A 144,179-nucleotide genomic window follows, 5' to 3' on the forward strand; every position below is an offset into this window, starting at 1 on the left:
GGGATAAACTCTTATAAACTGGTTGTGTGTCTGTGTATACACATGTTGTACCTTTGCTTTGAAGCTAGGAAAAAGTTTACCCCAAAAGAAAATTTTCTGTTTGTACCATTGATCCTGTCAAGGATCTACATCAGGCTCTACTGCTGCAGTTACCTGATTTGTGTGTAAACAAATTTATTTTATATTTCAGATCAAGCAAACACATTAAAGAAGGATTGGTGGATTAATGCTGATGCAGGAATGACTTAAGCAGAACTGCCATTTTGCTGTCAAGAAAGCAAAGGAGAATTTTTAGTTAAAGATGATCCCATTTCAAGAATTTTCTAGTTAAATGTAAATTCCTTTCAGGGAGAAAAAAATATAAAAGCGATGTCTGACATTGAACTTTTAATACAGCAGAATAAATTGAGTTAAAGTATGTAAATAAATGGAATATTTTAAATAAAAAAAATATTTTTTTGTGTGTTATTTTGATTCAATGATGTGTGAAATATTAATGAGCTTTGTAAAAATGCAAGCTTTGAATGATTAAAATGCTTTTGATTAGAATTAAAAATATTTAAGTAAATTAAACATAATGAGATTTAGTGAACAATGAAAATTAAGAACAATATATTAAAATTTATAACAAAAAATATTTTAGGCCAGTAATGATTATATAATAAGGTTGTGGGTGAAATGGTGTGAAATGAAAAAAATTAAACTTTTTGGAGTGTAAAATTAAGATTTAATAAATGTGTTCTTTCTCAGTTTGATTTTATAAGTTTTACTAACAAATTTCTTAGAAATTTAATTCAAATAAAATGTTAACAAAACGTTCTATAAAACCAGCAAAATGCTAGTATCTTTTGTTACTAGGTTTTGGCTTAACAACAATGAAATATGAATGGATAATATCAACAGTTGAGGTGTAATTTACTATTCAACCAACTGTGGTTTTCCTGAAAATCTAGGCATTTTTTTTACTTTAGTTTATTAAATTCTCATACATTATTCATAAAATCCCTCCCCCCCCCACTTCAGGCACATAAACTTCTTTAGGAAGACAAAACACCAAAATTTCACTATTTTTGGCTGACTCTCATAGTTAAAATTCCATATTGCTCTCTTAGAAAAACAATAGTTTTCCTTAATGAAATATTACATCAAATTCTAGAGCGGAATCTATTGAAATATGAATGAATAATTGAAATTATTGTTTATTATCTAAAAAGTCGAAGAAATATTATATGTCGTGTGCTATCTTAATTTTTCATGATTTTCAATTTTTCTTACCTACATTAAATGGTTTTGTCTGGAGTTTTATTCAAGTAAATATTTATTCATTCACCTTGTTTTTTTTTTTTTTCTTCAGGCTCCAACAATGTCAAATTCACGAAATCTAAGTTCATCATAAAAACATCTACAGTGGATCGTTCATGAATGGACTGAATTTACCTTCAGCTCTTTTATCAAAGTAGCTTGAAAGGCTAGTTTTTTTCCCGTTCTTGCAGTACTTTTTTATTCTATTTTATTTATTTATTTTTCCATTGCAGCGGTCAAATTTAAAAAATGTAATTCGCCACGGCAATCTCTTCATCTTGATCATCCATTTTTCCCGCTGATACCAAAACATAAAGCTGAGCGTCCAGAAGCCACCTGCAGATGGCGCTCTGGAATTCCGCTCTAGAATTCCGCGTTGTCCAAATTCCACCCGTTGCCCGGAAACACGACTGAATCGGAAATTCCGTTTATGCCGACGCTTTCGGTTTTCGGCGCATGTGGAGTCCAGGCCTTTCTACTCTCGATTCAGTCGCGTTTCCGTCGGGCAGAAACTGGAAAAAAAACTGTTTTTCCGATTCCGCATTTGGTTTCAGTCGGTTTTCCGCGCATGTGGAGTCCAGGCCTTATCGGCGAAACGTATTCCTGCCTTTACTTGACTGTATTTGTCAAGACGACTGTATTTGTCAAGACATACAGTCTCGCTTCAGTGCCGCAAATTTGGAAGCCTTGGAGCTGAAATATCTTCTCCCAAAGCACCTAATAAAGAAGGATGTTAAATCAAGTACCATTAATAATCTGAGTAGTCGATACTGGAAGTTGGCTAAAGCCAGCAGTGAGCACGAGATGAGAAGAGTTCTGGCTGCCGAAGTCACTCTCTGGCAAGCTAAGTTGCGAAGGATGGCCAGAAATGAAAGCAGAACACCAACAGTAGCTGAAGCTTTTGATGAGTGCGACAGCAGTGTTTTTCCGATGATTAAATTCCTGTATCAACTTCTGTTGACACTACCAATAAGTGTCGCAAGTGCTGAGCGTAGTTTTTCGGCCCTGAAACGCCTTAAGACTTGGCTAAGAAATTCTATGTCTCAAGAAAGATTAGTGGGCTTGGCACTTCTCCATGTTCACCAGGACATTGAGCTGAAGGCTGTAAATGTCGTGGAAAGATTTATGAAAACGAAGAATCGTAGACTGCAAATAGGAGAATAGAGACACAGTTTATTTTCCCACCTCAAGAGCAGCATCCAATCCCTGCCTTCCACACAATTTTTATATTTCTCCAAATTGTTGGAAATTATGTCTTTAGCTATTAAGGGTATTTATTTTACAAACCAGTTTTAAAAAGTAATTCTGATATTGTATTTAAAATTTCTTTTATTTGCCGTTTTTAAACATTTAATGCCTCTCATTCTGAAAAAGGCAATTTCTTTGCATCCGATATGGGAATAGGATTTTTCTGTTTTGTTTACTGCATTTTATAAAGAGACATATTTTTTTTATTATTGTAACTAATTTAAACATTTTAAAACGAAGCTGCGTGCCTTTTGAGAGTGTCAAATGTCATTAAATGCTGAAATGCTGACTTAATTTTATTTTTGTATCAATTGTTTTAAATTTTGTAGTTTATATACATAACATTTCCAGCTAATATCTTACTTCTGCATAAATAAGTAAATGAAATATTAGACTAAGGGAAAACTAAAAATTAGTTGTGAGCGTTTTGATTTTACCTTAAAAAATAAATCCATTACTGCTGCAAAGTGTAAATGAAGTATGTATCTTTTGTATATTAATTGTAAATTTTTTATTTATTCATTTACTGTGTTTTTTATTTTGATGTTTTTATTTTCAAAACTGAAATATCTTCGAATGCGCTATGCAATCGAACTTTTCTCAGCTTTCTATTTCGTATGTTATAAAAGGTAAACAAAAGCAAACATTATTTTTATTTTTGTTTAAATCATGAATTGAAATATTTTGAACGAAATTCTAGGCTCAAATGATAGAAGTTAAATGCTGTATTACTATTTTTTTTTTCAAAACTGTTTTAATTTTTGAAATATGTACATATTATTTTTACTTTTCAAGTCTGTGTTTATAAGTACGTGAAATCTCAGAATCAACTCATATTGTATAGATTAAGAAATTTGCATTTTCTAACATTCAAATTATTTTCTATATTCAGTCATAAATTGAATTTTCATTAATTTCAAAATATTTCCTTTTCGACAGAAAACTCTCTTTGCAGAATTTGATATTTGAAATTAAAGTAAATATTTTTTTCAATCTTTAAAACATAAAAATTTCTGAATAAATATTGAATAAAACAAATTCTATTAGTGAACTTTGGTAGTTGCTTGTTTTCATTTTTTCTGCAATCATTAGACATTATTTTTATTCAAAAATGTATTACCGAGGAGATTCATAGAAATGCCTCATAAATCCATGTCATATCGATCTCTGAAAATCCCACGTTACATTAGAATGGTATTTTTTTCATTCCATAATAGGATGAGAGAAAATATATAAAAAATGGCGATATTAGGGAATGTATTTCCTTTATTTGTAAGACTCAATTTAAAAGCTCATGAATGATCTTCGCAACGAAATAGCTTTTGTGCGTCCGATACTTTTGAGCGCATGTGAGAACGAATGGGATGGAATCATAGGCGGCTCGTGGGGGCAACTGCCCCTCCTTTTCAAAAACAAAGGGGCACTGCCCCTCCGTTTTTCAAACTTCAAAGTTATAGATCGACTGGAAAATGCTGGTGCTGATCGATTCACGTGTTTAAAGGAAGAAGAATGGACTTAATAAGGGTACTTTAAATGTTTGTCACGTTTTTTGATGAAGATTAAATTGGAGCTTTGAAACGAAAGAAGGAAGTCTACTGTTGATATTTGTCTCGAGATTTCAGGTCGTGTCCCTAGTTTTTTTTTTTTTTTTTTGAGACGATCATTTAACCAACAACAAAAATACCATAGCCCAATTTTATAAAATTTAAAATAAAATAATAAATAAATAAATAAATAAGGGCGCTGCCCCCCTCCCCCCTCCCGTGACTTCTCTGACACCCCCCCCCCCAAATTTTTTGTGGACCAATCGCCCATGGATAAAATCGCCCCCCCCCCAAAACAGGCCTCTGGATCCGCCACTGTACGAGACTTAGAAATAGTATTAATCAAGAGTTAATATAGTTATCAATCAACAGGATGTATTAAACAAAAATGAAATTTCCTCTTTTTTAAAAATAACTTTCGTGTTTTGTAAAAACCGTGTAGTATTTAATAGTATTTAATTCGAGTTTCGAACCGTGTAATATCGAAAACCGTGTTACAATAATCGCAAATTTGGTACCGTGTAGTGTCGAAACCGTATTGTAGAAGTACCAAGTTATACGAGAGACGCCTGTACTCATTACAACTAAGTTTTAAGAGCACAATCGGTAAGTTTTTTAAGATAAAAAGCACGCGTTCTATATGCCAATGATAAGCTCAACACAACTTAAGAACGTTTTGATGCATGAACTGGCTAAGTTATTAAAAATATCAACATGTATTGCTATCTATTCGATTTAGATTTAAAAAGAAAGTTTTTAATAAAGAGTCACATTTAAATTTCTGTTCAAATTATAAACAAGTACAGCCCAGTGTTTTAACTTTTAAATCGTGTTTTGTTTGTTGGCAAAAACATTTAAATTTTGCATAAATTTTCTTTCTCGTAAACATACATAGCGTTAAACTTGTAAACAATGATGCTTTGTGACACTGTTTACACTTTAAAATCACGAGTAAACAAAATGAGCTTTGATCATATGCACTTCAAAGCATATCCGAATCCTCCCCCCCCCCCCCACTCACCTTCACTTTGCGTAACGTGATGAGCAAAAATTGAGATTTTCGCAGTATTATTAATGGAATAATCCACTTAGGCAATTTCTTAAGTCTTTGTCAGCGCTGTAAAAGAGATTCCCTCAAGAAGACTTGTCGTAAATGTGAGCTGGATTACTGTATGAATACATGACTTTTGACATTTAATTTGAAAAAAAAAAAAAATCACAAGGAGCGAGCTTACGTAGTAAGTTGTTTTTCAATATTAACTTCTTGATCATGTACGGTAGTTCTGGAATTTGTCAATATGAAAAAATTCCACAAGGAATGAATTCATTAAAAAAAAAAAAAAAATCATTACCCTTTATTACCCGAGGGATCTTTGAAGTCCCGTCGAAAAAATAGCTAAATTAAAAGTAAATTAGCAGAAATCTGGATATTTTACGTCCCAATTTTAAAGTAAAAAATTAATTTTTTTAAAATAAATTTAATATGATGTGTTTCTCATGCAGAAAGAAATGCAGTAAAAGAAGTGTCTAACTCGCTTCCTGAATTTAAAGAAATTTGGGTTGTGAAGTGTGAAACATTATCTGCATCACAGCATAAAAAGTTTGAATTTTCTTGAACTGCTGAATTTGAAAATTATCACAAGGAATAATTAGATATAAAATATTTATTTATACAATGTCTTAAATACATTTATCAGCAAAAATATATCGCTAAGTAGCTCTCTGCTAATTACAAATTCTTTTGCTCTAAATTCTCAAAATTAGAAAAGCATACCTTTATAGCGTTAACAACATGAATGTATTGTTCAAAAATATTTGTTTTTATTGTTGTATTTGCTAAATTAGATACATCTTTCTAGCTATAAAAATCGAGATAATATATCGAGAGATCATCACTCTTGCTTCTCAAAAGTATGACAGCTATCTAAAAAAAAACCTCAAATTAAAAAAAAAAACAAAAGGTATGAATTCCGAAGGATTTCCGTGATTTGCTCAGCCTATAAGGATTAAATTCTCTATTAAAACTACTAGGTGTTAACAAAATTTAAAATGATTATTTGTGTACATTCATCACAAAACGTATCTTTACCTTCATAGTTTGTTTAGTTTTGCGGGAAAAACATCTTTCGTTGCAATTTTACCAATAAACTTTTTATTCAAAATGTGCAAAGAGAAGAGAGATACATTTTGAGCAAATTTATTGCAAATCGAGCATATTCTTTTTCAGTCTTTTCTCTTCATTCTAAACAGTAGCAATTCATATAACAATTTTAGTCAACCCTAAAATTTCAACTACGAATTATTTTAGGTGGTCTGTATCAATTGAACATGTTGTCACGTTGAATAAAAAAAAGCAGATTTTTTTCTGTGTTAATCGTACCCAAATTAAACTAAAGAACCTATTACTACTAAAGTATTAATATTTTTGATATTCACCACATCCATTAAAAAAAATGCGACTAATCTTTTGACGGTCATCATCTATAGCTAATGTTCTGTGTCATTGCTACCGCAAATTAAATACAAAAACAAATAACATAAACTGTTAATATTTACGGTAATCGCCATCACCTCTATAAGAAAAATACGGTTCATCATCCTTTTCTCCAGAATTCAAATTTCTTTGTTCACCATCAGAGTTAAGTGAATGATCTTCCGATTTTTCAGAATTATAACCTAAATTATTCGTTATGTTTTCGATGAATTGTCTTCCATAAGCTGGATTATCAAAACTACGTTTAATTGCATAAGAATTCGGTTCCATCCTCTCTCCATATGTGGATCTAAGGTTATTTTCGTCATAATTTGTGTATATATCTCTTCGACCGTACTCATCAAATCTCATAAAATGTTCAGCAAGAGCCACGTTACGCTGGTTGTCCCATTCATCTTTTATGTAACCTGAAATTAAAAATGTTTCAATTAAAAAATGGTTTTGTTAGTAACTCAATTACTAAATGAAGAGTTTGAGAAAGAGCATATCATATAAAGATTTAGTGAATCTGAGAAAATATATTTTAAAATGTTTGTCCTGTTCTTTTTTCTATTTCACTTTATCAGTTTTTACTGTACAATGTTGGTAGACGACTGAGTTACAATCGGCATTTTCGGTGAAATTTTCATTAAAAAAAGGGTATGATGCCGTTTTGTGATCTGATTCATTGACTTTTCCAAAACTGGTTTTACTTTTTACTCTACTTGAACTACAACTGGAGTTTTAGATGTATTATTACCGAGTTCACCAACCGAACTCCAGACCAGAAGTTCAATTTAAATGTGTTTTCGAAGGAGTGATATTTTTGAAGAAAGCTGCCTACTGTAACAATGATGTCTTAAAAATAAATTCAAGTATTGGTATGCAATGTTCTAAAATAGTTTTCTGTAATATGATTGCTGTTTTTTCTCTAAAAAAAGCTGAATTCTCGAATTAAGTAAGGTTTTTATGTTAAGTTTAAACAAAAGCATTGAACAAAATTACCAGTAGGAGAACTTTTTTCAGCTACGTATCAGAGCTATTTTGAAAAACAAGAAATATGTTACAACAAAACACACATAACTGTCACAGAAAAAATGTATTTTTACAAGGATTTATATTAAATTAGAACCAGTTTTTTCCATAACTGTTACGCGTAGGACACGTGTTTTTGCTATTTTTCTTCAAATTTGTCCATTTAAAAAACATGTATCATGAAAGCTTGTTTTTAAATATTTTCATAGTTTTGAAACATATGCAGTTAAAAAATAACTTAAAAAAAGTCTAAGTTTTTTAAAACAATGTTTTCGAAAAGAAAACCTTAACTTGATCTAATATTAGTTTATCGGTAAAAATAGGTTCAGCAGAAGAAACCCAAAGGTAATAACAGGTTCATTGTGCTCAAAAACCTAAATGTCCTTCAAAAATGTCACCTAATAAGTATATCCACTCAGCTCTTCAATTAAGAAGGTTAGAAATTTATAAATATCCCAAATCATTCATCGGGGTTCGGTAACATACTAGCATCAAGAGAATTAGGTGACGCATCTCAAGTCACCACCCAAAAATATATGAGCAGATTAAACCCTTCACGTCACCCTGATGCATATCTGCAACATACACAAAAGTCCATATCTTTTTACCCAGCGGCAATTACTGAGCAGTTTCTGCCATTGTTTTTTTTTTTTTCAAAACATTTCTATTAGCACATATTTATCAACTTCTCTCTTATAGATGGAAATACTGAGGTGATTTCACTGATAGGCGAATTAACGTTGCAATTTTTGAAAAGTATTTGCATGTATCAGTAATTTTTTAAAAAGGGGAAGCGTAGATTAGTTAGATTTGTGAGGGGATGCTTTTGTTAGCTACCCCAGTTTTCGTAACGTGAATAGCAAGACGCTTTTCGAAAGCACACCATTAGGCTTCACGATAAAATTTCTACATTTCCGACGATTCGGAAGTTCCAATATTTCGAATGATAAACGGGAAAGGTTGGTTTTTCATTCTTTGCTGGTGAAGTCGCGGTGTCTTACACTACAGATGATTTGCTCTTTTGAATAGGGGCTGCGGGGTCTGATTGAAAATGACCTGCTCCGAATCCAGGAACTTCAGAGCCTCCGATCCTTTTACTCCAAAAATCATTGGCAGAGATGCGGACTTGAGGGGAAAATGATCGAGATCGACTCTTGTAATTTAATACTTTCGACTCCCGACTTCGTCTCCTGTACCCCAAGATCAGTCCGACACGAATCTGCAACCCTGAATAAAACGCAGGTCAAAATAGATGAGCTCTTACATAATCTTTGGACATCAAGAAAAGTGGCAATCATGATAAAATTGTATTTAATATTGTAATAAATATTTATAAATTCTTTGAAACCAAAATTTCCATTATAAGTGAAATATTCCGTTCTTTAAAAATTTGCTGTTATTTACTTGTAGTATTTTTCTGATAATATAGGGTTTTAAATGTATATACATGTCATGTACGGTCTCAGTTGGTATTCTTATTTAGTAATAATAATAAAAAAAATCATTGGACATTTTCTCATAATAATATGCGTAATTTTCTGGAGAGCACAAAAACTATTATGTTGGAATTTACATGCCCCCCCCCCCCACCTCACCACTAGTTCCAAAAAAGAAAAAAGAAAAAAATCAACTCTCTACTTTAGGGTTTGGAATAAATAGTATGTTGCCTTTGAAGAGTGAAACAGCCCATTGGTATAACATTCGTGAGATATTTTATATTGCGGCCTAAACGGCTGTCTTGAGCATGTCTGATAAAAAAATCTCCGCAAGATTTTTCATGAGTTGGTCAACATGAAGCCCTGAAAAATAATGTGCGGCGTAGGAGTAAAACATAGTAGTGCATAGCAGAAGATCCCTAATGACGAGTAAAGAGACTACTCGTAAAATTTTGGTGTCATGATATTTTTTAAGAATATTTCACTAAAATAGACATGGGGCAACAATGAAGAAGTCATCTTAAATCAAACGAGTGCAAGAACTTTCTTGGAAATTCTAAAAAACCACAAGATAATAATTCATACAAGAAATCTTGAGATTTTTTATAGAACATGTTCCTGAGATCAATTGAAAAGTGGCGATCAAGGCTTAAAAAATGCATCAACTTAAGGACTGCGCGGAAATCACCCAGACATTTTTAAATTTCAATTAATCACAAAGGAGTTAGATGCACTTTTCAGGCATAAAAGTGTTTTTCAATATTGTGTTTTCGTTTACATTTCCTGTCAAACTAAAGCAGCGTTTCTTACTGTATTACGTATAATATTTTGCAAGCAATAAAAAACACTCATCTCGAAAAGAATTCTAAGTAACTGCGAAAAGGTTGAGTGGTTTTAAAACGAATAACAATGAGCAATGTTTAGCTCAGTATAAAATCTTAAAAATTTTCTATCTTCGTGCTACCCATGATCAACCAACAGTGAAAGCCTTATGACAACACCCCCTTGAAGAACGCTTAGTCACGTCAACGTATCGTAGTTGAAAAAAAAAATTTTCTCTCTGCGTTGATACCCTTCAATTAGATAAATCGATTCACAAAAGGAAGGAAAACTGATGTTGGTGGAATAAATTGATGTTTCACATTGATCCCATATATATCAAGATTAAACATTCGGTCAATAAAATAATGACACCCTGATATTGTTTCGATTCTATAGACACATGTTTTAACTGCTTTTTTTAAATGTTTTTTTAAGCAAGATGATTTATTCGTGTATCATGCTTTTATTCAAATGAGTAACAAATATCGCATGAGATCAGCGGAAAATGTCTAAATGTTACACTGAAAAAAAAAAAAAAAAAAAAAAAAAACTGTTGTACTGTAAAAACTGTTATTTTTACAGTATAATACTGGGCAGCTGAGATTCCAAAGAAAAACTAAAATTTACATTTCTAAACTGTAAAATTTGCTGTAATATACTGTCTTATAACAGAATTTTTCTGTGAAATTTACAGCGATAAACTGTAAAATTAGTAGTAATATACTGTTTTTCAATGGAGCTGCATTGTAAAATTTACAGAATCGAACTGTAAAACTAGCTGTAATATACTGTTTTATGAAGGACTTTGCCTGTAAACTGAACAGCGATAATATGTAAAATTAGCAGTAATATACTGTTTTTTAACAAAATTGCTCTGTAAAATTAACAGTATCAAACTGTAAAGGTAGCAGTATTATGCTGTGAAATCAGCTGTACTGCGCCATAACAGTGGCAGTAGTATAAGGTTTTATAAATGACTACAGTAAAATTAACAGCAGTAAACTATAAATTAAACGGTTATCAATTTTTATGCAAAAGATTCCCCCCTATCGTTGTGTTTTTTCACAGCCGAAATCACTGCTTTTACAGCTGAAGAACAATATAGAAAAGTAAAGCAATTGATTCTGTATGTAGAAATCGGCCTACATACAAAATCTGTTCCTTTTCTAAAGGTTTTCACCGACAAAAATAATATTTTAGGCTATGAAAAGCGACAAGGAAAGAACCATAAAAACCTTTTACGTAAAAATAACTAACTACTGCTAAACATGTTTTATTGATATTAATTTCATTGTACACAAAATAAATTAATGCCCTCTCTATGTTTCATAAACACCTGTTAAAGGAGAAAAAATGGCGCTTTTTCATTTCCACAAAAAACTTTTAGCTCAAATGCAAACTTAAAAATTTACAAACAGAAGTAAATTGCAAAATATGGTCTGAAGCTTTATTTTAAGAGAGTTATAGCCTTTTCATCATCAACAGAAGTAAATTGCAAAATATGGTCTGAAGCTTTATTTTAAGAAAGTTATAGCCTTTTCATAAATCAAAAGTTATAGCCTTTTCATAAATCAAAACTTTTTTAATCCATGAAGGTAGTAAAAACGAGAAGGTTATATATAACTGAAAATGCTACATCGTATCTTCACTAAAAGTATTTTTTTTTTCACTTTCATCATTATTGTGTTGCTAAAATGTGCAGCATAACGTGGAAAATGTTGTGCAAAATGCAATCCTTTATACTTTTAGGACACATGCAATACACATGCAATTCTTTCCATTTTTTTTCCTTTTTTGGTAGAACAGTTTTTCATGGTTTTCTTATTTCTTTGATGTTATAAGTTGCACTTGGACCTGCCTTATTTGAGAAATACTACTGACAAGCTAGCTTTGTATGTCCCATCATATGTGCAGGATTCAGCATTTAGACTGCACAAGAATGGTTTATATTGTAAACTGAATATTATTGTAGATTATATAATACTTTATATAATCTTTTAACCTTTTAAAGTTTACATAGATGAAAACAATTGAAGAGCTACTGAACAGAAATAAATTTTTCACTCAGTATGGTAAAATCTGTCAGGTTTATGAGTATTAGTAAGGGGGGGGGAGTTGAAAAAATTGGTTTTACTGCTCCAAAAGTTATATAACTTTATATTCTGTTATATACCGTTTTCATGAGAAAAAACAAAACATTCACACCATTAAAAATTGCCGAATTATTTTATTTCGTATACATTACCTATATAAATGTAGATTAGTAATTTTTAAAGTGAAATTGCAGAAATTCATTTAAAATCGAATGCTAGTTTTTTCAAGGTCAACATTTTTACATCACGAACTTGATTCTTCTCTGTGACATCTTTGATGACTTGGGTGCCATCATTAGGGCTCATATTATGAAAGAGTCTGTCAAAATAAAAATTGTTAGATTCTCATAAAACTTGTGGACACCAAAAAACATGCATTTGAAAATCAAATTACATAAGTATAAAAATACGCCTTAAAATGATTAAAATTATGACTCTGAATGATCTGAAATTAAGGTTGCCTTGGGAGTTCTTATTTTGAAACCGCTTAACATATACCTAAATTTAAATGAACCGTTTATTTCAGGAACCAGTTAAGCGCTAAACAACAGTTTAAGGTAAGGTTGTGTGGCAGCAAACTGCAAACTAAGCATTTGTACGGTGTTTCTTAATGTCTAATTAAAGAAGACCTAATCTGGATACTTTACATAAGAACTCAAAAAAGAAAAAAACATAATATCGTACATTTTATCTTCCATGCAAAGGAATGCGCTTACACTGGTTTCTGAAGTACAATTATAAAAAAAAAAACCCTTGTAATTTTCAGTATTTTTGAAGGATTTTGTAATACAGTAAAACCTGTCTACAACGATACTGTTGGGACCTTGGGATCTAAAAAAATATCGTAATAGACAGGTTATCGTTATAGACAGTTTGATTATTCATGCTGACATTTTGCTGGGACCAAAAAAAAAAAAAGTAACAGACAGGTTATCGTTATAGACAGTATCGTTATACACAGGTTTCACCGTACATACTAGACTGATCGGATAACTGAAGTGATCGGGAGAATAACTCCTTCTATAAGTCAAGAATTCCAAAAAAAAAAAAAAAAAAAAAGCAGCGGAAAGTTTTCCAAAATGGGAAAGCTAACATCTTAGCCTAAAGAAAAAATAGAAATATTTTAAAGATAATAAACTTGAAACTAGTTTCTTCTTAGAATAGGCTTTAGATTACTGATTGCAATATGTTTACTTCAAAACAATAATTAGGATGAGGTAGAGAAATATTTTTTTTAGAAAATGGAGTAAGGTCGACGTTTCTGACAACCAATCGGAAAAAAATGGGATATTCATTAAAAAAAAAAAAAAAAAAAAAAAAAAAAAAAGATGCATCTTTTAGTCCCCCTTCCCTCCCCTGCCCCTGAGTTGCTATAGTAGCACTGAAGGCCGTAAATGTGTTCTTTTGTTTTTCGTAACCCATATTTGTGTCCAACACGTATTAAACAGCTCGAGCTATGTTCAGCTGATAATAGCTTCATCTTTTTTTCTTTGACAGCTCCCCATTATTAGCAATCTGAATATAAAACAAAATGTGACGTAAGATGATTATTTAAAATTCTGTCTGTACTTAATATGAAATAGTTTACATATAATTGAAAAAAAAATTTTTTCATATATTTTATTCCACAATTGTGTTATTATTATTGTTAAAAGTTAATTTGTTGGAGCTTTTTTCTTAAGTACTAATGAACTACATAGGAGTCATTTGCGTTGAAATAAAATAATACCTCAAAAACTTTTCTTATATTTGTCTTAATATTGAAGCATAATTTAAGATATTTCATTTATATTCTATGTCGTTCAAAATGGAGACTCCCGTCCCCCCAGTTCAGAACAACTATCGATGTCCCCATTTATGCCGCCAGCTATTTTTTTTTTTTTTGAATGGCGGTTCTTTTTAGAGGATATAGACAATTTATCTTTAAGTGTTTCAGAATTTACCTAACATGTGGAAAACAATTCTATATTTCCAAAATCAAGATGATTTAGTTAAAGTAAATTCAGTAAAAAATGAAAATTGGACAGAAAAGTTTGAAGTTTTTAACAAAAGAATAAATCGTCAAACATGTTCACAAAGAGATTAAATCTATTTGTGTGAGTTCTTATGATTTAGAAACTGTTAGTTCACAGTTATACTCATCTCGAAAATGCCAGCCAGAGCACATAGTAGCTGCTTCGGCTCAAAATTGTTGAGGCAAACCTGATTCATTTAAAAGTGTCCTAATTGCGTTCTTTAATGCTGAGTAATAGTGTTCTGTGACGCTACTTTGTTAACTGCAGAATTTGGTTTTTTCGATTCTTATGCCTTGGTCGTTTAGGTAAATTTCCGTTAACGGATCGGATTGTTTTTATTTTCTTTCCCGCAAATCTCTCTGTTATAGAAGAATAAATAAACCGAAGACTTTCTTGAAAAATCGTCTATTAATGTGAAAATACACCCCCCCCCTCCTCAAAGGACTCAACTGCTAAGGAACCCATCGCATTTAAATGCAAAAGATCTTACCCGGCTTTGGCTTCAATCTCCGTTGCAGGTTTAAACGAAATTTTCCAATTTTTCGCTATTTTACGCGGATAACAATGCGACATATTTTTACTTTTTATATGCAGTGAAATACAGTGAAGTACAGTATCACACTTTTCAGTATTTATGATATAGTTTTTGTTTTCATCATAAACATGTTGATGCCAAACTTCAAGAGTCAAAGGGCTCGATGAGCTGCAGGTTGGGAGGAACGAGGGTTGGGAAATACACACCGACGCCCATTAAATTAACTAATCCTCTTTTTGTGCTAATAGTTTAAAAGTTAAAATGTAAGGAAATTGACGAGTTCAAGATTATAAGAGTTTCAAATGATTAAAGTTCTAATGTAGTTCTCGAGCATCTTCTTTTCTAAATGAGCATGTCCTTCAAAGTATAAAATATGACAAAAAAATGCATAATAATGAAAAGATTCTACTTTAAATTAAAAACCTGTAATTTTGGCGAGAACGCAACACTGCCAGATCATAAATGAAAAGCTGAAAATTTGAAAATATAGCCAGGCACGGTCCGAACTTAAATATTTTGGGAAGGCGTATAATCTCAATTTGTCGAATGAAACTTACATATTTACCGATTAATAAAATACTAGTGCATGCTCACTTTAAGCACGCACAATTAAGTACAATATCTAATGAAATTTGAACATTCCAGCATTCAAAAATTGCAACATTACAATTATGTCACAAAATTTGCCGAATCGCCAGACAAAATTTACCCAATATGGCAATTTTTGGGAGGTCATAGAGACTTTCCGTGACCTCCCATCGAGCGTTTTTGAATGTAGCTTCTAAAATTATTTTTATGTTCACAAGTTTCAATGGTATTAGTGCTTTTTTCCTGAAAGAAAACTTTAATTTCCTGCTGACGCAAATATAAAACTTTTAGAAGACAGGAGTTTCGTGTTTGTATCTTAAGATGCTTTTTTACTTCCTTTTACAAAAAAGGAAGTATTGTATTCGCGAAAAAATTTTCACTCAAAAATCGCCCTTAATTTCCATTTTGCTCACCCCCAAATGAATGTTGAGTTTTTTTTTCGATTCGACCACATGCGGAAAAGTGCCTAAGAATGTATAGACACGCGAAATATCCATTTTGACCATCACCGAGGTAATTACAACGACTTTTCTCGTGACGTCTGTATGTATGTGCGTATGTGTGTATGTGCGTATGTGCGTATGTGCGTATGTATCTCGCATAACTCAAAAATGGTATGTCCTAGAAAGTTGAAATTTGGTACATAGACTCGTAGTGGGGTCTAGTTGTGCAGCTCCTATTTTGGTTGCATTCGGGTGTTTCTAAAGGGGTCTTTTGCACCTTTTTGGGGGGAAATCATTGTTAATTTCGATGCAAACTCAAGTGGTGTTATAATTTGGCGGTCACTTGGCGATATATCGCCAGTCTTTTGGTTGCCAAGTTTTGTCGGCAACTTGGCGAAAAATTTGGCGATTTTTTTTTATTTTTAAATCTGCTTTCAATGTGGCCATTGCTAGTGATATTTAAAGAGTTAGAGAGAGAATCCCATTAAAATTGCAATAATAGGGAAATAGCATTAAATTGGTGTAAAAGGAAGTCATGTGATGCACACATCAGCTCGTTTTATCGGGTTTTTTGGAGTGCTTCACTAATGATTTTTTTAATTATTATTATTATTGTTTTTATCGATAAGTATGAAAGCTGACTCCAGAGTTCAGATAATTTTGAGTCGTTCAGACATCAGAATATTATATTTCCAGAGTGGCAAATTCTCCAGCAAAATATATCAGTAACCATGATATTGTTTGCATGTCTCTCGGTCACGTTATGTTATTTATTTACATTTTATTCATCGAGTTATGTACAGTATATAAAAGTTACTGAATCTATAACGTAAAGTTTATCATTAAAATGATCAAATGTAAATTGTTAAAGAATTTAAAACTTAACATAAGAAAGAAAAAAAAACAGAAGAAAGAAGTCTATTGCGATACGCTTAAAATTTACTAGAAAACATAAGGATTTAAATGTTAAGTACTGATATCCTATGTAACACAAAATATAATTTTAAACGAAGGCTAATGTCATAATAATTATAAATACGATCAAGAAAGGAATTTATTTCTTTTTAAATCTAATTTGTGTTTCAGAAAGTGTTTAAAATTATCATACGCACAATAAGATGTTCAGAATCACAACGACTACTCGGATTTTTGCTATAAAGCAATCACTACAACTTAGCAACTAAAATAAATTGCAAATTCAACATCAACGAAGATTGGAATACGAATTATGATTTCAAAATAAACATTGGCTTTTTACATACATTCTTGATGCTAAAGAAAACTACATTTTGAGGAAAAGGGAATGAATAATATAACTAGCACTTACCTTTAACTTGAATTACGGATGAGCAGTCCTGCCTCAGCACATCCGAAATATCAACAAACATGGCTGTCGATACCTTGAATTCATTAGTTTCTCTTTGAAACTTCCCGTATGAAAAGAAACACGTTTTGCGCATCCTTTTGTGCAATCTAAAACAATTTTACAGTTTTTCTATTATTTAGCAGAGCATTATTAAACTGTAGGAGATAACAGTATATTACTATAAAAACAACTATTTTTTGCATTGTAAGAAAACGAAGACATTTCATTTTTTTAAAAATGCTGTAACTGAGAATAAGTTTAAGACAAGTCGTTATAACAAAATGTTGCTATATAATGTGTCAAGGAAATATACTACCAAGTGGGTAATTAATAAAATGAACTCATTCATTATTTTAGGGAATTTTCGAATATCGCCCTAAATCAAAGAGAAATATCGTCTCATATTATAAAAGAAAAGTATATATAAATCATCTCTCTCTCTCTCTATATATATATATAATATAAATGAATGTGTTTGTCTGTATGTCATCCATGAACTCAAAAACTACCCGGCAGATTTGGCTGAAACTTTCACCGTTTGTTATTTTTGGTACTGGGAATGTTTATAGACCAGTTCGAAAAAATTCCGATCGATAGTTCCTTTTTTATTCCAATTTAAGTCACAATTCATTGGATAAATACGAATAAAATTATCGGCTGCAGAAATTATTTCGCGGGAAAGATCTCATTGATAAGAAGTTAGCTGTTGCCATTTTTCTTGAGTTTGAACAAATAAATTCTTTCTTTATTGTTTTATGGCTTTTCATGCAACGGGGGGATTTAAAACTTTTTCTATTTGATATTTTTAGCGATTGATTGATCTTGCAAACTGCGTGAGTACAAAATTTGAGTATAGTCACCACTTTATACCTGGACCGATTATTATGAAAGTTGCTATATATATGTATTTTTCCACGGAGAAGGTGCATAATATGCTCATTGAAGCCACTTGCCACCAGGTGGCACTGCAGAGTAGCAACTTCTGCACCGTTCAACCGATTGTCATGAAAATCAGTATGATGATGTATTTTTTTGTTGGCGTAGCAACGCGCGTCGGGTACAGCTAGTTATCAATAAAAATTAGCAAAGAAAGCAACTTTGAAACTCTATGATTGAAAAACTTTGTTAAAATTTTTTTTAAGGTCCACCTTAAGTTTAAATGGTGTTATCCCTGAGTTGCATTCCCCCTCTCTCTCTCTGTCTCTCTCTCTCTCTCTATATATATATATATATGGAAATTAAAGATGAACAAAATTTTAAAAGTGTTTAAACTATTTGTCATGCCCAGGCGTAGTCTCAGAAATGCGTGCTTTTGCGTTATGCATTGACAACACCTGTGGAAAAGAAAATACAAACCTTTATTATCTTTCTCATGAAGAGTTTTTGACTTAGATTGCTTCTTAGTTCGTCGTTTAGATTTTAGTTGCTCTTTACTTTTCAATGCAGGGTACATTCTTGACTGTAGAAATTTTTTCTGACTGATGTGTTTTTGAGAAGAATCTGAACCAAGTGAAGGAAACATGAAGCTCAGAAATTTGCATTTAATTCCTTGAAATTCATCGTGAAGATGTCCCTTGTTTCTTGTCGCTAAATAAGCGTATTCTACGAGAAGGGCTCCTAAAGCACCAGACAATCCAAACATCAAAATATAGAAAGATCCGACCATTTGGGATAGATTGATCTTTCTTGTGTCTCCAGCTTGAGGTTTCGAAGACACAGTGCAATCATTATCTGGTGGTAGAGAGTCGTGTTTCCACTTTATGAAAAGTCCAGTTTCAAAAAGCTTTTCAAGCCTGTTAAAAAAACAATAATTTCAGCAAGGTGCTTAAAAGTAATGTCTTTAAAAACATTTAAATTTGTTTCAACCCTTTGAGACACGGTGGTTTTGTTAGAGACCATTAAATTTTTGTTTCAACCTGTTGTTGAAACCACTGTGTCAATTGGCTGAAGAAGGAAAAATTGGTGGTTTCAAACGAAGCCACCGTGCCTCAAAAGGTTAAGAGGACCTAAGTAGTGATACGAAATCATTTTGTGTGGAGGGATTTAGTTATGTTGCATGAAGGCGGCAGAACACAGTTAGCATGTTTTAGATAGAATTAGATTTTTCTGTAATGTATTAGCGAAACAAAAGAAACTCTCATTCCACGAGTGTAAGTGAATCGGCATCCTAGTGAGAATAGAAAATAGTTCACATTCTGTATATCAAGCCCCTGTCAATGTGGAGATCTGACTATCAAGCTGAATACTTCTATTTTTTGCATGATTTTAATTAATGGGTTTTCCATACACTGCTTTATACGGAAAATAAATGCTTAATCTTACAAAAAATAGGAAAATAATTTTTTCTGCATAAAATTTGTTAAACAAAATTTTTGATGATTTTTTCTTTAAAATGTTTCAATATTTTTGCTATACTGCTGCGAGTGAGATGGACCATATGAATGACAGAGATGTCAACTACAACCATGAAAGTCATTATACATACTAAAATTACATCAAATGTATTTTTCTTTCACTTTATTTAACGGAACTTGCTCAGAATGAAGTTATCTTTTTTCCTTATTGGGAGCTTTGCATTTCAAGCAAGGAATGATCCCTTCTTTTTTTGCCTCTTTATTGAAAGTAGGAATTATTTTCCGTTTTTGTGCTAGTTAGTATGGCATAAGCCTTCCAGCGCTTCTATTTTTACCAAAACTCCGGTTCTGTAGTTCATTTACAACAGGAACACTTTTCTTTTCGTTTTCGCTGCCCAATAAAGAAGGATGAAAAGAATCATTGATAAAGTTATGCGCTTAGTTTCTTCTCATTAAAGTAGTTTTAGGAATTCTAAAGGTCTTTGCTGCTTGATCACCCATATTTTTTATTTCAATGGATTTTGAAGATTTTTTTAAAATCCAACTCACGTCAATCCTCACGTGAAAACCACTTTTTTCTATTGCATGACAATCGGTGTTTTCTGGGAAAAAAAAAGAAAAAAAAAAGAAACCCTTAATATTTATAGTTCAGCCCTTCAACTGCTAAATTTGAAATTCAATTTTGTATGGATATGGACCATCTCTCCCAATTAATCCCTCCCCAACTCTACTCTGCAGATATTTCATCGATATTTTAGGTTATTTATTTGCTAAAATGTTCCCTGCGTGCCAGTAAAATTAAACTAATCAAATACAAACCAATAAATATAAAAGAAAACCTTGAAACGCTTAACTGAAATAAAAAAATGATTTACCCTATACAATAATGGTTTTTAGATGAAACTAAAATGCTTTATGAGATGAAAAAAGTTTTGAGCAACACAAATAACTTTAAATGTCTGACTCAGGCAGTTGCGTCATCTATGGGAACCAATGTATGAGACATTCGACTGGTTCATCTCACCCGGTGATCCATCCTTCTCGTTTTGAGGGACAACTAGTGGTTTTTAAACTAAAGTCCTAGGACGCATCAGTTGAAACGTATGACATTAAGAACATCCCTCTCATCTATTTGACCCTTTGAAAAGTTATGACAAACACAGAAAGCTTCAGAGTGTTGCCTTTAATTTACTCAAGAAGTAGTTGCTTTTAAAATATTTTGCATGGGGTATTGCTTAAATCCAATGAATTTTGACGCAATAAATAATACGTTGATGCAATTAAGCGTATTTTTACCAACAAGTTGAGAGTGGTATTTAGTTTATTAACAACGCGTTCTCACTAATCTTAATGAAATTTCAAGCAACAACTAGAGCAGCTTCATTGAGTCTTTTTGTATTTCCTTGAGATGCCTAACTCAATGCTTTAGGAAGATGACTTGAAGCCAGTATATAGATGATATTATTTGAAGCCATTACATATGCTTCACAGTTAGTGGCGTAGCTACAGTGTTTGCCGCCCGGGGCGGTTCCTCAATTTGCCGCCCTTTGGTTGGGAAATAGCTAATACATTAAACTGTCAAAAGTATTTAAACTAAAACTAGAAATGTAATTGAAGAAAAAATACGACTTAATTATTCTCTATATTTTTCAAAACCAAAAAAAAGTTAAGGGGGATAAGGGCCCACACTTGGAGAAAATTGCTAAATTTAAGTCAAAATTTGCAATTTTAGTCAAGTTATTAGAAAGAGCGCTTTGGGTTTGCTGCCGATTTTTTTCAGAATTAGTCTCTTTTAGTGTTTCTTTGTTGACGTTAGGGGATCAGTGGGCAGCGAAAGGAAATTTTACGAAATTTTAAAATGCAGCTTAGGCTATTTAGGAGAAGTCAAGGAAATCGGGAATGGTCGGATACTCAATGCGGCATGCGTATTCTAGCGCAGTTGTAGGCATTAGGGGTGAGAGGGGTGCTGAGGTTTCTTACTGAAATGTTTTTAAAATTGAAATCAATTTTTGTGTATCTTTGGTGGTTTGGTTGAATCGGAAGGTTCGGGTTCTTTCTTTGGAAATTTTTCGGCACCGAAGTCTCGAAAACGCAATTTTAGGCTGTCTTTGGTGACGTCGTTGAGGGGTTCCCTAATGGCATAACAAATTATGTGAAGCCAGGCCGTTCTCTCCTGAAAAATTTTCGTAGTTGACGTCCGACTTTGGGCTTTGTTTTATAATGTTAGGAGGAAGAGAGGACAGAGGGAGGCTTCCCGCTCAAAATCATTTTTAAAGCTGAAGTTCATTTTAGACTTTCTGTCAGAAGGAAGGGTTAGCGAGCTCTCCTGCTCACGCAAATTTCTAAGAAAGAAAATTATGGGCTACCTTTGGGGAAGTTAGGAAAAGGGGTAAAGAGTTCTTCCCTAGGAAATTTTTCAAAATTGAAGTTTTCAAAACACAGTTTTAATTTTTGGAGGCGTTAGGTGAGATGGGAAAGGAGATTAAGATATCTCGCTCGGAAAATTTCCAAAATTAAAGTCATAAAAACGTATTTTAGGTTATATTTGATCACGTTAGGGGATCAAAGACATTTAGGGTTCAAATGCTGTTTTCACACATTGATATTGAAGTATCGAAGCTTTAAAAACGTAATTTTAGGCTAGATGTTGAGACTTTAGAAGTGAGAGTGGGAGTTTTCTCCAGGAAAATTTTCAGAATTAAAGGCCTAAATATATACTTTTTGGCTGTGTTTGCTACGTTAGAGGAAACGGCAGGGGGATGGACTCTGTCCAGAAATTTTTCAACATTGAGGTCTAAAAACGTATTTCTAAACTATCTTTGGAGATATAAGGACAAGGGTATATTAAAGGGTATATTAAGAGATATTAAAGCGCTCTACAGACTAAAAACATTTTTGAACTATTAGACTGGGGAGTGGGAGAAGTTTCTAACCGGAATCATTTGAAACTGAATTCTTTAAAACACATTTTGGACTATGTTTGTATAAGTAGAGGGTCCAAACCATACGTTAAAAAATTAAATTCGCTTACTTTCCATATCCAAAATTGTCGGATAGATTATCTACTCTCAAAATCGAGAAAACGGAAATCCCTTGTACTTCGTTTGAAGAAGAGATTTCTTGTAAAGAGTGGGAAATTAAAGCAAACTCTAAAACATATAAAGTGTGATGAGCAATAAATTGTTTAGTGTAACATTTTACACCTCCCTCTCTTTTTCTTATTCTTGTCATCATTTTTCTGAAGTAAAAAAAAAAGGTTTTGTTTTACAAGTAGGCTTTCAAGAAACTCTCCTAAAGTCCTGTTTTCTTATAACAAAAATTGGAAAAGTTCATTGGATTCGTCTTCCTGAAGTTAACCTCTACAACAGTAAAAGTAACAGATTTTTTTAAAAATACTATGCACTTTTCATAATGCACTCAAAGAGACAAAATAACTTATCTGGGTTAGAATGGAATATTTAAGTATTCCTTTAGTTTTCAATTCTTCCAATGAAATGACACCACAAACGAAGAAAAGTATGGCTCAAGTCAGGTAGAGAATTTCTTATTATAATCAAGCTCTCATTCATAAATTTGAGTGTTTAAACACGCATATTTTTCTGGGAAAGTTTGGTTTGAAATGACTTGAGCCGCACTTTTCTTCCTTTGTGGTGTCACTTTCTTGGAATTATTGAAAACTACAGGAATACTTATGCCCCAGAAAAGTTATTTTGTCCTTTTGAGTGCTTTAAGATTCTTTTTACCTGGGTCAATTTGCCGCCCCTATAAAAGTGCCGCCCGGGGCGGACCGCTACCTCCGCCCCCCCTTAGCTACGCCACTGTTCACAGTAAGCAGTGGCAGTTTGGTTGTTGCAAAAATGACATTTCTTTAGGCATATTCTTTCTAACTGGAAAAATTTCAAAGGATTATTAGAAATAAAGTAAGTGGAATAGCTATGTCATAGATTTCAAGGTTCATATGGAATCCAATTTTTCAAGATTAGATTTGTTACCGACTGTTGCTACGAGCCTCTTAAGACCGTTTTGTTGATGGAACATTTTAAACTGGAACTTTGAAGGTAGTTTTAAAAGTATGTTGCTACAAATTATCGAAGGTACGAAGATATCAACGTATAAAATAAAATAAAATGCAATAGTAGCAATGGATAAACGTTCTAGATTACGGTCCTACTTGGAATAGCAACTTCCAAACTTTTTACGCTGGTTCAAACCGTTATTTTTAAAAAAGAGATCTAGGAAAAGATCTCTTAAAAAAAATCTTTCATCTTGGAAAAGATCAGTGTTGATCAAGAGAGGGGTTGCCATTGTTTTCTGCTTTTCAGCGACATGCTGTGAAAGTTTCAGCCAATAAAGTTGGGAAGATTTTAGGCTTTCTTCAATGCCGTAGCTACTGGCCATCCCCTAAGCTTACTTTGATAAAACAGCAAGCTTAACAACTCCATTATTTTTAGAAATACCGTGACGGTCAATTATAGAAACCTTACGCTATAAACTAACCTATATCCTGTTAATTATCTTTTGTTTTAACTAAAAGCGCTCTTGTTAGCTTCAAAACTGCATTCAAAATTTTAGAAAGTATTTAACTGAGACGAAGATATGAAACTTAACACAACTTGAAATTTAAGCTGGTTCTTAGAAAACTATGTACAAGAAAATTTTCAAAGAATACTTTTTCGTAAGAATAATCTGAAGAAAAAAAAACCGATGGTCTATCATGAACAATCTAATTGTATTATCCGTCTATGACACAGAGTATATATTTCAAACCATTCAAAAGTGCTTTAGGCGCTTTAGCCTTTTGCAGACCTAGTGTGACCCTTCGATATGACATCCAGTCTTTCACGTCCCACCATTAAAGTTCGGATTTCAATGGCGCAGATAGTTTTGACGCTCAGTTTTCACCAGGTAGATGCAACTGGGTTCTCTTTAATGCAAAATTACACATGTGATTTAATTTTGCCGAGTGCATTCAAAGCGAAACGAATACCCAAGGAGTATTTTACATGCCGCCATAATTATACGACATGGGAGCTGATGATTTTCTTCGTCTTGAAAATCCACAGACTGACCCCCGCAGGTCAGAATGTTAAAGAACCAACTTCATCTATTTATATTAAAGCAGAAAGTCTAAAGTTATTAAAAATGAAATCTATGAAACCTGTTAATGGTGCTTCAACCCCAAGAAAACGTTATAGTAGTGATTTTATAGTAAATAGTTTTAATTAAGCACGTTCGTTCTCTTATGTGCATTTAAAACGTGTCAAGGTGCAGTGCATCATTTCAATAAACCATTTTTCTTTTATTTTTACAAATGAGGCAGTGTGAAACAAAGGGATGTAAGTGGACTATTGAAAGTTTCGAGTAAATCGCGTTTAAAAATCCGATCCTAGGTAAGCTTTCCTTGAAACGTTTTTCTAAATCATGCTGTACAGCAGCACCTGCTAGGGCTTAGTACTATTTTTTTCCCCAAAGCAGAGGAGAGGTTCTCGTATCATTTGTACTGGTTATCTTCAACTTTTTCATTTCGTCATTTACTTCCCTTTGCTTCTCACTGGCTCAAATGGAGAAATGGTACTAACTGCACAGCATATATTTCAAATATAAACTTTGACATAATAATTAATCAACTAACTCGGCGTTCATAGTTGATAGATACGGCCAGTTTCGAGGCACTGCTAGTGATACACTTTCAGAGTATGCTTCCTCGGATGCAAGAGTAAACTTGCATTTTCCGGTTTTATTATACGAATCTCCAATGACTTCTAAGAGTTCATATTTGGATGCAATCAACACCAATTCGCCCTTTTCTACTTCTTTTAAGAGCGAGGTCTTTCGATTCGGATCATAAACGCCCATGCCTCTGCTAATATCTAGGAATGTTTGTGATGTGGAACCCTAAAAAAAAAGATATAGTTAGTACGGAAGACAATTCATGTGTAACTGTTTAGGTTAAATTAGTTCAAAAGTAGCATATGATGTTTTAAAACTCTTTTCAGATGTACTGACCAATTAAATAACGTTTTAAATAGTAATAATATTTTTTTAAGAGCACTACGTTCTTAATGATTTAAAAATATTCGTTTTATATATTCGTTCGTTATCGCAACCGCATGAACCTGAGTTAGTTTATTTTATTTTCTCTCATAAGTATGAAGTCAGTTAAATTAGTATGTTCATTTCCAATTAATTTCATGCGTAGTAAATTTATTTTTCTCTCATTTTTGGTATTTAGTTACGCATCGAAGTCTACACTGCAAATAATCGGTACACATTTGAAACTCTTTAAGTGTTCCAAGTACCTGAATATGTGCTAAAATATATTTCGAATGTAAAAAGAAATGAAGCTGAAATGTTTCACTAATCCGTTCCGTTATAAAGAAAACGTTCCAAAAGTGCACCGAATGTGTTTTGCTGGGAATCTCGATTCAGCCGAAGTTTGGAATACACTTGAGAACACATAGCGCGCAGATTTAAGAGTGGTTGCGAAATCACTGCTTTCTTAGCTACGCCATGTTTGTAAACAATCTGGATCGGCCGCAATCATTTTCGTGATATTTTTGAATGCTCAAAAGGTACGCCAATTTCCTTTTTTATGTTATTTACAGATAATTTTTGTATTTGTATATTTACTGAGCTACTTTTGTTTTAAATAAACTAATAATTTACCATACCACTTAAGTTTTGAAATAAATGAAATCCTGTGTTTTAAAACTGTGTGGTTACGTTAAGACTAACGTGTTACGATTCTAATTTTGAAACTTGACGATTGATTTAGAGCTCCTGTCCTTATCTATCGATTTAGGATTTTTTAAGAGCATCGGAATTAGAGGTTTAAACAAGGGCTCCTGAACTACAGGTTATGACCCAAAAACATTTCTAATGAAGGTCGAAGGGCATTTCTTACGCTGTTCAATTTCAATCTTAAAAAAAAGCATCTCTTTTATCTAAGTGCTTTTTATAAGTTCTGTCATCTACTTTTTGTTTTTACAAATAGTTCAGGTGATTTTATTTTTCTGGTGAGCAATTTTTTGATACGTTAGTATTTTTGCTTGTAAACATCCCATAAGATCGATCATCTTGTGCACAACTTTCTGGTTTAACAAACCGAAAAAGAATGAATCGCTGGAGGTTCTGCGGCTTAGATTTGGTTAAACTTAAATATGATCAAAATCTACCACAATAGTATGAATGAGATTCGAACCTAGGTCCAGAGATCAAGATTCTTCTAAGTAATGATGTTTGACAAAATATATTGTCTAATGTTTCATATCAATCAATTTTATCTTGACTTTTGAGGATAAAATATTGCGTACCATTTAGAATCTTATTTATGGATAATTAATTTTATTATTTGTTGCAGTTAAAAAAATCATGAAATTTGAGTTTCATGATCGATGTTTTGCAGAAATGCCAAGCAAAAGTATTGTTTGTATGAATAATCTGAGTTCAAAACATTAGCTAAAAATCTTATTAAGTATCTTAGTCAAATTTTTGAAATCATTAAAGCAATTAGACCAACACAGGAAGCCTTATATAAATGTGTGTTTTGAGTACGTACAATACATGTATCGGGTCTCGTGTTCTTAAAAATGGGGTCATGACACAAAAATAGTTAAAACCGCTAGTTCAGAAAAAAATGCTTAATAGTTTTTTCTTTAATCTTGTTTTTTAATTTGCCGTGTGATAAAAAACATGTGAATAAAAAATGTCACCCTTCATTTCTTTGAAAAAAACCTTTAGTTCTTTGTAAACAGGTACAACCTAATAACGTAAACACAATTTTTTTTTTTTGAACCATAAAAAGTTCTATGAAAGACTTAGTAAAAATTGTTTGATAACTAAACGTGATGTCTGTTGCAGTGTAAAAACTATTTCAATTGTAATTTAGTTGTTATATGTTCTATCATATTGAGAGATAGATTAAGGGTGACCACAGACTGAGGAAACAGGAAATATCAGACCTCTTTCTGAGAAAAATGCCGAATTCAATATTAGTAACGCAAGTTAAAGCCATTTTTGCAGTTCTGGAAAGGGCGTAGGGAGATCTCCCTCGGAGATTTATCTAGTCTAAAATATGTTTAAGCTGTCTTTGATTATGTAAAGATGGTGAAAAGTATGGAGAGGGGGGAAGGATACCTCTAAGGAAAAAGTGTATGAATGCAGTTTTAAAACTGTACATTTAGGGCATTTTTAAGGAACTTTGGGTTTTATGTTCCTGGGTTCATTTCAGCTGAAAATATTTTGAAGCTAAAGTGTTAAAGACAGTTTTGTAAGGTAACTTGAGGAATAAGGGAATATATTAACCACAATATTTTGAAAATGTTTTTTTTTTAAGTATAGTTCAAAGCTATCTTTGGTGATGTTAGAGGAAGGAAACTCTGGTAGGAGGGGGGGGGGGGTTGGTCTCCGGAAAATTGTAAAAACTGATGCCTCTAAAACATTTTACCTATCTTTGATGATGTAAAGAGAAAAGGAGGAAGACAGGTATATAGGGGCTTTTTTCGGAAAAATTATTATTATAGAAAAAATAGTAGGGGAATGTGGGGTAAAGTGAAATTGCTAAGCCGGCTAGATTTTTTTTTAAATGGACAAATTGGAAATTTTTTTTAGAAAATTACACTTTACAGAGAAAGAACATTAAAAAAAAGTGGAAATTTAGCCCTTTATTTTTTTCATAAAAAGAGTGAAAAATAAAATATTTTTCTGAATGAAAAAGTTCTATTCACTCATAAAAAATGTATTTGTTCAAATGAATGATTAAAAGAAGGATAGAATTAATAATAAAAAGATAGTGAAACAATGAACGAATAGTTAAATAAGTAAAATACTTAATGCATGAAGAAAAATAAATGACCGAATAAAATAGTGAATGAATAAGAAAATGGGTGAAGGCATGAATAAATAAGTGAATTAATGAATGAAGAAATGTAAATAATTTAATAAATGGATCCGTAAGTGATATTGTAAATAACACTGCGCGGCCAAAAAAAAAAAAAAAAAAAAAAAAACCCTTCAAAATGCTTCTGACATTTTGTTGGCTGATTTTTATGTAGAATGACCCCCTGAATCCGAATATGACCTCCGTTTCCCCCTCCTATACGTACCATTTTTTTTAAAGGACCCCCAAGTTTTTTTCAATTTTCTTTAGTTTTAGAGCAATTAATTTTTTTTTTTTTTGGAGGTGAAAGGAGCTTTATATTAACTGCTAACATTGTTTTGGTGGGCAAGAGAGGTTCAAAGTTCAAGATCATGGACACTGATCGCAAAAAGGGGAACTTGGAGGGGGGAGTATAACCTCTCAAAATAAAATAAAAATCAAGAAAAACGATCTTTTTATTCTGATTTTTTAAAAAAGATGTTTGTAAAAAAATTTCGGAGCAGAATGAGAGTATAAGCTTCTATGACTCTTATGTCCAAAAAAAATTTCGCGACGTAAAAAAAAGAAAAAAAAATATCATGTGAATGTCGCACATTGCGTACGAGTTGAATCGCAGGTCTTCATTCAAAAAGGCATTCCTCTCGCTGATTTCTTTGTAAAATGACCCCTATGACCCCTTGTTTCCAAATACGACCATCTTTCTCCCTATCACGCCCCCTTTTTAGAACTTACCCCCTCCTCTCCCCCGCCATTTTTTATTTGAAGGGGGAAAAGAGCATTACAATAACCGTAAACAAAATTCTGAATAATTAGATATGTGCAAAGCTCAAAATCTTATGCATATGTAGCAAAAAGGAAAACAGGGGGGGGGGGAACTCCTCCAAACACACTTTGCAGCAAAAATTACTCTCAAATGCTTCTGAGGCTAATCCGCCTGATTCTTCTGCAAATTTAGCCCCTGAATCCAAAAATGATCTCCGTTATCCTCCTACATTTACCAATTTTTGTAAAACTCCCCCCCTTTTTATTTGGGGGGGGGGCAAGTTTTTTTTTTTTGCTATATATGAACAAGATTTAGAACTTTGCACATCTCTAGTCATTCAGAATAATGTTTGCGGTTATTGTAATGCTCATTTTCCCCTCAAAATTTAAAACAATAAATGGCTCTGAATCAGGGGAGGAGGGAGGTTCTAAGAAAGGGGCGTGATGGGATGAAAGATGGTCGTATTTGGAAACAAGGATTCATTTTATATAGAATCATCCAGAAGAATATCTATTTGAATGAAGACCTGCGATTCAACTCGTATGCAACGTGCGACATTCTTAAGACAGTTTTATTTTTTTTTTAAATTTTTTTTTACATCGCGAAATTTTTTTTGGACATAGGAGTGATAGAAGAGAGTCTTATACTCTCATTCTACACCGAAATAATTTTTACAAATATATTTTTTAAAAAAGCAGACTCTAAAACTAAGAAAAATTGAAAAAAACTTGGGGGGGCCTTTAAAAAAAAATTGGTACGTATAGGGAGAAAACGGAGGTCATATTCGGATTCAGGGGGTCATTTAACATAAGAATCAGCCGACGAAATGTCAGAAACATTTTGAAGGTTTTTTTTTTTTTTTTTTTTTTTTTTTTTTTTTTTTTTTGCGGAAAAGTGTAATTGAGTGAGTAAACAAAATAAACTATTTCACTTTGTCCCATTCACCTTGCCAATATTAGAAATACAAGTAAGCTTAAAATTAACTGAAAAAAGTAAAAAATACCGCATTAAATATTAGAAGGTCTCAATTAATATTTAAAATGTTAGTAACAATAATTTTATCATTTTATTCTTACAAAAATAATTTTTGACTTACATCAAAATATTACAAAATGAATGTCCTTTTTTGAAATTTGCCATAATTATCATTAATTTATGGTTCCAGATGTATTTTTTTCCTGACTGGAATAGAGTACATGTGCTACTGTATAGTTAAAATATTACGAGATTGTTGGAAGTAAAAGTAATTATTTCACCATTTCACTTTGCCCCACATTCCCCTACAGCCAACAAATAAATGTATAACGTATTGCTTGTGTTCTCGTAATTAAGCGTATGTTTGTAAAAAAAAAGGCTTTTTCTTATTTTTTTTTTTAGGTAATGGTTTACCCGGTTGTAGAAGAATGATAGTTTCAAGCATTGTTATGTAAATTTTTTAATGTGTATGTATAAAGTTAAATAAATTAATTTTAAATATATTGTGTTTAATGACTAGATAAGTTTGATAAACTCAGTTCAGTGTTATGTGCATAAGTTTGAAACATAAATCCCATGCATATTTTAAATTTAGCTGCATTAGTTAATGAACTTGATATTAACTGTCTGATTGAGTTAGACCTGAATGTATGGCATTTAGTTGCCATCTGGAGATTAAATGCCATACGATAGAAGCTAAAAAGAGTACTCAACCAGTCACGTCTTAAGAACCGAAACGGCCACACAATTTTTGCACCGATGAATTTTCATGCACAAATCATTTCTTTTTTGAAGCAATTAGTTTGCAATGTAATAACAATCCCAACCTTAGTATTACATGTTGCCTTTCAATCAATAATAAAAGCCATTATTAATTTCAGGATCCAAACCGCACCCCTTAAAAACAAGCACAAACCTGGAAGCTTATACAAAAGGTTTGTACTCACTTTTGGCGGGAGGGGGGAGGGGATAGAAAAAAGGCAAATGAATGGAATTTCAGTTAGATCTCATACGGTAATACCTTTTCCACAGCTCATGTTTTAATGTAGTACATTTTTTCCTCATTCAAGAAATAAATAATGTTTTGAATAAAGTGGCTACTAATGGTAAAAAAAAGGCTGCTAAACTGAAAGTGTATGCCAGCCACTGACGACTAAGTAAATTTTTATTTATTTTGTTTTTCGCGAACACTTTTCTTCCTTATGAAAAGAACTAAAACTAAAAATAATTAATTGATAATTGTCAGTGCCGGATATACGATTTTTCTGAGCTAGGGCAAATCTTGAAACTGATGCTCCTACTCATTCTCCTTCAAGTTTTATATTGAGTTTCAACGACCCCCCCCCCCCGGAAATAGAACAAATTTGTCGTCCCCCAAAAATTGTCTCTCGGGGCAAGGGTCCCACTTCCCCCCTTCGCCCCCAGATCCAGCACTCATCGTTTTAGTTTATATTCAAGGAAATAATTAGTCATTAAAGAATTCCACTGCACTTACATTTTTAAAAGAACACAACTAATGTTTAAGGTCATTGATCAGATACCAAGCAATAGATCACTGAATAGCAAAGTAGCACGAATTCAAACAATGAAGGCAAATTAATTTTGATCTTGAGAAATTAAAATTTTTGAAAATGAAATTTATGAAGCAACAAACTGAAGTTATGTGATCCTTTGTTTGTACACTTTTGATTACTTTTCACAGTATGTATTAGCTTTGAAAACTAAAATATGGAAATTAATATTTTAAATGTATGCAGTTTCTGTACTAAGTAATATTGTGCACTACTTTCCTGCAACCTTTTTATTGGTAAACATTGTTCGTGTGCAATTCTGCTGTAAGCTATTCAATTATCTTGGAAATAGCATTGTATTTTAAATTTTCAGAGTAGCTATGCTAACTAATAATTAGATTCATCCAAAGTCTAAACCATCATCAGCCTGCAGTTTCAAAATGAACACGAATTTAGTGCATATTTATAATTTTTAAAAGCTTCTTTTATATTTGTGCGGTAGGTATTCTCGGATGATATTAGTGCGAAGAAATTGTTCTAAAACGCATTCTAGAAACTGTACCTGTATGTGTGCTGCAAAATGTTCAGTGAAGTGTTCAAAAACGTGTCTTTAACGCGATCCTATAAGTGATTAAAAAGTACGTTAAAAGGAATGCTGAACTAAATATATGTTCCGAACTGTGTTTCTAGAAGTGTTTTGGAAACTGACCCAAGAAAGTGTTCTAAAAAAGGGGACAAGTGTACGTGTTCAAAAAATGTTTTAAAAAGTGATCTTACAACGGTTCTAATAAATGTTCTGAAATAAGTGTTCTAAAAAAGGAGACAAGTGTCCGTGTGAAAAAAAGTGTTGAAAATTGTTTGATTATTTGCAGTGTATGTTTAAAGATAAAGATGCATTAAATTGCTCGTACGATTGAATGTTTTTATTTGTAGAATACATATATCATGTATTGAAAATTGCTCAGTTTATGAAACTGCTTTTGAAATTGACTTGAGTGCCTATCTCCTAATGATAGCCACCCGAGTTAAATAACTAAGGCAGGGAAGGGAGGGGGGTGATTTCACTTTGAGCTTTTACGAAATGACTGAATAGCTAGTCCAGCTTTACCACGCAGAGTAAAACATTATTTAAGCCAAAATTAAATTGTATACACAGACACACATAGCGCATAAAATAATATTAAAGTAATACAAGGTGTTTGTAAAGTCTTGTGCTAAAAAAGAAAAACTCATTAAAAAAAATTGAATAGCACTTCATGCATAATTCTTTTTTTTTTGTTTTTTTTTAAAATTCTGATCCAATAAAATATTTATCGCAGCAATTACACACTTTTACGCATTCATATTTGAAGTTCTAAGAAGATCTGAACGATATCCAATTCCATACAGATAGAATTTATCCTTTGGGGAAGGGGGGGATAACAGTCACTACATGCGTATAAACTGCTGTTTTAGGAATGAAAATATCTATTAAAAGCAAGGGTTCTAGCTAGTTGAACCTAGAACCCCTCTCGTCCCTCTTTTAACGCCGGATATTAGTTAATATATCTGCTATCACCGATGGTCTCGTATTCTTTAATGCTATTACTTTCTTTGATGTGTTAATATTGTAGACATGTATGCAAATAATATTTCGTTAATAAAGCCCTTCAGGAAAAGGAACATACTCGGCTTTTTTTCATACATGGACGACATTTTCGCTCTCCCGTGTTAGTGCCACCTACATCACTTTGGCTAGTACCGTCCCCGAGAGAAAAGATTTGAAATAAGGATTTAAAAGAAATAATAATAAAAGGAGAAGAATCGAAAATGATGTTTTTCTCAAAATAAAATTTCTTTTTCAGGACTTAACGAACACTACTCGTTTTCTTAAAGCAAGTTAAAGGTAATGAGGCCATGATTGTTAGATTTTTAGAAAAAAATCATTTACTATGCTTTTGATCGGCATTATGTTTGTATATTTGTATGAACCCAAATATCCCTCTGGAAAGTATATCTTTTGCTGTGCCAAATTTAGGCATAGCTAGTGCAGAAACAAAAGGAAAGTTTTTGCTTTTCAAATAGCGATGTAGAATTGTCTCGTCTGTTTAACGAATGGGAACCATACACACAAGGACATGCTTGTCTGTCTTTTACTGCGAAAAAAAAATAATCTGTAGAAATTACTGAAGGTTAAGCAAATGTCATCCTCCTGGATCAACGTCTTAGTTTTCAAATCATTCACCAACAATTTATAACTCTAAGAACACATCATTTCAGCAATTTATTGAAAGACATTGTGCAGTATAATATGCCTATGCAAATAACTCAGTAATATTTTGACTTAATGTAATAACGGAATTTAAAAGAATGAAAGCACATCTATCAAATTATAAGCTTCTTACATAAGAGTTTATTGCAGAAAAATGTCAATGACTTTTTCCCCCTTTTTAGTAGCAGTTTTTGTTTTTTCAAAAATCTGATACATTTTTGAAAAAAATAGTGCAGCACAAGATCATTGAACTTAGGTATAATGACAAGATTTAAATTGATATTACCTGAAACTGCGTATAAAATGATGATTCACGTGATTTCTAAATGTCGTTACTGTTAAAGAAAAGTATAGAGCTCTTTTTCTTCATAATACTTACTTTAAGTTGCTCAATAAGAGCTTCTCCGTCAAATACACCCCATTTAAGTTTTCCTTTATTTGCAAGCAAATCTTCAAAGTTGTTTATTGGATTTCTAATCTTAGGGAAAGTAAGAACAGCTACTAAATTTCCACTGTATGTTGCTACTGTAACGATTACAAATAACCACCAGAATGCAACTAATATTCGACCAGATATTGCATCGGGTAGATGCACACCACCTGCAAGATACATTAACTTGAATACTCGTTAGACATGATAAATATTAAATAATATGTAAACCTCTTAGATTATTTGAAAGCTATTAGTATGATATCCTTTTTTAGTAGTTCGAAAAACTTTAAGCTTAATTAAATCACATATTGGATTAGTTTATCTGATTTTTAGGTTTTATACCTAACAGTGAACTACTACGCATTTTTAGCAATCTGTGCATTTAGGCATCTCAGCCGTTGTATTAATGCAGTTGTTGTAGTTTGCATATTATTGTATTCTTCATTCATATTGTCTATTTTCTTCAATGACTACACGTATAGATTTAGATCCTTATTAATTGCACGAGAAAAGGGTTGTGACAGCTATAAGTTGTCATAGCATCGCAGATACATTCTTTCGTACCGATCATAGTCAGTGGCAAGATTGTTGCAATAGTTCTCTAACATATTTGAAATTTTCTTTAAATTTAATAAAATATTACAATGTGTGCTGCTTTAATTTGAAGTATGTAGGACAAAAGAACTGTGTAAGTTAAATTGCTGTTTTTCCCCCATACTTTCGTCGGTTGCCTCTGAACGCGAAGTCTTATCTAATCAAATTTTCGAAATTACAATTTGATTTCAGTATTAGTAACAAAATGCTTCACAATATGCAGATTTTTGACAATATTTGTTTTCTGAAAAATAAATATACAGCGCCCAAGCATTTTACAAATCCACACAAATAAGTTGTTATTAATTTTTGCTTTAGTTAAGTACACAAAGAACATATTACCTTGTTGCACTATTGCGCCAAAACCATACCATGCACAATTGGTTAGTCTGAACAAACCTTTGTCATTTACCATATCGTAGTGCTCGTAATACGAGCTTGCACGATGTACTAAATACAAAATGGGTCCAATAAGTGCAACAGTTATGAATACACAGATCCATGTCTGTAACAATAAACAAAAAATAATTACAAAATTGAAGAATAAGTATATAAATTGAAATTCAGAAATCGTTCGTAATTTGAAAACAAGTCTTTTGGTACGTTTTTTAAAAATAGTCAATCCTTGATATCAATTATTTAGGTTTTTTCAAAATAAATAAATAATAAAATTAATAAATATTTTACAATTTTTTGCTTTTATTTACTTTTGCTTTGAAAAATTATTCACTTATGAAAATGAGAATTATAGAATGCAAATAAATTTTATTGAATGTTATTAGAGGATTCGGCATTAGAAGTAATTTAAACAGTCAGGGTAATATAAATGAAAAATTATCATATAAGCTTTGTGCTACAATATGATTAAGGTGAAAAAACAACGTAAATAAAGCACAAATATTCGAGAAAATTTTTTCTCGAATATTTGTGCTTTATTTATGTTGTTTTTTCACCTTAATCATAGTCAGATTAATAGCAATAAAATTACTTTGCAAAACACTCTCCCCCAATTACATACGTCAAAGATTTTTCTACCGAGTACTAAGTTAGAGATAAGTTCCATTCCGGTGTTTTTCACCTTAAAGTGCTTTTTCCCGGGAAAATCGAGTCTTCACTTCGTATTTTTTTTACCCGAGTTATATTTTTTAACTCTGAATAAGAGAGCAAGAGATCACTTCTACCTATAACTACTTTATTCCTGTGCTTCATTTCTGTAGAAACACTGCTTTTTTTGTCATCTGAGTCCGGCTATTAATTCTAAGTTGAATTTTAGAAAACAGCTTGGATCAACACTACTTTGTGCTTCTAATATAGCAAAAGATTTTACAAAGTAAGGAATATAGAATTATTGATTTTTTTAAATTCCGCTTCTCACTAAAAGTTTAGGGAAATTGTAATGTTTAAATCCATTACAATAAAGCTATTTAAAATGAAATGTTCTTTAAGTTTAAATTAATTTTTTGGTTAATTTGTAGTAATAGTTTGCATTTTTTGAAGGGCTTTGAGCAAATTCCACTTTTCTTGAAATGTAGGAAACATATTGTCCCTTGGGCTAAACATTTCGACAGTGCACAGTTTTGTGCTACCGAAAATTAACAAAAAAGTGAGAAGAGAAGCGTGAATTCATAAACCGAAGTCGTTCTGCGAAAAATGTTTTTTTAAATCCCTAATTTTATGTATACTGTCAGGGTTGAGAATAGAAAATAATTACATATGCCATCGAGTTTTCCATCACTACAAGGAGACTTAAGTATTTCTTTCAGTAAACCCTTCAATTTTCTCTAAGAGCTATACTGTCGTGGGTAGGTAAAGGACAGTAACTGCAAATGTTTCATTCTTTTTTTTTTTTTGCTTTTTTCTCATCCCTTTTACGTTGGTTTTATTGTACAAGCTTGCCTGTTTGTTTTCCTCTGAAAAATTGGCCCAAAACACACGCCTAACTGCAACATTTCCCTATTGTTAGTATTGAATCCAAAACGCGCTTCTTCAATTATCTCAAAAACTCATTTCTTCAGATAATGCCGTTTACTTGCCCACGGTGGTATAGTTTAATTGTGCATTTTTAAAGAAATAAGTAAAATGCATAGTGTAGCCTTTCAAGATTTATTTACTCGTTTTTAAAACGTGTTATAATGAGCTTTTAAGTTGCATAGAAGGCTATCAGCGTTTCAGTTAAAAAGTATAGTTCCTTTCATTAAAAAAAAAAAAAAAAAAACTGCGAAACGGTGGTGAAACAAAATACCCTTGAAAAACAAATGAAGGGGTTAAAAAAAAAATAAAAAATAAAACGCGATACTTACATAGGATGTAAATGGTGCAAGGAAAAGATATTTATGCTCTTGCTCAGGCCTTTTCATTAGAAGTGCGTATGATAATTCATCGACAGCTTTTGTGAAATTGACAGCTTTTATTCTTTCAGGGGTCATGAAAAAGCATTGAGCTGCAAACTCGACTTCCTGAGAAACATTGAAGACAAATATCATTAAGGGATGACAATGAAATTAAATCTTTTATTCCTTGAGTTATACTATTATTTTTATTAGTCATTAATTTTTTGATAATTTCTTTTAAAAAGTATATTAAAGATCGTCCACAAATTATGTCGCGCTTTGAGAGGGAAGTTTATGACAATGGGAAAGAACAGCGTAGCAAGAGGTATGGCATTACTCATTTTGGTAAAAATAAAAGTATTTTTATAGCAATATGTTTGTGTACTAAAGCGATACATGTGGCGAGGGGTGTGGCTAAGGTGATGCGTAATAATTTGTAACAAGAGGATGAGGGCTCAAATACATTGAAAATAAGTGTGGCGTCATAAATGGATTACCCCTTATTTAAGTCTTAGCTGATAGTACAAAATAAAGAAAATAAGCTTTCTAGCTTGACAATAAAGGGTGGTCGTAATTGAACATTCCTACTTTAAAGTTGTCTAGAGACGAAACTATTGAACAGAAATTATCGAACTATTGTGTAGGACAAGAAGACGATTCGCTTAAACTAATAAATTAAGAAGTAAAAAAAAAAATCGCAACCAGAAAGCTTTTTTAATGAAATTCATATTCATGACTGTTTAATTATTTAAATTTCACCATCGTTTTCATAATCTTGACCAGATGGGGCTCCTTCACACATAAAGGACGTCCTCAAAAATCAGTTCAAAGAAAAAGCTTCTTTTCATACTCCGCTCTAGCGACCTGCGGCCTTCCTAGTCCCCAGACATTAAGCTATGTTACCTTTATCTTTGGAGGTATTTGAAACACCTGTAAATCGTGATAATCCTAGAACTGTACCTGATTTTAAAGACAAAATTGCACGACTTGATCAAAGCGTTTGCCAGAGCGTACTACGGTCAACTGTAGAACATTTTACCTCAGAATTCCAGAAGGTAGTCAACAATGATGATCATTTGTTGCAAGGACTTCTTTAAATGTACAGTAAGTTTGTAACTCATTGAAAAATGCTCTCTGGCAGCGAAAGTTTTTTCTTTTTTACTTGCTCAGACAAATTCCCATCTCTTCATAATGTTCTAAGAGCAATTTCGTTAAATTCTGAGCAATACCTTAGTCGCAAGACAAATTTAAAGTAAGGTTGCTTATTTTTGTACATGAAATACAGAGCGAACTGTAATTTAGTATGTAATTAAGACTTCAGATTATATACTGCATGACTTTATAAATGTAGCTCCAAGAAGGGGTGGCCGGAAAATAATGAAACTCTGCAATCAGAGAGGGATACAGCTACGAAGAATAAGGGATCTTTATTTTAAAATGATATTCATAATGCGAGCGAGAATAGTTTCGGCTCACTAGATAGTAGGCCTTTGCGGACGGCAATGGAGGAAGCAAAACGTATAGAGTTGATGAGAGCACATCTTTTGAAAGCGGCAGTGGCAGGGTTTACAAAAGTCGTTCAATTACATTCCAAATGTGTTCGAGTGGTGAGTTCAGGGGAGAGCGGTGGCCTGGAAAGCATCTGTACACCTTGCAATACAAGTTGACTAATGGGAGCAGTGTGCATTCGGGCGTTATCGTGTTAGCAAAGAGTATTGGGCTGTAAAGGTAGAGATGTGTCAAAGGCTACATCATATCATCCACGTGTCATTCTGCAGACGTAGTGCCTTTAATACGAGCTAGAGGTGATTTCTAATCGTACGCATTTGCGCAACAAACAATGATGCCTCATTGTCGTGAGGTGGGGTGTTTCACAATTGCTGCCAGATATGACCTGTATCTACAACGACGCCACACTCGTGCGCGGTGGAGAAACAGAAGCTGGAGAACACGACCCACCACCATTCTGTACACGTCTCTGTAGTCCGACACGCTGGTGTCCATGTCAAGTGGTCGATGGCAGTCTCTTAATTGACGCCATGAGTGCAGGCCACTAGCATTCAATCGACAGGAAATGATTTTGGTAGATATGGGAACATCCAACGTGTCTTGAATATGCTGCAGAATGCTGGTAGAAGTGACTTGCGGGACCTCCAACACTCGTCGGCGGATGCGTCATTTCACGTGTTCTGCTGTTACTCTGGTTGCACCATGGCCCCTTAAAAGTGCCACATTTTTTTGTTCCAACCATCTTCGTGAAAGCTGTGGGTGGACTTATCTGCAGCCCTAGTAGGGAAACTTCCACTATCTTAGGGCTAAATGCCGCTTTCTTCCTATGTAAGCTATAACGAAGTAGCGTGCTTTGCTTCTTGATTATAGATTAACATGGAGTTAGTAAGAAACCACAATCAAGAAGCAAAACACGCTACTTCACCAAAACAGACATAGGAAGAAAGCATCGTTTAACACCAAGGTGAAGGAAGTGTTGCTACTTATTCTACGATTCAGGGCTTTAGACCCATCCAGGTGTGTGTTAGCTGAGATTGAAGATAAGGACTAACTTGTCTTTCTCATCAGAAAGATCACCATGCCCTTCATAAAGACGTCCGTATACTGGAACTGACACGTATCCACAGAGACGGAAACGAGATTTCAAAGATGATTTACCCAGCAGAATTAAAGCATGAAATTTACCCACTCCGCATATTTTTACATCATTTGCATAACTCGGTGAGATGCGCTTTCCGTGAAATTTACATAATATTCGGAAAAGCCTTGATTGATGCTGCATTTTCCATGTCGAGTAAAGTTAATAGATTGGATTTGCTGAGCTTAGGTTCGTTTTGTATAAAAATATTTTTATGAAGTAAAAGACACTTATTTCGATTGAAACAAATCGGAAAACTATTACTGGGCTATAGATAAGACAGACACAATTCAAGTTAATAGATTGGATTTTCTGAACTTAGATTCGTTTTGTATAAAAATATATTTATGAAGTAAAAGACACTTATTTCGATTGAAACAAATCGGAAAACTATTATTGGTATACAGATAAGACATTATACAGGCACAATTAAAAAATGATAAACAATAATAATTCGCGGATTCTGAAACCTTTTGTTTAAATCATATTATTGTAAACACAGTTCAATATCAGAGATTCAAACCGAAAAAAAAAACATATGTTTAAAATTAACTTTGCTATCCCTTCAAATGTAAATTAGACAGGAGTTTTCTCGAAAAAGGGCACCATTCACACTAGAATTCACTAGAATTACGACTGTCTTCGTATACCTAGAAATACGGCGGGGATCTATTTGTCCCTCTAGGATGAAATCTGAATAGTTCCCTATACAGAATGTTATATATTTGTAAAAAGGAGTTAAAAATAAACATAGTTATAATAAATACAAGGGATGTAGAGATTTTAGTAGTATATAATGAAGTATTTAAAAAGTGTTCAAAATACACTTTAAATAACCAGTGCTGTTTCGGTTGTATTCCAAACTAGGGACTAATGCTCCCTTTTATGTACAAAAATATTCTGACCGCTTCAAATGCTTGCAACGATATGTTTCAAGAATCCTTTTTGCTCTGTTTCAGCAACGGTAATGTATTTGCATTTCTTTTTTCATCAAAGGGGACAAAATGACTCCTGCCCACACTTCTAGGTTAAAAAAAAAAGTACAATTTTCTTGAAAACTTTGTACTATTTCGCAGCACGTTGATTTAGGAAAAGTCAAGGGAGAATTTCGCTTTTTATGAAAATACAGAGGAGCAGTTAGCAAAATCAGTGTGCTTGGGGTCAAATTAGCACCTCCCGTAATTCTAGTGTTAATTATGAAACATATGTACTCGCTTAACAACTTGTCCAATCATCCCAGTCCATTCGCCATTCGGAAGTTTTTTTCCGGACTGGCTATCAGGTGGAGAGACAAACTCAAACCTAAAAAAGATGTATACATAAATTTAAAAAAAAAATCTTAAATATACTTTAAAGCTCTTTATTTAAGAATAAAACATAAATAATAAAGATAATCACTTTTTTAAGAGCTTTAACTATTGAAATAATTATTTAAATTTCAGTTCAAACAAATAGTTTGAAGTATTGAATTACTCTCTAGTTACATAAACTTTCTTTAGTTAGCTTTAACTGTTGAAATACAAAGGGGGACCCAAAAATAACCGGATTTTTGTTCTAAAATATTTATCTATTAGTTTATTCACAAAATTTCTTTAGTCTCCTTCAAAGTGTTCCCTCCCTTGATGCAATACACTTGTTTATTCTTTTTTTCCACTGTCAGAAGCTCCTCTGGAACTCTTTAACTTTGACCATGTCCAGTGCCCGTTGCGAAGCAGTTTTTATAGCCTCTACATCATCAAAACACTTTACTTTCAGATTTTTTTTCATCCTCGTTGACAGAAAAAGATCACAGGGGACTAGGTCTAGCGAATACGGGGGTCGTTCAACGACTAGCCACCCCTGAGAGGCCAAGTAGCGGTTAATAGTGAAGGCTGTCTGTACGGGAGCGTTATCATGGTCAAGGAACCATTCTTCTGATCGCCCGCGCGAGATCCAATTCACTCTTGTTTCTTCTAAAATTTCGTCAGTCGTAAAACGACGACTCTCGTTGATTTTTTGGCGTATTTTTTCAACGTTTTCATCATTTCGAGACGTTGAATGGTGCTCAGAGCGAGCATGATCTTCAACATTCGTGCTACCACGTTTAAAGCGCTCAAGCCACTCGAAAACTTGTGTACGGCTCATAGCATCATTGTTGAAAGCTTGTTGAAGCATTTGGTAAGCTATTCCGTTACCGACTTTTCAAGCAGAAAGCGAAACTTCAAGCTTACAGTATGTTCTTTGAAATCTGCCATAATGAGTTCGCAGGCGGAAAGCAACAACACCTGAGAAAACTAACAGTACGATCCGACGTTATCAACTAAACTGACGCCACTTGAACAGCTGGTTTATGAAGGTCTCTACTTGAGCTATCTAGCTGGAGAACACTCTACTACATCTAGGATTGGCATTGCACCATTAGTCCGGTTTATTTTGGGTCCCCCCTCGTAATATTTAAATTTTAGTTCAAACAAGTAGTTTGCAGTATTAAATTACTCTCTAGTTACATAAACTTTCTTTAGTTAGCTTTAGTTAAATGAATTAAATAAAATAATAGTTTAAAAAGCCAAAAAAAAAAAAAAAAACACGTTTTAGTAGCAAAATTAACTAAAAAGTTAAAAATAATCTCTGGATGACAAGTATGTAAAGTAATTGACCAAACACTTAATTTTACTGTAATAGAAAAAAAGCGTGGGGGCTGCCTCTTTACATTTTTGCATGGATAACAAGTGGAAGAAATTTAAGACAACTGATAAGAAGCCCCCCACGCTTTTTTTTTCTATTACAGTAAAATTAAGTGTTTGGTCAATTACTTTATATACTTGTCATCTAAAGATTATATTTAACTTTTTAGTTCATTTTGCTACTAAAGCGTGTTTTTTTAGTTTTTTAAACTATTATTTTTTTTCAAATAAGATTTAGATACTAAATATTGCTAACACTTGCAACTCTTAAATGAAATCTTTGCGCGTGCGTTCGATTTTATAATGGAATTTATCTTATTATTCTATTTCATTATTTGCATCAGACATTTTGAAAGCTTTCTGGTAAATTCATTTGCAAACATTGTTACACTCCGCAGCTCTGATTTGTACGCTGTAAGTAATTCTAATAAGCCACTGGCTATTTGTCCAAAGGAAAGTTGGACCCACAGACATACAAGTTAAGCTAATAAAAGCATGTTAATTAGAATAAATTAATAACTTATCGTTAATAAATTAACTTGATTATAGAATATGGCATTGTCATCGGGTCTGAGGTTGCATTCCAAATTTTAAAAGAATTCGATCACAGAAAGTGGGCGAAAATTGAGTTGCAAGATTATAAATTTAATTTCGGTGTAGACGGGATTAGAACGCACGCCCAATAATTCCTGGAGGTGGACGTCAGTGAAGACCTGGTCCTTAGACCGCTCGGCTACGAACGCTCATAAACTGGTGGAATGTACTAACAGTAATAAGCCACTAGCTCTTTGTCCAAAGGAGAGTTACTCACAAACATACAAGTGAAGTTAATAAAAGCGTGTTAAAAAACAAACCTTTCCTTATTTGTAGTGCAGAAGCAGAAGATGTTAAAGTACTGTAACTGGGAATTGATGAGAACTTGTAGGGCTTATTATAAGCACATTTTAAATTTGAATAAATACAAACGTCAGATATTTACTGTTTGTTTGTGCAATTAATTATTAGTGCGAAGCATATATTAGCAATAATTAGCAAAAACGAAAGAACTGCAAGAAACTCTTCAAGTTTCCCGCATGTGGATCTCAACAAATTCACTTCATTACTATCAAGCTTAAATACTCAATGGCATGATTGGTTTTAACTTCACAGCTATTTTTATATTACTAAAAAGATAATTCAACTATATCTCTAATTGATCATGTATGCTTTTAACGTTTTATAGGAATGTATCAGATATTGATTACATAATACTAACAAAATTCAAATGAAGGGAAAAAAAAAGAACAAAGCATATTAATTTGCAGTTTTTAAAATTATTTTCTCTCTTTCAGCCAAGTTTTTAAATGATTGAATAAAAAAACATTTATTCTTACTAACGTGCAATCAAATAACAATTCTGGCAAAGTTATAAAATAAATAATGAAATAAATAAAATAAAGATTTAAGATTAACTAATTGTCACTCAACAAGAATTTAATGTAATATTTTGAATGTATTCTTAAATGATATAAATTATAAACATACGTAAAATTCATTTCTTTTGATACAGCTCGAACAAAATCAACGACAAGTCCACTATAATCAAAGCCAACTCCTTCTTTCTTTTTCTTTATCACAGCACAAGGAGCACCCTGCAAAGTTTTTAACACATAAAGTTATGTTCGTAATGTAATATTATTCGAAATCTGAACTGTATTTTTATTCTGAATCTTGTTTGTTCTCTTTTAATGTAGCTATAATTACAAAACCTTATGACAGAAGTACTTTTTCATGAAAGTACTTAGTTAAGTCAATCCTCACAAATCTGTGTCATAAAACGCTAGCAGGACCCTCATTCTTGTCTATTTCAGATAGTGATGATCAACAAAAAGAGAATGCTCTCATCCAAAAAAAAAATTGTTTAAGGGGAGAGGGGGATACCCCCTCCCCCTAATCTCCGGAGACAAAAATACGGTACTAAGAGGCACAAAAAAAAAAAAAAAAAAAAAAAAAACCTTCCCTTTTCAGAACTTAAGGGGGTCCGGGACACATTTTGAAATTTTTTTTATTTTGTACTTTAGAGTTTTGAAATTTTTTGAACTGATTCATCATTTATTTAATAAGCAAAATCATAACATAAATATGAAAAAAAATTATTTTTTTATTTAAATTTAATTAGTTTTTTTCAAAAAAATGGGGTTGCTTTAAATTGCTATAACTCAAAATATTGTTGGTCAATTTTCAATTTTTTTTCAAAAAAGTATGCACAAATATCTAAGCTTTAATTTTTATTCGGCGATTTAAAAAATATTGATTCAATAAAAAATAAAAAATATTTGAAGAAAAATTTCGAAAAATTCGAAAATACTTTTTTTTTTTTAAATCATAATTTTTGAAGTAAACGTTTTTTTCAAATTCGCCGAATAAAAATTAAAGTAAATTGCTTGAAAAAGATATGCTCCAAGTTTCATTACTTTATCTCTATTGGTTCCTGACTTATAAGAGTTTGAATGCAAGAAATCGGGAAAAATTGCATCATGGAGAAAAACGCGTTTAAAGTTTTAAAGTTATGTACACATTCGTTAGATGCATGCAACAAAAATAACTATAACTTTCGTTCTATTTAAGGTAGAAACAAGATTCAAAAGTCCTCTTAAGCAGAAAAAAACGGAGCAATTTTTCAAACTATAAAAAAAAAAAAGCAAAATTTGAGGATTTTTGTGTCCCGGACCCCCTTAAAAAGGGGAATTTCACTCACGTCTTCTTTGTAAAAGAGAGAATATAATTTCAAGACATTTCAGGCATAGAAATACAAAAAAAAAAAGACCTTTTGTGTTTTCAATATCCCTATGCGTTAACAAGAGACCAATACTATTTCACAATGTAATTTTAAAAACAGTACTAGGAGGCATTTTATTTATTGACTGAAATCTCTTGATAACAAATTTGTTTTTTGGTGAAATCAAATTGTTCTCGATTTCACAGAAAACAAAACTGATTGCTGAATATACCTACTATGCCGTGGTCTAGAGCTCCTTGATGCTGTTCCAAAGGCCCCCCAAATTACAGTTTTTTTTTCTAGCGGTTAATATTGTAAGGTTTGACTTCAGGGGAGCTTTGAAAACTGTTTGGCCAAGAGCAGCCTCTCAGTACCTTAATCGGGCCCAGCCCAAACTTCTGAAATATCGAATTGTTAAAACGTACACAAAAGAGTAATGACTTTTCTCCACATCACCCTATCTCTTAGCAATGCACCTTAGGTTAAGAGAGTAATAAATGGACAATGAGCTGTATTCGGCAGCTTTACGCAATTTGTCGGTCCGTTCTTATCTCTCGAACCAACAGCATCCCAAGAAAAAGTATCGCTTTCAGAATCGAACCCCTTTATGTCATAGTCATTTCTTCTAAAGTAACAGTTCAAAAATACTCGTGCGTTAAAGATGATTGCCATAAACGATAAGCTTTTCATGGAATATTTGCACCGTATTCAAGTTGCTACTCAATTTGTTACCTTGAACTGAGTAATATTGAAATTGAATTAAATGTCTTACGAAAGGAATTATCACACGATGTCTCCTATTCAAATGTTTGAGCAAACGTACACTGTAACAAATTTCGGAAACGTTTCTGGATATATCGGAAACGTTTCCGAAATAGTAGGAATCCTTCATCCAATAGCGAACTCCTCAATATTCAGAAAGCTTTTTGTTATTTCAAGATATCTAGAAGCGGAAGTGATGACGCAACGCTTCGAAACCTATTTCATCCTTCCAACACAGGCGCCAATGAGTCGGAAATAACGAGAACTTCTTTTTTTGTTATCTATGGTTGCTGCAGTCAGCAGCTGTTTAGCATTGGATTGCTTGTTATTTCATGTCTAGAGAGTAGTAAAATCTGTCGAAACTAATTTTGCGCCTTTGCATTTTGGACTGCCCTTGATTTTTTAGACGATGTACGCAGCTATTAAGTCAGTTAATAACCATTTGCTTCTTTACAATTTCCAATGTGACCATAATTAGATATATATTGTGTGTTCAAGCGTGAATAGTTTCAACACCCGTGTTTATACTTAATGAAACGAAAACCTTTGGATTACTTATTCAGTTGTAATGGAGGTACTTAGATTTTCTTCCGCTCATGTTCACTTGTAAGTATTAATGAATATTTTAAAACATGTTGTTATATACATTTATAATTTTGTTGATTTGCATTTGATGAGGCTCCAATTGTAACTGTTTTTGGGTTTATCGAATTAATTTAAAGTTATCCTACATACCGATGTGCGCGGTGTACTATTTGTTGTAACTAACTGAAACTGATTAATTACGCAAAAGAAGTAAGATTTATATTTGAGAAGCAATCACAGAAAAGTTATTTCGAAATACTTGGATGTACATACATTTTGGTTCAAAAAGAAAAAAAAATCAATTGTTTAATTCATTAGAAATATGGTAATGCAAATATTTTCTAGTATTGTAATATGCTTCACAAAAAATGTGCCGATTTAATTTATCTTTTTTTATTATAATTTATTCATTCATTTAAAAATATTTATGCCATTAGAAAATGACCATGTTATCTATTAGTAAGAACATAGTTATGAAATTAATTCATCTGCTTATTCATTTTGTTAAATGTGGTTAACAATAAAAAAATTCCTTGACATTAGTTTCGAAAATAACATTTCCTTCATGGATATACTAGTTTAATGTAGGACAGTCAGGAGAAATGAGTCAGTGGCAAAAATGGAACAGCTGCATTTACATGCTGAAATAAAAAGTAATATTATTTCATGTCATCGTTTTAAAAGTGATCAGTTTTTAAATACTATGTTAGTAATATGCAATGCACATATGGTGAGAAGACGAGGGGCGTTCACTACGCAGACTGTGCCATTGACATTTTCAAGGGGTTGCTTTTTTTAAGGTGGGGGGCGCTTTATATCCTTTTATGGGTGCACCATCACTCTTATGGTGTGGGGGGGGGGAACTCTCGTATATATGAAATGGAATAATCATGTAATAGAGTTCAATATTTTAATAAATAAAATATATAATGCATTTTGCGCACACTCTAAATCAGTAACCTATTTTGATTAAGTATCTATATTTGTGATAAACTGGAAAAGGGCAAGAACAGAAGAATAAACCCGAATGGTTCCAGCAGGGGGACTTTGGTGTCATATTTAAATTCATCAATTTCTCTGTTGGTACTTTTCGGTACACTTTGTTCGTCAAAGAAATTGACTTGACGTGAACGAATTTCGGAACGCAAAGTGTAGGTAAGTTCTGTCAAATTTTATCCGAAAATAAAAGCTATCAAGTTTGATACAAGATATGTTTTTAAGTTCTGCATTAAAAACACAATATGTTGATAATTTTGTCTTGAAAATATTGAGAGAAAAACTGAAGTTTAATATTGTTTAACAAACAATCCCACTTTTGAGAAAGTACTCCCCTTCCCTCCCCCGATGATTTTGTGATTATGAATGAAACTACTATATTATTTCATAAATTTTCAAAAATTTATAACTGTGCATATGTTATGCTGTTAACCATGCTATTTGTCATTAGAAATTCAGAAAAAAAAAAATCCACGAATGATTCTAAAATTGCTTGTTTCATTGCTCTTAGATATGAAAGAATTGAAACTGATATGGCATGCAATACTATTAAAAAAGAATTATTTTTTAGAAAAAATCACGGAAAAAGGATTCCGAAATTCTCAGAAACGTTTTTGAAAATTGTTTGGAGAATTCCGAAATACTCGGAAACGTTTTCGAAACTTTCATGAACCACAGCTGCACAGAATACTCAGAAACATTTCTGGAAATTACGGAAAGAGGATTCCGAAATACTCAGAAACGTTTCTGAAAATTACAGAAAGAGGATTCCAAAATACTCAGAAACATTTCTGGAAATTACAGAAAGAGGATTCCAAAATACTCAGAAACATTTCTGGAAATTATAGAAAGAGGATTCCGAAATATTCAGACACGTTTCTGGACATTACAGAAAGAGGATTCCGAAATACTCAGACACGTTTCCGGACATTACAGAAAGAGAATTCCGAAATACTCAGAAACGTTTTTGAAAATTTCATGAACCGCAGCTGCACGATATACTCAGAAACGTTTCCGAATTTTTTTTACAGTGTATGCAACACATTTTTAAACCATTATCAGGTTCAACAAAAAATGATTGACTTTAAGTTTCACTTCCTCATTTTGTAGGCAACCGTCTAATAATGTTATTAATCAGCCGATTTGAACCTGAATACCGCAATCACCGATTAAAGCGTTCTTGTTGAGGGAAAGAAAGATTCGATCGGCAGTTCAATTGTCTGACGGAGGTTCAAATCGGTTGGTGAATATTGCCAAGCAGTCTTGTCGACATTTTTTTCTTCTTTTTTAAATGCTGACGTCAACATTAATGTTATAATCCATTTGACTCGAGAAATAGTTGTTTTAAAAAAGGTTTTTTAAGGCAGACCTCGTATGTATTAATTTTTGCAAAAGATCATATAAATAAAGAATTTATTAGAAGCACTCACATCTGTTATCCCAAGCTTAAGTTTCCTCCCTCGGAAATTTCCTGTCGTTAACGGATATAGTGCTCCGTTCATTCTAAGGCCCCTGAAAAGTCGCCATGTTCCTACAGTTTCATAATCTTCTAGACTTTCAGCAGACATTTTATTTGGAACTAAATAAGCGGTTGTTTTTATTATCAGTTCCAAGCAGCCTCCACATGATTGTTCTTTATCCATGTAGTTCTAAAAACAAGTTGATAAGAAAGAGTTACTAAAACGGAAAAATATGAAGACAGAAATATTTTATGATATAATTATTTTAATTATTTTCGTGTGAAGAAATATTTGACTCTTTGTACAAGAGATTTGAACTTTAAGCAATTGTTTCAAGTTTTTTTTTTTTTTTTTTTTTTTTTTTTTTTTTTTTTTTTGCGTTATTTTTGCGAGTGAAGAAAAGAAAAATTTTGTATTGACAGCGGATTTTTCATAGCATAGCGGATTTTTTATAGATCTGGCACTGTGCCGAGAAAGTAGAGAAATGATAGTTTAATTAAAATGATAGTTATTTTGCCAGTATACGGGGAGCAATAAGGAAATAAATATCTGTGTAAATAATTTGACGCGCCGAGTACTATCCTTCATTCAGTACAACAATTGAAGGATTTGCTGCAAAAAAAGGGGGGGGGGGCGGTGTAGCTCCAAATTTCAATTTTCAAAAGGTCCGGATTATAGCTTAAAACATGACTTATCCTGTATAACTGTACTGTGGAGCATACACAAGGAGCTCAAAAAATATAATAAATAAATTGATAGGGGTTTCCAGCTCTATAAGCTAATCCTCTTATTACATAACGCACTTACTGCACAAAAAAAAAAAAAAAAAAAAAAAAAAAAAAAAAAAAAAAACCCTCCAAGCAAATAAGTTAGTCGCGTAAGAAACTGAGAGAAATAATTTTTCTTCTGGACATTCTTTTCCGGAAGTAAGTATTTTGAGACTCAAATATATTCGATGTAATATAATTGATTGATTACGTAGAAATTTCTAAGTAAAGTAATGCAGCCCCTGCTTTACTTTTAAATTGTTTTTTTTTTCTCTCCTGAAGTTTTTATTTGTTACAGTATTATTATTTTTTTATTTTAAGGACACTCTGTCCATTTTCCAATTTCTTTTATTTGGCGATAACATAGCAAGAACTGTTTTCTAATTTAAAATACTATTTTACAGTAAAATGTTTCTAAGACTGAATATAAGACTAAAAATTCTATTGGTATTATCTTTTGAGCTGTACTTTCTTTGTTCTAAACGAAAGTGCAGATTTTTTATTTGCACTCAAGGTTCTGATTTAATTGTGAGCTTTATCTATGGTTTCGTAATGTCATTCCCCCCCCCCCTTCTCTCTCTCTCTCTCTCTCTCTCTATATATATATATATATATATATATATATTTTTTTTTTTTTTTTTTTCAATGCTGAACATCTGAGGGTATAATTCATTGATTTTAAAAAAAAAATTGGAAACTCCCCTAGCTTTTGAGTAAATTTTAAGAGGTGTACTGAAACATTCAATTAATCTTGTAGGAAAATAATTAAATTCACTTGTCCTACTGTTGCTCTTAATGTTTCGGAAGACAGCTAGGATATAATAGCAACATATCCTGGTGTTTTACCTAAAAAAATCATTTTTAATTAAGACACTGCTAAGATCAGGGCTGCTGAGTCGGAGAGAAAAGGACCGACTCCAGGAATTTTAGAGCCTCCGACTCCGACAGCACTGGTACAGTTACGGATTTTGAGGTCCGACTCCGAGTCTTTGAATTTAAAACCTTCAACTCCTTTCCCAAAAAATGAGCCCGACTCCGACTCATTTACCGCAAAATGACTCCGACTCCGCAGCCCTGGCTAAGATTAATGTAGAGTTGTTGTTTTCTGCTTCCAACTCATCAGTAATGTTAAATGAAAATAAGGTGTTTTGTGGTTGTGTTTAGAAATTTTAAAAAAGTCTAATTTTACCAAACATTTTTATTGGAAGTACATCCAAATTAGACATTATTTGGAATCACAATTATTATCATTGTCATTAAAGTTATCCCTTTAGAGACGTAAAGAAGTATTGCTTCTTTGGAATTATATTTTGTTCGCGCACAGAAACCAGATCATTCTTCTTTTTGATTGGAATGGATGGTTTTTCTGTGTAAACTGGATTTGGTAGAACTTCTCTTTTTGCTTGAGTTTTTCTTCTTACGTCAATTATACGAGCATTATACTCTTTTTCCGGAAAAGAAGACTTGTAAAATATTGAATTCGGGAGTCTCTTCTGAACAGGATTAGTAAAATAGTTCTAAAAAAAAGCCTTTTCAGGCTAAAAAAATTTCGAAAATCACGTCAACAGATTTCCATCAAAAAAATCATCAAATTTAAAACGACCCCCCCCCCTCCAAAAAAAATGCTCCATTCGAATTCAGATAATATTTCCCTAAAACCCCGATTAGAATAAGAACAGCAGTTCCGTCCCGTCACAAATAGAGCAAACAGTCGTTATGAAAATTAGATCAAGGACTACGATCATCGTAAAAGTCTTCAAGAAAGTTAAAACCAAATTGTCGTCTGCCTATTTCAGAAAAAACATTGAATCACGAAAAAAAGTGAAAAAAAAAAATGATAAAGGAAAATGAAGAATGAAACGAAAACTGACATTGACCCGTGAAGACAGCGCCCTTTTTTGGATCGTCTCTAAAATCCATTTCCAGATATAAATCCTTAAGAATTAAAATTCGTTTTAAAGCATGTATAAATCCAGGATTAACGAAAAAGAATGAAAAAGTAAAATGAAATCATTTTTTCTATAGCCTGCGAAAAAACAAAATTACAGCTAATGACCGCTACATTAGAATTTCAGCTATTTGTTCTCCTTTACAGTAATAACTCTAGACGAAGAGGTTACAAACAGATACATTGACAGACAGACACAAAGACAGATGCCCAAATATTTTAATAGAATAAATTATGCATATAAAAATAGCCAGAAAAATTGTTCCGCATTTTTGTTACCAAACAATATCATTTTAAATAAATTATTCACTAAACAGACACACAAAAAATGCATGAAAATCCCTAAATAAAACAAAATATTACTTTTTTTTTCTATTACGAAAGGAATACATTTCTATAAAATTGTGAATAGCATTAATTCTGTTGAAAAGTTTTTCAAAGAATTTCTTCTATAAAATCTTCTATAGAGTTCTATAGAAAACTTTTCTAAAGAACTTTCTTATAGAAAATGTATAGATTTTTATACTGCCGTCGCAAGGTAAAGCAGAGCATCTTCAAAAATGAGGTTTTGAGACATTTGAAGAAACGTGTTTTCAACTCCATACTAACACTAACAATAGGGAAATGTTTTTATTTGTGACAAATATGAAAAAAAAAAAGGAAAAATTTGCAGATACTGCTCTTCACCTTCCCACGGCAGTATAGAACTCTATAATAATGCTATAATTGAACTAAATATTCACCTTTTTATAATAGTGTCACCAACTACGCATTTTTTTCACTCCTATTTTTAGAACGCAACAGAAGTTGTTGATAGATAATAAACTTCAAATATACTTTGCTTTAAATTGTGCCAATATTTTGATCAAATAGAATTTTTTCTGCTGCAGATCGGCATTAACTACTATCATGCCTAACAGAGGAACAATACTGTAAAACTTCGGGCAGCTTTTAAGAGCGTTTTATAGTTGAAAATAAAATTATCACCTGCCTGTTAAAAAAAAATAAAAAAAAATAAAAATTAAATCATGAAAAAAAAAAAGAAACTAAAATGAGTGTGCGGTAATATGTTAGAGCAACATTAGGATATTTAATATTTTGGTGCTCTTATTTTAGTTGAACATAAGGACATCTGATTTAACCTAGTGTTGCCCTAAACTAAGATGAATTGTAGAACTTCTGCAGCACAAAGTTATGATCTGCACACAAAAGATTTGAGTATATAAAAAAATTTTGAACACTCCTCTAAATAAAGGCACATTTGGTAATATTAACAAGAGCATTAACTCATTTTTTTTTGAAGATGTCTTATTGTTGCTCCGAGGCGACGATATGCAGTAATACATTTTTTTTTCAATTAAAGCATTTGAATATTATTTATACTTGCTTTTTAACAAGCAACTGTATTTTTTTAAGACTCCTTTTTTTAAAAAGATTGTTTCCTTACATAATAGTATTATTATATTTTAATTGGAAGACTTATTTGATATTTGTATTTATCACTTAAAACAGTTATTGGTATGATAGTTTTATTTTAAAAACGCACTACAGAATTAAATACTACTTACTTGCATAAGCTGATAGATTTTAGCCTTAATAAAAGAATTATTTTCCGATGAATTTGTGAAATATGTCTCGTTTTTGATCAATTCTTTTATACTTTTTGCATAAGCTTTGAGCACGACTGGAACTTGGCAACCAGGATTTTCCTGCATAAAAAAGTACTGATTTAATATATGATATATATTTTTGTTATAAACTGTTTTGAATTCGTTGGAAAGTTTCAAACTGAGAACGAAATGACAAAATTTTTCAAATTTGTTTTCGGTTATTCATAAATTATGATCATATTTCCAGCTTCATTTTTTTTATGTTTGTTTATTTGAAGCGCAACAGATGGCGCGAATTGAAACTACAATTGCTGCTTTCTAATAAAAAATTGTTTACTCACAATGCAGTCATTTTCAGTTTCTGCGTTTTGGTTTGGGTAAACTATAGCAACATTTGCTTCGGAAGGTAAAATGCTGGCTGCAGATATTAGATCAGAATCATTCGGCGGTGAATTGGTAACAAAGAGCCATTTCCTGTTTTCATCCATCATTTGTAGTTTTTTTGCCTAGAGGGGAAAAAATCTTAGTATCTCATAATCACCAAACAATAACTAGTATCTTTGATATTAATATAATAACTCGTCTACTAATAGAAACTGGATGTTTTTGTGAAACTAATTTTTGAAGTAATTATATTACCTCTTTCAATCGAAAGACTAGTTACTGGCTACGGTATATAGCTTAATTTTCTGGGGAAAACAAAGGTAAAAAAATGACACCACAAAATAAAACAGAAAAAATACTGTCAAAATTTCTAGTTAAAATATTACTGAAAATCAAAATATAAAAAATAAATAAATAAATGAAAAATAAATGAAATTTTGAAAGCTTTCTTGAGGTGGAATAAATGCGTAAAAAATTTTTACGAGATCTGATTCAAATGCTAAAGTCTGACCGTGAAGAGTTGACTCTGCCTTGGCTCTACCTTGTTTCAGAATTGTCCATTTTCGTTAAGAAGTGATATGGACTGAAAAGTTGGAATATAATTTGCAAGTGCGTCAATGGTTCTGTAGCTTGAATACGTCACCTTGGAATTTAAGAAGTCAGTCAAAGAGGTAAAAAATTTAAATTTTGTGCGGTCAAGGCAGATATATGTCTCATTGGACTGGTCACATCCTACGTAGGTGGTTGGGCCTTGGTTTTACTTATTTCAGCAGCCATTGGTCAGAAATAACAACGCATAAAATAATTAATTTAAATTGAAAATTGGCAAGTGTAGGCTTACAATATTAGAATGCAAAGCTTGTCATTTTTACTTTTTCGCCAACTTAATGCAGTTATTACTGCAACTTAAACTTTTCAGGCTATATAATCACGTAACGAAAATATACTAGGAGTAATTTTTTTTTAATCGCCAAAATGTTGCTAAACTCCAAAATAAAATAAACGCGTCCTTTCGTCCTTCTTTACCTATTTTGAAGTAGTTAAAATTTATTTATGAGTGTATTTCAACTACACGCTTTCTCTCAGCAAATACTTTAAAACTTTTTACCGGTTTAGTAAAAATTAACATTCAACCTAGAGAAAAAAGTTTACGACTGTTGGTCAAAGCAGCGGATTCGGTTCTTAATGATTAAAATTTACTTTTGATTTAAAATGCGTGTATCGATGAAAATTTTCATTCCATCAGTTTAAGGCTGCCAAATGAGGTATTCAACATAAGTTTTTGCCGAGATATTATTATTTTTAAGATCTAAAAATTGATAAAGCTAAAAATAAAATTTTACTGCGTGTACTCGAAAACGTTAAAATGATTCTGAACACACAGTGCAATACAACTCCTTGAAATTGGGAAATATTAAGAAAGAAAAAATGTCGATTGGCTTATCAATCCAGGTTTAATATATGTGAAATTATATCTGTCAGAGTGTTTTCATGAAAGAAATAGCAAAATGTTTAACTTTTGATAAAAGGGGTCCCATGGATCCACGAATACGTGTCTGCAGTAATCTGCAATTTTACGTGATAAAACGTTGTTTTACGCTATTTCACAACTCATAATGTGTTTTACATTTAGAATTTTACAAATTCTAGTTTTAATAAAATATGCATGAAGTGAAAAAAAAACAAAAAAAAAAAAAAACACTAAACTAAAAAAACACTGCGGTCCGAGGTACGACATAAGAGATAAAAGGAAAAAATATATATGTCATGATACTTCTGTTAATAACAATTGAAATGATATACAAATTTTGTGATGAATTTTACTTATGATGTACATTTAAAGACTTAGACATTAAAATATGCTTTTGGTCCGCTTTTGAAAGAGTAATCACACAGCCGAAAAACAATTATTTGATTGTAACTAAACGAGTACGTGATCCTTAAGGAAGACAATTTAAAGTATATTTTGTAGGGATTGTAACGATATTTTAAAAATAAGATATTGCTAGAAGTTATGCGAATATGAAACATTGAAAAATAAATCAAGTAAACAAATAAAAATAATAATAGTAAAATAATTCTGGTTTTTATACCTAATTTTTACATAAATATTAAACATATGCCAGCCTTTTAAAATAAGTTTAAAAAATATGCGCCATTTCTTTCAGATTGTTCTTTCGGTCCGTGAAATATTTTTTTGTTCATGTATTAATTAATATTTTTGAGAACACAGCTGGTGATTTCAAAATAATTTCGAACTCTGAAAAAGAATCTAGATGAACTGAAAAATAAAAAAAAAAATAAAATAACTGAACTTCGAAAGAGTTCGCGTCGAAAAAGTAATGCACATGAGCTGTAGTTGAGAAAGATATTACGTAAGGAAAAATCGTTCATTCAGTAGGTAAAATCTTTTGAAGTAGATTTCAGCCATCTTAAAAGAACAATTTTTAAACAGGCACTGTTCTGTAAGTTGAGTTTTCTTGCACAATTTCTACGTCTGTAATAAAGCCTCCTTGAGAATTTGCATCAAGATGTTCATGTTTTGCGAACTGAATGTTGGAAATAGCGTTCTTTCTGAAGAAAAATTTACAAATACCAAAAAAAGTTTTTTAAGGACTCTATTTTCATCTCTAAAGCTGTACATTTTCTAGCAATTTTGGGATTATGCCAGTTCAATCACTTTTCTCTATTTGCAAAACGGAGTGTATGTTATTTTGACAATCTTCTAGGTTATCACATTTCTGCTCGATGTACATTCAAAATAATGGAATACTTCCCAGTGTTTGGGAAAAAGTTTATTCTAACCAAATATAAGTGCAAATTAGGTATTAAAATGAACGTGCCACGTTTCTTAAACCTTAAATTGGACATTTCATTTCATATATACTCAATTAAAAATAATCTCGGACAGAATAATTCAAAAGTTTGTAATGATGAAGATTTAGGTTGAGTCAAAAAATTAGAATATTCAACCCAAAGGGGGAAAAAAAACTTAAAAAAAAAACTAGAATGCGTCATTTTTGCTGGATTCAATGCGTGAATCCTTTCTCACACGGATTCTACCACCTGTTTACATTAATCGTTTCTGACACTGTTTCCATACCCTCTAAATGCGGCAACGAGCTCAGTTTTGTTGGCGGGCACCAGATCTTGAACCGATTTCTTTAGATTTGATGGTACCACAAATTTTTGATCGTACTGAGATTGGTAGAGTTGCTTGACCAGTTTAATACCTAAATTCCTCTTTCTATTTAAAATCTATGAGTCGATTTAGAGATGTGACACGGAGTAGAATCGTGCTGAAAGATAAAATGTGTCACTAAATGTGTAACTGCTATGCCTCAGATGAAGTATCATGCAGTATTATTGATAAACAGTGGAAGTCACGCATTGTTTATTTTAAGATATATTTAACTTCCCAATTCCAACAGCCCTCATGCACCCACAAACCAAGAAGGATGTGTCAAAGCGGAGAGATAGTCTTACACAAGATTTCTCATACGCTTTTCTTTTTCAAAGTCAAACATGAACACCTTTTTTTTTTGTTCACAGATATTTCAAAAAAAAAAAAAAGATTCATCACTGAATATAATACTTTTCCAACCTTGTTACCGCTGTTTGAGCTTCTTTTTGCTCCAGGAGAGTAGTGCACGTTTCTGCTTCAAGTTTATCTTTGGTGTTACTTCGTAGATTCCCAATTGCAACTGCAGTTTATGCAACCGTCCAAGTGTAGTTGACGTGGATAAGATAACTATACATTCTGTCCAACACTTATGGATGTAAAGAGCATTTTTCAACGATTATTTTGGACAACTTATTTTAACTTGGGTTCATCTCTGCCAGGTTTTACAATTTTTCTACCTCGTTTACTTCGGTTACTTTTTCGTTGGTCAGTCCTTCTATGTTCCTTTAAAATCTTACATACCATAGATTGTAAAACGTTCATTTGAATTGAGTTGAATAGTTTTTTTTCTTACTATTAGAAATGATACAATATGTACCTTCGTTTCTTTCATATTTATCACCCCGACGACCCATTTTGAGCAATAAAAGGCTTTTAAAATAGCGTAAAATTATCCGGGAGCCAATCTTCATGCTTGTGACAAACTATATAGGGTAACAGGTATACAAATATTTTCGTTACTTTTTAAAATTCACATTGAATGAATAGATTATTCTAATTTTTTGACCGTTATAAACAATCTATTTTTCCAATGTGTTAGTGATCCATATATTGATAAAATAATATCTGAAAAGTTGTTTAAATTGATTTACCCTAATATGAATAACGAGTTTTTAGTCTTTTTAATGCGTGCGTTCATTTTTCCCGACTCAGGGACAAGTTTTGTTCAAATAGTTCTAATATTCTATTATTTTGAATTTGGGTTGTAAAAGAGCCAGTATCCATGATGGGTAGCTAGAATAATAACTTGGCAGTGGAAATTTTTCAAAAGTGCAGCTCCAAAAAACGCAATTGAATTCTATTCGTGATGAAGTTACGGAAACGGATAAGATTAAGAATTCCCCCTCAGAGTTTTCGAAATATAAGCTCCAAAAATACAATTTTAGATTATCTTTGGCTATGTTAAGGAAAAGAGAGGTTTTGTTGCGTCCCACGTAAAAGTTTCTAGATCTAAAAATTAAAACCGCATTTGTAGGCCAATTTGCTAATGTTAGGAGAGGGTATGGGGTTCAGAGGGTTTTTCTTTATACTGAATTTCGAATAATGCAATTTTAGACTATATTCGAAAATGTAAACTAAACAATGACTCGAGGGTTCTCTCCACAAAGGTTTTGAAATTGCAGTTCTGAAAATGAAATTGTAGGCCATATTTGATTATGTTCGGGGAAAGAATGTTTTTAATATGTTCTCAAATTTTTAAAAAATTGAAGTTTTTAGATTGCAATTTGAGACTGTCTTTAGTGAGTAGCCCTGGTAAGTTTCTCGAAATTAAAATCCTATAATTGCAATTGTAGACTGCGTTTGATGACGGTAGGAGAAAATATGGGGTTTGAAACATCCTCACTAAAAAATGCCGAAATTGGTAGTCCTAAAAATGTGACCATGGGCTACCTTTGACTTGAGGTTGACTGATGGAGTTCGATACCCTACTCCAGACACTTTTAGAAATTGAAATGCCTAAAACCTAATTTCAGCGAATCATTGTTGATGTTATATAAAGGGGGCTTTGGGTCCCCCTCCTCTGGCCTTTTAAAGTGAAACTTTAGAGCATCAGTCGCAAAAGGTAGGGCAAATGAACCCAAATGCCTCCCCCACTGTACGGCCCTGACTTAAGATATTTACTGCAAACTCAGTTAAAATAAATTGTAAAGTAAAAAGAAATAAATCTTACAGAATGTAAATTTCGAATGGTTTGCTGCAATGCTCTTTTTCAGTGTGATATAGTCCGTTTCTCGTACACAATGTCAAAAATCTCTGAAGTATAACATGCGTTATTCTTTTTTCTTTCGCAATGTAAAAAATATTTTGTAATCTAACATGAAAAAAGTATAATTATTTTTTCTTTTATTAAACTTGTTTAAAAAACGTGTTCATATCGCCAAAATTTCACTAAATGCGTAAATACAGCACGTGTCCTTTCTTCCGCCTCTACCCAGTTTAAGAAATGAACTCATTTGGGAGATGATTGGCAGGTTTTGCATTTCCACGGTATGATTATTCATGATTTGGAGAGTTTTAAACACAGTATTAGAGTTACACTAATTTAAACGAATTAAAAAACAGTACAAGAAGATCCATGAGCAATAAAACACTCATGAATGATGAACGTTTTTTTCCGTTTTTTTTGGAAATTCTAACTTATTTCTTATCATCACTTAATTTAACTGAACATTTCTCTTCCAATCTCGCATATTCACTAATTTACGACTAAAAGCTGAGGTTGAAATCAAATGAGGGACACATTGGATGACTCATATCTCAGCTCTTTTTCGCTCTTCAAACATAGTTTCAGGCTGGAATTAAAGACCAAATTTTTTTTGGGGAGGGAAAACACTGGGCGTTCGTATTTATCTCTTATCTCTAAGGTATTTTCTTTATACTCTAGTCTTAAATTGACTTTCTTTCAAAGATTTTTGTCGCTATTTTCCTTGCAAGATGACGGTTATAGGAATTTAAGGGCAATAATTTGACACAATGACGTCTTTTAAATTAAATTAATACTTTCAAGACCAAATTAAATTTAAATTACAAGTTCTCGGGTTTCAGACTAACTTTGGGCAAAGTTCTTGGTTTGATGTAGGTTATTCTGTAAGCCTTGACATGTTGGACAAACAAAATATTAGCTCCTTTTACAGTAAGTAGAAAATAGTAAGAATTTCATTGCTTGTTTTACATCATACACACACACGAAAAACCGATGAGTCAGAATTACAACAGTTGATTTTAATTTACGTGATCATTATTTTTGCAAATTAAAGAGCATTCCTGAACATTTCTTGGTGCACGGATAAATTAAAAAAAATAATGTTGAAAAAGTCCAGAATACTTTAAGGACTATTCAGAATACAGTTTTAACCAGTGTCAATCCAAATTCGATTAGAGTCACATTGAAAAGTACTAGCAACGTTTAGATTTCGGAGAGAAAACTTACATCTCCAGAAACTTTCGACTTGGCTGAAGAGCTTAGGTGCATTATCCAAACACGGTTGACTCTCTCCAGTCATGTTAAAATATAGGTTTTTTCTGCTTTCAATGCTAAAGCACAACTGCAGAAGCACTTAGCTATAGCTTCCAGCTATCGGTTGAAAATATTTCCCTTTCTTTATTGATAATTACTGTTCATGTGTTTTCTATTAATACGGGCTGGGGGAAAATGGTAATTTGCAAAAGTATTTTTTGAAAATAATATTTATACTGATATCTATACATGTAAGAAAATAAGATGTTGCTGTGTGTGTGTGTGTGTGTGTGACGCGCCTCCCGGGAAAACGGTAAGGCCTAGAAAGATGAAATTTGGAATACAGGTGCAATTTTTGCCAAGGGTATGCACCTCGGGCTTCGATTTGTGATATTTTGATTTAAAAAACAATATTTAAAGTTTTATGTGTTTTTTAGTAGTTTTTAGTGTTTTTTACTCCTCAGACCCCGAACCCGCTGCGCTAGAAATTAGGTTTTTTTTGTGCTAAAATGCAGGAAATTTAATTTTAAATATGATGAAAAAAACGTTTTTGCAGATAGAGAGCAATTTTTGTATGTTTTACGAATTTCTGAAAAAACCTCAAGTTTGCATTCTTTCTAAGTCTTAATTTTTGCTTAAACTGATCCCACGATAACTATAAAAGCCTCTTTGCTAAAATTTAAATATAAAATAGTAAAAACGTTTCCCTCTCTTCAAAAAAAAAAAAAAAAAAGGTTCCAGAAATATGCCATAGTTTTTTTTTTTACAATTTTTTAAATTCAGCACAACATGATATCCCTCAGCCAGTCGAAAAAAACATGCCTCACTCTAATCTGCCACTGCCGTCACAGCAATGATTTCAATTCAATATTGCAGAACCGAATCGAAATCGCTGCAATGTTTCTCTCTTTTTTTTTTACTATTGCTTACTTCTATATATTATGACGTCATTGGCTCGTGATTTAACGGTACACTGCAAATAATCGGTACACGTTTGAAACTCTTTAAGTGTTCCAGTTGCCTGAATATGTGCTAAAATGTATTTCGAATGTGTTGTGTACAAAGAAATGAAGCTGAAATGTTTTACTAATCCGTTCCGTTTTAAAGAAAACGTTCCAAAAGTGCACCGAATGTGTTTTGTTGGGAATCTCGATTCAGCCGAAGTTTGGAATACACTTGAGAACACATAGCGCGCAGATTTGAGAGTGGTTGCGAAATCACTGCTTTCTTAGCTACGCCATGTTTGTAAACAATCTGGATCGGCCGCAATCATTTTCGTGATATTTTTGAATGCTCAAAAGGTACGCTACTTTCCTTTTTTATGTTCTTTACAGATAATTTTTGTATTTGTACATTTACTGAGCTTCATACTTTTGTTTTAAATAAACTAATAATTTACCATACCGCTTAAGTTTTGAAATAAAATGAAATCCTGTGTTTTAAAACTGTGGTTACGTTAAGACTAACGTGTTACGATTCTAATTTTGAAACTTGACGATTGATTTAGGGCTCCTGTCCTTATCTTTCGATTTAGAATTTTTTAAGAGCATCGAAATTAGAGGATTAAACAAGGGCTCCTAAACTACGGGTTATGACCAAAAAACATTTCTAATGAAGGTCGAAGAGCATTTCTTACGCTGTTGAATTTCAATCTTAAAAAAAAAAGCATCTCTTTCATCTAAATGCTTTTTATAAGTTCTGTCATCTACTTTTTGTTTTTACAAATAGTTCAGGTGATTTTATTTTTCTAGTTATCAATTTTTTGATACGTTAGTATTTTTGCTTGTAAACATCCCATAAGATCGATCATCTTGTGCACAACTTTTTGGTTTAAAAAACCGAAAAAGAATGAATCGCTGGAGGTTCTGCGGCTTAGATTAGGTTAAACTTGAATATGATCAAAATCTACCACAATAGTATGAATGAGATTCGAACCTAGATCCAGAGATCAAGATTCTTCTAAGTAATGATGTTTTACAAAATATATTGTCTAATGTTTCATATCAATCAATTTTATCTTGAATTTTGAGGATAAAATATTGCGTACCATTTAGCATCTTATTTATGGATAAACTAATTTTATTAACTGTTGCAATTAAAAAAAAAGAAATTCGAGTTTCATGATCGATGTTTTGCAGAAATGCCAAGCAAAGTAGTGTTCGAATAAATAATCGGAGTTCAAAACATTAGCTAAAAATCTTATTAAGTATCTTAGTCAAATTTTTGAAATCATTAAAGCAATTAGAGCAAACAGGAAGCCTTATATAAATGTGTGTTTTGAGTACGTACAATACATGTATCGGGTCTCGTGTTCTTAAAAATGGGGTCATGGCACAAAAATTGTTAAAACCGCTAGTTCAGAAAAAAAATGCTTGATAGTTTTTTTCTTTAATCCCACTTTTTAATTCTCCGTGTGATAAAAAACATGTGAATGAAAAAATTTCAGCCTTTATTTCTTAAAAAAAAATCCTTTAGTTCTTTGTAAACAGGTACAACTTGATAACGTAAACACAAAAACATTTTTTTTTTTTTTGAACCATGAAAAGTTCCATGAAAGACTTAGTAAAAATTGTTGGATAACTAAACGTGATGTCTGTTGCAGTGTAAAAACTATTTCAATTGTAATTTAGTTGTTATATGTTCTATCACATTGAGAGATAGATTAAGGGTGACCACAGACTAAGGAAACAGAAAATATCAGACCTTTTTCTGAGAAAAATACCGAATTCAATATTAGTAACGCAAGTTTAAGCCATTTTTACAGTTCTGGAAAGGGCGTAGGGAGATCTCCCTCGGAGATTTATCTAGTCTAAAATATGTTTAAGCTGTCTTTTATTATGTAAAGATGGGGAAAAGTATGGAGAGGGGGGAAGGATACCTCTAGGAAAAAATGTAAGAATGCAGTTTTAAAACTTTACATTTAGGGCATTTTTAAGGAACTTTGGGTTTTATGTTCCAGGGTTCATTTCAGCGGAAAATATTTTGAAGCTTAAGTGTTAAAAACAATTTTGTAAGGTAACTTGAGGAGTAAGGGTAATATTAACCACAATATTTTGAAAATGTTTTTTTTTTTTTTTTTTTTTTTTTTTAAGTATAGTTCAAAAGCTATCTTTGTTGTTGTTAGAGGAAGGGAACTCTGGTTGGAGGGGGGGGGGGGGTTGGTATTCGGAAAATTGTAAAAACTGATGCGTCTAAAACATTTTAGCTATCTTTGATGATGTAAAGAGAAAAGGAGGAAAACAGGTATATAGGGGCTTTTTTCGGAAAAATTATTATTATAGAAAACATAGTAGGGGAATGTGGGGTAAAGTGAAATTGCTAAGCTGGCTAGATTTTTTTTAAATGAAGAAATTGGAATTTTTTTTTTGAAAATTACATTTTACAAAGAAAGAACATTAAAAAAAAAAAGTGGAAATTTTTCCCTTTATTTTTTTCATAGAAAGAGTGAAAAATAAAATATTTTTCTGAATGAAAAATGTTCTATTCACTCATAAAAAATGTATTTGTTCAAATGAATGATTAAAAGAAGGGTAGAATGAATAATAAAAAGATAATGAAACAATGAACGAATACTTAATAAATAAAATACTTAATACATGAAGAAAAATAAATGACCGTATAAAGTAGTGAACGAATAAGAAAATGTGTGAAGGCATGAACAAATAAGTGAATTAATGAATGAAGAAATGTAAATAAATTAATAAATGAATCCGTAAGTGATTTTGTAAATAGCACTGCGCGGCAAAAAAAAAAAAAAAACCTTCAAAATGCTTCTGACATTTTGTAGGCTGATTCTTATGTAGAATGAACCCCTGAATCTGAATATGACCTCCGTTTCCCCCCCCCCCCCTATACGAATCAATTTTTTTTAAAGGACCCCCAAGTTTTTTTCAATTTTCTTTAGTTTTAGAGCAATTAATTTTTTTTTTTTTTGGAGGTGAAAGGAGCTTTATATTAACTGCTAAGATTGTTTTGGTGGGCAAGAGAGGTTCAAAGTTCAAGATCATGGACACTGATCGCAAAAAGGGGAACTTGGAGGGGGGGGGGTGTAACCTCTCAAAATAGAATAAAAATCAAGAAAAACGATCTTTTTATTCTGATTTTTTAAAAAAGATGTTTGTAAAAAAAATTTCGGAGCAGAATGAGAGTATAAGCTTCTATGACTCTTATGTCCAAAAAAATTTTCGCGACGTAAAAAAAGAAAAAAAAATATAATGTGAATGTCGCACGTTGCGTACGAGTTGAATCGCAGGTCTTCATTCAAAAAGGCATTCCTCTGGCTGATTTCTTTGTAAAATGACCCCTATTACCCCTTGTTTCCAAATACGACCATCTTTCTCCCCATCACGCCCCCTTTTTAGAACCTACCCCCTCCTCTCTCCCGCAATTTTTTTATTTGAAGGGGGAAAAGAGCATTACAATAACCGTAAACAAAATTCTGAATAATTAGATATGTGCAAAGCTCAAAATCTTATGCATATGTAGCAAAAAGGAAAACAGGGGGGGGGGGGGGGACCACCCCTCCAAACACACTGTGCAGCAAAAATTACTCTCAAATGCTTCTGAGGCTAATCCGCCTGATTCTTCTGCAAATTTACCCCCTGAATCCAAAAATGATCTCCGTTATCCTCGTACATGTACCGATTTTTGTACAACTTCCCCTCCTCTTTTATTCGGAAGGGGGGAAAGTTTTTTTTTTTTGCTATATATGCACAAGATTTAAAACTTTGCACATCTCTAGTCATTCAGAATAATGTTTATGGTTATTGTAATGCTCATTTCCCCCTCAAAATTTAAAACAATAAATGACTCTGAATCAGGGGAGGGGGGAGGTTCTAAAAAGGGGGCGTGATGGGGAAAGGTGGTCGTATTTGGAAACAAGGAATCATTTATATAAGAATCAGCCAGAAGAATATCTATTTGAATGAAGACCTGCGATTCAACTCGCATGCAACGTGCGAAATTCATGAGAGAGTTTTTTTTTTTTTATTAATTTTTTTTTTACATCGCGAAAATTTATTTGAACATAGGAGTCATAGAAGAGAGTCTTATACTCTCATTCTACACCGAAATAATTTTTACAAATATATTTTTTAAAAAAGCAGACTCTAAAACTAAGAAAAATTGAAAAAAACTTGGGGGGGGCCTTTAAAAAAAAAATGGTACGTATAGGGAGAAAACGGAGGTCATATTCGGATTCAGGGGGTCATTTAACATAAGAATCAACCGACGAAATGTCAGAAACATTTTGAAGGTTTTTTTTTTTTTTTTTTTTTTTTTTTTTTTTTTTTTTTTTTTTTTGCGGAAAAGTGTAATTGAGTGAGTAAACAAAATAAACTATTTCACTTTGTCCCATTCACCTTGCCAATATTAGAAATACAAGTAAGCTTAAAATTAACTGAAAAAAGTAAAAAATACCGCATTAAATATTAGAAGGTCTCAATAAGTATTTAAAACGTTAGTTACAATAATTTTATCATTTTATTCTTACAAGAATAATTTTTGACTTACATCAAAATATTACAATATGAATGTCCTTTTTTGAAAATTGCCATTATTAGCATTAATTTTAAGCTTCAGATGTATTTTTTTCCTGACTGGAATAGAGTACATGTGCTACTATATAGTTAAAATATTACGAGATTGTTGGCAGTAAAAGTAATTATTTCACCATTTCACGTTGCCCCACATTCCCCTACAGCCAACAAATAAATGTATAACGTATTGCTTGTGTTCTCGTAATTAAGCGTATGTTTGTAAAGAAAAAAAGGCTTTTTCTTTTTTTTTTTTAGGTAATGGTTTACCCGGTTGTAGAAGAATGATACTTTCAAGCATTGTTATGTAAATTTTTTTAATGTGTATCTATAAAGTTAAATAAATTCATTTTAACATATTGTGTTTATTGACTAGATAAGTTTGATAAACTCAATTCAGTGTTATTGTGCGTAAGTTTGAAACATAAATCAAATGCGTATTTTAAATTTAGTTGCATTAGTTAATGAACTTGGTATTAACTGTCTGATTGAGTTAGACCTGAATGTATGGCATTTAGTTGCCATCTGGAGATTAAATGCCATACGATGGAAGCTAAAAAGAGTACTCAACCAGCCACGTCTTAAGAACCAAAACGGCCACACAATTTTTGCACCAATGAATTTTCATGCACAAATCATTTCTATTTTGAAGCAATTAGTTTGCAATGTAATAACAATCCCAACTTTAGTATTACATGTTGCCTTTCAATCAATAATAAAAGCCATCATTAATTTCAGGATCCAAACCGCACCCCTTAAAAAACAAGCACAAACCTGGAAGCTTATACAAAAGCTTTGTACTCACATTTGGCGGGAGGGGGGGGAGGGGTTAGAAAAAAGACAAATGAATGGAATTTCAGTTAGATCTCATACGGTAATACCTTTTCCACAGCTCATGTTTTAATGAAGTACATTTTTTCCTCATTCAAGAAATAAATAAATGTTTTGAATAAAGTGGCTACTAATGGTAAAAAAAGGGCTACTAAACTGAAAGTGTATGCCAGCCACTGACAACTAAGTACTTTTTTATTTATTTTGTTTTTCACGAGCACTTTTCTTCCTTATGCAAGGAACTAAAACTAAAAATAATTAATTGATAATTGTCAGTGCCGGATATACGATTTTTCCGAGCTAGGGCAAATCTTGAAACTGATGCTCCTACTCATTCTCCTTCAAGTTTTATATTGAGTTTCAACGAACCCCCCCCCCCCCGCCCCTCCCACCCCACGGAAATAGAACAAATTTGTTGTCCCCCAAAAATTGTCTCACGGGGGCAAGGATCCCAACTCCCCCCTTCGCCCCCAGATCCAGCACTCATTGTTTTAGTTAATATTCAAGGAAATAATTAGTCATTAAAGAATTCCACTGCACTTGCATTTTTAAAAGAACACAACTAATGTTTAAGGTCATTGATCAGATACCAAGCAATAGATCACTGAATAGCAAAGTAGCACGAATTCAAACAATGAAGGCAAATTTATTTTGATCTTGAGAAATTAAAATTTTTGAAAATGAAATTTATGAAGCAACAAACTGAAGTTATGTGATCCTTTGTTTGTACACTTTTGATTACTTTTCACAGTATGGATTAGCTTTGAAAACTAAAATATGGAAATTAATATTTTAAATGTATGCAGTTTCTGTACTAAGTAATATTGTGCACTACTTTATCCTGCAACCTTTTTATTAATAAACATTGTTCGTGTGCAATTCTGCTGTAAGATAATCAATTATTTTGGAAATATCATTGTATTTTAAATTTTCATAGTAGCTATGCTGACTAATAATTAGATTCATCCAAAGCCTAAACCATCATCAGCCTGCAGTCTCAAAATGAACACGAATTTAGTGCATATTTATAATTTCTAAAAGCTTCTTTTATATTTGTGCGGTATGTATCCTCGGATGTTATAGTGCGAAGAAATTGATCTAAAACGCATTATAGAAACTGTACCTGTATGTGTGCCACAGAATGTTCAATGAAGTATTCAAAAACGTGTCTTTAACGCGATCCTATAAGTGCTTAAAAAGTGCACTAAAAAGAATGCTGAACTAAATATATGTTCCGAACTGTGTTTCTAGAAGTGTTTTGGAAACTGACCCCAAAAAGTGTTCTAAAAAAGGGGACAAGTGTTCGTGTTCGAAAAATGTTTTAAAAAGTGATCTTACAACGGTTCTGATAAATGTTCCGAAATAAGTGTTCTAAAAAAGGAGGTAAGTGTCCGTGTGAAAAAAGTGTTCAAAAAAGTGTTTGATTATATGCAGTGTAGCTCTTGCTTTTTCTTTCTTTTTTTTTTGTTTTAATGAACTCTGTTCTTCCTCTCCCCACCCCACTGGATATTATGCTGTATCTATTTCACGTTACACATTTGTGTGCATTTAATTCAATAAAAACAAAGAGTTTTTTTTTTCTTTTACAAACGCTGCTTCTTTTCGCACACTACGGGTAGCATAGGAGAGAGCTTTTCTTTTTTTTTTGCGCTATTTAATTAAATAAATAATGCGCACGGTTTTTAGAGGTGGATGAGAGCATTTAGAGTTAGATCGTATGGGAAGATAGAAGCCACTGAAGGCTGCAATCTCTCTCTCTTGGAGTAAAAAGCTTTATGGCTCAAACGCAACTGGAGATATATATATACATAGAATATATTTTATTTAAGCTAACATTGATATAGATTGATTAATACCGCCACTAGATTTATTTAAACAGCCGCCGAAGGCGGCAATCTTGACGTCTAAAGGTGAATGACAAGTAAGCCAAACAGCAGCCATAGGCGGCTGCTTGCATAGAAAAGTGAATGGCGTAAGAAATGTGAATCAGCTGGTCGCCGCAGGCGGCTAGTAGATAAGTATAAAAAGACAGACATAGATGAATTTTTGAACACCAGAGAGAAAAAACTATTTTCTATTACAAAATGCTTCTTGAAATAAATTTGTATGCATATTGATTGATGAAAAAAGAGATATACAAATAAATAAATACATATAAATATAGATTGATATCGTCATAAATATTCGTAGTTTGACAGTTATGGATATAGTTGAAATCCGTGTTAATATATAGATGTAGAGGCATTTAGAGATATATTCTTTTTTTTTTACTCTTAAAAACTTCATTTGAGTTTTTTTTATCAACACATTGGAGAACCAATTATGTTCTACTAAATACATTCTTGAAACTATTTTTTGTATAGATGAATATAAATTGATATATATGAAGAGATATAGTTAGATGCTTTTTCAATGCATAATATTTATAGAAAATGGTTTAAATATTTCATGAAAAGTATTTTTTTTTAATTTAAAATTATTGCAGATAAGGATTAATAAAAAACTGAGATTAAAATGCTTAAATACAGAAATATATAGATAAATCTCTGTTGCCCTGCACATCCACATAATCTAAGCAATATTTATATCACAGCCAAGTTTTTCTTAAGTATCTGTTGAAGGCGGCTTCAAGGCATGAAAAAAGTGAATGGTTCAAAAATAAAATTGTATAAAAAAACTAATCAGCTGGTAGTCGAAGACAGCTAGTATTTAAGTAAACACCAATCTTTTTGTAAGACAATATATTCATTCATTGCAGAAGGTAAAATAATGCTTGAAACAGCATAGCTTTCTTTCTAAAGCATGACACTGAATGAATGAAAATCTTGATTGTTATAAGTACTTTTTATTTTGTAAAATCATCCTGAAATAATACCAGAAATAATCGATGAGACAGACTAAGTTCTAGCATCGTGAAAACAGTCCTTTAGAAGGAAGGTATGTTGATGATGCATTTGAGGAAAAGACGAGTGAAAATTGGCGTAATTGTGTTTAGGAAAAAAAAAACCTCATTTTAATAATGTTTAATGCAAACTCTTAAACCGCTTTTCAGCTTTTCCTCTATTTCCCTAATGTCTTACGGTGATTATTTGTGTCTGCTTCACTATCCGATAACAGACCAATTACAATAGCGTGACTAGTGTTTATTGATTGAGTTTACTGGGGAAAATCTCATATTAGAAGATATCGTGACAAGAAGGAAAGCTTCTTGAATGAGGGATTTTCACCACAATAAATTTCGGTTTCGTAATTTTTCAAACGTAATTTCAGCGAGAAGAAAAGAGATAGGTATATCCAATTCATATAGGTTATTTGACCAAATATCTATCGATAAATTGTGTATTGTCGATTTTAAACTTAAATATAGCGGCAGTTAAAGTTACCAAAATGTTACGACATTTGACTGAATATTGAACGATTTTTTTTTACAGTTTCTGTAATTTAGAGGGTTTGCAATGATAGAAAAACGTTAATATGTACTTTCAGACGCCTTTTTTTGTAGTCTTAAATAATGTACCATCCGAAAACATATCGTGCCAAGGAATAAGATTGTTAGAAAGATTTTCTTGGATAGGTTGAAAAGGACACAGTACTTTTCGAAATTTTGCAAGTGTAAAATTATGAGTGAATTTTTGTTAACTTTAAATTTGTAACGTTTTAGCTGCTCATTCCACAAAGCCAAAAGTGAGTTTTTTTTTGTACAAATACATTTATATAGTTTGTAGACGCTGATAAATAAAAATTCAATTTTTGAAGAAGGGGAATGTGGGGCAAAATGTAATGGTTAAGATGATTGAGTTTTTTCAAAATGAACAAGTCGTTATTTTTTTTTTAAATTACAGTACGCAAAGAAAGAACATAGTATTTTATAATAAAACTTGCCCTGAAACAGTATTTTTTATTTTTGGCAGTAAATTTGAGTCGTCAAAAAAAATAAATAAATAACGGTGGAAATTTTCACTTTTTTTTCAATGGGGCAAAGTGAAAAATAAAATATTTTTGTTATGAAATATTTTTATTCAATTATAAAACATATTTTTGCTCAAAAGAATCGGTAAATAAAAGGTTAAATGACTAAATAAAAAGATAATGAAACAGTATAAACGAATAATTAAATGAAAAAATAAATTAATATATGAAGCAAAATAAATGAGCGAGTAAAAGAATGAATGAATAAGAAAATAAGCGAATGAATGATAAATAAGTGAATTACTAAATGAAGGAATGTAAGTGAATGAATTAATAAATGAAAACGTAAGTGATTTATATTAAATGATTGAGTCAATAAATGAAACAAACTATTTCACTTTGCCTCATCCACTTTGCTCCACATGTACTTAACTAATTATACAATTTATTTAAACTACAAATGGGTCATTCTTTAAAAAGTAACTTTTCTGTCACACGCCTTTCACAGTTAAAACTTTAAAGAACAATTCATTTAACAATGATTTTTAATTTCATCAAAAATATATCTATTTAAACATGCCAACATTTTTTTAATAATAGTTTTTATTTTAGTATATTTTTGGTTCACAACATGTGAATTCTCACCTCTGTGTCATGTCACACACCTTGTGTGATTGTTTATGGTGCTTAATAACTTGTTTAATTAAAAGTATATACTTATTTATTAATTACTCCTTTAACAAGTGTCTCAAATACTAATTGTGTAAGTTTATTTAGTATTTTAATATTGTTTTAATATTGTATAGGACAAGGAGTTATGTCACACACTAAATTCTCACCTCCGTTACCTAATCACAAACTGCCATTCCTCATTATCACGTGGCAACAATGACATCAAAATTTTATTTTCCATGATACAAGGAAGCCCCATTGTTTATTTTCAGTCATAGTTGAAGTTGTGATATTTTGTCGAAAAACAAGAAGATATAGATTTTGCTTTAAAAACTTAGTGTGGTTATTCTGACTTCTCACATCCGTGAACTTGAATTTTAAAGAAGTAAAATAAAGTAAAAAAAGAATTGAACATGTTTTCATATGCTTAACATGTGCAGATTGTTGTAACGAAGAGAAAAAAAAATCCCTGAAAAATGTATCTATTAGGCTCATATTAGTGGAAAATTCCTCACCTCCGTGACAGATCTTATCAATGTCATTATTTCTGAGGTGAAAATAAATGATGGAGGTGGAAATACATCAATAATAGGCATTCAACCAAAATTATAAATTGCAAGTATATCCTCAAATTTACTAAATATTTTTTAACATACATTTGAAACTTCTAATCAAGCCGCGTTTTAATTAAGAGAGCTGAATATTATATTCCCACTAATCGTTAAAATTGCTGATTGTTTGCGCATTTAACAAAATTACTACTTTGATATTAAATTGGCCTCGATTTTTAAACATTACTAGTTTATTTTTTTATTTCCGTGAACAAGGCATTTTTGTATTTTTTTTTTTTTATTGATGAGTAAAATAATTGGAACTCAGCTAAGCCATTGTTTATGGTTACTTCTAGTAGGTAAAACTTTCATGTAAGAATGAAAAAAAAAGAAAACAAAAGGTTTCGAAATTGAAACATATTTTCGTTCAAAAGTTAAGTTTTCTGGAGAATGATCCAAATAAGCTTAATATTAACTAACTTAACGTTTCATTGAATATTAGGAAGCCTGAATTAATATTTAAAATGTTAATAACAAGAAATTTATCATTTTATCATATCAAAAATAACTTTTGACTTGCAACAAAATGTTGCAATAGGAGTACCATTTTTTAAAAATTGCCTATATTACCGAATGATTTAATCTTTGGCGGTATTTTTTTCTTGACTGGAATAGACTACATACGGTACAACATAGTTAAAATAATACCAGATAGGTGGAGCAAAAAAGCAGTGTAAATATTTCACCATTTATCTTTGCCCCGCTATTTCACTTTGCCCCTTGTTCCCCTACTTACAGCGTGTTCAAAGCATAATTTTATGTTTTTAAATAACTCATCAGTGCCAAGGAATGTTTTGGTTACTTGAATTACAAATTAGGCTATTTGTTATTTATTGCACCACAATTTCGGCCACTCACGAGAGATAATATAGATGTTCTCGAGAATTTTCAAGCTACATTTATAAATTAGTTTAAGCACATACTAAACAACGTTAAACTAAATTTGCGTCTATCGAAAAAAAAAAAAAATTAAAGTTCGTAATGCTGGTGTTGTGCTCTTCGGGTCAACGGCGAACAATCTCAGTGCTCATAGTCAAAAGAGTTGCAACAATCTTTTTTTTACGCCGTTTATTGCCCTTTTTGAAGGTTTTAAGATTGGTATGAAGGCCACAATTTAGCTCATCTAAACATGTTATTAGCCATCTCAGACGTTTGTTAAAACCAGTACCCTTGTTGCTTGTTTAAGAACGGCGTTTTAGATGCCTATAAAAATCGGTTTGTAAGTTTTGGCATAAAAACTACAAATTAAAAATTCTAATATAGTCGACCTTTAAAAAATCTATGAAAGTTGTTGTCTATGCGTCCCTAGTTTAGCAAATACTGAGAAAAGGTTCGGTGCCATTGACTCAACAATATGACTACTTTGTTTGCGTACAAGACAGCACATTAAAGTTTTACAATACACGGACAAGGAAATAACACTCGGGGCATTTGTGGGAATTGAATATTTACTCGCCGGTATACGAAGCAAAGCTTCAACTACATAGCCACAGAGGCCCCTATGAAGGCAGTAGCGAAAACTTCAGCTGTGGTTATGAATTTAAAAAAATACCCTGCGCAAACAAAGCACAAATTGTCACAAAAATTTTCCAAATAGCTCTTTCACTACTGCAATGGAGCCCTTTCATCAGTGATAAAGTGGCAGCATTCTAGCATTAAAATAACTATATACAGCATTTTTGGGCCATTTTGTGCTTTACATTTTTTTCCCGTTTTTCTCATATTTTAGCATAATGCGTTTTTTGTCCATTTTTCATTTAACTGTGATTAGGTTCGATTTATTAAGATAGAGTAGACTTAGTTTTTTTTCCATACGATACGGGGGAAAATGCATTAGAGTTGCAAGGAGAACAAATTTGTCACCGTGAGTATTGAGATACACGAGAACTGCTATTTGTATTTCTCAATGGCAGCAAGTTAAATGAATTACTCAGCGAAAAATGACTACCCATTAATTTCGGAACTTGCGTATGTTTAAATATATTTTGAATTTTATACTTGCTTCTTGACCGAAACTAAACTTTTTATGAAAAGCTTGAAATTTACTAACTCCGAGAAATTTTAATTTGGTATTGATTTGGCAAATTTAGTAAATAAATATGAGTTCATAATTGTGTGGAAGATGACATCGCTAAAACCTCATTGAAAAGGCTTTTTTTGAGTAAAAAACGTATCATTCGGTAATGCATTCTGCATGTTCAAAATGCATTGTTGAGTATTATATAAGTTTTCTATGAAAAAATCATTATCAACCATCTATTTCATATTTAATCCATTGATGTTGCTGCTCAAAACCATTTATAAAAAATATTCGGGAACTATCTAAGGAAAAAAAATCAATATCTATTTTGGACTACTAATTTCATGCATTTTATCTGTCTTCCTATTGTTTGAATTAACTATTTAATAGTGAAAAATGTAGTGTTTGTGTTTTCGAAGATTTTCCACTCTCTTCCAACAACCCTCTTACTTCTATCTCTTTAATCAGGAGTGTTACTCATGAAAGGGCACATCAAGTTAGACTTTTAGAGGTTAACTACTTTGAAAACTTGAAATGGATGACAATTGATGTAAACTACATTTCTTTTCAAACATTTATCATTAATTTAGCAAAATTAATTTTAGTTTTATTAGCGTTTTGCGGGAAATGACATTGATATTGGCTTGATTCTGTGAAACACCATTATTGTCGAAGTTTAAATTTGAACAGACTTATTGTTATTATATTTTTATATTTCATGTTTATTGTTTTTTGAACAGCAGAAAGAACTAAGTTTTCTTGGTAAAGATTTAAAAAACTAATCCACTTCGTTGCAATTCTCTCTTCATTGAAACAAAAAGGCAAGTAATCTGTAAACGCATTATATTTTTATGTAAAAGTAAAAATTTTAGATAAAAATTCAAGACTGTTGAACCTACTGTTCTATTGTTCGTGAGAACATAAAAAACTTTTCGATCTCGATTAAAAGTTATATCGAAGGATCCATTTAATTGAAAGAGTAGTTTATTGAAGTAAAAAAAAATAAAGGATTTTTTAATGCATTTTTAAAAACTTTTAATATTTTAGTTGCAACTTAGCATCTTCTTGGTTTTCAAAACTGCTGCTAAAATTCTAACATTTATCGTCGTCGTATCATTATAAAAATCTTTCCCATTTCATAAAAGGAAAAAAAAAAAAAAAACCGTTTAACTATGCCTCATACTATAAATGCAATTCAGCAATAACATGACATATTTTTATCTAAATTTAATTTGAAACAACATTTAACCCTTTTTTATATTTAAATATTCATTAAATGGTTCCAATTAATTTAACGTATTAAGTCTTCTATATATTTCCACCGGAGAAATAAAAGTCTTCAGTATATAAAAAGTTACGTTACGCGTTTCCGTTTTTTACACAATAAATAAGATACAGGAAAATAAACGTTCTTTTTAAAAACTGCAAGACTTGTTGTTTTTGAAAGAAATCACTGCCGTTTTTCTCATGTAAAAATTTAATATAATTGATTGAGTTTAAACCTTTTTATAAAACATTTGCTGTAAAATCAAAAATGAATTACCGCTCAAAGCATTTATTAAACTGGTGAAAGAAACGATATAAGAAAAAGTATTTGACTTACCAAAGGGTACGCTACGTTTAACTGAACTTTAATTCAGTTTATTAAACAGTTAAATTCAAAACAATGTTCAAGTATATTTTAAGTTGCTTCACAATTAATTTTAAGGCTAGTGTATTTTTTTATCAACTGGATTTAGAACGAATGTTAACATTTTTGTACTCAAAGAGTATTTAACAATACTTATTTTTATAAAGAATACTTTTCTGGAAATATATTTTATAACTCTACTCCTTCTATAGTCGTAATATTTTGAGACAGTCTTCGAGCTCGAGAATAACATCTTTCAAAAAATAACCGCTGTATTAATACAACATCAAAATCTGTTACCTCCCGTAAACGCTCGCCACTTTGGCCCCAGGATCCTTCTTAGGTCCAAATTGAAAAAAAAAATGTACAACGTACTCCGCCCACCTTCAGGAAGCAATTTTTAAACTAGTTTCTACAGAATCAGCTAGAGAGCATCCCCAAGCATGCTGTGGTACATACCAAGCAATTAGATAGCTCTCTTCAAGAGCTAACACTAGTGATTTTGTGTTTCTTGTGCTAACACGTGTCTTTATAACATCTCAAACTTTTGCATATAGAAAGCTTTAAATATGTTAAGAGATTGTTAGTATCTATTTATGAGCATTTTTTAATACTTTATGTTCTAGTATAGTTGTATTTCTCATTCCGTTACGGTTTTGATTCAAAACATTGAAAACAACACATTTCCTGACCTAAAATTTACGACTTACTTTGGCCCAGCATAAACACTTGATAAAATCCGTCAGAGTGATTTGGGAAAGAAAAGCTTAAAGTAAAACTCTAAACAGGAAGAATGCAAGAAAGAAACGAGAATTCTTATTAACGGATAAAAAGAGTTGCAAAAAACAATCTCAATTCATCAGGGCTCAGTTACATGGCTTTTATTATGGAAGATGAAGAGGGGTAGAAAATTGCAGGAGGTCTAGAAAAAATCTATCCATATTATCTACTTTTTACAAATTTTGTTAAAGTTATTGAAAAGTTTAGGGAATTTTGTTGTTGGAGAATGGAATGGGCTCATGTATCTAGAAATAGCTGTTGATGGGGAAAGAAGGAGCTAATGTTGAAAGCACAGAACGCACCGGCAAGTTTTGGAAATGGCCAACAAGTGGGTCCTTTGCTTTACAAATGGTGTTCTGCTAATACAATTATTTATCCTCCAAAATTAATGAAAATATGACTCTTTTCCGTCTGCAATTTGTGAGGTGATAACTAAGCCTATACACACATCTTTTAAAAAATTGATTTTCCTTAAAACTAATATGTATGACTTAAACTTCTTGAAAAAAAAAATCTTTGTTTCCAATAAACAGTTTTTCGTGTAACCACACTTCTTTATTTGGGTTTAGTTAGTTGTAAATTTGAAGTTTTGCTAGTTTTGAATAGAGAAAACCATTTTGGGCCAAAGTAAATCAAACATAGGGGTAACATTCGCAGATAAAACACGATTAAAAAGGGTAATTACGCTTTGAAGCAAAATGATGACTAATCAATAATCAAATTAAGTGCACTCTAGATGGGTAAAAAAAAGTTTTCACAGCTTAGAAATAGTTGCAAAATTATAGAGACTAAATGAGAAAAATTAAAGTGTCCAAAGTAGCTCTTGTTTACGGTACTTTTTTGCATTAATTTAAATCATTCGAATTATGAATGCGCCCAAAGATGTGCACAAGAAAAACTTTTTTAATTAGTTGATTTCTTATTGGCATTCCATTTTTTTCCATTTATTTCTGAATTTTGGGGGAAAACATCCAGCATGAAGTTATAACTTGATTTGTAAGGACTAATATTTTTCACGAATTTTCTGGGTTAATTAGAACGTCTGCTAATGATAAAAAAAAATAATTTGTTCACAACCATTTTGAATCTTTTTTTTTACTTAGTTTTGGGGCTTTTTTTGTATTTTGGAAGGTGGTAAGAGTGGTTTTATTTATTTCCTCTCTTTTTTTTCACTTTATTATGTTTATTTTCTCTTTCTTCTCGCGTTCTTTTGGTGCATTTTGGTCAATGGTTCTGATATCTTTTAATACACTGGCCTCAAAAAGTTAAGGTACAACACGTTTTTTGAAGCTCACCATTAAAATAAATGGCATTAACAATAAAATGCATAGTTTACATGAATGATAATAGAGATTTTTAAAACCATTTGTGAAAAAACGGTAGATGCCACTTTTATTTTATAGAAAAGAACATATCTTTATGAGAGAAAAAAAATATGCAAATTTCAAGCTTTCGTACTTCTGTGTGTAAGTTGTTTTAATTTTCAACTGTTGTTGGCAGTTTCAGAGACAATCGTCCGTAAGTTTTAGAAATTGTCTCAGAGACGTCGTTTGCCCAATTCGTTAAGGTGGCTGGCAGTTGGATGGATGGAAATGGGATTGTCTCAGGCTGATGCTGCTATATGTCTCAATGTGTCTCGCAGTGCTGTTCAGCGACTTTAGGATCAACATCACTCAGAAAGTTTTGTGTCCAGAAGACCTGTTCCAGGCCCACCACGAGCTACAACACCTGCAGCAGACCGTTTTCTTGTTCTTTTGACCCGAAGGAGAAGAACCACTACTGTGCCGCAGCTCGTTGTAGACCACTTTGTATCATCAGGAAGAAGAACTTCTGCTACTACGGGGCAAAATCGCCTTCATAATGCACGTCTCTATGCAAGATGGCTAGTTGTGTGTGTTCCGCTCAAAGGACCACAGCGAAGGATCTGCTTATGCTGGGCAAGAGAACATGTTTCCTGGACTCAGCAGCAAGGGCTTCTGTGCTGTTCACAGAAGACTCCAGATTTACACTATAGAGTGATTCAGGGTGTCTACGGATCTGGAGGGAACAGCGCACTAGATACCATCAATACTGTTGAAAGGCACAGTTATAGAGATGGTGGAATCATGGTTTGTGTGGGCAGGAATCTCGCTCTGTGGTCTGCATGTGTTCCGTGGAAGAACTCTGACTGATCTGAGATATCGAGATGAGATCCTTGATCCATATGTCCGCCCATATGCTGGTGCTATTTGTAATGACTTTATTCTGATGAATGGTAATGCACGAACTCACCGAGATCGGATTGTTGAGGAGTATCTTAAGGACCACGGTTTGGAACGTTGGAATGGCCAGCTCAATCTCTAGACCTGAATCCAATAGAACATCTTCGGGACTATCTTGGCAGACAGGTTGCCGCCTTAAGTCCTCCTCTTAGTTCGTTACATGAGCTGGAACAAGGCTTCCTCTGTGTCTGGTCTTCGCTTCCTATTCCGGTGTGCGACAACTTAATAAACAGCATGGAAAATCGATGCCGCTAATGCATTCAGCCGCTAATGCATTTCATTTTAGGGAAGACACATTCCTTATTCGAACCCATTTTTGAATTGTTTCTATGACATTTTCCTGCATCATACTGTGATGTCCTGTCTTCTTTAAGAATGGACTTTTCCGCAAAAATTGCTTTTTTTTGTTATAAATCGTTTTTGCAATACACTTATGCGAATTTCTATGACGCATTCCATAAACTATTTAATGCACATATCCTCCATTTTTTTTTGTTTCTACATTCATTCATTTGCAAACTAGAAACAAAAAACCGGTTGTACCTTAACTTTTTGAGGGCAGTGTATTTTACATTTTGGCAATTTGGCTTACATTTCATGTTTGGGAAATTTAGTACAATATTCATTGAATTCTCCAGGTATGCAATTTTAAACTAAGGCTAATTTTATTTCATTATAACACAAACTGTAATGCGTAAGAAAATTAAAACATTAATTCGCCATACCAAATCTCAAATGATGAGGCCACTTCGATTCGAAACAAATCCTCCTAACGTATTTAGCTATTGTATTTCTTGAAAGAAGTTATTTTTTTATACCCTTCTATCTCCACATATTGACGAAAAATCAGTTAGGTAAGGTAAGTTCAAAGTCTCTGCAGAAGACTGTTGTAGGTAATACTTTTCGTAAGTAGAGATGCCTTTTGTATACCATACGGTCTTTAGAAAGTTTAAAACTAGAAATTTGTTTTTCCTTACCATATACCGCCGATGAATAAAGTTTTTAAAACAGAACTTTATTCTCATTTCATTCCAATCACTAAAACTTTTGTTTTGACACAAAGATTTAATTTAAACTGAATGAATCCGCTTCTTCACGAGAAAAAAACTAATTACATTTGGAGATATCTTGGTGATTTTGTGTGTTGTAATGTTACTATTTTAAAAAATCTATTGCGGTTAGCTTTTTTCCTCTCAAATTAACAGAAACGTCGGTAGACTAGAAAAACTCCGATGATAATATGCAATACTAAGGAACAGTTGATGAAATGATTGTATTTCAACCAGACTTTTGTTTACCAAATTGCTGTAACAAAATCATAGATAAAAAACAGTTTTATTTTTCTTCATAAGGTTCTATGAAAGGCTTACATTTTTAAAATGTAATTACGATTGAAGATAAAATTAGTCTAAATGACGTTTTTTCTAAGACTAAAAAGTCGAAGGAATAAGAAATGAGGTAATCGCATTTAGTAATGATTGAAAAATCCTGAATTTAATGAACAACACCAAAGAGCAATTTCAAGTTTTTGCATTTCAGAACTAGTGTTTATAGTAGAAAACCACCCCTAAAACTTTTTGTAATTATACTGCATGTAAGAAGTAGTGTTAACCTACCGAGTGTACCTTGTAATGAACAGGGTGTTAAACCAAAATTTGCTTACTACAAATTTTGAATTAAATCGAGTCTAGTAAATCTTAAAACTGACATAGACGTCAAAATCACGCTGTTCTATATTTTTTAAAAGACAGATTATGGAAAGAACCCTTACTGTAACTGAAGTTCTTTCCAAAGGAAGACTTATTGATATGCTTGTAATATTCAAATATAAATTTTCTTTGTATTAATTTAAAAAAAAACAATTATAATAAAACTATTTATGTTCATGAAAATACGAAGATATAGTAGCAATGTTTTTATATATGTTATGGCCAAAGTCCGAAATCGGCCAGTTCGCGAATTGGCTGGCCAATTCGCGAACTGGCCAACATTATCGGAAACGTACCGGCCAAAGCCCGAAATTTTCATCATTTCGGGCTTTGGCCGGCCAATTCGCAAGTGGCTATGGACGATCGGCCAAAGTACGAAGAGAGAAACCAAGACTAGATTGTGTTTCACTGTTAAAAATGTAGCATTTTAAATAAGTACTTTGTGTACAGTTTTTTTTTCTTGAAGTTTACTTGTTTCACAAACGAGTTCAAATATAAGGGATACCTCTGTGTTAAAAATGAACTTATAACACATAAAAATATGATATCGTGTCATTCTGTTTCTATATTAAAGCCATAATAGATATTATTCAGTGACAGTAAATGATGTAACAACGTGATTGCGTAAAAAGATTGGATTTGCGGCCTTCATATGAGCGAATTACATCTTAAATAAATGCCTTGTGTTAAGTGTGCGAATACAAAGGTAAATTGAGGCAGTGAGAAGCAAGGGAAGTAAGTGGACATTTTCAAGTTTTGAGCAAAACGACTATAAAGATAACGTCTTAGGTAGGCTTTTATGGATTTTTTTTTCTAAATCATGCTGTACAGCAGTACCTACCAGGGCTACTATTACTATCTCTTGCCCTAAGACAAAGGAGGGGCTCACCTACCATTTGTACGCGTTATCTCCAAATTTTTAATTTTGTCACATACATCCGTTTGCTTCTCACTGCCTCTGTTGAATTAAGGACGATCGACAGTCTTTTTCTGCTCCATCTAGAATCTAATTTTAAAGATTCTAGATCATATTGTACCAAGAAATATTGTTTCAAAAGATTTTAAAGTATTTTGCAAAGCCTCAATACTAAGGGTTCATTAAGACAAAACATAAAAACAGAAAAAAAAATAGCTTTCTTGTTAATATTATTTAAAGACATTACTTTAATGCCGCGTTTTGTTGAAATTCCCCGACATGTCCTTATTAATATTTTATACATAAATGTCATTATGTTTATTTTAATTTACACTTAGTATTGTTTTTTTCCCTTTGTAAAACAGTTCGTATTTTTATGAATCAATGATTCGAAGGGAATGCAATCTGGAAAAATAAGCATATTTTTCTTATTTTTTTCTTTTACATTAAGGAAATGTTGTTCTTACTGTCATAGTATTTATTTTAATTCTTCCTTTTTTTCAAACGTTTTTACTCACGTTTTACTGCATTTATTTTATGTTAATCTGATTGTGTGTATTTTAACTGAATTTCTTTTTGTCTTGCTGTACTTGCAATGCGGATTTTAATTTAAAACTTTTTCTTCTAGGGGATGCGGAGTGATCATTTACATAAATTGTGCTGCGTATTTGAGCTAAATTCTTTTTTTCTAAGGGGGATGAAGGAGCAAGATTTTCCTTTTGTTCTAGGTACAACGGGTTTTTAATTACCTCCTTTTTTCCTGCGAGGAAGGGGGAAGAGCGGGATTATCGTTTAACCGTTTTCGTAAGAAAGTTATCATTAATCCATGCGAGTTTGGTTCGCTCGCTAATCGACAGGGTTACGGTAGCGTTGTTATTTGGTGAGTTTGGAGAAAAAAACTACGGAATTTTTTCATTATTTTACATTTTAAAGCAACTGTTTATGTAATTTAATTGCTTTTCATTTAGTGAAATATTTTAAATTGCAGATATATATTATTATTTTTTTTTAGGTTTTCTTAAAAAGTGTATGCATTTTAGTATAAGAAAATAATTATTTTGCATCAGAGAGATGGGGTGGGGTAGATTTTCATTTATTCAAGTAACCTTCTTTAAACTCTTTGTACGAGCATCGTCATGTAGGTATAGCTCGTAATTAAAAGTACTCGCATAATTTTCGAAATAGCTTATCGCACCAACGCAACGGTGTGAATAGCCCGTGGGTACAGACTAATTGCACGGACTGGGCGCAAAACAGGCTAAATTTGTCTTCTTCACTATCTCGTTTTTAAATTTTCAATTCTACACAATTGAAAGCAGAAAAAAAAAACATTTGTAGCTTTCCAAATCTCAAACTTTTTACTTCCAACAAAGTATATATTTCAAGAAAAAAAAATCAGACAGGGATATTTAATTAATTTTCAAATGGAAACAAGTCTATATTATTCATGCAATAAGTCACTTACAAAACTTGTGCTGCCGACAATTAAGTATATATACCCGAATATTTGGATCTTTATCACTATTTTATGGTTATTTTTTTAGTCATAATTGATTTTGAGTTGGAGATTTTCTCTGAGATATGGTTTTGCAAAGATTTTTTGAAGTTTCTAGAGTAATAGAAACTAATGATCATACATCTACCCTTATTGGGGGTATGGGTGGTAGAGGGATCTTAAATAGAATTCTAAGGAGGGGAGCACACAACAAATTCCTTACTTGTCATTAGGTTTGGTTTCGGAATGAAAATTATACTATTTAAAATTTGTGTCGCAAACACTGAAAGGTTGAGAAACACGGCCTTATGTTTAATTTTAGCTGGGTCGGTCAAGTATTACGTAAGCAGAAAGGAAATATCCCGAGGGCTACTTATTTTCTCTGACAAGAGGTGAGGGGCCACACAAATTCCAAGGTAAGCATTAAATAACGAAGCAGTTACAGTGCAACAACAAAAAACGTGGGTAAAGAGCATCCTGTGACGTACAAAATGTCATAAAATCTTATGAAAGCAAAAGGGGAAGGGAGTATAGCGTATGTTTATTTTTTCTCACTAGGTGAGAGAGGGGGAGGGGGTACAAAATGCCCAAAAGTTGCTTAGACAATACTTGAATGACCCTTTATTAGCTATCGAATATGATTTCAACTGAAAGTATTCACATATAGAAGTGCAAATACGAGAAATACACACTCATAGCTCCGTCGAAGAACTAACGGCAAGTAAAACGCGATCGAAGTTTTTAATAACCATTGGCAGGACCTTCTCAGGGACGTGGTAGCATCCTCTGAGCCCGACGAGATGCCATCATGTCAGCCTAATCCAAAACTAGGGGCCCAACTCGGAATCAATGTAGTATAAATTTTCCTGGTATTGTGAGGAGGGGGGGGGGGCAGGTGACGATAATGACAAGGGGCTTGATTTGGCTCTCGGCGATCCTGGACAAACCTCCTTCCTAGTTTCTATCACTTGCACGCCCCGCCGTACCTTTGGAAGCGACAGATATGTCATCTACCTGTCAACCTAAAATCTACCGTAATGATTTCGGGCTTTGGCCAAGGATTCCCGGCCACTTCGCGAAATGGCCAGCCAAAGTAGAAAATACAATATTAATTGCAAGTATTTCGGGCTTTGGCCAAACCTCTTGGCTAGTTCGCGAATTGGCCAGCCAATTCGCGAACTGGCCGAACTTCGGGCATTGGCCGTAACATATACAATTTACCCAGTTTGTGAAAAATTATAAAATAAATTTCCTGAATGTCAGGATGATGTTGTTGTTGTGTGATGCTATTGTTGTAACTATACATTGTAATAGTAATTGCTTAGCAATTTGAAATTTCGAAGCAAAAATGTTACTTTAAATAAAATTTATAACTTGATATGTTCCCCCGGTGTAATAATGGTCAGGTGATGGTAGGGTAACGACCCCAGTGGTTGGCACTTTAAGAGTTTGTGCTTAAACTTGCCTCTGTTTTCATTACTTAGAAAAAAATATTCACTTGCAAATATTTTTGCATTAAAGAATGCACATCTGTGCATCTATTTAGTTCACTAAAATAAATAATAATTGAATAGATATTCTTTATAAAAATATATTTTTTAAAAAGTTACTGAAATTACCAGTAATTGGCACCTGATACCCAAGGGTATGACACCTTGCAATCCAGTAAGTGACACATGTTAATAGAACTGAAAAATCACTTTATTTTTCACTTTTAGATTACATACAAACTTTATCATCATAAGAAACATAATTAATATTAATTTAAAGTAGGTAGTTTTACATTAATCAATGTTAAATCAACTGATGTTAAACATCTTGACGCTGGAAAAATATTTTAGAGAAATAAAAATAAATTTGGAGTGTTGCATGGAAAAAAGTATCGAGATTATTGCTGTTTCATTAGTCATTATGCAGTTTTGATTTTACGAATTATAGCCATTTCCACAGAAAAAGGAACATTGACCCGATGATTCTAAGGGACCATAAAAAATGAACCGATTCTCTACAGCCACAATATCTGACTGATGGCCAAACATGTTTATTTTTTATTGTTTCTCTTAAAAATTTAAGTTTATTCTGTGGAATTCAAATCAATGGTAGAACCCATATAATATAGTTGCTGCAACAGTATCAGAAATACATTTAGTGACATGCTTCACAACACATTAGTGTTTATAGGCACACGTGCCAATTACTGGAGACTAGCAAAACTGAAGCAGCCATAATTATTTCAAAAATCCAAAAAGGGACAAAAATGCATTTCTACACACTCAAAGTAACACCTTTTAACTAAACAAATCTTTTTACAACGAAAATTTAAAATATATTTTAAGTCAGATTTTAATGGATGGCGCATGCTTCCGTTAAGCCAGAGAAGAGAGCTTTTTCAACAAAAATGGCTGATTTGACACAAGTCCCAATTGTTTCTCTTTCCTATGCACTGCTACTATTTAGTAACACGAATTGAAATTATAATCTTTAAAGCAAATGTACATTCAGTTGAGTGTACAGCCATCTACTTTTAAAAGATGGGATACGAATCTTATTTTAGGACATTTTTGTTGGAAGTGCCAATCACTGGTGACCTGCCAATTACTGGGTGTGTTACCCTACTAACTGCATTTTGACTCGATAAATCAAATCCAACTTGAAGTCATAAAAATCTGAAAATTCTCTGCTATTTATTGATTTCTGAAAATGCTGAGCATTCAATTGAAAGTATAGAGGATATTTCTGCGGACGGGGGGCACGAGGCATGTGTAAATTTATTAGATAACTTTCTTTAAAATTTAACTGCATCCCTAGTAATTAGAAATATTATGCTTTACACTGAGGGAATAGAACTAATATTTTGCTGCGTATAAATTGCGAGTCAATTCCTACAGTAGAACCTCGTTTATCTGGCCCTCCCTTATCTGGATCTCCGGATTATCCGGATCAAATTTGTAGCCTTTAAAAAAATCTTATGTTAACATAGATCACTTAAAATTATGATAACAAGAACGTAATAGACCAACATCCTACTAGACTTGACCTACCCTCATCGAGTTACCATAGATTAAGAGTAAAACGCAAAATTAAGAATTCCTACCTCTTTCACGTGAACTAAGAAGGGTTGCTAGGGATTGAAAGATGCCTAAAAATAACTAATTTACCCTTATCAAGTTTCCGAAAATTGTTATCATAAATGAAGAGTAAAAGATGGTATAAAACGCTTAAGTAAGGTTGCCTACCCTTTTCGGGTTCATAATCAGTGTTGTCAGGGGCTAAAACGTGCCCAAAGAAGGATGTAATTTACCCCCCCCCATCTAGTTTCCGGATATTTTTGTCATAAATGAAGGGTAAAAGCTGCAAATAAAACGCCAAAGTAATGTTGTCTATCTTTTTCCGGTCCCTAACCATTGTTGCCAGATGCTAAAAAGTGCCAAAAATGAATACTTTACCTTCATTAAGTTTTCGAAAATTGTTATCATAAGTAAAGAGTAAAAGTTGTAAACGAAACGCTTAAGTAAAGTTGCCTACCTATTGCGTGTGAACTAATCAAGGTTGACAGAGGCTAAAAGGTGCCCAAAAATGAGTAAGTTACCCTCATCGAGTTTCCCAAAATTGTTGTCATAAATGGAGAGTAAAAGCTGTGAAGTAAAACATTAAAGTGTACGTTAAAGTAAGGTTTCCTACCTTTTTCCGGGTCTCTAATCAGTGTTTTCAGGGGTTATAAGGTGCCTAAATTATGCGTACCTTTTTCCGGTTCTCTAATTAGGGTTTTCAGGGGCTAAAAGGTGCCCAAAATATGTAGGTAAAAATATTACAAAACCGATGGTATAGGTTTGCCCAAGCAAAAGTGGCCCAATCATAGGGTTTTCGCTATTCGAAGTTTCAATAATTGACATTGCCAATTGCAATCAAAGTTTTGTACCTCTGGAGTCGGATATGAAGTCCGCTTGAGAGGAACAAATAAAGTCTAAAATAAAGAATCCACATTCTTGACTGACCAAGCGTTTCTTAGGATCGGTTTATTGCGGACCGAAATCCACGAGCTCATCTCTTCCCCCTACATCATAAGCGTCTAGCATGCATGTTGGGTTTTGAGCTAACTTTTCTGGCATTTTTTTTTTTTTTTTTGTTTTACCATTATCTGTTTATTACATTGTGGGAACTCTTACTCTCTCATTGTATAAACATTTCTCTAAACTAACTTTAGGCAGGAAATTAAAAAAAAAACTATCTATCCATTTTTGTGCAGTTCTGAAATTATTCTTTTTACCTCGCATCTTTTTCTTATTTTTTTGCAAAAGCGAAAAGCAAGAAAGAACTTTATTGCGGACATACCACTTAATGAAAGGAAAATATTAACTGTTAAAAATTCAGAAAACTTTTACGGAAATACTACTGCGAAATTAAGTGTTTACAGTACATTAAATTTGAACGTAAATTTTGTGGGGAAAATAAGCGATTGCTGCGCCATTCCATGCACCAAATGACTTATACAACGAAACATATAAATCTCCATTTCCACTCTGCGGTAGAACCCCAATATATATATAGGGTTACCGGTCTGCGCATGAAAATATCTTAGGTTAGAACCCAGTAACTTGAATTTGGAATCATTTTCTTTTCCTTTTCTCTCAGCGTAACTACACACACCGTACTGATTTTTTCTACCGTAAAATTTTAGTTACCTACGAAGTTTGAAATTCCAACAAAAGCTATTTCTTAAAGTAGCACAATCCATAGACAAAAACTCATTTTTCAAAGTTTAAAGGCCACAGCAAAATGAAGCACACTTCAGTTATTTCCTTCGTGTATCTATATTACATTTCCAAAAACCCAATTGCTCCTAATTTCATCTCATAAGGTGAATGAGTTAGTTCGGTAACCATACCCCAAAACAATATCCAAGTACAGGAACTCCTTTATCTTATGTCATTCAGATACAGAAGCACTGGGTGAAATTTTGGCATTGTTACAATGCTCAAAAGAATTGAAATGCGAGCTATAAATAAGTTAGTGTTTAGAAAAAAATAAACAATGCAGACGTTTTTAAACGTAATAACTCGAATCAATAGTAGTTCAATTTCAATTGAAGGGCGATTTACATGTGTGACGGTATGATATCTTAGATGAAAAAAAAATTAAGTTATTACAGTAAAATTATTTTTTATTTAAAATTGAAATTTTTTCTTTGCATTTTATATTTAACAATTATAATATGGGAAACAAAACAAACAATATAATTTTTATTGCTTCATTTTTAAAGTTTTATGCCGTTTTACGCTTTGAGACGAAATGACATGTTTTGGCAACTAAGCTTTTGAACTTCTTTTTGCAAAATTAAATTTTTGTAAATTATGAATAAATTAATTATTTTAACTGATAAGTACTTAACAGATACAGAAATAACAAGAAACTTAATTTAAGTAATTTCTCACGCATTGGATTAAAATAATTAAACTTTATATACTGTGGCGGAATGACAAGAATTATCTTATCTAACTCTATTTATAGCAATTAAAGTGAGGATATTTTAAATAAATAAAAAAAAAAATATTTGAGTCATATAAAGTTACTGAATCAAGTAGGGCTCGACCGATGGCATTTTTTGGCCGATGGGCCGATGCCGATTGTTGGCCGATTGTTCAAAGATGGCCGATGGCCGATGGCCGATTATTTTCCTCAAAATGGCCGATTGCCGATGGCCGATGGCCGATGCCGTTGGCCGATGGCAAAAAAAAAAAAAAAATCAAACAGAAATAAATTGATAAAATTGTCAAGGATTTAAAGGATCATTGATTCATTTCACTTTACTTCCTTTCTACGAATAAGGAATTGTAATCACAAAAAAAAAAAAATCAGATTTTGACCTAAATTTCTATTTTACCATCACCCAATTTAAACTTCACAAGTTTTTTCGGCACATCTGTACATGCATATGTACCTAAGAACATGTAGATGACCGAAATATCCATTTTGAACGCCTCCTCAGCTAATTATCGCATATTCTCTTGTGATGTCTTCATGCGCTAAACTTATGTCACTCAAAAACGTTATGAAATAGTAAGTTGAAAACGCATACGTACGTAGTAGGATCTAAAAGTTAGAGGACAAGTTGTATAAAACCTTACCCTGAATAGTTCACATTACCGAAGCACATCTATCTACAAAATATTCACTTTGGACGACTATGCACTTCTGCCAACGTTCATATAACTTTTAGAAATATTCCTGGAAGACATTTTTCGCAACCTCCTGTAAGGCCTCTTGCGCTGTTGCTTTAACTTCAACGTGGGGAAGAAGGCGACTTTCATGCTGAGGATGCACGGTTTGATGGGTGAGTACTCTGATATGACAAACAATTAACATAACGTTTCGTCGGACTTAGCTCCGTGTGACTTTTACCTGTTCTCAGCAAAAAAAAAAAAACATTTGCATGGATGCCGCTTTCTTCCGTCAGGAGAAGATAAAGCTGCATCATAGAAGGTAGCGAAAATGGCTTCCAGGAGAGTTTCCAAAAGTTATATGAACACTGGCAGAAGTACATGGTCCCTCAAGGTAACCTTTTGAAGGTGGATGTGCTTCTGTAATGTGAACTATTCTAGGTAAGGTTTTATACAGCTTGTCCCCGAACTTTTGGATCGTACTACGTTCAATCTGTATAGGGTGTAGTTATGCTTCTCCTTTTTTGACTGCTGTATGATGAAAGAGAAAGAGCAACAGTCAAAAAAAAAAAAAAAAAGAAAGAAAAGAAAGAAAAAAGGAAAACAACAAAGAGACTGTTTAATAACCAATTGATTTGTTTTTTGTTTTTTTTTAATTGAACATATAAATATAAGATTTCAGTAATATTGTAATGATGTATGGATTTAGGTACACTAAACATAGTTAAGAAACATTAAATTATGTTGTTAAATCATTCAAAAAAAATTAAGAATAAAACTATGAAACCGTCAACAAATAACGCAATTAAATTGGAAAGATTGCACGTAGACATTTTTTAGTCATCAAATTAAACAAAAAAGGTAACAGATAAATTACAATACTAAATCATAATAGGAATATTTTTATACTTATTTAAAATTTATGAATAGAAAATTTTGCAGTTTTCAAAAAACTAAAACAGTGACATAAATATTGTTGGAAAAAAAATAGCCATGAAAAGAGCGAGGCTCTTAAAACGCAGCTACAATAAACAAACTCAATATTTACACCAAGTTAATAACTGAATACATACTTGATCTAATGTTGGCACACATAATATTGTACAATTTGATTATTTAATCTTTTATGAAGCTTTACAAACAAGTTCAAATTAAATTGTTCAATTTAACAATATTTTTTTGAAAATTAAAAAATTGCATAATAGAAAATCCTTGAAACTTTTCTATAAAAAACGAAAATAACTTATTCATTGATTTCATATAAATTCATAAAAAGAGTTACTTACAACAGAAAAAAAATCGATCGCTATTAATGATACAAAAAAGATGGCGCATTACAAAATGGGGGGGGGGGGGTCACCCTCTGATTTTGCAGTAACTCACACTTCGACCCGAACCTCGGCCTAATTTTTTTAGCACAGAACCGCTAAAACCATCGCCTCGGAAGAGTTTCTGAATCTATTTCAGCACTTCCGAAGAAAAAATTCAAAAGTCCCTTCAATTTCCGAATTATATCGCCATTCAAAACGTCTTTAATCAATTTCTTACATTAATGCTCTAAATTCTTTCTAAACAATAGATAAAGTTTGAAAAAAAAAAAAATCTCTAGTTTTATGAATGATGTTAGTTTTAAACAACTCGGAAGTACAACTAGAGTTTAATTTCAGAAATTGAGGGAGTGGGAGGAGGGGCACGCAAGTGTTCTCGGAAATTCAAAAAATAGTCGTAAAAATAGAATTCAAAATAATCATAAACATTGAGAATAAACCCTTTCAAAACTTGCACCCAAGTTTGTTGTGACGTGCAATGGCGGATTTAAAATATAGCAAATGTTGCAATTGCACGAGAGGCCCCATAACCATAGGGGCACCGTAGGAGTTACAAAAATGCAAATGATAAATGTTTTACAGCTTCTGTGATAGAGAAATATGGCCCCAAAATGTATTTCGACGGGCCCCAAACTTGTAACTCCGCCGAAGCAATACAGAAGATACTGCATTACTGTGATTTATATTGCAAATATCGAAAAATTAAAAATTACTGTCGGCTCAACGGGAATCTAACAAAATGACACAAAAACCGGTTTCGCCATCTCATATTTGTTTCCATGGTCTCCAATTCGGCAATGTATCACCAAATGATCATCAGTCTGAGACGCTATATTAGTTTTGCATTGAAATAAGTAATTAATAGCGAAAAAAAATGAGTAAAGAGGCTTTTCAGAACACCCGATCGAAAACAAAAAGGGAAGTGCACACCTGGAACGTACGCACACCCCATATGCGAAAACTTATGGAGTTATGACTTATGAGAGATACATACATCCAGCAGCAAGAAACAACGCAATAATTAACTTGTTTGGTACCTGAATGCAGTATTAAAAACTCTTTCAGGGGTGACTAAAATAGAAATTCATATTGAAATTTAGTAAACAATTTTATATGAAAACAACTTTTACTTTGTATTAAAAGGTAAAACATCAAAAGGTCCCTTTTTTTTTCAAAAACATCGGCCAATTCCATCGGCTTTTCGATGTTTTTAAGGCCGATGGGCCGATGTTTCCTGCAATTTAGCATCGGCCGCCGATGCCGATGCCGATGGCTAAATTGTTGAACCATCGGCGCCGATGCATCGGCCAGGCCGATGCATCGGTCGAGTCCTAGAATCAAGTATAATAAGCGAAATAATTCATAAAATCATTCTAATTATATTAATAAAAAAGAAATGTTTTCGGAAAAGTTATCAATTAATAGAATTGCCCTGAAGTAACGGATTAGCTTGAAACTTCTTCAGATCACAAATTTTTTGTTACAGATTAGGGGAGACTGGGGATACCTCATCCCTGGGGATACATGATCCCATATCCAAAAATGTACCGAAGTCATTAAATAGAGATTTGAAAACTGAGTTACCTGAGTTTGAAACCATGTTCAAGTTATACTTGTACATTAAATATAGCAGCACTGTTTTTTTTTTTTTTTAGTCATTTTGTTTTAGCTAAAGAAATGATTGTCTGAATGTGTCAAGGGAAACTTTTTTAGGAAAGCATTCTGAAGTTTACATTATCCAAGATATACAACTTAAAAGAAATACTGAAGTGTAATGTTAAAGTATAGACAGTCTTTTATAATTGAGACATATTTTTAGTAAATTGCCACTAATGTTAATAATATAACAAGTATGCTTGCAAAAACCGCATATTAGGGATACTTGTTCCCATCGTTTAGAAGGATACATGATTATAGGGTTCAAGTATCCATATGACAATATAAACACAATAAAAACAATATTACTATGTGATTCTCCAAAATCGTAACAGTATTATGTCCCAGTAGCCTAACACAAAAATTGTTTAACTCAGAAAGTGTTTTAATTTTTTTAATAGTTAGAAATAACTTATCTGATGTTATTCTACTCTTATTAAAACAATAACTCGTTTAGATTTTTCTGCAAAAAATTTTAAATATCCAGAAAGTTACACTTTTAGCGTGTCCCCAACCGTTTTTCAAATGGACTTAAATTATTTAAAAATTTTACATCAACATTCCACTAATTCAATTTGTAGTACAAAATTAAGCATATTTAAAGGTGTAAAAAAGCATTCTTTAAATAAATTAAGTTATTTAAATCATCAACGTTCATCGTTTTAAACTTTGTCCCCAAGTTTCGTGTCATTCTCCTGTCCTAGGAATGAATTCAATTATTATAGATTAAAAAAAGGATTTTTTGATTTGCTGTGCTACTACATTGTTTATTATCACCATTTTGTTAGATTCTTTGAGTATTAAGTTCACATGATTTGCCTGCTGTTCTTATTAAAACTTTGAAGTTCAAAAATGGGTATGAAACATTTTTGCTGTCATTCTCCTGGAGAAATTTTCTGTGTTAAATAAAAGAAGAAAAATAATAATTCTATTCAAAGATTGTAGTTGAATCAAGAGGTTAGAATCGAAAAATATCATTAGTTATCTCAATTATAATCCTAGGCTTACGCAATAGGCAAGTTGTATGGAAAACGTCATGCTCCTGTCCTGAAAAACGTGTCATACTCTTGTCCTAAAGAAAAGTGTCATACTCCTGTCCGAAAAAAATCACTCTCCTAGCATTAGTTCTCAAACAGTGGTAATGCATCCCGTAGAATAGAAGCATTTATTTCCAATACATTAGTTGGAAAATAAGATTGATTAAAAAAAGAAGAAAGTTAAATTTGGCAAACGATAAATAAAAAATGTATCAGATGAATAATTCTATTTATTTAATTTTCTTTTGTTGTTGTTCAGACGAATCATTCCAAAATAGATTTTTCGGTTAGACATTAGTTTATCTAAATGTTGCTTGAATAGGTTATTGAAGTTGCTATAAATTTCGTAGTTGCTTTAAATTAAAAGTAAAATCTATGTTATTGATATTGCTGATTCCCTTTTTGTTTTATGTTTGTATTTCCTTAACCATAAAACAATTCGCAGGTAATGAGATTGTAACTTTTTTAAAACTTTTATCATAGCTGTATATGGATAGCTGAAAGAAAGTTTTAACGTAGCAATTGATTATTTTCGTTGAAATAATTTTCCGTTATTCGAAGTGTAAGCTATTCAGAGTGAATAATATGAAAAAACCTATGTGGGACTTGTACTCGAAGAAATTGGGGGTGTCCGTTAAGGGAGGTTTTACATAAATTTTGTTTTGCCTTTTAATAACCATACTTTTTGATTTAGGCTTCAGTTATTTCTTTATTACAAGAGTTACATTTTAGGTAACCTATGAAGAAATTCATTTTTTAACTCTCCTGGTGCTGCTTGTCAGCCTCTCGCAGTCTGAAAATTTGACCGCATCTTTTGAGGATGTAATATAGTTAAAGAGAGTTCCCTCTATTTTTGTCTTAATAAGTTCCTAACAAAGAGTAAGTATAATTAGTTTCAGATTTTTTTGAGCAATCACGATTGCTTATTGCTTTCATTTGACTGTTTTTGGCGTCCTATCATTTTATTTTCCCACAGCCACCCTCCGCACCATCATTGTCCACCGGCTCCTACAGCGAAAGCCGTCTCCAGGTTGCATCCATGTCCTACACACACGCGCATACATACACAACTACACACACATACACCTACACACACATACATACACGCATACATAAAAACATACACACACACAAAAACATACACACACACCCATACACACAACTACCCACACATTCATGCCTGCACACAGACACAAACATATATGCCTACATACACATACCCCCCACACACATTCATACACACAACTACCCACACACTTATGCCAGCATACAGACACAAACACACATGCCTACACACACATACACATACCCCTACACACAAACACACACGCCTACATACACACACTTGTGATTGCGAAAAACATAATTTGAATTCAAGATGTCAAAATTCAAATTTTTTTTTGTGATTTGAAAATTTCAGGTTTTTGGAGAATCACCCTACTGTTGTTTACTTAGTTGACATTAACTTTAAACATTCAAAATCATATTAACATAATAAAATTTATCGTAGCATGCGTGATACATTTATATAATCACTGCAGTATACATGCAAAACATTAAAAATACCAGTTCGCACTTGTAACTCACATAACACCTCAAGCATTTAAACATAAACTAACTCTACTGATGAGTTATGTTTTGATCAGCCCAATGAGCTTGAAAAAGTTTAACTAGATGTCAAATCCTTGTTTGAATGAAAAAAAAAAAAAGATTTTGAAATCGTTAGATTTAAAACAAAAAAAAAGTTAGTTGCCCATTATTTAGACCAATTAGCGGATAGAATGCTAAATTTGATTTCTAGAGTTTGAAATAAGTTTTTTAAAGCAAAAAGGTAAAATGTTTTTTAAAGCAAAAGGTAAAAAATCAATTTTTCCTGAAAAACTGACAAAGGTGTAGTAAATGAGAATGAATGTGTTAAGTTGCACCCATCCAGGTGGGCTGAGCTGAACTTGAAGAACGACAACAAACGAATTGTTCGCATTTAACATTTCATGTTTGGAAAATATATACTAGGCTTTCTATTCTTTTCTATAAGTATGCTGATACTTACATTTTTCACCCCTCTTTTTAAAAATTAATTCAATCAATAAAACTCTTAATTTTGCTAATGCAAGACAAGAAGAAAATAAGTTGATTTTTGTGCTTGTAGTCCTTTTTCTTCTTTTAATTGTTGTAATTTGAGTTTCATTACGTACTTCAGAAAAATTATTAGTTTTATTTATGAAATATATTGTTCACAACAGTATTGCAGAATAAATTCCTGATCAAAAGCATCATAAGTTCATTTGTGTACATTTTTTTAACAAATGTCCTAGAGAAATTAAAAGCAATGTTATTTTGTGTTCACTTTATTATAATTTAATTAAAAAATTAGGAATATGTAGTGTTATTTTTTAGAAACATTATGTAGAAAACAAAAATCCACAGCCAAAGCAGATCTAACGAAACGTTTATGTATTTTCTCAGTGGGATCAAGTATCCCCCATGAAGGGATCATGTATCCCTTGATGTGGGAATGCATAATCTCTTTATAAAGTTGTTGAAAAAAATTATTTTACCAAAACTATCTGTTTAATTTCAACTAAAAAAAAAACTGTCAGAGAGAGGAAAAAAAATATCTTTCTTCACGTACTTTTTGAAAAAAAAACTGATAATTTGCAGCCGAGAAAAAAATTGAAAACTAAAGTTGGGATCAAGTATCCCCAGTCTCTCCTGCTTAAAACAAATGAAATAACCAATATCATATGTGGTAAACATTTGTTTACACTCGGCACGAACACTTAACATTAGTTGACAACGTTATAACGTACAAAATTACAAAATATATTGCATTCAGTGACACAAACTATCGCTTTTTTTTGTTAAACTTGTCAATGTTTTGTTAACTATTCTCTGATTGGTTAGCTCTAAAAATGAGGGATTTTCATAAATCGATTTTCGCTTTAACTTTCGCTTTAATTTTCACTGTTTACGTTCTACAGATCAAACTGATATGCCTTTCGAAAACTTTTTAGTTTTCGATGTTAACGCAACTTTCACGCCTTTAGTTAAATTTTCCCAATAGAGAAGGGAACTAGATAAGCTTAGTATCAAAAAAAAAAAAAAAAAGAGTTATATATAAATCTTGATTCTTATAAATCTTATTTTCTTTATTTGTGCAAGACTCAATAAACAACCTGTACATATTTACTTTGTTTTGTTTTTGTGGGCGTTACAACGTTAGTTTTTGAATTGAAAAAAAAAAAAAACATGTTAAATTACTAAAGACATTTGACCATTTACTTGTTCGGTAAGTAGATTTTAAAAAATATAAGCTTTAAAATATTAACTGCAGCTATGTTTAGGTTTCTTACTCATAAACACTTTAATTTCTCATAGATAAAAAGTACAAAATTTAAACTGAATGCGTAACAATTTTATTCCTAATTTCTCGCTCTCGAAGCATTTTATATAATCGTAGAGATCAGTATTTCAATACAAAGTAAATTAATTGTTATTCCAGACGGAGAAATAGTGTAAACAAAGTAGAAACCATCATTCTTACTTGTTCTACGATTTTCTTGAACGATTTCCCCCTGGAAATTACTAAGAAGTATCTAGGAAACTCTGATATTGCGTGCGGAGTGAGGCATTCTTTTATAACTGTAGCCATGTCTTCACAGTTTTCTTCTTGGCAGAGATCATAAATTGTAAAAGATGTGGATCGTTTATTTATTCCTGTTGTTTGCAGCGTATAAACAATCTCTTGCACTGTATTCAAATCTGAAAAAATGATATATATTAAAGATATATGCCCCTATACAAATCACACGCAACCCATTTATTTTTCTTTTCTCTTAATTCAAAAATTTGCAATCATGAATAACCGGATGTTGAAAAGACTAGACAATTATTTGATTCGAGATATAAATGATTAAGAATTTCTTGAGAATTATGGATTACTTCTTTTATTAGTAAGATCTGTGGTTGGAAAAAAGCATTTTAGGAACTCACTTTGGGGTTAGGGTGTGGGGTACTCAGCAAAAGAAGAGATTATATCGATTGGCATTACATTTGCATCATTTAAAAAAAAAAGTCACCTCTTGACAACTCGAAGTAAACTTGAATATTCTTTTATCTCGAAGTTCTCATTTATTCTTATTCTCTTTATTCTTTATATTCTAGTAATTTATTGTTTTCAAAAAAAAAAAAAAGCTGTTATTTCGAATGTACTCCTTTTGAGTGAAAGTTTGAATGTTACGTTTTCATTTTATGCATAAAAGTGCAACAAAATAAGAAAAAAAATCCCCTTTAACACATTGCTTTGTTCAGCAGCTTGCATTAGGGGGATAGTTATTTTACAATAGTGCACCTTGATACGCATAAGAAAAAAATTGCTTGAAAAGAAGCCGATTGGACTAATTTTTGCTATGGCTGGCGGAGTAAAATGCCCTTTTTGGCTAATCTTTGAGAGACATAAAATTTTGCAAAAATTGAAAACAGCAACCTATTATTTCTGGAAGACTCAAACGTGTTTTTGAAAAAAAAAAAAAAAAAAAAGAAGTTTAATAACAATGCGAACTGGCTGAAGTCGAGAAAAAAGAAGTTGGATCTGAAATAGGGAATAACCGAGCCAGAGACTACCTACTGTCGGTATAGTGTATTTAGTTTTGTCTTGTCTCTGGCTTAGTGGTGGTAACTTACTGTTTAATACTCAAGCTCTGCTTCAAATTTACGAGTTGAACTGCATCATGGCTGCGGACTCTTGATGAGATAAATTTACTTCATCTGCCAGTTTGGGTGCACTCTCAGCTTCAATGAGATGACATCTGCCTCTAGCTTAGTTATTCCCTATTCCAGACTGGTGAGTCCAAAACAAGGACAAAACTTCCGTATCTGGGGTTACGGAAACACATACATACAGACGTAAACAGAAATTAATAGTCTATATTTTTAATAATATCTCTACTCATCTCTACTCGCTCTCTACGGAAAATAATGTTATCACTTCTTAGATAAAACTACATACTATTTTTTTCATATTTTAATAGTATGTACGTACCTAGACTGCCATCTTGTAATACAACAATGTCATTCCACTTGTCAAGCAGTCTGTTGTCGCTCCTGGCGTCCACTAAGAATGGAATCACGTCGTTCTTGTTTCTTAAAAACGGGATGGATGAACCGATGTTTGGTGGAAGTCTAGGGCATCCGCGTTCCAAAATTACTAAAAAATACGTACTGAAAAACTCATTTTTGTATGACGATATTTCTTCTTCGGCAGTTTTACAACTCTTGACGGTCAGAATTGCAGCTATTTCCTCAACTGTTGTAAAAGAAACATAAAAAATGCTAGATATTAGAAATTTTAACTAAACCATGAAAACTTTATAGAGTTAAGAGTACTAAAGGAGACTTTAAATTACTTTCAATACTTTTCCAATGGCAGAAAAAACTGCGAATTCCGAAAAACATAATTTCAACTCTAGCATTTAAAGTATCACGAAGTTATTATTGGATCTTCACAAAAGTGCTTTATCTCAAAACATTTTGCTAAAAAGATTTTTAAGTTGAACATTTGCTGAGCAGTGAATAGACTTCTCAGATGAATTGAATTGTTGAGAAGTCGAGAACTCCTCCTCGATAGTATACTGGTAAACGAGTGCCGGCCATTATTGATTCTTATGCTCATTTATGAAAATCATGTTGTGTCATAAATGACTTTGTTCTTAAAGCTTCCATTTAATATATTTTTCCCCTTCATTCGAAGTGGTTGATTACGAAGGATGGTTTACCCTTATGAGTTGTTTTTTCAGAAAAACCCTAAAACACGTCAACTATAGCTGTTTATATTTTGTTTCTGATTTTGAATCATTACTTGTGTTTTTGTAACTAAAATTAAAGGTTTAAAAAAAATGCATCCTCTAATGTCACAATAACCCAATATTTAGGGGTAAATATGATTCTGTTATGCGTGTTAATTGCCGATAAAAAATTAAAAGGAAAAAAAAACACTAGTTCAATATTTTAAAGTGTTCTATAGATGTGCAAAGTTTTATTGCAATTCGGATTACTTGTGAGCAAAATTCAAAATTGATTTGTTAAACAGTTTTCTGTGTTACATTTTTTCATATTTTATTTATAACAAATACATTTATTCATTCATTTTATATGATAGTGGAAAATATGTATATTGACTAGAGTGTATGACAGGGTTGAAATAAAAGAGTTCAACCTGATAAGCTGATTCATTCATCTCTGTGGTTTAGGTTTGGTAAATTGGCCTAGTTTAGTCTAGCTTACGTGCGAACCATTTCTGCCGCTGTAAATATCTTGAATTTGCCCAAGTTTGCAGGCTGTAGGTAAATTTAAATTTTATCGAAGCAATAATTTTAAATATTGCAAAAACGGAGTAAGAAAAATGCGAAACTGAATTAAAAAAAAAAACTATTATTTATTTTTGCTGAAGTAATAAAATAAACTGTTAGCCTATTTACAATGACATCTTAAACTATTCTTGAATGAATTTGCACTTTAGCACATTCAGCACATAGTTAAACAAAAATTGAAATAAAAAATGCCTTCCTTTTTTTGTAAAATTATGTGCTGAAAGTGCTAAAGTTCACCTATTTTAACTGCTGAAAATCATGTTGCTGCATTTTTAATACAAACGACTTAGTAATTTATAACATGATGGCTCAATTGTGAGGAAAAAAATAATATCATGTAAAATTTACTTTTAATACATACTTCTCATTCAATGTTTCAACCACTGTAAACTCGTAGAAGTTCATTTAAAGCGAGTTATGATTTCCTCTCAACATTAGGATTCCCTGGAACTTTGACAGTGACACCGCAACAGCAAGGGATCACTGGTCATTTGCTCAATCAAAGCGTCAAATATTTCGTAAATTTTTTTATAAGATTGAATTTGTAAAGGCATATTGCTAACAAAAGAATATATAAATAAACGTCCCATTTTATAGACAAAATTAAATCCTTAAATTTAGGAAAAGTTGAATCGAAACGAATTTATATCGCTCATAGAATATATTTTAGAAAAAATGTACTATTTACAGTTGGTTCTTTATTTAACGACTTTCAAGGGAACACAAAAATTATCCTTAAGAAGAATGCATCCTTAAATAAAATATTTCTAAAGCTACAGTGAAGCATCCGGGACCGTGAAAAGTCGAATTTAAATGGAGAAAGTTGTTTCATAAATAGAGCGTCGTTAAACGTAGAACCATCTGTATAAGCGACTCTGAAATGCATTATCTAATTAGGAAGTTTGTGTCGTGATAAAATAAAGATGCAATTATAAGTTTGTAAATCAGAGTAGAATAAACTTAGTACCCCTTCCCCCTTTCTTTATGCTCAAGAGGATCCAGTGTAAAACATTGAATTCTTCTGATTTTAAGCATGGAGTTTTTCAGAAGCACCAAGCGGCTGTAAATCACGTTTCTTTACAAAGATAGTAGTACCGCACAGAAACTGCAACGCAGATGTCTTTCAATGCAGATTGCACAATGATGGTTTTTCGTATTTTTTTAACTATGTTAACTGAAGATTTTTTTTGTGATTTTTAAGATTCTATAAACGTAATTAGATTTTTTATAGTTCTCCAGAATATCTAAAACATTTACACACTAAACATCATCATTTGATGTAGATTTAATTAGCATTTCAGTTGTATATGATTGTATAAATGCAAAAAAAAAAAAAAAAAAAAAACTTTAGATATTGCACGTATCAAATATTTTGCATCAAAGCACATTGAAAACCATTTGATCAATGATCGTTCAAATAGCAAGAGCTGTATGAGTTTAGAAGGGCATGAGTTTCAAGGCTTAAGTCTCTTTTCAGCTTATTCATTATAAGGAAACATCAGAGAAAATAAGCTAAAATTAGCATGCAATTTCTGAATTCATGTAAAATAGACTATGTATATTACCCTTTTTTGACATTAAGGGGTGAAAAAGCTATTTTAAGTTTACTTATACGTACAAACCTCAAGCAGATGAAAATTTTTGAGGAATATGTAACTTAGTAGCTAAACTAGTTAATATTTTATTTTTATAGCTGCTACTTCAATAACTAATAGACTGATTAATTTGCAGTAAAGCCCTCCATTAAACATGTTTTAAACGATACGAACAAACAAATGCAAAATATACCACTATCATTAAGTTGTGTTTATCACTTGTTAATAGAAATTGTTTATGTATTTTTGAAAAATTCCGAATTTTTCCCTCATTTTATGTCAAGCTTTTTATGTCAAATACATTAAAACATTGTAATTTTGCATACATCAGCATAAACAGTGAAGTGAAATATTTTATGGAATACATTCTTTGCACTGGTTCATACAAGAATAATTGCATAAATTAGTGATAACTCTAGATAAAAATTAATAAAAAGAAAATACCTCCTTCTGTATACACAGATAATAGTTGACCAATGGTGGAAAATTTAAACTCATCTTCAAATATGAAGTCAGCATCTTCTTTGAGAATATCTTCTATCTCACCTTTCATACTTAAAATATAAGCTCTCGTGTCTTCGATTCCACATTGTGTGGATGATGGATCTACAACAGGTGCTAAAAAAACAATGACTGGTATTTTTAGTTAATCATTCACACATGAAACAAATATCCATTTTGTGCAACATTTAAATTAAATACATAAAAAGAAAAGAGATTTATTTTGTGTATTGTTACATAGAGTAGTGTTAAATATAAGTTGTTTTTTTTTAAATTTAAGCTGTTAATATGATAAATGAAAAATAAAATTTTTCTCCCTCGTTTTTTTTGCAAAAAATATCCATCCTGATTTTTATGATTCACGTAATCCATGTGCCAATATGTATCTCTGTTCCACACAACTTTTTATCAGTTAAAGTCAGTTTAAAAAACTAATTTTAAAGCCCTTAAATTCCAGATGACGACAAAATAGTGTCGTTTAACTTTTTAGAATCTAATGAAAGTGACCTTAAACGTGACAAAAAATGTTTGCACAGTATTTAAAAATAATAAATATATTTACTAGGGATGTGAAATCTAAACTCATCGCATGTATAATATTTATCTGATCTTAAATCTGATTTAAAACTTATAACAAAAGATAAATAAATAAATAAAATAAATGAAAATACATTAACTGAAGCATGAGGTGAAATGAACATGAATACAAAATGGGCTACAAATAAATTGGGCTACTTAACATTTTCGTTCATGCAATCGATTATTGTTTTTTTGTTCAGTGATCAAACAAACTTCAAAATATACTGTACATTACAAATACCTAGAATAAAAACTAAACAAAAAAAAACACTTACCAATTTTGATATCCAACGTAAAAAATGTTTTAAAACCAATTAAAATTATAAGAATCTTTAATAATATTATATTAATCATGGTGAAAAATATTAATCTTGCGAGCTATGACAACAAAACTTTATCCTATTTTTCGAATGAACCGAAAAACATGCCTTTTGACTTCCCCCAATAGATATTTATTTCAAAGGAGTAGCAGATCAAAGAATTAAAGTGGCAATGATCATGTTTGCTGTAATGGAGGGAGTTAGCAAACAAATCAGTTTGCCACTTTGGCGCATTCATTGCTTATTGGAAAATTGCGTTAAGCTAATATTTTGCATAAGTAATTTGACACATGAGAGACTGTTTAAAATTATTTTTGACACTTCGTCGCCTCAGAGCAACAGTAAGATATTTTAGTGTTATTTCTGGCATTAGATATCTTACTGTTGCTCTAAGGCAACGATTTAATAATTTGATGACTGAACCAGGTGCTTTACATACGTTGTTTCATTGTAGCTTTATACTTTACGGTTTGAAATGATTGTGTTTAAAAAATAAAAATGACTTGTGATAGATTTTCATATTTGTCAGTGAAACAGCAGTTGTTTTTCACGCCGTAATTATTTGAGTGATTTGTTTTTATGCAATTCATACCTAACGTAACTCCTTAAATAGAAAATTGGCAAATTTTAATAAGACTTCCCAGTATAAATTGGACAAAATTTCTTTACTATCATGTAAATTCTACAAATTTCAGAAACTCTACAAACTAAATATAATTGTTAAATGAATAAAAGTTAATTTTTTTAAACCTTTTTAGAAAATCTATGAAATTACGGCAAAAAACTCTTCTTCCGATTGATTGGAACTGACATTAGAATGGACTTGTCTTTCCAAGGAAAATTTTTAAGCGTGTTGTTATCCATATCAAGGACGCTGAATCTAAAAGTGGGTTCTCCTTTTTCCTGTTTTTGAGGTAAATGGGGTTTAAATATAGTATATTATAGTATATTTCAATGACTTAAGTCTCGATGTATCAGACAGGACGCGGAAGATTTTCAAGCACATTTTAAATGTTAGAATTAAATTGCAACTACTCCATTCTTAAACATTGTATTTAATATAGGAATTAAAAACTAATAAGCAACTCGAGAGAATGACCAATGACAACTGGAAAGTTGCAATGAGCTGACCATTTGGCGTCACCTCGTACAGACTAACATCCGCTTCGCTACTGCGGAGCCGTGTTTCATTTATTCGCGGAGACCAGGGGCATCCTGAATTAAAATGTACCATTGCTTTATTTAAATCACGTATAGCTCGAAAACAGGAAAATTGCGACAAATTAGACTCTTATCATTGAAAATAGCGCCCTCGATATATATAGCGTGTTCCCATTTGATCTGCAAGACCCTAATTTTCGCAATCATTAGTTCTAGATGCATACTTATAATTGCAAAAATGGTTCAAGTAAGAAAAAGTTAAACTATTGTAAGTTTGAAGCAAAAAAAAAAAAAAAAAAGAGTGAAAAAAATAATAAATCTTACAGGACCTTGGATCCGTATAAAAAGTAACTTTTATTTAGGAAAATAAACTTCGAATAATAAATCGAAATAAATCGAAAATTTATTCCAACACAAAACGTTTGACATTAGTACCACCAATATTCACAGAGATATGAAACGCTGTGTTTTGTCACAAACACCATTTTACAGTCGCCTTCAATAACACCTTTTGGAGAGAAATATAGTGACTAACAATGGTTTAAAATTATATGTGTGCATAGAGTGTGTTTTTTGAAATTGTATGGGAGCTTTTTTTAGCATATCATAGCAGGACATTTGCTTTATTTTTTCAGTAACAATTCAAACTATCAATATTTTGTGTTCTTACTTCGACAACCTGTCAAATTCCAATTTCATTTTCTAGACGGTCTCTTCAAGTTTTGAACTCTAGTAACGCCTTGAGGTTTGTCGTAAATGTTTCAATTTTTTGTGTTGGAATATTGGAATCATTACTTAATGGAGATTATTTCCCTAAAGATAGGTTAGGGGACCTAAGGACTGTATCAAATGCTAGGTTTGTTTATTTTACTATTTTTTTTCCTCTTCAACATTTCAATGTCTTAATTCTGCAATGTATTTCGATTTGGACCATTTTTGCAATTGGAAGTATGCATCCAAGACTAACGGTTGCAAAAATAGAGACCTTGCTAGTTATACGAGGACAATGAGGCCACACTATATAACATAACCTTGGTTTCCTTTCTATTTTCTGAAAAAAAAGTCTGTTTCCAACCGTTTCCATGTGAGTGCTGTCAGGATAGAAGAAGTTCTTGGTTTTGTAAATACAAAAGAAATTCAAATTTAAGCCAATTTAGTGAAAGCCTCTTATCCAGTGTGAATGTATTTTAACGTTTATCAACGTTTTGATCCATTCAAACCGAATGTATTTGCACGTTCGACCAGACCAGAGAAATTTTAAATATCAGTAATTCAAAAAAAAAAAAAAAAAGAGGGAGAGAGAGATGATCCTAAAACTCTTACATCAGAAGATAGTGCCAATTCGTTAGCTATAAAGGGCATTACTAGCATCAAATTTTTACATAACAAACACGTTTACTGCTCGCTTTCGTATGTTGCACCAAAAGATTATAAAATTATGCACTATATTTTACGTCCTGCAAACTAGCACTACTTTTTGGTGCAATATATACCTTAAAAGTTTCTGCAGTGACATATATTCTTAATATTATCCGCTCATTCATGTGCAAAACACTATGACAAGGTTAAAAAAAACATGCTTGTAATAGATAAATACTATAAAAATTAAATGCAGTCTCATTCATAGCAAATCGCTAAGTCAAAAAATATTATTTGCTAGTCAAAAATTACGAAATTAAATTAAAACGTACTAAAACCTACTACTCTGCCATCGTTAAGTAAGAAGTTAAAAATTTTACCACTTTACTGTTATGTATCTAAAGAAATGTTTACGGAAAAGTAAAACCTAATTGTAGAGATGTGTTCATTTTTTTTCTTTTGGGAAATTTTCTGCTGAATCAGTATTTAGAGCAAATATTATTGCGCGGATTTTAAGAACAAACAATTAATCCGTTCTAACCTGCATTCTAAGTATAAATCATTTATTTAGTCAAAAAACGAAGCTTCGCTTGGTCTGTTTTTAAATTTAAAAATGTTATTCACGAGTTTTTTAAACTAATAGCTCAATTGTGGCTCAATAACATAGAACAGAGAACCAGCTTTTCTAGCTCCCGGTGATGTAAAACTTTAAAACACAGAAGTCTGAATTTTGCCGTAGTCTGGAAACTGTAAATTTTAGCTACAATTAAAATTATGATACCCATATAACTGTACTTAACAACTAAAAAATTTTTTTGACAATTTTGCAATCGTGAAGCATTTAGCTCAAATTAATACTGTAGTTCATACTACTAGAAACTACGTTCTTAAGTTTCTTTTACAGAAAGCAAATAAATAAATAAATAAATAAAATAAATTAAAATCTATCCTATATATTAAAGTAATTACATTATTTATTACTTTATTTGTATTATGTTTTAAACCTGATAAGTAATTAATATTTTCATTTGGCTTGAAAATGTATTGCCATAATATACACAAATATAAATTTGAACAGAACGTTGAATCATATTTGGCATCTTTTTGGCGTTAAAAAGATCACTTTCCTTTGCCCCAGTGCGAGCCGAAAAAATCTGCGTGCCATAGCTACCTAATTTTAAAAGGCAAACCCAGAAAATGAAAATGTAACGTGTTGCTTTGGAAACGACAGGAAACATATCGGAAGATTATTCAAGTTGATAGGCTAAAGCCAAGTCATACCCAGAGAATGGCCATACACATCAGAGTGGTCGAGGGGGGATGTCTACCTGATAATGACTAGGTGCAGCCTTGGCGTGAGCATCATGCATGCTGGTAGTGTTTAGTGTGGTCGTTTATGACTAATCTGGTTTTGATTACCTTATTCTTTTGCCTATTCACACGCATTTGATGTTTCTAATCCAAGCTTCATGATTTTGATCATCATATATATATTTTTTTTCTGAAAAATTCAGCATTTTATTGATTCATGTTTCCAACCTACATCGCAATATTTGGGATATTATTTTCAAAATCTTAAGTTTTATTAGTTGTATATCGTATGGGTTCATGACTTAATAAGAACTCGTGATGATTTTCCTTTATTATTCAGCTGTCTAATGTTGTCTGAAAAATTTATGCAGAAGTTTCAGATCATACATATCGTGGCCTAAATACTAAAGGTTGTCCCGAAATTAACGAAAGATTTGAATTTGCCACCATTTTTAGTTTAATTGTTGGTAGCCATGAAAAAAGAACAATTTGACAGCTGAGAGTTTAGGGTTAGTAAAAATGGAGTATTATGCTACTATACAGCCAGTGAAAGAATTCAATTACTGCGTGAGGCACATCCTGGTCGTGTACTGTCTCGTTTTGGTGATCAGAATTGGCACCTGAGATTGTCTGATTTAACATCATTAGATTTCTTCTTATGGGAGGATTTGAAGTCAAAGGACTATGTCAACAAGCCCACAGTCACCCGAACATTACTGTGTTGCGATAGCGAGCGCCAATAACAGTAACTGCTTGATCAGCCTCAACTTTCATTATTTTTGAAATAATTGTTCAATAATGAAAACGTATGAAACTCAATACTGTGTCGTGTAACGCTCCATTTTTACTAACCCTAAACTCTCAGCAGTCAAATAGTTATTTTTTTAGGGCTGCCAGCAATTTACTGTAAAAATGGCGGCAACTTCAAATCTTGCGTTAATTTTCGGACACCCTTTACAACTAGGTAAATTTTATGCAACGTAGTTTTGCTTGAATGAAGACATGAATACTTCTAATTAAATAAAATTTAGTGATGATAGTTTCATAACATTTCCTCAAATTCTCCAAAAATTCACGAAAAACCATTTGTACAGCTTTCCACGAAGCAGTATGGAAAATAAAAATAATTTTATTTGCCTAGTTGTAGTGGGGAGTAAACAATGTTTGACTTATGATGCGTAAAATTGAATTGAATCTATTGAGATTTAAATATTTTATGTTCACCTCTTTTCTTTATATTAAGCTATAGTTTGATGAGATACTTTTTTTCATTATGTACGAATTGCAATACGTATCTCTTTTTTTTTGCTCAGATATCATATCACAATCGTAATAACTGTTGAAAATTTACTGAAACATGGCAATAAAATGGTTAGTACTTACGATTATTATGTTTTAGGCAAAATATGTTTCGTGTCAAGTTATAATACTGGATAATATTTTTTAAGCAATGCTGAAAGATTTAGCTCTTTAAATTCCTAGAAAAATAAATTCGAAAACTAAAAAATAATATTTTTGAGGAAATTAATTACTTTAACGAAAAAACTGAAGCAATTATCAAATGGTTAGTCTATTATAGAGATGATTAAGGACCGAAAATAGTTTAGTGATTCTATAAAAATATTATCAAAAAATCCAACCATTAACAGCAGAACATTGTTTCCAAGTTCTACTCTGGTTTAACCGTTTACCCGCCAATGTTCCAAAAATGGAACATCATATTTAAGTGAACATTTTCCCAAGAAATAACGTTAAAATAAACAAGTTTTTTTTAAACACAGTTTAGTCTTATTTCAAAGTATTTTTTGATTTCCTGCTTGATTGTTTATATGTTTTAAATTATTTATTGCGATTTTTCAAAGATGAGTGGTTTTTTAGCTTTTTGCAACTTTTTCTTATAAAATTTACCAAAAATTGACTGTTTCAGAAAACGTGATGATATTTATTATAGTTGTGAAAAATACTTCAATGTATGATTTTAAAATGCTTATAGAAATGCACAATGATATTTCCGAAAGGTGTACCCCTTCAAAATAGCATGTTCCAATTTTGGAACATTGGCGTTTTAGGGAGTCAAATTTCCAAGAAGTAAATCGTTCGACTTCAAAGGGGAAATTTCATTTTTTGTAATATGTTTCTTTTTTTTTCTAATTTTGAATGTACTCTGATGTAGATGTTGGCAAAACCAAGTAAGTTTATATTTTGAAAGGATATGACGTTTCGTTAGCAAAGAAAATAATAACAGTCTTCTGTTTGACGAACTACATGGCGACGAATCCACACCTGCTAGGAAAGCTACATTGTTACGTGATAATAAAAAATAATATTAGTGAGCGTTTTATTCTTCATATTTTAAATGTAGTTCAATAATTTGCTTGCTTTGTTTTCGAGCGAAATGAAATTCTGTTTGATGTATACCAACTGTTCATAAATGTTAAAAAGTGTTTACAAGATTTCTTACTATAGAACAAGCTGTGGCTTATTTAGAGACATTGTCAGATTCGGATTTGCCAGATGTAGATATATGCCAATTACCCCCTGATGAACCAGGAAATATCACTGAGGAAGAATAGATGTTGGCAGAGATGAAATCCTACAATTTTTTGGTTTGCTGCTATTGAGTGGGTACCATTCTGTACCTTCTGAAGATATGTATTGGAGCAGTGCAGAAGATACATCTGTGCCATTTGTACCAACAGTTATGCCTCAAAATCGTTTTCGAAAAATAAAAAACAACTTTCATTTGATGGACAACCATGAATTAAAACAAAATGACAAACTAAGAAAAGTATACCCTATTTACGAAGAATTGTGTAAAAACCTTCAACAATTTGGTATATTTCATGAAAAATTGAGCATAGATGAATCTATGGTTCCCTACTACGGTCGGCATTCATGTAAAATGTTTATTAGATGAAAACCAATAAGATTCGGCTTCAAAATTTGGATGTTGTGCTCTTCAAGTGGATACCCATATTCGATGGAGATTTATTCAGGCAAAAAAGAAGGATCCCCTGATGTGCAATTAGGATCCAGGAGTTGTAAATGATCTATTATCAGTTTTGACTGACACGTCTAAGCATGAAGTATACTTTGATAACTTTTTTACATCATATGACTTAATTTCTCAGCTATCAAAAAAGGTGTACGAGCAACAGGAACAATTCGTGAAAACTGAACTGGCCATTGTCCACTGAAATCCAAAAAAGCCCTTTCTAAAGAAGATCGAGGAAATTTTGATTATCGATCTGATGGATCAGTGTACCTGTGAAGCTGGAATGATAATGCAGTGGTTACATAAGCATCTAATTTTTATACACATGAGCCGCTTGCATCTGTAAAATGTTACTCAAATGCGCAGAAATGCAAGATAGATGTGCCACAACCTCATCTTATCAAGAGATACAATGAAGGAATGCAATTCTTCCTTTCATATCATGGGCATTAGATATTTCTGTATTGGATTTTCTGAATTCTGATATGTGCATAAATGCAATTTAAAATATTATTTTTAAAGTATTAATTTATTAGTTTAAAATATTAATTTATAAAGTATGCTAAGATAAAAACCGCATTCAAAACCTCTTAGTTTAAAAAAAATTCTCTGAAAAAAAAAACTTCATGCAAAGCGCCAATGTTCCAAAAATGGAACACACTGAAAAACATAGTAAAAAATTTTTTTCTGGAAATTTTATTTTATTTCTGTATTTACTAGACATAAATAGATATAATTTCAAAAAATTACTCAAATTTGATCATCCGTCAATAGTTCGGCGGTTAAACGGTTAAGCAATTTGACGTTGAACTTAATTAAGCAATAATTGTTAAATTAACAACGATTGTCTCAACGAGTGTGCAATATGAGACCACAGTTTCAGAATTTTGAAGTAAAGAAGACCCAAAATCAGGAACTTTTCTTATCATTAAATATTTAATTTTTTGTTTTAATTTAAAAAAGTTTATATTCGTTAACGTTTGTCAATTAATTGTTGAAAACACAGTACTTTCAGTTCAGTTTTTTTTTTTTTTTAAACGTTTTCTTGATGCCACATGTTATGTGTAAATAAGCGTTTCGCTGTAATAGTGCAGAAATCTTTTAACATCCACTTACGGTAGACGATATTTTTTTCTTCTCATAAGTACGCAATGCAAAACCTATTGAACGAAAGTACAAAATTACTTTCAGTATAAATATGATTTTAATTGTATCTCTATCGGCACATTACATAATAATAAAAAGCAACATCCACGGACAATACGTCGCTGCATATTATCTCCGACTTTTGTTTTACAATAGCATATAATAAAGTGCAAACTTTCATTGAGATTGATCAAGAAATAAAAGAAATTTGCCCCGAATATTAGCGAAACCAGGAAAAACGTGACAAATACCGCACGATAGGAGAGTTTTCGCTCCTTTTCGAGCCAGAATCCAAAACCTGGAAAGGTAGCGGTCATAAGAATTCCGGATTTGAAGAAGCATTGCTGTGTTCGATTAAAATTCAGGTTATTTTTTATTAGTAGCTCAATTGAAAATTTGACGATTGAAATATTATTAACCTTATTAATCTGGTGCACTTGTTGTTCGTATTAATCTACAGAAGTTTGAAAAATGTAAATGGTGCAATGCATTATAACAGCGAGAAGCAGTGCTGCTTCGTTGCCATATTTCATCATAGAAAGAAAATAAATAAAAACACAGAAAAATAAGACGTTTTTGCGTCTTATTTTTCTATGTGCGTGTGAGATATGTTTGTTGATTAATCAATCTCACTGACAGGATGGAATGTAAGATGTTCTGGTGAATGCTCAGAAACATGTAGAAACTGAAAGCATTTTTTTTTAAATTTAATTCTCAAGTTTAGTAATACGGATTTTCTTACGAAAATTTCCAACTTTTCCTTCCTCGTGAAGATTACCGATTCGAAATGAATTCTTAATTTTCCACCTTCTTATAATTAATGAGATGATTTTGCTCGTTATTAAGTTCTGAAAAGACGTTTTTTGCTTTCAATGATCGTTTGGCAATAATTAACACTTTCTGATTAAAATGAAAAAGATTTGTTTCAATAATGATAATCAATATAAGAGCAATTAGTTTTTTCACGCATAAAGAATTTAGCTTTATGAGAGGTATTTATCCTGAGAAAGTAGTTACCATAATTGCTTTATTGTGAATCATAACATGGAATGTCGTTAATAACAAGTTTTTCACGAAACAACGCAAAAATATAAGCAGATATTATGTAGATTGATTTTGCAGTATGATTGAATTTTAATATTAACCATACTTTAATTATGTAAACCAGCTGTTCTCAACTGTTGGCACGTGCCTCCTAAGGAGCGCGACATACGTAACGGTTGGGCACAAGTACGACAAAGAAATGATGCTGAAAAATTTATTTACTGAAAGAAAAGGAAAAAAAAAAATTATCTTCTGATAGAATAAAACACGTTACCACTGATAAAATATTATGAATATGAAAAGTGTTACAGATTTTTTTAAATTTTATTTGTTACCTTTTGAACAGAAATCAGTATAATATTTTTATCTTCCTCATATTGTTTGTTGTAAATCTTATATGTAACAGCATTGATAGTTTCCTCAGCAGCAGAAACAGCACGAGACTGTGACACCCGTCGCCATTTTTCTGAGTCTAAAGACCATTTCTGAATTAGACTTTTTCTTAGGTTTCTGCATGAATTTCTCGAATTTAAAGCTAAAGTTAAACAGAAAAAAGGTAAAAGCAAAAAAAAAAAAAAAAAAAAAAAAAAATCTGGCGATTTGAGAGTAAAAAAATCTGGCGATTTGAGTGTGACATAAGTTTGTGAGAGGGTGGTAAAGTTGGAAAAAAAAAAAAAAAAAACGTCGTCTTAACATTCTTGAGCGCGGTGTATTTTTTGTTTTTGTTTAAAGAAAAAAATGCAATAATAATGAAAAAAATATAATTTGCCGATTTCTACAAGCCGAAGTAATAAAAAATTTGTCTGTCAAGTTCAGAGCGTGCACATGCGCTGTAAGCGATTACAGTTGGTCACAAAGCTACGGTCCTGTTAAAGCTTGACCACGGAGAGGTGGCGGGTGACTAGACAGCTGAAATGGCATACTTCATTGGTTAGTAGGTAAGACGTGGAAGATTTTTTTTCCAGCTGTCAGATTAATAACACCCCTCTAAATAATCGTCAGATTTTTGACTACCATGACTGGAACATTAAGCTGAACCTTCTGTATAAAATCTGACACGCTCGAGTATTTCAATATGAAGTTTTTTGCATTTTCAAAAATTCGTTATGAGCTTGCTTCACTTCCAAAAAGTTAATATTTTCAATGATGGATTTTTTAAGGTTCACTTAACATCCGACATCTCCTCTGAATATCTGACGCGCTCGAAAATAAATATTCTTTCTATTTTCTGTCCCTCCTGATAGCCTCCTCTCACCACACAAATCGGCAGATTAACATACCTTCCGTTCACAGACAAGTTGGTGCATCAAAATTATCAATGTCGGACATGCTCGAATCTGTCCATGTAACTGCTTTTTTTTACACTTATGAATATCAGTAGACACTTCTCCACCACAAAAGGGGAACATCGTATAACATTTTCTTCCTATAACCAAAACTACAAAATCTAATAAATCGCCACGACGCTCGAGTGTATATATATATATATATATATATATATATATATATATATATATATATATATATATATATATATATATATATATATATATATGCTAGGGCTCGACCGATGGCATTTTTTGGCCGATGGGCCGATGCCGATTGTTCAAAGATGGCCGATGGCCGATTGTTTTCCTCCAAATGGCCGATTGCCGATGGCCGATGCTGTTGGCCGATGGCAAAAAAAAAATAAAATCTAACAGAAATAAATTGATAAGATTGTCAGGGATTTAAAGGATTATTGATTCATTTCACTTTACTTCCTTTCTACGAATAAGGAACTGTAATCCCCCCCCCAAAAAAATCAGATTTCGACCTAAATTTTTATTTTACGATCATCCAATTTAAACTTCAGAAGTTTTTTCTGCGCATATGTACATGCATATGTACCTAAGAACATATAGATGATCGAAATATCCATTTTGAAAGTCTCCTTAGTTAATTATCGCAAATTCTCTTGTGATGTTTTCATGCGCGTAAACTTACGTCACTCAAAAACGTTATGAAATAGTAAGTTGAAAACTCATACGTAGGTAGTATGATCTAAAACTTCGAGGACAAGTTGTATAAAAATTTACCGTGAATCTATCTACAAAATAGTCACCTTGAACGAGTATGCACTTCTGACACCGTTCGTATAGCTTTTAGAAGGACTCCTGGAAGACATTTATCGCAAACTCCTGTAAGGCCTCTTTCGCTGCTGTTTTGACTTCATCGTGGGGAAGAAGGCGACTATCATGTTGAGCTTGCACGGTTCGATTGGTCAATACTCTGATATGACAAACCAATAACATCACGTTTCGTCGGACTTAGCTCCGTGTGATTTTTACCTGTTCCCAGCAAAAAAAAAAAAACATTTGCATGGACGCCGCTTTCTTCCGTCCGCAGAAGATAAAGCTGCATCACAGAATGTAGCGAAAAATGGCTTCCAGGAGTTTTTCCAAAAGTTATATGAACACTGGCAGAAGTACATAGTCCCTCAAGATGACCTTTTGTAGGTGGATGTGCTTCGGTAATGTGAACTATTCTAGGTAAGGTTTTATACAGCTTGTCCCTCGAACTTTTGGATCGTACTACGTACAATCTGTATAGGGTGTAATTATGCTTCTCCTTTTTTGACTGCTGTATGATGGAAGACAAAGAATAACAGCCAAAAAAAAAAAAATGGAGGGGAAACAAAGAGACAGTCTTAACCAATTGATTTTTTTTTAATTGAACATATAACTAAGATTTCAGTATTATTGTAATAATGTTTGAATTTAGGTAAACTAAACATAGTTAAAAAGCATTAAATTATGTTGTTTAATCATTCAAAAAAAAAAAAAAAAACAAAAACAATGAAACCGTCAACAAAGTACGCTATTAAAGTGGAAAGATTGCACGTAGACATTTTTTAGTCATCAAGTTAAACAAAAAAAGTAACAGATAAATTATAATATTAAATCATAATAGGAATATTTTCATACTTATTTAAAATTTATGAGTAAAAAAGTTGGCATTTTTCATAAAATGTATAACAGTGACATAAATTTTGCGGAAAAAGGAAATAGCCATGAAATGAGCGAGGTTCTTAAAACGCAGCTACAATAAACAAACTCAATATTTACACCAAGTTAATAACTGAATACATATATATACTTTTTGATTTGATGTTTGCACACGTAATATTGAACAATTTGATTGATTAATCTTTTATGAAGCACTACAATCACGTTCAAATTAAATTTTTCAATTTAACAATAATTTTCTGAAATTTAAAAAATTGCATAGTAGAAAATCCTTGAAACTTTTCTATAACATATTATTAAACATATGATGAAAACGAAAATAACTTATTCATTGATTTTATATAAATACATAAAAATAGTTACAACAGAAAAAAAATCGATCGCTATTAAAGATGCAGAAAAGGTGGCGCATTACAAAATATAGGTGAAACAAGTATAAAAAATACGCAAAATGACATTTATTGACCAAAATAAATAATCGCTAAATATTTAAGAAATTCTTGAAACGACGAGGGTGGATTAGGGGGTCACCCTCTGATTTTGGAGTAACTCACAATGTTAAACTTCGGCCCCAACTTCGGCTTAATTTTTTTAGTTCAAAACCGCTACCACCAACGCCTCGGAAGAGTTTCTGAATCTACTTCAACACTTCCGAAGAAAAAATTCAAAATCCCTTTGTTTTCCGAATTATGTCACTATTCAAAACGTCTTTAATCAATTTCTAATTAATGCTCTAAATTCTTCCTAAACAATAGATAAAACTTGAAAAAAAAAAAAAAAAATCTCTAATTTTATGAATGGTGTTAGTTTTAAACAACTCGGAAGTACAACTTTAGTTTAATTTCAGAAATTAAGGGAGTGGGAGGAGGAGCACGCAAGTGTTCTCGGAAATACAAAAAATAGTCGTAAAAAATAGAGTTCAAAATAATCATAAACATTGAGCAGAGAAACCCTTTTAAAACTTGCACCCGAGTTTGTTTTGACGTGCAGTGGCGGATTTAAAATGTAGCAAATGTTGCATTTGCGCGAGAAGGCCCCATAACCATAGGGGCACCGTAGGAGTTACAAAAATGCTTTCGATAAATGTTTTACAACTTTTGTGATAGAGAAATACGGCGCCAAAATGTATTTCGACGGGCCCCAAACTTGTAGCTCCGCCGAAGCGATACAGAAAAGACTGCATTACTGTGATTCATATTACAAACATCGAAAAATTAAAAATTTCCGTCGGTTCAACGGGAATCGAACAAAATGAAACAAAACCGGTTTCGCCATCTCATATTTGTTTCCATGGTCTCCAATTCTGCAATATATCACCAAATGATCGTCAGTCTGAGACGCTATATTAGTTTTGCATTGAAATAAGTAATTAATAGCCACAAAAAATCAGTTAATAGGCTTTTTAGAACACCCGATCGAAAACAAAAAGGGAAAGTCACAACTGGAACGTGCGCACTTCCCACAGGCGAAAATTATGCCTTCTACAGCTTACCATTTTTTAGTTATGACTTATGAGAGATACATACGTACATCCAGCCGCAAGAAACAACGTAATAATTAACGTGTTTGGTATCTGAATGCAGTATTAAAAACTCTCTCTTTCAGGGGCGACTAAAATATAAATTCAGACTGAAATTTAAGTAAACAATTTTGTTTGAAAACAATAACTCCCTTTACTTTGCATTAAAAAGTAAAACGAAGGTCTTTTTTTTCAAAAACATCGGCCAATTCCATCGGCTTTTCGATGTTTTTAAGGCCGTTGGGCCGATGTTTCCTGCAAGTTAGCATCGGCCGCCGATGCCGATGGCTAAATTGTTGAACCATCGGCGCCGATGTGTCGGCCAGGCCGATGCATCGGTCGAGTCCTAATATATGCCACATTTAGCATCATATGCTCCCCTAATACTTGCTTTTGCAGCTACCTGTGCCTCAGTTTTCTATTTTATTTTGAAGCTTTTTAGTCTTCGTTTTACTCTTAATATTTTAATTTAGCATTTTGTTTTTGATCATTTCATTTTTTGATTCATAGTAAATGCTTCGGTTAATCAAATAATGGTCGAGCTTGCAGACTACTTTTGAAGTTTTTCATCTTCGTCGCAGACTAGAGACTACTGGAAAAAAAATCTGCTATCGGGATAATTACTCATTTTGTATAACAGCATTGATACTGAAGGTAATGCTTTATTAGTAGAATTACAGCGGCTATACCCATAAAAGCTATAAAGTTCAGCAAAAATAAATGACCAATTTTGTGCTACCTAATATTGTAATATTTAAGGTAAATTAGTAAGGTAAATTATTGTAATATTAAGGTAAATAAAAATTAGGGTACATAAAGAAAGAACAATGTATTTTACAGTAAATTTTTCATCGAAACATTATTTTGTATTTTTGCAGTAAATTTGTACCTCAAGAAAAAACGAGCTGATGTGTGCATTACATGACTTCCTTTTACTCCAATTTAATGTCATTTCCACATTATTGGCATTTTTAATGTGATTCAATAGTTTTCTCTCTAAATATCACCAGCAGTGGCCAAATTAAAACCAGATATATTTTTTTAATCTCCAAATTTGTCGTCAAGTTGGCGACAAAATTTGGCGACCAAATTACTGGCAATATATCGCTAAGTGTCCGCTAAATTATAACACCACTTGAGTTTACATCGAAATTAAGAATGATTTACCGCCAAAAAGGGGCAAAAGCCCCCTTTAGAAACACCCGAATGCAATCAAAAGTAGAGGTGCACAACTAGACCCCACTAGGAGTCTACGTACTAAATTTCAACTTTCTAGGACCTACCGTTCTTGAGTTATGCGACGCACCTATGTACATACAGACGTCACGAGAAAACTCGTTGCAATTAATTCGGAAATCGTCAAAATGGATACTTCACGTGTCTATACATTCTTGGGCACTTATCCACGTGTGGTCGAGTCGAAAAAAAAACTCAACGTTCATTCGGGGGTGAGTAAAATTGAAATTAAGGTCGATTTTTTTGAGTGAAAATTTTTTCGCGAATACAAAAAAAAAAAAAAAAAAGAGTAAAAGAAGTAAAAACGAAAAAAAATTGAATTTTGACATCTTGAATTCAAATTATGTTTCTCGCAATCACGAGTGTGTGTATGTAGGCGTGTGTGTTTTTGTGTGGGGGTATGTGTTTGTGTGTACGGGTTATGTGTATGTGTGGTGGCATGTGTGTTTGTGTCTGTGGGGGGGGGGGTATGTGTATGTGTGTGTAGGCATATGTGTTTGTGTATGTGTGCAGGCATGAATGTGTGGGTAGTTGTGTGTATGTGTGTGTATGTTTTTGTGTGTGTATGTGTGGGTGTCTGTATGTATGCGTGTGTGTATGTGTTGGCATGTGTGTAGGTGTGTGTAGGTGTATGTGTTTGTGTGTGTGTGTAGTTGTGTATGTATGCGCGTGTGTGTAGGACATGGATGCAACCTGGAGATGGCTTTCGCTAGAGGTGCAGCATCGTGAGGAGCCCGTCGACGGTGATGGTGCGGAGGGTGGCGGTGGGAAAAATCAAAGGAACGTCAAAAACAGTCAAGTGAGAACAATAAACAATCGTGATAGCTCAAAAAATGTGGAAAATTTTCAATTTTTTTTTTTTATGGAGCAAAGTGAAAAATGTAATATATTTTTTTTCTAATGAAATTTTTTCTGTTCGCTCATTAAAAATATTTTTCATCAAATAAATGGGTAAATAAAAGAATGAATGAAGTACTGAAAGGGTAATGAAGGAATAAACGGAAAAATAAATGAATGAGTGAATAAAATAGAGAATGAATAAGAGAATAACTAAATGAATGAATTAATAAATTTGGGAATTATTAAATAGAAAGGAATGCAAATAAACTAATTAATAAATGAATGCTCAAGCGATTTAATAAAAGACTGAATAAGTAAATGAACTGAACAATTTCACTTTGCCCCATCCACTTTAAATAGTATGGACTTTCCTAATTGTACATATCATTAGCAATACAAATAAGCTTATTATTAAAAAAATAAATAGTGCACTAAATGTTAGTAGGCCTCAATGTTTAAATGTTAATAACAAGAACTTTATTATTTACCAAAAATATGTTTTGACTTACAACAAAATATTAAAACATGCGTAATACATATTGCTTTCGTTATCATATTCTTTGATTTTCTGAAGTATTTTTTTCTTGAGTGGAATAGACTACATGTGTTACTACATAGTGAAAATATTACTAGATAGGTGCAACTAAAAGCAGAGTAAATATTTCACCATTTCACTTTGCCCCAAATTCCCCTAAAATACAGAAATGAAATGCTGCAGCTTTTTTTTTCAAACTAGATTTCAATTTAAGCAAAACCACTAGAAGTTAGCACTTACGTTTAGTAAAAATTGCATACACGTGGTTCGGGAGTTAAAAAAGTCCCGCAACCCTTACTTTTGTTTTAGTATAATGAAATTAAAACAGCAGCGGTATGTGACAAAAGTAGTTCATGTTACTCACATGATAGCTTTATCTTCAAATCACCCTTTTTAAGCCCAAAATTTGTGCTTTACATAGCTAACTAGACTATAACAGCTTCCTGTGCTTTCAGACCAAAGGCCTTTTATTTACAGTTTATAATAAAAGTATTTTTTAATTAAGTCTTTAAGCTCACTACATCATTTGCTTTGGCAATTTTTTAAAGTTTGTTCAACAGTTCTTTTCTAGAAAGATAATAGCATAGCATAAAGCTAAATGATTTAGGCTCTGTATTTATAATAAAATGTTCTATTTTCCTTAAACATTTCATTAAAACGCACCTTTTAGTGCATTTTACTTGACAATATTTCTAAAGAAATAACTCGTCGACTAAATGAATAATGAGGGATTGCTAAGTCACAACGCCAAAAAAAAAAATTTAAAACAGTTATCGTATTCGTAAAAAAAAAAAAAAAAAAAAAAAAAAAAAAAAAAAAAAAAAGCTCAGTAAATTTAGTGCACATTGGTAAAGAAATGAGAAACGTTTCAATTACTCTGTGTAGAAGAGAAAAAAATTAACTCACAAATGTTAACTACTGCAACATTCGCAAGATGCAGGAATTCCATTACTGTATCACTAACAAATTAAAGGGATTGATTTCAAAATTCATTATGAAGGAAATAGTATTCATTTTACCGGTATGGCTGTACAAGAAAGAAATAATGGTAATTACAGATAATATTATGTTTTTTTCCCCAAGTTATTGATTGCAAATGTGTATCATTTACAAGGGAAACAATTTGAATGAATTATTTCGGAAAATTTTAGGAAAAGAAAGCGAATTATTATTTTTTAAGTTCCGCGAACTATCGTTTTTTTCAGCAAACCTTTTTTCAAGTAACTGCTATTAGAAAGCTACATTCCTTTCGGCAGCTTTCGTATTGAAGAAAAACGTGTTTGTTCACCTCTGAAACTTCAAAGTTTGTGTAGTTTGTGTGGCTTTTGGATTTTGCATATGCATTGAGTCACAATTTTCCAACTGAAAAAAAAGGAAAAAAAAACTGTTATATAACAAATAAATCTGTATTTCGGTCCTGAATGAAAAAATAAGGCTAAGGCTTGCGTAACTCAAATAAGGGGAAAAATAGGCACGACTGTATTTTACAGCCCTTAAGTATACGTGCTGCCATGAATATTCTTTGAAGTGATATAAAACAAACAATGGTTGTTACTAAAAAGTCATGATTTGAAAGATGTAAAGTAGATCACAAAGAAACAAAAATCGATAAATTTCACAAAGAACCTTACGAGAATTAAAATAAAAGTAGAAAGGAATAAAACATGCTTAATTTTTCTTATATGTTCGATTAAAACGGAGACAAAAACCCAAAATATGTTCTGTATTATTATTTTTTTTTATGAAGCGTTAAAAAATATTTGATTAAAAAATAAAATGAAAGAAAACATGAATTAACAAATTAACTAATTTTACGACTGAAATTGTGACATTTTTATTCAGATTTTTTTCTAAAAAGACTACGAATAATTTTGATTTAACAATATCGAACAGATGTTTTGAAATATTTCTTGGTCCTAATTTTAGTCTCACCATGATTGATTTGTGTCTGCGTTTAAAAATGATTGAAAACAAATGGGTTCTGTAGTACAATTAATCCGTTTCATAATGTTAAATATTCAGTTTTACAATTTAAACCATATTAGTTCCTATTGCTACTTCTAAGATATTGTTGACCATCATAAAGTAACTTAATACATTTCTCTTTAATACATTTTTAATTCTTTCATCGAAGAGTTTTTCGTTCCACTGAGGTTGTTAGCCCCCCCCCCCCCCATTTTTTTCGTTGAAGGGAATGGTGAAAAATAAGAAGTGATACTTTTTTCTTAACTTGGTTTTACTTTCATTTTAATGGGCGGGAAAAAAAACCCTCCGAAATAATCACTTCTTGGTATAATGATAACCAATAGGGGCGATATATCGCCCAAAATATAAATATGCGTTAATGTTATATTAAAAGCGTAATTAATTTCAATTTTAATCATGATTATATCTGCTAATGTAATTGTATGCTGCCCGCCTTGTCTAGTGGTCAGAGGAGCCTGACTGCAATGAGGTAGGTGCCAGGTTCGATTCCCGGCTCGGGCATGGATGTACTTTCGCTCTCCTGTCCTTGTCCTTCCTTTGTGTGAATGTATTGTTATGATGTGAATGGTTGCCTACCCTATAAATAGGTCCCTATGGCATGTGTGTACTGTGGAAATCGGACTTCACACCAATTTACGGTATAGTTGAAAAAATGAAGCAGCGCACCCCAAATTGCCAGCCTAGCTGGCACAAGACAACAACAATGTAATTGTATAAGTAATACGAGAAGTTTCTTTGCTGAAGATTTGCGGTAAGACTCATATGGAACATGCAGTGTTTCCAAGATTTTGTGAAAGAAGTTCTGACAATGTGAAATTTTTTTTCGGACATTTGGTTTTATAGGAATGAGAGCAATATTCTTGTGTTACATGGAAAAGTAAATGATAAATTGTAAAACAAAGATCGTTTTCAATGATTTTTTTCTATCTTTAGGGAGGAATACCATCATGATTCTTTCAACTTGCTACAGATGTTCATCTTTTGAACTTTTTACCTCTATAGCTTATTAGAAGAATGTTAAGGATTATTACAATGCTCCATTTCTCTCCAAATAGCAGTAAACTGTATGAAACTGTCGAAATTTGAAAAAGGGGGTAGAGGACACCATTTTCAAAAAGTTGAGGGTGATGGGGGAAAAACGGTGATAATATTTGGATTCAGAGGTTCATTTTACATAAAAATCATCGTGATTGATACCAGAAGCATTTTGAATTTTTTCCCCCTTCCGCAGTGTAATTTTTAACGATACGAAGTTTTCAAGGCTTATTATTTTCTCTCCTACTGCGCATTATCTCGCGAGTAACGATTAATATTAACGATCAGAAAGTGTTCCGTGATCTGGTTTCAATACTTACTTTTCTGTTTTAAAAAAAATTCTAATTTAAGACAAATAAAGGGTTTTGGTAAGTAGTTTATAAAGCATCAAGCGATGAACATTAAAATAATTCAGAATTTGCCTTGTTTGTTAAAGTACGTGTTTTCAAAGATGTTTTCCATAGTATATGGTTTTTTACGCGTGATAAAATTTCTTGAATAAACGTCATTTCAGCTTTTATTATTTTAAAACATAATTTATTGCATAAATCACATTAAATCATTTCTAGGCACTTGGAATGCACTTTAATGTTTTTATAAGGTTACATACAAATGATAAAGGAGGGTAGAGTTAAACAACACAAAGCAAAAAAATATTTGAGATCACTTCAGTTGTGTGGTGTTTGTTCTTGTTGGAAAGTTTTTTTTTTTCAAATTTGTGTTAAATAAGCTCATAAGGTATTTTTATCATGAACTTTTTCAGTTAGAGTGGTAGTTATTATGAATGAGACCTAAATGTCTTTTAGGGGGAAGACCGCCTATATTGGACCCCCTAAGTACAAGAGGCCCGTGTCGCTAAATGTGAAGCAAAACAAAAATAAAAAAAAGGCATCTGAAGCCAAATTTAATTAGGAACAGCCATAGGTACTTACATTTTCTGTAAATATGACAATAATGTTTTAAAAAATTATTTTTGACAAAGTTGAAAAAGTCCAATTTAGGAATATATGCGCCTATATTGAACCATGCACTTCCTAAATTGGACCGTAACAGTAAATGATATAATAACTTGCATTTGAACTGTACAAGTCATTTTAGAGGATTTGCAATAGAATTTCCTTTGCTCCGGGCTAACTTGGCGCAGTGTTGATGAACCCACTGATGGCATTTCATACACTAAATCATGCTTTACACTTCATCTCTATGACAAACATTGAAATACCAGTTGTGTCGTGCGTGTTTTTTTTTTTTTTTTTTGCAGTTGTTTCTGTTCTGTGTCCTTTTTCTGTCATGATGACGTTAGAACGTTTGCCGAAGTAGGTTTCCTTCTTCTTCCTTCTATTTTTATGCATAGGTAATATGCTTGCCACTTTAACAAAATCATTAATAGAACCGACGATCATTACTTGATGAGAAGTAACCACTGATTCCTTGGAACTTGTGTAAATTTTATCCGTACATTGTTCTTGTGCATCTTGAACGGCTGACAATGAACATGTAGCATGTTTACTTTGGCAGTCTCAGCTGGACTACAAACTTCTGACTCGGTTACTGCAAAGTCGCTGCCATTAAACACAAGTGCACTAAAAGGTCAAACTCCTGTTCTAGAGGATCCATTCACAGAATATTGGCCAAGCTGGCAGTTTGTCCATAATAGTCGCATAAGAGTTCTCTTATTTTATATTGGTTAATAGACCTCATTGGATGTTCTCGAATCCACGTATCACAGGTTCGATTGAAATATGTGGACAGAGGCTTGAAAAGGCCACTTCTTAGGGATGTTAAACGATGCTTAGTGTGTGCTGGAAGAGGAAGCAGTATACCGTTATCGTTAGCCAAGTTTACAGCATAGCCCCATAATCATCATTCCTACAAACAGCTAGGGCTCTTTCCAGTATTTTTCCCGCCTAAGAACCACATTTGCAATTTTAGACATCTTCTAAACCAAGAATGATATAAATTAATGTAGTTTGTAATTAATAAAGAAATCAGCTAAAAAAAAGGTTAACGAGCAAAAATTGCAGTCAAATTAAAATATAATAATAATAATAATGAATTTTATGTAACAAAACTGAAATTGAAGCTTCTGGCTAAAAATAAAAGAAGGAAAAAAAACTATTATATGAGGTTGAAGCTTCTAAGCAACGCACTTAATAAAAGTCAGTGTGAATGCTTCACTAAGACTTAATTTATATTTTAAGTTATCCTAAATGCCACCACTAAATTATTTTCAATGAAAAAAAAAGTTTGTTTGAATTTCATGTTCTTAAACTGGACATCGTAATCCTTGTAATAAATGAAATAACCAGTTAACAAGTAACTCGAACAAGCAAAAATTTTAATCAAATCGAAAAACTATATCTAACAAAACTGAAATTAAAGCTTATTGGATAAACATCTAGTTTTATGCGTGGCAGCTTCTAGAAAGTGTGCTTGAAAAAAACAAAAATGTCAAAATGAATTTCCTGAATTAGTGTTAAAATATGCTCAAAATAATCCAAACTACTTGAATAAGTTACACTATTCACTTATTTGATAACGTGATAAGTAAAAAGGTTTGTTAATTACATATTCTTAAATTGGACCACCGGTCCAATATAGGAAAATTATTTCGGTCCAATAACATGCCATTTTGTATTCTTTTTTTTTATACCTTGTCAACAAGTTTCCCAGTCGTGCATGTAAATACAGTGCTGTAATCCCCATTAAATACTGTTTATAATACTATAAAAGCAAGGTTCTCAGTTCACAAATTTTAGTATTATTCCACTAGATACAAGTTCTCAAAAAAAGATCGAACACGTTTTCAACACAAATCACATCTTAGCTCAAGCCATTCAGATCGAAATGTTACAAAACTTCATCCTCAAAGGTTTCAGAGACAAATCTTCGTATTTCCACCGGTAGAATGTCGTACAGAACTCTACGCTAGATTTTAAGCCCCCGGTCCAATTTAAGCAGTGGTCTAAAATAGGCGGTCTTCCCCTACTTTTAAACATTAAAGCAAGGAATGTAAAACTAACTTCACAGAACTGATAATCACGATTTTTTTTTACTTATTCTTAATCTTATTTGTGTAATATTTATAACTAGAAAATAGCACGTCAAGATATGACTGGTGAAAATTGCTTCTACATTTGAACGAAGCAATTGCCAGTTGAGTGATATTTTGGTAGTTGAAGTTTTAACCAAATCTCCGGTGCATTAACCCTAAACTCCAGTAGATAGCAGCGTTCATTGTTGACACTTTTTCGTTTCTTCATTCCCCTGAAATGAGAGTCTTACCAGTAAAACAGCGAAGTTGCCGGATCCAGTCACAATAAAACCTTTCCCTGCATTTTAAACATTACCAAAACATATAATCCAATTATCATGCTGTGGATCGAGTTTTGTTGTTGATGACATCAGGAGCGTTACTCGATCATTGGCTATTATATATATGAGGATGTTCCCAATCTTAATTCACGCCGTGAACTTTTGTGTCTTCTTTTTTTCTATAAGGTATTAAATAATTTAATTGAATGCTCTGATATTGAATTTGATTCAACTTGCTGTCCCAAATAGGACTCTTAGGAGTTACTCATGTTTTAAAAATATTTTTACCAGATTTAGCTATGTTGATAATTTTTGTCTTTTTAAATTTTACACAATTTTTAACATTCATTGTCGTGATTTAAATATTTTCAAAATGTCATTAAGTCTAGATGTTTTAATATTTTATGTGTATAATTTGTTTTAATTACTATTTTTATGTTATTTGACACTGTAATTGGATTCTCTTTGTAGTGCGAAATTTTTTAATAAATAAATAAATTGAGAAAATATCCACAGAAATATTTTACGTATTGATCAGTATGAAAAATTCAACATCCTTTTAAGGATGTTTTACATTAAAAACAACATAAAAAAGCCATTGATGCAAGCAAAATATTCATTCTCTTCGTCCTCTTAAATTCCTTATTCATTTGTCCGCAAATATTGCTTTGCCAGTAAAATTTCCAATAAGTCAATTTTCATCATATAAACACATTAACACTAATAAAAATAAAAATAATACTACTCAGAAACAAGAAATAAAATTCAAAATTCGCAAATTTGCTTTCAGAAGGTCAACGTTGAAGTTCATTAGGTTACGTAATACGTAAATTAAAAAATCAATCGTACGTCATACAACAATACATCCATTAAAACTGAGAGTGTAATCACTCAAAGATGTGTCACATTTAATGAATGTACTACGACTTGTATAGCGTCGCAGAAAAAGCTAAATTAATTTCTGTGGCATATAAATTAAAAACGTAGACCCTCTTGTACTAATCAATGCTGACCAACAAAGACTTGTCCAAGGACGCGGCGGTAAATTGCAATCAAGAAATTTAATCACGCAAGGACCCAAATAGTAATCTTCAGAAAATGAGAAACCTAAGCATAGGAGAAAACTCTTTTTCAGCAAGAAACATGAATTAAAACCTTCAATTATGACGACGCAGGAAATGATTTGAAGACTTCGTTCCAATTAACTTCATTCAATGAAAATCCATTATCTAAAGTAATATAGGTAACATTAGCATTCTTGAGAGCAAAAACCAATACTTTAATGATTGAAGCGTGTTTCATTCTTTATGTAAATACTGTTTGTTCCGAACTTCGTGATTGAAAAGTTATTCTGAAGTTTTCTTTAGTTTCGCAATGAGGCTTGGCAATAAGGCTGTGAAAATAAGAGTCACTGATTTAAATATTTTTAAAGCATGCTAAATTAAGTTCAATAATAATTTAAGGAAATGAGCACCGAATGCCTTGAACTTTAAAGCGAAGCACAAAAACTAGAAAAATCTGACCGATTCATCCTCATTATGCAAAATATTTTCCATGCGAAGTAATAGTTAGCTTATAAAGAAATATAAAAGTACGATAAACAGGAATAGTTTAAAACAAAAAAAAAGTAGTGTAATTGCTTATGAAATGTGTTCATAGTTTTATCATTTTTTTTTCTGTTTTCAAAACACATTGTTAAAAACACTTATTTATCTTACAACGCACCAGTTATGTATTTATGATTGTGCATTAATTATAAATTCATGTTCCAATTAATATATTCAAAAATATTATTAAAACTAGAAAATCGCCCGTCAAGATATGACGGGTGAAAATTGCTTCTACATTTAAACGAAGCAATTGCTCGTTTGTTGATATTTTATAGTTGAAATTTCAACCCTAGCTCCAGTGGATTAACAGTAAACTTCAGTAAATAGTGCTAATTGTTGACCACTTTTTCGCTTCTTCATTCTCCTAAAATTACAGTGTTACCAGTCTTTATATATATGAGGATGGTTATTACGTCATGCCTATTATGTCATTCATATTCCCTGCAGAATAGCAAAAACACGATGAGGTAAAACTAGGTAATCTCTAATGATGAATTAATTTAATTATGTGCCATTAAATTTCAAAACTTTTTTTTTTTTCACTGTAAAAGTATAGATGACTAAGTTTCCTAATACTTTAACTCTGATTTGTAATTTTACTGTGAAAAAAAGTTAAAATTTCGTGATCTAGCGCTACGTTCGAGACATTTCAGAGCAAATACTGTGGAATGACGTACATATATGCAGCTTATCCTCGTTTAACCTGCAAGACATATACTTTAACAACCGTTAGTACGTGATGCATATTCCAAAATTGCAGAAACGCTAAAAATTAGACGCAGTGTCAAGCTAGTAAAAGTTTGAAGCGTAAAGAATAACAGTGAAAAAATACGAAATGAATAAGGGCCCCAAGTCTCCTACAGTACATTTAGAGAAATCCCAAGCATAAAAAAAAAACAATTCGTTTTTTTTCGTAGCAAACTACAACTACTTCATAACAAATGTAGTTAACTACAACTACTTTTTTCAAAATGTAGCAACTACAAACTACAACGTTTGAGAATTGTACTAAAAAATTCAAAAAATGGTTTAAATTAATAAATTGGCTCATTTGAACATGGAATACTTGCTAAAAATTATTTCTTTTTTCTTTCTATTACTGAGCCAATTTGTCATTCCAAATATTGTTTACGATTTTTACGAATATTCGCTGCAAGAAAGGATTAAAAGTTGAAAGAATTCAACATTTAAATTTTCAATCCTTTCCTGAAAATGAGTATTTTATTCAAGAAGTGCAACTCGGCTACTTGAAAATAAAAATAGATGCAGTCCTAATTTGATTTAAATTTTATATAGACATACTCATACATAAAATTGATTTAGATGATGAAGAACATCTTTTGAACAAGAGAGAAAAACTTTCATTTTCACTATAGGAATTAATTTTATAGGAACTTATATTTTGCAGGAACACTTAATTGACTTTGAGCTTCAAGTTCGGGATCTAGACCTGAACACCCATCTTCTTCCTTACGCCACTGATAAAATGAAATAAAAGCATTTTTCAATATCACCGAATAGCCTCAAAATCTTTAATGATTGACTTGAGTTATGTTAATATATCAACACTAAATCAGTGAAAAAGAAAAACTAAAGAAATGGGAAAAATATCCCAAACGCGTGCACGAGCGCACGGTACTAGTATTTTTAACCAAATATTAATGAATATCCAAAACACCGAGCAATGCTAAACTACAGTAGTTTCGCTCTAAAACGCGATTTGATTTATGAGAAATGGCTATATACGAGCTTTTCTCGAGTAACGAATTTTGAAGCTGACGCGAGTTAATCACCACGCAACACGAAATTTTTCGGAAGGGTATCGCGGGGGTTAAGTATCACCTTTATTGGGTACTAGTGGTACCCGCACGGCTTTACCCGTTATAGAAAAATTAAAAGGTCTTTTGGTTCGCCTGTATATTTACAAATAATGTATGGTGAATTTTCTCGTCAGTTGGCTTGTACCCATGTTACGGTTCCATGTTATGATAATTTCGTATCTCGCCAATTGGCTTGTGTCCATGTTACGTTTAAACGTTATGATAATTTCGTAAATAATGTATGGTGAATTTTCTCGCCAATTGGCTTGTACCTATGTTACGGTTCCACGTTATGATAATTTCGTATCTCGCCAATTGGCTTGTGCCCATGTTACGGTTCCACGTTATGATAATTTCGTAACTTACTCGTCCATCTTATGATATTTTTGTTCTTAAAATTGGAATAGAAAAAGAACCACATCGAATTTTTGAAAAATCGCTTCGAGGTGCACACCCTATGTTACAAACTAACTTTGTGCCAAATTTCATGAAAATCGGCCGAACGGTCTAGGCGCTATGCGCGTCACAGAGATCCAGACATTCTACAGACATCCAGACAGAGATACTTTCAGCTTTATTATTAGTAAAGATTAAATATTAGTTTCAAGAATGAACTTTCCCTTTAGCATCACTGAAGGCGGAAGTTCCCCCACACCATACTAGTCGAAACATCGCTTTGTTAATGCCCTAATCGCCACTCCGCATTTTTTTAAAATTCTAAATATGAAGTTCAGTATAATTCTCTTCCATAACATTTGCAGTAGCTTCTATATTAGGTGGATATTGCACAGTAATCTCATTGACATCTAAGATGTTCATACACGGGACATACTCTGTTGCCAGAAAACTGTTGTTTGAAAATTTCGATGCCTTAAAAACTAATAGCGTCAAACAGAACATATGGCGTCAAAATAATCTGTTTGAAGCCAGTTCGTATTTTTCTGAGTTCTCCCAAGCTGATTGGTGCAAGTATTATTCGCGTAAGACTCTCACCAGTCAGATTATTTTGAAACAGCGTTTTTTTTTTTTTTGAAACTTTATTAAAAAGTAGTTTTTAGAAATCGCTAAAAACTACTTTCTTTTTTGTATCGAACTACTCGCTACTCTACTTTTTTTTAAAAGTAGATCGCTACACTACAAACTACTAAAAAATGTAGCTACTACAGTAGCATCGCTACTTGTAGCACGTTACTTCCAACCGCTGGTACAATCGATGTTTACCGAGATATAAAACGCTGCATTTTGTGACTGCTTTACACACACAGTCAATTACACCTTTTGGGGGAAAATATAGCGATCAACAAGGGTTTAAAATTAAATATGTACATAGTGATTTTTCAAATCGTACGAGTTTTTGTAGTGCGCTTTTACGTATCACAGCATAACAGTTGCAATTATTTTTCAAAAGCATGCAAAAATATAAATATATTTTTGAACTTCAACAACGTGTCATTCTTCTAAAAGAGTGTTTCAAATTCATCTTCTGCACCGACCCTACTGATTTCGAGCTTGAATACCTCCTTGAATTTTTGGTCGCAAATGTTTAAAACATATTTGTATAGGTGATATTTTACAATGGAGACTATTTCTCTAAATGCAATGTAGGGGACTTGGCATGTTACCTATGTTGGGGATAAGAAGACCATAGAAAAAGTCAGATTTCACTTTTTTCCCTAATTTTTCTTTTGTTCAAACTTTTAATATCTTAACTCTACATCTTATTTTAACCATTTTTGCAACTGGAAGAATGCATCTAAGACAAACGGTTGCGGAAATAGAGGTTTTTGCAAGCTAAACAGAAATAAAGCAGTATACTACGATAGAAATATGACCAAATCGTATCTTCCCGCTGACAATCTAAACTATATTACGTAAACTATATCATTGAAAGTAACTTTTTAACGATATACAGGTAACTTTGATAAAAGATGAAGCATAATAAAAGAATTACGGATGTTTCAGTAACAATCCTTCGCTTAAAGTTAATATTTTCTCAATATTGATTTCATTTTTTTTTACCAAACCTTTAATCACTCGAAGCTATGTCATGATATCTTCGCCATTATCCTTCTAACCAGCTCCCATGATGAAACTTTATCTTCATTAATTTTTCTAAGATATAAATGTACAAAGACGAGAATTCTTCACTATCTATTTTGAAACAAGTCAAGTAACTTTAACTAAGTCGCGTACAGCTTTGTTATAGAAAAATTTATATTATACGATACGGTATTTTTTTAAAATTATGCTTCACTTTATTTTATCTTTTGAAAATATCTGCGGATTATAAATATGGAAAATATTTTCCGCTGTTTCGTTCAAGAACTATTTCGAATGGAGACAACTAAAATTTCGAAGTATCATAACATTTTTTCAATAGCTTATGTTTGAACTTGATTCAAAGGATAACTATGCACTGCTTAATGTGAAAAGTAAATACAGTCTTATTTTAGAAAAAAAAGTTACGAAAGTTTTTGATGAATAATTGAATAAAAAAAATACTGCAAAGAGGGAACTCAAATCAAGTTGATTCAAATGTTACAAATCAAGTTTCCAAAGGCAAAAACAAACACAGAACTGGATGTTTAAGTCCGTTTGATATGTTGATGTATTTGATTTTCCTTTCATGCTGATCAATACGTAGTTCTGAAACCAGTCAATAGATGTCAGTACCTTGATGACGATGTAAATTTAGTATTGAAAACTGTGCTTTCCTTTTTTAAAAAAAAAATGATCGTTTGTACTTGTATTTGCCTTTCTTTAATTTCATATTGACATCTTTTATTCAAAATGAATGTATTTTTCTCGAATACTGAAATTAGATTTTTTTTTCATACTTTCTTTGACTGATAAGTTTTTTCTAGGGATAAAATGTTATTCGTGTGTGAGTGTGATTGGACTTTGCATGTGTGTATAATGTAATGTTAGTAAACCCCTTTTTTGAATTGAATTTAAATATTAAGCTTACATTTAATTTTTTTGATTTAAAGTTTTTAATTTTTTAACATTGTTAAATCGCATAAGCTTTAATCAAAGAGACTATTCCGAAAATGGAATGATAAAGAACAATGACATATTAATAGCATGAAATACACCACCAGCTCAGTCATTCCAGCCGAGGACTTCAGTTTCGGGCTTATTGGCACTCATCAGCCCGGCATAGGAGGTGGAAAACCTCTTAAGGAAGCCAAGAGTGCCAAAAAAACTGGTAGCTAATACAGAATTAGCACTGACCAGACTAGTGACCGAAGCAATGGTTCTGTTCAACTCGAAGATTGAAGGCAAGACAGGTATATTCAGTAAGTTACCGCCCTATAGCCAGGGCTTAAGCAGAAATACATGAAATACACCGCCAGCTCAGTCATTCCAGCCGAAGGTTGCAGTTTCGTGCTTATTAGCACTCATCAGCCTAGGATAGGTGTGACTGAGCTGGAGGTGGAAAACCTCTTAAGGATTGACTTATTGAATGTACCTGCCTTGCCTTCAATCTTTGAGTTGAACCGAATTATTGCTTCGGTCACTCGTCTGGTCAGTGCTAATTCTGTATTAGCTACCAGTTTGTTTGGCACTTTTGGCTTTCTTAAGAGGGTTTCCACCTCCAGCTCAGTCACTCCTATGCCGGGTTGATGAGTGCTAATAAGCACGAAACTGCAATCCTCGTCTGGAATGACTGAGCTGGCGGTGTATTTCATGTATTTCTGCCTAAGCCCTGGCTATAGGGCGGTGACTTACTGAATATTAATAGCATAATTGAAAAGTATGAAAATGAACTAAATTGCAAACTTAATTTTTCAAGTACTGCCAAATGATTCGATACATTAGTTTATTTGTATCCTATTTTTAAAAAACGTAACTGTCGAAGCCAATCTGTCTGAAAAATAAAAACTCCAACAAAACCGATTTTCATGATAGTAAATCCACGTTAGAAATACAAAAAAATATAAAAAGAAAGTTATGCTATAAAACAAAAATAGGAATTCTTCTGCAATCCTAATGTTCAATTTGTGTTTCAGCATTCATAATTTCTAATAAAATTTTGTACAACTGTGTTGTTGAAATTGCAATGTCTTTCGCAATTTAACACTAAAGGAACGATTGGTAAAATATTTAAAACTATTTGAGTACGTATGATGTCTAAACACTTAACTATGATTTGTTGACTTTAGTATATTTATTATATTAGCTTTCTTTGCATTTAAATGCCCAAATGAAATTGATAAAGGTTATAAAACTCTATCTCGATTGACTCTCAAAAACTATACTCAAAGATTTAGTATAAAGTTGTTTGAGAAGACGTGTTTTTTTCGCATTACATTCTTTAGCATATTTTTATGTACGAGAAATTCCAATGATGCACAGACACATCAAAGGCATTATTATCTCATATTGGAGAGAGGAATTCTAGTTTACGGTATTAATCTATTGAAACAAACTGGGATTAGTAACAGTCTAGTCTATTTGCAACCTTATACTAATTCAAAGCCAGGACAAGATTGGATACAGTGTACTATATCGTGTAAAAAATTGGCGCATATTGACTGTGAAAGGACTCAAAATGGTATACTTGTATTCATTGTACATCTGATTTTGAACTTTCTGATTCTGACTAGCTCTCTGAAACTAATTGATCAGACACTAATTGTTTCTCACTAATTGTGTGCATTTATCAGGTAACTTGTTTCATTTTTACTTTTGAAATGTCTTTCAACAATAAAATACCTATATATTCTTGACACAATACTCTTATATAGTGCCTAAATTACATTATGTAAGATTTTGTACACTTGTATCAACTTGCCCCAACGTGGGAATGGTTGATACGCTTGAAAGTTTAACTTTCAAAAATCATTTTTAAAAAAGGGGGGAAATCTATAAGTTAAAAATAGCCTGGTTAGGTGCTCAAAGCATGAAATAATATTAATGCTTTTGCCAATTTAAAAAGAGAAAAAACATTCAACCAGCCCCGCTCTGCTCTAATCATTACCATAGGTAAAAAAAAAATGTTACACCTCCAAAAAAAATAAATCCCAGTTCTACTCGTGAGTGGATAAACAACAGACATAACATCTCAGAGGAAGACTGTTAGCAAACACTGCAGCAAGGTTCTGCAGAGTGGGCGTTTTCGCGTAGGTGGTTTCTTAAAGAATATCGAATTTAGGAGGAAATAATTAATTAAATATTCTAAGTAGCTAAATGCAATGTGGCGTCAGAGCATTAAACCTCGAAGCCGAAAAATGACATAGGAACGGATGATCTGTAAGATAAAAGTGATATGTTAAATACTAGCTTTATATAGCTTAATATTTGTTTAAAAACATGACTAAGCGTTGATAAAACGATTAACAATGTATGATACTGTATTTTATGTTATTCTAAAGGAAAAAACGGCACTAGCTAGGGTATATAACTTATTTTCTATAGATCAACTGAAACAGAATAATGAAATCAATTTATAAATATTAAAACTCATATATAAAAAAAAGAAATAGTTTTATTTTTCCAGGGAAAAACGTCATCAAAAAAATATAAGAGCAAAAGTAAATATTTAAATGAATGCCACCTTTCTTAGACTTTTATGTGTACATAACATTTCATATAAACTTAATTAAAAATTATTTTAGACAGAATTATCCAAAAGTTTATGGTAATGATACTTTACATTGAGTCAAAAAAATAGAATATTAAAATTAAAATTGGAAAAAACATTTTCAAACGAAACAATATCAATATTTTGTCCCGTCTTTTTTTTTTTTTTTTGCAAAAATCACATTTTTAATCCTTTCAGATATAAATTCCACCAGTTTACGTTAAAGGTTATTTTGATACTGTTTCCATACCCTGTTCAATGCGGCAACGAGTTCAGTTTTGTTAGTGGGCCCTAGATTTTGAACCTGTTTCTTAGGATTTGACAAGGTCAAACATTTTCGATGGTATTGAAATTGGTGGATTTGCTTGGTCAGCTTGATCCCGAAATCTCACTTTCTGCTTTAAATCTACGAGTCGACTTAGAGATGTGACACGAAGCGGAATCTTGCTATAAAAGATAAATGGGTAGTTCTCAGAGAAACAATCATTTTCATGTCCTCGTTATAATTTGAGAATATTTTCTAGCTTATCCATTTTTCAAGAGTTTAAACTCTTTTCTAAATTAAGGTTAACAAGATGATAAAATTAATAAAAATTATTTTTGTGCAAACAACGAATAAGTTCACATTTTTGGGCAATCATTTGAAAATATTAGTTAAGTAAACAAAACTATTTGAAAGGAAATTTTCATTAAAAATTAATTAACGCTAGTAGTATTAACTTCATCACCAGCGGATAGCCGTCCTTCTCTCTCAGAATCGCAACAAAACATTTTTTTAAACAAAGTATGGCAATTTACAGTTGGCAACACGGATGATAATTGCAGCATATTTCCGTCCTCAAGCTGCTGAAAATTGGTTCTTGATATCAAACTGAAAACTGAAAGCATAAAACTATGTACAGTTCTTTGCATCCGTTATTCCCACACATCTGTTTTTACCGGGAAATAATATGTAATAATACATGAAAACTAACGGATGAAAAGTTACTTCTTTTTTAGAGAATATTTGTATGTGGCTAAACTCAAATATCAGTTAGGTGTAACTACTAGAATCAAATTTTAATGAAATCGTCATTCCCTCACTAATGAGGGAATTACTTCATCAAAAGTTTAAAGACTCTATCAAAACTATTCATCAAAGACTTCATCAAAAGCTTAAAGACCAACTGGATTATGCCAACTGTCTAAAGTATTTTTTATTTTAGTTTCTAAAAGAAATATTTTTATTAGAAGTTCAAAGCCCCCTCTCACTAAAATAAAAATCGCAAATAAAACTTTTATGATAAAGAACCAACAGAACAATTATCTGGGTTAGGAATAGCATTATTATTATTATTTTTTGTTGTTATTTTGCTGCGAATTGAAGTGTTAATGCTTTTGATCTATTCATTTTTTATCTCCCATTAGTTAAGCTCTTTGCAATGCTTAAGTGAAGCTCGCAGGAAAAAATGTTCATCAGAGCTTGTATTAAATGAAAAATAATATTTATGTAGCGCCATCTGTTTTTCAAAATAAGAAAAAGAATGTTTTATTTGTCTCGCTCTTATAATTTTTTTAAATTAAAAAAGTGGAAGAAAAGAAGCAGCTCGTTCTGTTAAAGAGTTTTGTGTGAATGCCATTGTTTTTATTAATACTATTATCGTAAATCAATATTACACTTTTCCATCTTTTTCTCTGGGTTAAACTATTGTCCAAGCGTACAAAGTAAAAAAAAAATGTAATGGAAACTTCCGAGTCGGTTAACATTATTTTTACATTAAAAATAATGTATGTCTCGAAAAAAAGACATTTTAAAAATTGATTTATACTTGCTCATTTTCTAAAAATATTTTTTATAAACACTCAAGTAAATGAAAACTAATTTTTCCTGCCAGGAAAAAAGTTTAGGAAAAAAGTGTATGAAGAAAAATTATTTTAAAAAGATGTTTAGTTTTCATGAAGGATTGCAGTAATTAAAATAGTTACGGAGAGGGCTGCTCATTGATTGATGTATATGCTAATTAACTTTCTCTTTTCTTTAAGTTTCACTCATATTCTAAAAACAACCCTCTTTTTTTTTAGACAAAAGCAGTTAGATTTTTAGTTGGGCCAGTTAACAAGAAAATATTACTTGCCACTCCAAGTTAATGAACCTGTTTAGCCTAAAGAGTTATATTTTTTGCGACAGAAGTTATCCATAAATCATAGTTTTTCATTAGTCACTAATAAGAAGAAATTTCTCTCTAAATTATGTTTACTAGTCTGATGAGCTGTAAATTGCAAAATTGCTTTAAAAGAGAAAAAATAATAATTTTAAAAATTAAAACACATTTTTTTTCAAGTTCAAAAGAGCGATTTGTTTTTGTAACTCATTTAAAAATACACTGAGTTCAAATTCAACGATGTTCCAGCTGACACAACTTGGCCTAATGCCAGCTTGAGCGCTTAGATTTTGAATAAAAGAGATTTGAAAAGAGAGAAAAATATTTGAAAATTAAGTATAGTCAGTACGCAATGCAAAAAATGAATAAGCAATACAAAAGACGATGTTGACTACAATTGTATTACAATCAAGTAATTTCATACTTAGAAAAAATTGTTATTTGTATGCGTTCTATATCATTCAGATGATATAACACGTGGTTCAATGACAGTAAATCTTGACAAGTTGCATTGTGGAGCAAGTATTTCCAAGGTTTTGTTAAAACCTTTCAATAAACTGATAAAACTAAAAATGCTTTTGGTAGTTTGCCATCACAACAATAACATTCGATGATTTTCGTGCTAATCTTTATAAGAGAAGCTATGGATAAGTTTATTATACGGTTGAACTCCCTTATAACGTGCAAAAAGGGAGTGCGATATTTACTCGTTATAACCGAGGTCTCGCAAAAAAAGAGTCCGTGAAAAAAGTCAGAAAAAATCATCAAAGTTGTTTTTTTTATTACTTCCTTTTACAAAAAAGGAAGTATTGTATTCGCAAAAAAATTTTCACTCAAAAATCACCTTAATTTCCATTTTTCTCACCCCCGAACGAATGTTGAGTTTTTTTTTTCGACCCGACCAGACGTGGATAAGTGCCTAAGAACCTACAGACACCCGAAATATCAATTTGACTACCCCAGAGTTAATTACAACGATTTTTCTCGTGACGTCTGTATGTACGTATGTATGTGCGTATGTGTGTATGTATCTCGCATAACTCAAAAATGGTATGTCCTAGAAAGTTGAAATTTAGTACGTAGATTCCTAGTGGAGTCTAGTTGTGCACCTTCCATTTTGGTTGCATTCCGATGTTCCTAAGGGGGTCTTTTGCCCCTTTTTGGGGGGAAATCACCGCTAATTTCGATGTAAACTTAAGTGGTGTTATAATTTGTCGGACACTTTGCGATATATCGCCAGTCTTTTGGTCACCAAGTTTTGTCGCCAACTTGGCGACAAATGTCGCGGATTTTTTTTTTTTTTTAATTTGGTTTCAATTTGGCCACTGTTTTTAATATTTAGAGAGTAAACAATTGAATCACATTAAAATAGCGAATGATGGGGAAATGACATTAAATTGGAGTAAAAGGAAGTCATGTGATGCACACATAAGCTCGTTTTTAATTATTGTGTTCCAAAGCAGTTGGCTACTTTGCTTTGTTAACTGTCTGTATGTCTATTTCTTATGTGATTGTCTTTCAGAAATATACATATATACAAAGATGTAATTTTTAAATGTTTATTTACTCCACAAAATAAGAAAGTTATATCATCGTTTGTTCTCAGGATTTATGATTTATCACTGACTTTGGTTAGCTTTGGAATGTTGAGGAAAATTTATAAAAAAAGCTAAGCTGAGCTGGAAATCAATATACATTTTATGAACCGCAAAAATAATTCTCGTTTTAAGCGGGGTTTGTTCGTTAAAAGCGAGTTATGCTCCCATAGACTAAACATCGTAACAACCAAGTATTTCTGAAATCAGGGCTAGTTATAAGCGAGTTCGACAGTATTATTTGGTTTACCTGTGTGCGTTCACGACATCTCAAGTGTTGTACATTCGGCGTGTTGCGATTCTCTTTTGCGAATTAAGCGTTTGTAAAAGTGGCACATTTGTTTGTTGTCATGAACGACGTGTTGTTCTATTAGCTTCTAACCACCAACAGCACAGTTGGTTTTTAGCAGTTGTGGCGATGGGGGTTTATGACGGGGGGGGGGGGGGCAAAAAAAAAAGGACAACTAAAAGCAACGAGACTTTTAAGGGCAGCAAAAAAATGAAAAAAAAAAAAAACAAAGTACAAAATTTTGTCAGGGCTGGTTTGAGACTATTGAAGCAGATAAGTGGAAATTGAGGCAAGTATAACAACTTAACTCACATGTTTCTTAAGATTTTGATGAATTTCGTGCAAAATGACTTTCCCTGAAGAAACACTAAGACATTAATTACACTTACATTATTTACCCAGAAATATTTTGAGGTGTCACAAACACTTGTTAATGATTTTATTGAAGAAGTATGGTTTGTTTAATATAAACAATTGATTTACTAATGTGTAAACAATGAATACATAAACTAAAATGTTATGTTTGCTTGTACTAAATACTGCTTCATAAACAGACACACAAAGTAAAACAAATAATTATGTTCTGAAAATTTTCCCATTTCTGTTTTTTTTTAATAATTTATAGTTTTGGTCGCCAAATTGGAAAATAAAATAAATCAACTTGCCAAAAAAATATGGGGTGGGGGGGACTAGGAATTTTAAAAATTAAATATTTTCAAGTAATTCAAAGGAAGGAAAACTTGTTTATATTTCAACTTTTTTTCTTGCACGGTTTCAAAATTGTCATGCTTTTTACCGTTGTAAATGCAAATTATGTCAATTTGTTTTGAAATAATTATGCCCATAGTGTTCAGCTACCCTTAACTGAAAATTTTTTATTGATTTACAAATAAAGATTTTTCTGATTGATTTGAATGTTTAATACTTTTACTAGCACCAATAATCTATAATTAAGCATTTAAACGATTTATTTGCATATTTAGCACTCTTTAATTTTACCCAGGTAAGTAAAATCATTCATAATACTTATAATTTCAGCAAGAGTAGCAACTTATGCAGTTGTTTCCGACATCAACCAACGATTTGAATTTCTTTCAAAAAAAATAATAAATAAATTAATAAATAAACAAATAAATAAAAAGAAAACTTGTTCAACGAGCATGTTTTTAGTTCTAATTTGATTTCAGTTTTAAATAGCTTGTTCTATACTGAGAATATATAAGATTTTTAATGACGATATTATCTGGAAAAGTCTGTTATAATCGTTACTTTTAAGTCTAGAATCAAAGTGGAAAAACTTTGCGTTTGGGGAACGTTGGGAATTTTAAGAGTAAACAAAGTTTCGGGTTCATTCCTCCAAATTCTGGGTTTAGTTCCGTAGCTCAAAAGCTCTGTTTTTGCCCCTCTAATATTAACGGAGTAAAGCACTCCTTCTGATTGCTACAAAGTTTATCCCGAAAAAATGAGGATTAGTGGAGAGAGGGTGTAAGGAACAAAAGTGCTAGATATACAGGGTGTCCGAGAAAGCTATTTTCTGCTCTTACTACTGAAATTTTATTTCGGTACGTAGCATTAACAGCAAAAAATAGAACAATCAAAATGTAAACAAGTGTATCAACTATACTCGGTCTACCTTATAGATTTCGTTTCGAGTGTTTTATATTCGATTTTGCAATGGTCTTTCTTCAGCATTCTGATACAAAGCGACCTCCTATACTGTTCTGAATTAGTTTTTGTTTTCAAACATGTTTTTGTAATTTTGGCAGAGAAATTCTTTCTTTAATTTCTCCCAGCAGTTTTGCAAATACTTTATCTACATATGAAAATCCCCAACTACTAAGTTAAGTGTGAAGAAAAATATTTTTATTGCTCAATCTCATAGCGACTGCGTAAAATTTCGCCACCTTTGTAGTAAAGTTTAAGTATGGAGTTAAATAAAAAATATTAAAACGGCTACTTTTGAGTGGGCACAAAAGTCGTATCAAGATTTTTACGCATTGGATTTTTTTAGTTATTTTAAAGGCAACAGATTCATGGAATTGTTAAATACTAATGCAAAAATAACGAGATATGCAAGAGGAGCATGTAGAAGTTATGATGAGGAAATTATTGCATAAGAAAGAAAAATGTACACAAGCAAACATAGCAAGTAGAAAATTGAAAAAGAAGGCATGAACTGAAGATTTCTTTTTCGATGAGTTCCTTAAACCCTCAGTCATTAATACATCCGAGGTAGATTTTTAATTAAGTATTACCAATAAAATAGGTAGTATTGTCAATAAAAGTAAAATAAAAAGGCTTAAAATGAAATGAACTGTTCGACTAATGTTTTATTGGGTGAGTGCAAAAGTTCGTGCGGGGTTGCAATAGATGGCATTAGAACGGGCGTAACGTGTTGTCATTAATACACTGCAAAAAATAAACTGTTGTTTTTACAGTATAATACTGGCAGCTCACATTCCAAAGAAAAACTAAAATTTACAGTTCTAAACTGTCAAATTTGCAGTAATATACTGTCTTATAACAGACTTTTATTGTGAAATTTACAGCGCTAAACTGTAAAATTAGCAGTAATATACTGTCTTTCAATGGAATTGCCCTGTGAAATTAAAAATGATTAACTGTAAAATTAGCAGTAATATACTGTTTTTTAATGGAACTGTCCTGTAAAACTTACAGTGTCAAACTGTAAACCTAGCAGTAATCTACTGTTTAAGGAATGACTTGACTTGTAAATTTAACAGAGATAATATGTAAAATTAACAGTAATATACTGTTTTCTAACGGAATTGCCCTGCAAAATTAACAGTATCAAACTGTAAAGTTAGCAGTATTATGCTGCGAAATCAGCTGAATTGCACCACAAAAACAGCAGTAGCTTACGGTTTTATAAATGATTTGTAAAGTAAAATTAACAGCAGTAAACCATAAAATAAATAGTTATCAATTTTTATGCAAAACGTATCGTTGTCTCTTTTCATAGCCGAAATCACTGCTTTTACAGCTGAAGAACAATATAGAAAAGTAAAGCAATTGATTCTGTATGTACGTTGTAGAAATCAGCCTACATACGAAATCTGTTCCTTTTCTAAAGTTTTTCAGCAACAAAAATAATGTTTTAGGCTATGAAAAGCGACAAGTAAATAAATATAAAAGCCTTTTACATAAAAATAGTTAACTGCTGCTAAATCTATGTTTTACTGATATTAATTTCATTGTACACAAAATAAATCAATGCCCCCCCCCCCAATCTCTATATTTTATAAACACTTGTTAAAGAAGAAAAAGTGGCGCATTTTCGTTTCTACAAAAACTTTTAGCTCTACTGCAAACTTAAAAATTTACAAATAGACGGAAATTGCAAAATATGGTCTGAAGCTTTATTTTAAGAACAGTTATTGCCTTTTCATAAAACAAAACTTTTTGATAAATGAAGGTAGTAAAAATGAGGTTTTTTATATATAACTGAAAATACTACATCGTATCTTCACTAAAAGTACTTTTTTCACTTTCAGCATTATTGTGTTGCTAAAATGTGCAGCATAATGTGGGAAATGTTTTGCAGCATGCAATCCATTTATGCCTTTAAGTTTATTTTAACTTCATGCATGCAATTATGTGGATCTATTTCCTTTTCGGGTAAAACAGATTATTTTCATGGTTTTCCTCTTTTTTTAATGTTATAAGTTGCACTTGGACCAATACTTTATTTGAGAAGTACTACCGACAAAATTTATTTCACACCATATGAGCAGTATTCAGTATTTAGAATGAACAAAATGGTTATTATTGTAAACTGATTATTATAGATTAGATAATAATTTATCCTATTAACCATTTAAAGTTTAAATACATGAAAACAATAAATATGTGACGGTTCAAATTTCCAAAGTTACTGAACAGAAACAATTTTTCACTCTTTATAATAAAATCTGTTACGTTTATGAGTACTTGTATTAAAAGTTAAAACTTTGTTTTACTACTCCAAAAATTATGTAACTTTATATTCTGTTATACTGATTACATGAGAAAAAACGAAACATTCACACCATTGCAAATTGTCAAATTATTTTATTTCGTATACATTACCTATAAATATAGATTAGTCATTTTTACGGTTGAATGAAAAAATTCATTTAAAATCGAATGCTATTTTTTTCAAGATCAACATTTTTACATCACGAACTTGATTCTTCTTTGTGACATCTTTGCCGACTTAGTTGCCATCATTAGAACTTATATTATGAAAGTATCTGTCAAAATAAAAATTGTTAGAATCTCATAAAACTTGTGGACACCAAAAAACATACATGGAAAAATCGAATTACGTAGGTATAAAAATACGCCCTAAAATGGCTAAAATTATGACTCTGAATGATCTGAAATTGCCTTGGGAGTTGCTTTTGTTTTGAAACCGCTCAACATATACCTAAATTGTAATTGAACCGTTTATTTCAGGAATCAGTTGAGCGCTAAATATGTTGTTTTCAGAAAAAAAAAACTTTCTGGCAGTAGTTTGCAAGCGTAACGGTGGTTATTAATGTTTAATTAAAGTAGACCTAATCTGGATACTTTACATAAGAACCCAAAAAAGAAGGAAAATAATATCTTACATTTTCTCTTCCATGTAAAGAAATGCACTTATACTGGTTTCTGAAATACAATTTTAAAATAAAAATACTTATAATTTTCGGTATTTTTGAAGGATTTTGTAATTACATATGATAATGTTGATTAAGAATAATATTTATTTTTTTCGATCACCTAACTGAAGTGATCGGGAGAATAACCCCTTTTATAAGTCAAGAATTCAAAAAAAAAAAAAAAAAGACGGAAAGTTGTCCAAAATGGGAAAGCTAACATCTTTGCGTAAAGAAAAAAATAAAAATGTTTTAAGGATTATAAAACTTTAACTAGTTTCTTCTTATAATAGGCTCCAGATTATCGGATTGCAATATGTTTACTTCAAAACAATAACTAGGATGAGGTAGAGAATTATTTTTTTAGAAAATGGAGCAAGGTCGACATTTAGGACAACCAATTGGGAAGTATTTAGGTATTCATTTAAAACAATGAATACTGTATCTAGCCTATTTTAATCCCCCCCCCCCGAGTTGCTATAGTAGCACTGAAAACCGTATATAGATGGTTTTTCTTTCTTTCTTTTTTTTGGTAATCCATATTCCTTTCCAACACTTGTTAACAGCTCGAGCTATGTTCAGCTGATACCAGCTTCATCTTCTTTTTCTTTGACAGCTGCTCATTATTGAAATCTGAATATGAAACAAAGTGTGACGTGAAATAATTATTTAGAACTCTGTCTGTACTTAATGTGAAATATTTTACTAAATTTTCAAAAATTTTTTTCATGCATTTTATTCCATAATTGTGTTAAAATTTAATTTTTTAGAGCTTTTTTCTTAAGTAATAAGGAATCAAATAAAAGAGTCATTTGAGTTGAAATAAAATAATACCGTAAGAACGTTCTATCTCATATATCTCTTAATATTTAAGCATAATTTAAAATGTTTCATTTATATTCTATGTCTTTCAAAATGGGGAAGCCTCCCGCCCCGAACCCCGTTTTGAACAGCTATCGATGTCCCTATTTAAGCCACCAGCGACTTTTTTTTAAGATGCACTTCTTTTGAGAGGATTTAGACAATTTATCTTTAAGTTTTTCAGAGTTTACCTGAAATCTGGAAGAAACAATTCTATATTCCCAAAATCAAGATGGATTAGTTAAAGTCAATTCAGTAAAAAATGAAAATCGGTCAGAAAAATTGAAAGTTTTTAACAAAATAATAAATCGTCAAACATGTCAAAAAAGAGTAAATCTGGTAGGTCCAGTTCTAATCATTGAGAAATTGTAAGTCCACATTTGGCCCGCCGTCTTTGTTGTAAACAATGCTACCCTTCTTGAAAATACTTTGCCAGAAGACCGCACCACTTTTAACTGTAGATTTAAACATTCTCACATTTACAAAATAACTGCTTTTTATTTATATTACAATAAAAATAATCTATAATTTTGTTTGATAAGTGTCACACAAGTCTGAATATGCGAAGAAAGTTTCATACGCTGTAATACATCGTACTTTTAGCATGCTGTTTTGGTTCCTTTGATTTTAATAACATGTAAAAACAAAGAATCAGTGTTTCAAAATTTACTGGAAAATTTTTAAAAAATAATGAAAGAAATGTACGTCTAATTTAGCTCTAGCAACAGAAATTTCTATATTCCGGTGATTTTTGAAGTGATAATATTCAACTACCCGTAAAATCTAATATTAAATTACAAATTAAAAAAATTCAGACTTAAATGAATTGTATGACCGATCACATTTCAATCAAAACAAAATAAAATTTAGTTTATCTTGTTCCAATACATAGTTCTTGATTGTAACATAGAACCTGACAACGGGCCACAAAAATCAGCTTCAGGGGCCCAATACGGCACGCAAAATGTAGGATAGGCTTCAGTGGCTAAGAACGCTCTAAAACTCAAAAGCATTGGTGAATACAAA

At 32.0% G+C, this 144,179-nt stretch overlaps 1 protein-coding gene across 1 annotated transcript; it reads right to left on the reverse strand.

Moving 5' to 3' along the window:
- Window positions 1-6,639: 6,639 nt before the first annotated feature.
- Window positions 6,640-108,156, reverse strand: LOC129218908 (ionotropic receptor 93a-like; the record flags this gene model as incomplete). Its single annotated transcript, XM_054853227.1, has 15 exons — window positions 6,640-6,995; window positions 18,257-18,693; window positions 24,887-25,149; window positions 34,012-34,232; window positions 35,002-35,164; window positions 36,960-37,115; window positions 40,848-40,938; window positions 43,824-43,930; window positions 48,831-49,049; window positions 53,144-53,308; window positions 53,551-53,691; window positions 96,302-96,519; window positions 97,799-98,062; window positions 101,165-101,338; window positions 108,138-108,156. Coding segments are annotated over 15 exons (2,994 nt in total), but the record flags the coding sequence as incomplete, so codon positions are not given.
- Window positions 108,157-144,179: the final 36,023 nt, after the last annotated feature.

The sequence above is a fragment of the Uloborus diversus genome, chromosome 3, assembly GCF_026930045.1.
Source record: "Uloborus diversus isolate 005 chromosome 3, Udiv.v.3.1, whole genome shotgun sequence".
Classification (NCBI taxonomy): Eukaryota; Metazoa; Arthropoda; class Arachnida; order Araneae; family Uloboridae; genus Uloborus; species Uloborus diversus.